General features: G+C 38.3%; 1 protein-coding gene across 1 annotated transcript; it reads right to left on the bottom strand.

The window, feature by feature from the left end:
• Positions 1-46,880: 46,880 nt before the first annotated feature.
• kif26ab (kinesin family member 26Ab) lies at positions 46,881-142,339 on the bottom strand (the record flags this gene model as incomplete). The annotated part of the gene is made up of 15 exons (XM_081393954.1): positions 46,881-49,220; positions 49,358-49,508; positions 50,620-50,810; positions 51,256-54,559; positions 55,059-55,221; positions 55,929-56,088; positions 57,320-57,503; positions 61,146-61,408; positions 63,052-63,145; positions 65,520-65,729; positions 69,557-69,740; positions 97,454-97,620; positions 103,126-103,614; positions 139,746-139,982; positions 142,205-142,339. The coding sequence occupies 15 exons, from the start codon at positions 142,337-142,339 to the stop codon at positions 49,042-49,044; spliced, it is 6,111 nt and encodes a 2,036-aa protein (XP_081250080.1). The 3' UTR covers positions 46,881-49,041.
• Between the last annotated feature and the right edge of the window lie 1,840 nt (positions 142,340-144,179).

The raw sequence follows: 144,179 nt of genomic DNA, 5'->3' as shown, positions 1-144,179 counted from the left end.
GGAAAGTATCGCAAGCCAGGCTAAGAGGATATTTGTGAGCAAACGACCTCCCAGGAAGACTTCATCATGTAGACAGTGTACATTCATCATGAGCCAAACGTCCTGACAGCCGGTCGTAAGAGGAGGTGGTTGACGAGCAGGACTATGAAAACAGCCACATCTCTCCCAAACACTATTGCCATAACTCGCACAATTTAGTACCATGGCACTCTTAGCAATCTCTTACTCAAATAATGCTATGAGGGGGTGGGGGAGTCATTTTAGCTGGTATTCAGCTGGTCTTCCAGTCATTCTCTTAACATAACCAGCAGACAAGCCAGAAGAAACCAACAACCCTTAAGCTAGTTTAAGCTGTTTTTGTTAAAAGGTACATACACTCACCTAAAGGATTATTAGGAACACCATACTAATACTGTGTTTGACCCCCTTTCGCCTTCAGAACTGTCTTAATTCTATGTGGCATTGATTCAACAAGGTGCTGAAAGCATTCTTTAGAAATGTTGGCCCATATTGATAGGATAGCATCTTGCAGTTGATGGAGATTTGTGGGATGCACAAATTGATTTCAGTCAAAGTTGCTCTTCTATCAGCTTGAATCAGTCGGTCCATTCTCCTCTGACCTATAGCATCAACAAGGCATTTTCGCCCACAGGACTGCCGCATACTGGATGTTTTTCCCTTTTCACACCATTCTTTGTAAACTTTGTAAATGGTTGTGCATGAAAATCCCAGTAACTGAGCAGATTGTGAAATACTCAGACTGGCCCGTCTGGCACCAACAACCATGCCACGCTCAAAATGGCTTAAAGGGATAGTTCACTTTGAAATAAATTTTTGATATGTTTTAGCTTACCTCAAGGGCATCCAAGATGTAGGTGTCTTTTTTTCCACAGTAGTTTCAATTTTGATATTTTTAGGTCAATCCGTTCTTGTCTGTCAGTCATATAATGCAGGTCTATGGTCACGGTCTCAAAACACAAGCACAGAGTCCAAATTAAAACAATTACCCATCGTCCAAATGAAACAATTCCCCATCATAAGTACACACTGATGGCCTAAGACACGAAACGAGCGGTTTGTGTGAGAAAACGAACAGTATTTATATCGTTTTTAGCTCTTGAAAACAGCACACGTCCAAATGGTCTGACGGCGCGGGCGGCTATAGATGTATACATAGATGTCGCATTGGCTAAGGTTTCGTTCCAATGAACTGCAGTAGTGAAGGCGACATCTAGTGTATACATCTATACCCGCATAGATATATACACTAGATGTCGCTTTGCTACGGTTTTGTTCCAATGAACTGCAATAGCCAAGGCGACATCTATACATCTATAACTGCCCGCGCCGTCAGATCATTTGGACGGTGTGCTGTTTTCAAGAGCTAAAAACGATATAAATACTGTTCGTTTTCTCACACAAACCGCTCGTTTCGTGTCTTAGGCCATCAATGTGTACTTATGATGGGGAATTGTTTCATTTGGACGATGGGGAATTGTTTTAATTTGGACTCTGTGCTTGTGTTTTGAGACCGTGACCATAGACCTGCATTATATGACTGACAGACAAGAACGGTTTGACCTAAAAATATCAAAATTGAAACTACTGCGGAAACAAAGACACCTACATCTTGGATGCCCTTGAGGTAAGCTAAAACATATCAAAAATTTATTTCAGTGAACTATCCCTTTAAATCACCTTTCTTTCCCATTCTGACATTCAGTCTGGAGTTCAGGAGATTGTCTTGACCAGGACCACACCCCTAAATGCATTGAAGCAACTGCCATGTGATTGGTTAATTAGATAATTGCATTAATGAGAAATTGAACAGGTGTTCCTAATAATACTTTAGGTGAGTGTATATGTAAATCAGATCCTTTAGATTCCACAGCAAACAAGGACACTGGCTTAAAGATGACAATTAAATTGATCAGTATGATGAGCTGTCCATAATAACATATTACTAGAGATGTTCTTGTAGGGCTCCAGACTGCGACTAAAATTCTTTCAAAAGCGACAGTCAGGAAAACCTTTCTAACTGTTTCCTCATAGTCCCTGTTTACACCTAGTATTAAAATGGTTTTGGTCGATCGAATCACAAGTAGACAAGGGAGACATACCCGTTTACACGTCTCTTTTGTCTACTTTTAACCAGTTCTGTCCTGATTTCTTCAAGGGGAGGAACTATGGGTGGGTATGTTTTTTCAGATCTTTCGATCTAATGGACAAAATAAGCTCCCGCAATTTACATATAATCATGACCAGCGACAACGTAAAAACATACAGTGCTTTCATTTCTGCTCTGACAGCCACAAGATCACACAGAGTGTGTGTTAGAAATCAGGAATGGTGAGAGAACATTGTGCTTTTTACGTTTTTCGTCTTCAAACAAAACTTGAGTCTTCAGCCAACAAAGTTTAAATCCTGTCTGGATAGCGCACTTCCCATAATGTTTATGCATCAGGTCAGTAGGCAGAGAGCAGGAGGTCTTTTGTGGCTACTCATTTGACCACATGAGCGTCTACATTATGAAAGCAATCCAGTCGAATGCGCTTTCAACAATCCCTGGAAATGGTCGAAAGTGGAGAAGAGAATTACTGACAGACTGGGAAGAGAGGTGCTGCAATGTAAAATTTGTGAAAAAATAAGTTTTTAGAACATTCAAGCATGAAAATCAGTTCTAGTAGACCCCCTAAAACAAAATCCTGACTTTGTAAAAGAGCATAATAGGTCCTGTTTCATAAGCCTGCATTATAGGACAGGACCCCCACACAAGTGTCCATCTGTTTGCCTGTATATTAAAAGGCAGATGCCTCTCACCCTAAGCCCTTTTTCCTCTTTCTAGGGGCCCCTTTCTCTTATACGCAGGTGCTCTTTTAATCAGTGCCATGTACCAATGATCACACACCCTTGTTTTCCCAGCATCCACTTGTGCAAGTATAGTCATCCATCCCAGCAACCGATTGGTGGCTAACCAGGGCGTGCTGGGACGCAGACTTGATGAAATCAGACAGGATGCAAATGTCTCCCAGCAGGTCTGGAAAAAGGACACTGTGAGAGTTGTGGGTCGGGTTCAATATTAGCTCAATACACCAGGGTGGATCACAGATGCAGATCTCTTTAACAGTCCTATGCAAGACAAGGTTCATTGTGCACAGAATGCACTGACACGTTCAAAATGCATTCAGGCTACATTTCAGCAGCACACTCCAGCTGTGTTTCCCACTGAGATTGAATAAAAGAAATTCTTGAAGGACAAAGATGAACAAGGTGAAGCAAAATCATCCAACGCAGATGTGATAAAAAAAAATAAAAAATACAGAGCTGAGCAGCAGGACCTGAGGTGTGAGCTTGCAGGGCAAATCTGCAATAACACTTGACAGACGCATCCTGCAGAGGGGACAGCGGATTCTCTTTGGAGCAGCGGGAAAGCCAAATCCCTCTCAGCACAGTCAGAGAGACGGGGTGCTGTGTGTAGGGCTCATTCAACACAGACAGACACAACAACCTGAGGGACAAACACACACACACACACACACACACACACACACACACACACACACACAACACAGATAGGAAGCAGCGCCTCAAAAGATATTTGTTTTTCTACATGCAACTTTTGATACTTTCGCCCTCTACAAAGAAATCATGTTCATCCAAAAATTTGAATTTTGCCATTAACTACTCACCAAAACCTTTTGCCGGTTTTACATTACCTTTATTCATTTATCAGACACTTTTCTATCCAAAGGTATGAGGAACATCACAAGCAGGCTTTGCAATGTTTTTAAGATGTTTCAAATGATGTTCTCGCTACTCTTTTGCAATAAAAGCATAGCATGACCGTGGGTTCTTGGGCACCAAAAAGTCCAAACAGGAGAAAACAAAAACATCATTGCACTGGCCTTGTTCTACAGTATATCTATGTTCTAAAGCTGGGGTTTTCAACATTTTAGCACATGCACCAACTACTTTTATCTCATTTCTCTCACAGCCATCATGAATGTCATTGATATATTACTTAATGCGTTCAAACATCATTGCTATATTACTTAATATGCAGCGTATAGTGTGCAAAACTACACCTGACGCAACCGCTGTTGCATCGAGCTGTGCTGCAAAAGCCTGAGGCTGTCTATACTGGACGCGATAAAGCAACTGTTGCAAATCCATTTATTCTTCGTGTCAGAAGTAACAGAATGAGGCATCAGTTTACTGTCTGGGATTTTGCATGGTGCATCACACCACTTGTGTCTGGTGTAGACAGGGGATTAGTTAAACTGAAACATTAAAAATATAAACAGCTTACTGAATCTAGTGTGATGGCTGAGCCTGTTTTTCAGTTAGTTTAACCATTTTTCCATCAGTGTTATTCTTGATGTCTACAAGCCATCCGTCCATTTTGTTTTTAGTTGTTTTTCCTCAAATTCAATTGCGCCAGATCTGCCGTACACATATCCAATGATTAGCTGGGTGAATAGTCAAATTGCCCTCTTTACTGGATGACAAAAGATTTTCTAGCAAAATTTCACATAGATATATCTAATTGCAGAATCACACATAACAGCAGTCTGAGGACAGTAGCGCCAGGCCAGCAGCGTCAGACCAGAAGTTAGAGTGGTGCTGTATCCCATTCAAACAATGAACCCTACCCTTCACTATAACTATACACTTTACCTTAACGAATTCCCAACCACTAAACCAACCTTAATGACGCTATAAGCTCCTCCCCAACACCAGTCTGAGGCTGCTGGCCTGGCACTGACATATGGCTCTGCGGTTCTGCAGTTGGTTATTATTGGTGTCACTCAAGTGTATGCCCCACAGGTTGAAAACCCCTGTTCTACAGCTGCTGTCGGGAACCTATGGCTCGAGACCCACACCTAGCTCTTTCACAAAATTCATGTGGTTAAATCGTAGGGTCTCTGGCAAATCATCGATGAAAAATTAGATTCATCACTAGAGCATTTATGTCTGTATGCCAATCCTTGCAGTGGTTATTAAGTTATTAACAAAGAAACATGATTGAATGAGAAAGTAAAGAGCTTGATATTAAAAAGAAGCACAAGCTGTGTAAGAGAACTGAATCCACTGCAGACAGGAGGATGCCTTCTGTGCGCGCTCCGAGTGGAACACAGACAAAAAAAAAAAAAACAGTATGAGAGAGATATCTGAAGAGGATGTATGCTCCTTGTGTGGTAACTCAACCTTGTCACCTCGTTACAGAATGTTACGAGAACGTTGTTGTTGTTTTTTTTTTGCTCTTTTGGAAAAATGTTTTAACCAAAAAAAAAGAAAAAAAAGTCAAATATGGTTTCTGACTCCTTTTCTAAAAGCTATATTATTCACTGAAATTATTTTAGTTTCTCTCAAATATAATTCACCCTTATGCATATTCCATCTTGGCAAGTCATCAAGTGTTAGGAGGGAAACAAGAACCAATTGCATTTTGGGTGAGCAAAAAGACTTTATCAACTTAAGCTGGAGTATATTGTAAGAATTTCTCAGGATTCAACAACATGGAAATATCTCAGTGAATTAAAATCCTCTTCAGTAAACAATAAATAAATAAACCAATCCTATCGCATTTGTTTCCCATAACCCTCACTCAAAGATTTAATTTTAGCGAAGCACAACAATTCAGGAAACATCACAGATCTGATTACCACGGCCACCACATCTAGAAGACAATCATTTTTGAAATGCACAGTAATACAGTTATTTTCTATTTCTAAAAACAAAACATAAAAAAGTCATCCATTGTTTAATGTTAAAGCATAGTCCTTCTGCACAAATCCAGTTGATTTCCTCTGAGGCTAGCCATGTTTCAGAGGTTCAAACGGAGGAGTAAATCTCTCCCAGGAGACACCAATACCAGGCTATTTATGCCAAAGTGAACCTGTGTAGAACTTGTATTTGCAGCGAAAGACACTTAAAGGTTGAGTGAGGCATGGTAATATTCTCTGTTATGATTCAGGGGGCACGGGAGAGTTTTGTGCCATGTGTTTAGCAATGCAAGCTGAGGCAGCCTGTCACACCTCTAACATAAATGAAGTGTTTGCAACATGTTTAGCAGGATTATCGTGTCCAAGTGCATGCTGGAGACGTGTAGATTTTTGATGGAACAAACAAGCATGCCATACAATCCAGATTGCTGATAGTAAACCAAATGAATGCAAAATACCATGCTGCAGTGCATGCATAAACTAAATGTTTATTTGGCTCCTTTATTCAAAGCATCTTACAGAACATGATTCACCAGTAAAACCCTACTAAATGGTTTATTAGCCCTAATGTTTAACATCTAAAAAAGGATTTTTAAAAGTTTCTGATGCCAAGGACCCCAAAATATCATGATACCATTGGAAGGGACCTCCTTCCTAATATATCAAGACAGCTATACATTTTCAAATTGGCTAAAAAGATCCATTTGTACGGTGTAAGAAAAAATTCTATCTAGAGTTAGTCCCCTGAAATAACGTCTCATTGCTTCACTTACAATTGTAAATGTATTAAATGTCAATTCAACCATGAAACCCACACTAATAATGTAGCCATTTTGTTGTTTTTGGCATTCTTGCCCTCTCTCACAGTGACTGTCTGTCTTACCAAATAAACTGTATACGTATCCATTTAGACAATGAGCCATCTGGATCCATTTATTCTCTCCATCGGCACTAAATTACGACTTTGTCTTGCATTCCTGGAACTGTGGACATATTTTTAATACACAATCTGTGGTGTGAGAATCCTCAAAAAGCATGTGCTCACCACGACTGCTGTGGTTTCTCTTCCTCCCTCTGTAATCTGATGGGGATTTGATGTTGCTAACAATCCGATTCAATTTCCAATTTATTCAAGTATATCACCCTCTTGCCAGAAACACCACAATGGTGCCAGTATATCTCTCTATTTCTCCGCCAACACATGGCAGTCTATTTTAGAGATAATTGTCCATGTTTGATGGGTATGCACTCTTATCATTCTGAAGCCATTTCAGAGGCAAGAGATGAGGAACCTTGAGCCATGTTGGATAGACTGTCCACTTGAGGGTCTTTAGAGTGAATTTGTGAGGAGAATATCTCCTTAGGAAATAGGTTTTTGCACATACCTTTTCATGTAATACAGTATGGTCTATCATTTTAAAAAAGAGTCTTCCAGCCATCTCCACTTCTCTCACAGCGAGAAATGGTAGCAGGAGACGGGACCCCTGAGGGGCCGGTAGCACATCCCGACAAACAACAGCCACCGATCCCCTTTAACCACCACTGATGAATATTCAAAAGCATTGGCAGGAAGGCCCGGGTAGCGAGCAGCCATTTTATCCTGTTCTACTCGTTAATTACGCTGCACCCAAAATGTGTGGTGCAAGGCCTGCTGGTGCCTGATGCCCTCCAGATTTTAATTAACTAAATGACTGCACACTTTCTGCCCATTGATGACGGCTTGGGGACTGAATTTTTGAGCAGCAGACAGACGCAGGAATACGGCTCCAGGTGAGGGGAGCAAAGCTAATGAGAATGCAAGACATGCAGGACAAGACAACAGTTACCATAATGCAAGGGCGTAGATTTGGTTTGAACATTGGGGGGGTTGAAAAATTATTCTGCATATTTTTCATGTGATCATGGTATAAATATTGGGGGGGTTGTAATGCATAGATTTAAATATTGGGGGGGTTATCTCCCCCCTAACCCCCCCACAAACTACGCCCGTGCCATAATGGCAGCTGTAATTAGATGATGTTTTCATTGGATTGAGACTTGTTTTCATTGGATTGAGACTAGATAGATTTTAGATTCACTTCAGGTAGAATCAGAGTTCAAAATGATTGGGCTACTTCACGTTGCCTCAAAGTGTGAACATAACAGTGTTTCACAACATTTGAATCCAAGCTTAGAATGTTTAAAATGTTGGTGGAGTATGAAGGAACTCTCATACTCTCAAAGGATGCATCAAAATTGGCTTTGGCTGGTGAACAAAATAGAGTTACGTGCCAATTTTTTAAGAAAACAACATAATATGTGGTATAAATAACAATATCACATGATAAACCAGACTTTGTAGATGAGAGCAAGGTGAAAGAATCAAATCCAAAAGATACAAACTAGGGATGTAGGGCTGGGGAAAAAATCGATTTGATTTAAAAATCGAGTTGGTAGGTCAAATCGATTCATATTTTCAAAAAATCGATTTTGTAGATTTTTTTTCTCCCCCTCTTCTATATAGCGTACAATACATAGCCTACATTTTGCATTCGCCAAATCTTCCTTCAGGGTTTCCGTAGAACGCTCCCTGCGGTGCAGCCCTCGATGCTTCACGACATCACGACAAAAAGACTAGCATGTTTAATTTTTTAACGGTCCTCCACGACGACGGCGCGCGAGTGAGTGAGTGAGGGAGAGTGTGTGTTCGCGAGCGAGTGAGTGTGACTGTGTGTGCGCGAAAAAATCGCCCAGCTCTATAGGGATGCACATTATATTGGCCACCATCTCAGTATATGTTCATTTTTAATGTTATCGTAGAGCTGGGCGATTTTTTCCCCTAAAAAAATCTGCGATTTTTTTATAGAAAACTCGATTTACGATTCGATTCGATTTTTTTCCCCCATTTAAAACAAAATAACTGCGAACTGTAAATATATTTTAAAAATATATATTTATTGTATTTAATTAAAGTGCATCAACATAAACAAAATTTTGTTTGTCTGTTACGATAGTCACACACACACACACACACACACACACACACACACACAAACACACACACACACACACACACACACACACACACACTCACTCGCACACACACACTCACTCGCACATACACACTCACTCACATACATGCACTCCCTATCTCACTCTCTCTCACACACACACACACACACATTCACTCACTCACTCACTCTCGCGCACACAGTCACACTCACTCGCTCGCGAACACACACTCTCCCTCACTCACTCACTCACTCGCGCGCCGTCGTCGTGGAGGACCGTTAAAAAATTAAACATGCTAGTCTTTTTGTCGTGATGTCGTGAAGCATCGAGGGCTGCACCGCAGGGAGCGTTCTACGGAAACCCTGAAGGAAGATTTGGCGAATGCAAAATGTAGGCTATGTATTGGACGCTATATAGAAGAGGGGGAGAAAAAAAATCTACAAAATCGATTTTTTGAAAATATGAATCGATTTGACCTACCAACTCTATTTTTTTAAATTAAATCGATTTTTTCCCCAGCCCTATGTTATCGTCATCGACCCGATAAGAAAATGAGGCTGATATATTGAAAACGATGCGCACTGTTCGCCATAATGATTTTGAATAGCTTGAAGTATGATTGGAATCACTTTGAAAAGGAAATACAGTTAGGTGCAATATGTGCAGCTCAACTGTTATAACACTATTGTTATAAAATATTGTGAATTCTTTGGGTTTAGTTACAGTGTTTCAGACTATGACTTGCTTCAAGTTTACTTAGGCATTTGTATCATTTGTGCAGATATAATTTGTTACATTATGTGTATGTTTCATAAATATCTTATTAAATAGATTTCATTGAGTTAATTAAACCGCTAACAAAGCGCTTTAGTTTCCCGGTGTACATTCAGCTCTTCAGCTTCAGCGCACGCAGCTCAAACAGCAAAGCAGTTATTTGAAATTTGAAAAAGTAATATTAATTGTACATGTTTTGTTATATATATATATATATATATATATATATATATATATATATATATATATATATATATATATATATATATTATTTTCATCAACAATATGGTTTAATTACAATAATTGTATTACTGTCCATGCTTATTGGCTGTTCCATTTTATCCATGGCACATGGCACATCTTTATACATGTTGTCCAATTACAATGATTTTATTTAATTAATTGTAAAGCAATTTTATTTTAATTTTTTTGATAAAGAAATTTGGCCATCAGAGTGTAAAATTAATTTTGGATCTTACACCAGTTCCAATAGGCTACTGTACATGTACAGTACATGGATTTCATTTGTTAGCCTTTTGTTTTTGTAATCAGGCTCTCAAAAAATTATATCCAAATATGTATTTAGATTTATCTCCCAATATATTGGTTATCGGTATTGGCTAAAATGTTCATATCGGTGCATTCCTAAAACAAACGTCTTCTAGTAGCATCTACAATGAATAAATTAATTATGCAAACCACAGTTGCACAGCCTGTGAATTTTCTGAATGTACAAGCTATTGGCAGGTATGCCAAGTGAATGTTGAACTATATGGTTAGAACATGTAACTATATCATTTCTCAAAGACAGTTTTATGTATTTGATTGAATAACTTTTTATTTTTCAGTAGAAACATAAGTGTATTGGGTGTGTATGATGTATGGGTCACAATGGTGGACTTTTTTTTTAGTTTTCATATTTTTAGCATGGTGTTTGTTAGACAGTTTGCACAGTAAAATCCTCCTGGAAGCACATTTTCACCACATAAACGAAATCATGCTTTGTTAAAATCATGACTTGAAAATCTAGCTATTTTTGAACGTACAAACATGTCTTATGCAAACTTCCCCATGAAAGCGACATTTGAAAACTGCTTAATATATTAATTAAAGGTGCTCTAAGCAATGTTGGGTGTCGTCAATTCTTGTTAACGTTCAAAGTATTGTCAAACAAAACGGAGTCTAGCTCGACCCTCCCTCCTCATCCCGAAATAATTCTCAAGAATATACATTTCAGATAGTGAGGAGATGTTTGCTGTATATCACTTAGAACACCTTTAATAGTAGCCGTGTGTTACGCTGTCTGTATTTTATCTTTACGTCAGTCATTGGGAATGACCTTGAAGCAAAGAGGACACACAGGAAGGATAGAAATGATGATGGTTGGTGGTTCCCATGTGGAGTCAGTGTCATTAATGCCCCAGAACCATCACTGCTGGAAACACACACACACATGCATGACCACACACACAAACCCCCACCGCCGCACCTCCTCTCAAGATTGGAGCCGGCAGGAAGCCATGTCATTTTACCAACTTAAATGAGGCAACTAGGGCTATTTCAAATCCATAGTGAGAGAGTGTGTGTGAGAGAAGAAAGAGAAACACTTGTAGACTATCCCAGCAGACTTTTATGGAAAAAGACAGTTGGTGGGTTAAATGGACATGGCTGGAATGAAAATGGAGATATGTGTTAGGTCTCTTTAGGGGCATTGAAAGTGCCCCCCGGGCTAAACTAGTTTAATGTTGCCATTTAGGACTGCTAAGAGATAGAAATAAAAGATGAAATGGATTATATTTTCACCTGATTTGACAGTCACAAAATGAGTTCCCTAAATGTCTTTGGAGTTTTTAACTCTCAATAATTCACCCAAAAAACAATATACACTATATATATACACACACCACTGTTCCACAGTTTGGGGGCAGCAAGATATTATTTTTGAAAAAAAAAAAAAAAAAACATTCAGCAAAGATGGATTAAATTGATCAACAAAGACAGTAAATAAATTGTATTTTTCCCAAAAAAAAAATGCATCATGGGTTCCACAAAAGTATGTAGCACAACACTGATAATAACAAGAAATGTTTCTTGAGCACCAAATCAACATTAGAATGATTTCTGATGGATCATGTGACACTGAAGACTGGAGTAATGATGCTGAAGAATCAGCTTTGACATTTGAATAAGGGTACGTTTACATGACAACGATGTACTAAAAAATGTAAACGTTTTTCCTGTTACGCATACAGGTGAAAACCCAGTCAAAACAATTTCGTTCACACGGATCCGTGAAAATGACTAAAATGCTGTATTATTCATGCCAGGCCAGTAGTTGGCGATGTCACTTTGTATAGAAACACTCTGTGCCTCAAGACTGAACATGTAATATGCATGTGCTTTCACAAATTTGTGTTTTTGTAGTTTAGACAATAACGGTATAGTTTTCAAAAACTTGCACTTTGAAACTTCAGGTTTTTTTTAAAGTTAGCATTTTTTGGCCACCAAAAACGCTGTTGTCGTATAAACGAATGGCCAAAACACACAAAAAAGTTTTACGTTTTTAGTTTTAAAACATAGTTGTGTAAACAGACCCTAAATGTAACTCCCAATTCTCGCCAGTGATTTTTTTTTTTTTTTTTTTTTTTTTTATGTTGCCAGCCACCGCCAGCATTTTTTTTATAATTTTCACAAAAATTTCCTGGACCCCAGAATATTTTGTTGTATAAATACAGTATCTGAACATGCAATGTATCTGTATAGAAAGAACAGAACCTCTGCTTTTAAACAAAAAAAAAAAATATTCTAGCTTCATGTATTCTTTTTTTTATCAACACTTGAATGTGGGAACTACTTCCTTCCACCACGGATTCAAATCTCAGGTTGACAGTTTAACAGATGAGCCCAAGCCTCTGTTACTTGGGATTTCATTTTTTTGATGCTCAAATACCAAACAATTCAAATTCATCTTTTTGGGTTGGCTCTAAAGCAGTGCTAATATAACAGGCTGTACTGTTACAGTGCCACGCTTTCTCAGAACAATGGTGTAACTGAAACACAAATTCAATAACACATGCACATCTTCACACACAAACACATATGCAGACATTATGCTTCAGCCATACATGCCTTTGGCCAAAATGAGTGAAATATACACACACACACCCCTGGCCCTCATTTTAACAGCTGGGGTTTTTACTGAAACTGTTTGTGTAAAGTACCTGCTTGAGGGGCAGCAGCTGTTCCCCCTAAACTCTGGCATCACCTTTTGCCCTCTTTATAACACTATAACTGTTCTTCAGTCCTCAACTTTTTATGCATTTAAAGGGGCTCTACCCTTTTGTAGCATTTTGCACCAAAAGCAATTGTGATTTAAAGGGACTACTGTATACAGTATGCGTTTTTCTGAAATTTAAACTCGCGACTGACACCTGTGGCCAAAAAAACAGAACTCCTCTTCCTTTCTGCTCGCTCTCGCAGCGCGCGCTCGTACGTGCACACTTCACAAGTCATCTGCTGCAAGGAGGTCAACATTATGTTTACTGAGATAAGAACAGTCAAATACATATATTGTTTGAGATAAGTGTTCTCTTATCGTCCATTGCACTGCTTGCGAGTGTAGGCTACTTGCTAACTAGCGGTGGTGGCAGAGTAATCTGAAACAGTTAACATGAACGCGCTTGACGTCACATCCACAGACAGCACGGGAAAAATCCGACCCGACAGAAAATAGGAAAAATAGGATACAGGCTTATAGGTGCACCCACTGTGAGCGGACAAGGTGTCAGTATGCTCATCAGGAGATGTTTGAGTCATAAATGGTAAAATAAAAAGGCTATTGTTACGTTTATTTTGGGGGAAAAGTTGCATATAGCCCCTTTAATGTTAGTTGAACAATTTCCTCCCTCTATAGAACACGTTGAATTAAACAATATTACTAATTTGTACTTTCACACTTTAGTTCTCATAAGTAATTTATTAGAGTAGAAATAGATCTAGATAGATAGATAGATAGATAGATAGATAGATAGATAGATAGATAGATAGATAGATAGATAGATAGATAGATAGATAGATAGATAGATAGATAGATAGATAGATAGATAGATAGATAGATAGATAGATAGATAGATAGATAGATAGATAGATAGATAGATAGATAGATAGATAGATAGATAGATCTCTTCATACAGTCGTGGCCATGGGACTGGAGATGAAAAACGTACAAAGTAAAGTACAATTTCCATGGGAACCTTATTTTCTGGGGCCAAACATCTTGAAGTCTCTATCACTCACCCGACACTCAATAACCTTGGTCTCATATTTCTCGGCTGTTGATTTAACACCTCGCAGTATTACTGCCCTGGATCAAGCTCTGCTCTGACACTCTGTCTCCAGCACTTTTCAATACTAGCGTTATTTATTTCCTCTCTCTACAAGTGGTGCAGTGACATATGGGCACGCTCCGATGCTCCATCCATCTCCAGTTTAAATATGTCTGCCAGATCAGGAAGGAGGTTGAAGACTCAGATGAAGTATGTTACAGATTTGAAATAATGTATCAGACAGGCAGAGATATAGAGGTTGGGGAGAAGGTTTGCTCTGCATTTGTGTCACATCAAATATGCCATTGTGCTGAGGAATGGGCTTTGTGTAGAATGTGATCATTTCTGAACGTTTATAGAACGTGAAATGATGGGGATTATGGGATGGTTTCTTTTAAAAAAGCGTCACAGGGTGATGTGATTTTGGCCATTTCACATTTCCCCACAAACACCAGCATCCAACAATTGTTAATTGTTAGACATGATACTCTAATAAGCATAAAAACACAGTTCACACATAAAGCCGAAATACACACAAAATAATGTCAAAATGCCGGTTTGGCGAGTATTCACATAAACAGTCAGTTATTTTTTAAGTGAATGTAAAGGACAGAAAACGCATGTGTAACAGTATAATGGATCTGTGAGTCAGGTCTTAAAGTGACAGCAGCCTAATATACCTGCTGCCAAATTATGAGATCATATTAAAAATATCTATATGGCAGTTTTTCCCCATGTATCAATTTCAAAATTGTGGGCAGTGAAAATGCTGAGTGGCTAGTAACTTTGAAAAACGACTAGTCACATAGGCTGGTAAGCAAAAAAGTTAATAATGTCAAGCCCCGAATGTAAGGCTCGTTCCATTGTCAGTTGTGTTTGTACCTGTTGCAACCCCTTTGAGCGGCAAGTCTGAGGAGGAGGAGGAGGAGGGGGATGGCCACAGGACAAACAACTTTCTCCAATATTTTGAATTTGAACCCATTTCAACTGATAGCTATCAATATTACAAACTGCAGCTTTAACAAGCTAAACTAATCTACCAGCCTGAGTTTTCTGGTGAAGTTGGTTGACCAAGGTAAGCTTCCTGGTCAAACTAGCAACATACAGTGGATACTCATTATGGTATAGTAGATATAATAATAAGATAGTACTTACTACTTACTACTTATTCTACTTACTACTGGCCAATTACTGAACAATACTGAAATAATTTAGCCCAGCTTAAAGATTTATAGCAATGAAACCAGAGTCTCATGGCTTTTTATGAGCATGTCCTGTGATTTTAAGTATTTGACATAATATACTTTTATTAAAGGGTTGGTTGATTATGATTTCACTTTTTTAACTTTAGATAGTGTGTAATGCTGCTGTTTGAGCATAAACAACATCTGCAAAGTTACAACGCTCAAAGTTCAAAGCAAAGGGAGATATTTGCTTTTAAAGAAATTGCTTTTTAAGGACTAACAAACAGCTGGTAGGGACTACACGACATTCCTCCAGGGTAAGTGTCATCACCAACCCAAGAATTTACATAAACCCCGCCCCCCTGAACACGATTTATAGATTATCAAGACAGAATATGCTATGACTACAAGATAACTACACATAAGCTACATAAATTCATCAACTAACCATTCAGAAATGTCCTGTTGCTTCTACATGTTGTCACCTCTTCTTGAGTCTCTCCATCATTGTCTGCAGGCCCGGATTGGGTAATCGGGAGAATCGGGAGAATTCCCGGTGGGCCGCTTCACTTTTGGGCCGGTCGAGGATTTTTTTTTTTTTTTTCACATTTCAATGTCACGTTAGTAACATTACACGTTTCGCCTTCTGACACTGCAGCGCGCAGCCTCTGCATGGGTTGTACCATGTGAGGGAGTCCTCCCCTCCCCTACTATAGAGTTGGTTGGGTCCACAGCCAGTCTTTTCCAAAACGTTTTAGGTAGGCTAGTACTGCGGCCGCGGGCCCGCGGCATCGCCGGCGCCTACCGCGCCTGGCCGGCCCTACCGTAACGGTACGCGTCAGGGAGGATGGCTGGGAGGAAGAGGCCAGGAGGTATGGAAGCTTGTTTGCGTCACAGAATAAAACGTTTTAAAAGATAATTGCGACTTTTATCTCACACTTGCGAGTTTACATTTCAGAATACATCAGAATTGCGTGAAAAAGTCTCAATTGCGTGTTATAAAGTCAGAATTGCCTGAAATAAAGTTGCAATTGCGTGTTATAAAGTCAGCATTGCGAGATGGTCAGAATTGGGTGATATTAAGTCTCAATTGCGTTTTATAAAGTCAGAATTGCGAGATATAACTGTCAGAATTGCCTGAAATAAAGTTGCAATTGCGTGTTATAAAGTCAGCATTGCGAGATGGTCAGAATTGGGTGATATTAAGTCTCAATTGCGTTTTATAAAGTCAGAATTGCGAGATATAACTGTCAGAATTGCCTGAAATAAAGTTGCAATTGCGTGTTATAAAGTCAGCATTGCGAGATGGTCAAAATTGTGAGATATAAAGTCGCAATTGCGTGTTATAAAGTCAGCATTGTGTGAATTAAAGTCGATTGCTTCTTATAGTCAGAAATTGCAAGATATAAAGTCAGAACTGCGTGAAATAAAGTTGCAATTGCTTCTTTTTAAAGTCATACAGAATTGCGAGATATAGTCGGAATTGTGTGATATAAAATCGCAATTGCTTCTTATAAAGTCTAAGTGAATTATTATTTAACCTTTACATTATTTGTTGAACTATGGTATTAATACCAACTACACAATAGTAACAACTGAACTGTTGCTTCATTTATCCAAATTGGAAAAAGTGCTAATTTTGAATTCCACCGTGGAAAAAGTGGGCCGGTCTTGGGCATGAACTCCAGGGCTGAAAAGTGGCCCCACTCCGGTCCTGATTGTCTGAATCCAGTTTGAACATTAAAGGTTAAACGTTTTTGAAATTTTCAGTGCATGTCTGTGTGAGGTAAAAGGACACAAGCTGTTGAAGCTCCGCCCTCTGTGCCGAAATCAGTAGCTCATTTGCATTTAAAGGAACAGGCACAAAACGGTGTGTTTTTGCTCACCCTCAAAAACTGACAATTTTAACATGCTATATAAAAATATCTGGGGTATTTTGAGCTAAAACTTCAAATACACACTGGGGACATCAAAGACTAATTTTACATCTTTTGAAAAGGGCATTATACCACCCATTTAAAACATCAAAATAACATCTGAAATATTGTGGAATGTGTGTTCTCTATCTGTTGGCATTTCGATCCATAGCATGTTGTTGCTTGGGTTGGCCTCAGATTTATGGTGCTAAATAAATCAGACATTCAATACACTATTGCAATTGTAGAATTATTAATGTATGATTAGTTAAAAATGTATTCTTAAATTAATATATCCAGCCTTGTAACTCTGATATGAGATTTTGAGTGAGATAGTTTCACCGCCCTCTTTATGTTGACTGTGTGAATTTCAAATTAACTTTGCCACCTTCAACCACCCAGGAGAGGAGGAGAAAAAAAATCTATAAATCTATATTTCAGGCCTTTTCTTTGTGATTTCAGAACAGGGTAAATTTCACAGAATATGTATGTTTTGAAAGAGTGAATATTAAAATTCAGGAGAGGGGAAATTACTGGGATGAAATGGGGGTCAATATTAACATGGAATATCAGTATTTCAAAACCATATGGAACCAACATGAACTTCTGATGTTGCTGCCTTGTTTTTATTGAAAAGACAGAAAGATGTTGCTTTAATTGCAAAAATGTTACAGTCCATACATACTGTATATAATTTATTATTTTCATACAGTGCCGCATGCCACTTCACTCCTAAAAAGTTAACAGTGTATTTGGCAGACTGTAAAACATACTAGAAATCCATGCATGCACCCCCACCCCTCACATCAAAAACTATATCCCATTTTTTTCTTATTTTTTTTATTTACCAAAACTGCTTATAATGCGCAACACATCACCAGCCACTCCCCAAGTAATTACTGCATTCTGTGAGCACTCAAAATTAATTCATACACTACAAGAACTACAGCAAGACATGGGTTGTAAAAAAAAAAAAATTGCAATATAAATATGTATGCAATCATAAACAGAACCAGGGAGAAAAAAATGAATATTTGTGTTAGTGATTAGCTGGTCCTTGGAGAGGTTGCCCTGTTGCAACACCATGTGATGTAGAGTGTAGAGCAGCGCTTCTCTATAGGCCATGATCTGGGCTCTGCATGCATAAGATATGAAGTAGCATGCACAATATCCAAGAAATTAGAAGCTGCACAGTGTATTTCTGTAGACAAGGTCATTTAAAATGGTCTGTTTTAGGAAATAAAATGTTAGTGGAGGTGAGCAGGTGTTTGGCTGTCACAACATGTGTGCAAATGTTTTGGTGGAAGCTCTTGGTTAACGGTTCCTCCCTCTAAACACTAAATTATTCATTGAGCCTGGCCATAGTAATTATCATAAAGTCGGTTTAGTTTTCCGCACACTTACTCAGCCACCAGGCTCCTCTAGAAAGGTCAAATAAAGCGTGCCATTTTTTTCTTGGCCACGGTATGAATTGTTCCATGGAGAATTCTAAAGGAAGTGCTGTGTAAGAGTCTTCAACACAAAATTACCAAATCCCAAACAAGCGACCACATAGGATTTCCATTAAAGAGGTTACCTTCGCAATCAATCCAAAGAAATATAATCTTCCTTTCATTTCTTAATCCAAACATGTCACGACAAATTTCTCTGCATTTGATTAACCGATATCAACCGTCAAACTCTATACTTAAACATGACGTAAGTACCTTTTAAACATGATTTAGATGATCGTGATTAATAGTTTGGTCATAGTGTGATAAATGATGTCATCCATCAATTGGAAAACTGAAAGGCAATAAGGAGGAAGCCGAGAAGTGAATCCAGCATGTTTGGAATGTTTGAGTAAATATGCTCCAACACAAAAGAACACAAGACTGGGCTATAAGCGTCACCATTTACACAGGAAATCAGCAGTAATTTCATTTCTGACAGTCAGACGTCATGTCTATGTCTATCGTGCAGAGAATATTGACTGGCAGCGTGAGTAATTAAGTCAGAGGGACAATATTGGATCAGGCGTGAGGAAGTGCTGACACATCAGAGCATAAATAAGGCTTTGGCGGGGTTTGGCACTCCCTTTTTTTACTATGAAATCTGCAGACAAAGGGCCAGATTTACTAACAGCTTGCTCCAGCACAAACCCTCTTTTGGCATTAAAAAAACTACCGTCAGGATTTACTAAAGACACGCGGTGAAACATTTGCGCTGAAAAGGCGTGGACAGGGTTATTTTTTGTGGCTGACCTTATGTGTATTTGTAGGAGTTTCCCTTTCAGAAATGTTTCTTCGGAGAATATTTAAAAAGTAAAGGTGATTTACTACAGTTTGTGCTTGTCAATTTACTGGTACATTTTAAATATTAAAAACAAAACAAAAATTGTTTAAAAAAAAATATGTTTACTTTGATGTGTTGACTAACAAACTAAAGCACATGTAAATAACTTGATCATAATTTTAACTTTAGTGTGTTATTTTATATTACATTTAAAGTTAATATATTTGGTAACACTATTTTCCAGTGTCATTTTTACACGTTACAAGTAGCTACTGTAGTATTATACATTTTGCATAATTACATACAATTAACCCAACCCAAACCCTCATCCCTAACCCTATAGTAATTACATGTACAGTAGTTAATTATTCTTACTCAGTACTTAAATGTTTAATTACACTGTAATACTGACACCTTAAAATAAAGTGTAACCATATATTTTAAATGCCATACATTGCAACATTACAAATGTGTAATTACAAATATATTTAAATACATGACATACAAGTTTCAAAACAAATAACAATAAAGTATATTTTAGTTTACCATAAATGCTTGTCAGTACATTCAGCAGTACACTTTAAGACTATTTTAACGATAATACAACTAATTAAGAAAGTACAAGTACATATGTTCTTACGTTCTACCTTAGTGGGTAAAAAAAGCACCCTTAAGTCTAACTAATTGAATTGAATATAAATTTAAACTAATATATTTTCATTTAATTGTAAATAAAATCCAGTCCAAAAAAATGTCAACTCACATATTTCAGTAATAAGTACTGTAAAGGTAGGCTAAGTAGGCAGTAAAAGTAGTCTAGTCGGTGTACTTTTTCATAATAAATAAAAATATAATATAAAATAATAATCTTATGGAACTGATCAGTTTGTGATCTTAAACTCAGAAAATAATTAAAGTTTTTGACTTTTTTTTAAATGTTGTTTTTGATAAATGGCTTACAAATTAAAATCATGACTGAAAAACTCTATAAATACAAATACACTATTCTACTAAATATTTGTGTGTTAAGTGTTTTTATGCTTATTTGAGTATTGCATTGTTAGCTTAGCATCATGCTAACGTCAAAGTCTATTGTGATCAATTGAGTTGCCAATCCAAATCAGTCGCTTACTGTATGACGTTCTGTCCAACAAAAGGACATATGCAAGACGAGAGTGAAAAGCGAGGCATTAGTATATATTTACATCTTACACTTTATCCTATCGACACAATGCAAAATATTTCAAAGGCTAACGAAATGACTGCTGCATGAAAAGCATCGTGCAACTTAACCCTGTGGTACAAGCCCAATCTCAGCTAGAATCTAGAGGACGCACTGTCACTTCAAACTGATTGACTTGCATGTGGAGAGCCACCAAATGCCATTTATTAGATAATTAATGTCTGACCGGGATGAGCTTTGATTTTATTGATTTGGCAGGGTCTGATTGTCCTTTATTGATGCGCTACCATCACAGAACAGCTGAGTATTTGAAGCCTGACCATTTACTCAACACATACATAATTGGGGTCTCTGGAATCCCAAAGATGAAGACAGCGAAGTCGATCTCAGTATACGAGGGTTAACAAAATGCATTTAAATTTACATTCATGCGTTTTATAAGAATTACCTAAGCCATTTAAGCTATAAAGGGATAGCTCATCCAAAAATGTGGCCTTATAAGAATTACCTAAGCCATTTAAGCTATAAAGGGATAGCTCATCCAAAAATGTGGCCTTATGTCTCACATGGGACGAAGAGGATTAAGTAGTAAGTAGTCATCCAAACATTATGTCATCATTTACTCACCCTCATGTCATTCCCTGACGTTCTTTCTTCTGCTGATCACATAAAAAGATATTTGGATATGAAGATATATTTTGTTCATACAATGAATGTCAGTGGCAAAAACAGTTTCTTCAGCATATCTTTTTTTTTGGAGGAAAAGAATGTCAAACAAGAATTTGGGGGTAAACCATCCCTTTAAACTACAGTAATCACAAAACCTGATTTCACCAAGCACAACATGTCCCTGGAACAACATTCAAATCAACCAATCAGATTTGAGGGACACGTTTGCAGTTTATGCTTAAAACCAGGGTGCTTCTACATCATTTCCCTCTGGTTTTAGGGATAACTTACGGGTAGGGTAAGGGTAGGGATATGGTTAGGATTAAACTTTCGAACAGGAATGTTGTTCCAGGATCAACCAAATATGTAGACCCAGGAACACGACTAACTCTGCAAAATCAGGACGTGCAAGGTAATTGGAGACATCAACTAATGTGAATCACAATCCATGTTAACATTCCCATATTCTAGTTGTTATTGAGGTCTGAAGTTCAACAGTGAATTCACAGTAAATTTTAGAAATTGAAAGTGTAAAATCAATGCCGTTTATCCTAATTCACCCTTATATATCCAATAAGAGCACATAGTGCCTGCAGACAATAACAAGGAGGGAAAATGTTTCAAAGCCTCCTCAATTCAATATTGCTAAACAAAATGCAATGTAAAATGTTTTAAACTCATATTTTTTAGCACATATTAATGAAAGGATCAGAAAAGCATTGATCTCGATATGCTATAGGGCAAGCAGGATCAAAACACGTGTTACACATATGAGAAAAGAAGAAAAACTCATGCTGGTTTGATTCAATCACAGGTGGTGTCGCTCACTATTGTAACATATCCAGAAACTCGGTCCAGAGCTCTGCGGGAAGTGAGGCACTGTACCAGACAAGACAACCCAGGACATCCAGACAAGAGGAGGAGATGGGAACAACACAACTGATGCACACTCGTAATGCAAACCGTGTACTTTAAGTGCTTGTGCTGTACTGTCCATTAGCAGGAAATTGTAGGCCTACTTAATTTAGAATAAATTGCTATAAACTACTTTATTCATATATTAGATAGATATATTATTATTTATTTATTTTTGCAAAGAATTGTTCATCCAAAATGAAAAAACTGATAATTTTCTCATCCTCAGGAACGATAGCTGAATGGGATGTGCTTTTGTCACTGAAGCATCACTATTTTTCAGATTCTTGAAGAAACTTTGTATTCATGATGTGGTTTCCAATAGATTGTTCTCCATTTCTGAGACTCAAGTATTTGTCTTCCGTCTTCTTCTGTTATGAATCATATCCTGTTTTTATAGAGTAAACTCTAAATATGATATATATCCAGACTCCATAATCCTCTCCAATTATGGTTTTATCAGCATGGTTATGCTTTGCATTCTTTGTGTGGTGTAATTTAAACTGACCTGGCCTGCCTTTTGTCACGGCCCTGTTTTTCAATTCATGACCTTGAGTTACAATTATAGCCTATCTATGGAACATTTCTGGCCCTGGATCCCAGTAGCACCTCAATGCAGTACACAAGATCCGAGGGGAGGAGTCGGATCTTATATAAGGGGTGGAGATTGGTAGGTTTAGGGGTGGAGATGGGTAGGTTTAGGGGTGGGTTTAGGGATCAGGGGGTGGAGATTGGTAGGTTTAGGTATGTAAGGTGGGAGGAGTTGGATTTTATCCAACTCCTCCCCCCGGATTTTATGCTCTGCATTGAGGACCATCTCCTGGATCCTGCAAATAATGAAATATTCTCTCTCTCTCTCTCTCTCTCTCTCTCTCTCTCTCTCTCTCTCTCTCTCTCTCTCTCTCTCTCTCTCTCTCTCTCTCTCTCTCTCTCTCTCTCTCTCTCTCTAAAAAAAATTAAGTAAAGAGTGTTACAAATATCCCAAAATATATATATATATATATATATATATATATATATATATATATATATATATATATTATTACTATTATTTCTTATTTATTTATTTTATTTTTCTGTTTTATGCATTTTCTGTTTTATGAACGAAATGGCTGCACTGATTTTGTCCAACATAAAATCTTCAAATATTATTGATATTTTAAAAAGTCTGCAGGAAATAATAATAAAATATTATGCCAAACTACTTAATAGTTTTCCCTAAGAATTTCAGCCTTTTGATTATTCAATGCGACTTTTATTATTATCATTAGTAGTAGTAGTAGAAGATTTGACTTTATTTACTTTAATCCCCACAAAAACTAAAAAAAATATTTAGTTCAGAACATAAAACATGCTCACAGTAGAAAATATGTACACCATTGTCAGCATGACATTTTAATGAATTTTTAACGGAAAAAATTATAATTTGTCCGGGGCAAAAAATTAATGTCACATCATTGACACATAAATTAATAAATAAATGTAGCTATTTTTATTTCAGTTAAAAATTTGATGTGCTACCATCCTGTGTTTTCCGCCCATTTGTAAACATCAGTCTGCACAGCTCAAGCCCAAAGAGCCAATTACACACATTAGACTGTAACTGACTGTAAACGGATGTGACTGCTACAGGTCAGGGTCAGATGAAGACTGTCTCCCTGTCAAAGTCAACTGAAAGACAAACGGACGTAGCAGGACGGTCACTTTCCAGCAGAATTCAGTGAAAAAGGAGGGGTCAGTTCATAATCAGATTAGGGGATATTCAGCATGCTTGATAACTGTATTAGCACTCAACCTGCACAGGTAATTACATCACCAGGTTAATACCAGCGTTCAGCCTTTCATAATCTCATTCTGCGTAAAGTGGGAGAGCCAAGCTGTTAAAGCTGGTTTATTGGGTTAGTCACTATCATTTTCAGCAATTCAATGGGATTTCAACAGTTCAATGAGTGATGTGCCAGCCTGCTGCATCCCCAAGGAAATCAAAAACAAATCGAACATGATGAAAGAATCAAAAGCATCATTCATCCATCAAAACAGTGAATCCGGAAAAATTGGATAGAACTTTACACAGAAAAGATCAGCAAGATTTTTTACACTGAAATCATGCTAACACATATTCTTTATGATTTGTGGCTGTACTATTGAAACAGTAAGTATTTTAATGATTATGAATTGGCCCAATTCACTTCATTTCAGTGTTGTGTAAAGTAAAAGTAAAGACATGTTTAAGAAAACTGACTCAAATAAAAGTTTGAAAAAACACGAGTAAAAGTATTAATGTAACCGATATAAAACTACTTCAGTATCAAAAGTACAGGTAAATTACGATATAATGGCGCAGCTGAATGTACAGTTCTTAAAAGGCGGGAAAGCTCTGACACATCTTATTGCACGTAACTTCACAATCATATCGCAGATACAGTAAACACCATTTCACACTTTCATTTTAATTGTATTAATAGGCCTATCTCGATGTACACAGATTAAAACTTACATGAATAGCTTGTTCTTGTTTAGATCCCCTGTTGAGATTCCAGACATTTTACTTGGCGTGCTTCTCGAAAATTTTATTCAGTATCAGGATTGTGATTGGTGACAATGGTTCTTCTATCTACTGGAGTATACTGGAGTAAAAGAATGGCCCCTTTTAGACATTCTGTTGGCTAAAAGTAACGTTGCACCTACATGTCAACTAACTCTCATACACACGGCACAATGCAGCGCCAGGTGCACGCAAGTGTTTTTTGCTAGTTCCAGCCTGACGCAATTATCATTAAAATGTCCTATGCCACGTTGTTTAAATGGCAAATGCATTTGTGCCCATTTGTGCACCCATGGGCGTGCTTGTCTTAAAACTAGGTGTGTTCAGGCGCATTGTTGGTGCGTTGCTATTTTGAGGCAACTGAAATAGACTGCACCATTGACCAATATTTTTTTTGTTATTTAAAGAGCACGTTAGTAATGTGCGCCTATAGGCGCGTGCACAACGTGCGTACATTCTGCTTACTGCACACACAGGGACGCGCAGTAGCACACAAACTAGCCAAATATTAAAAATAAAAGGATTACAATGTAAAAGATTATTATAGATTAGAAATAGATTATTATAGATTATTGTGTTCATAAATATATGGTGGAATATATGCTTGTGCGCTTTAACCTAATACACACACACACACACACACACTGCTTTAACCTCGCGCACGATCAGATCCACGAGAGCCGGCCTTGTCGACCATTTTTCCTGTCATTAAACTAGCAAAAGTGGATTCGGACACGCCCTTAGTGCACTTACGCCGTGTGCTTTAGACCATGTGCTTAGATCGTTAAAATAGGGCCCTATAAGTAACTTTGCAAGCACATATCAGCTTATTCTACTAACCCTACCCCTACTCCTAACAGTCTACTAATACTCAATTAATACACAGTTAGTTGTACATGTACACATGTAGGTGCAACGTTATTTATAGTTAACAGAATGTCTAAAGGGGACCTTCAAACTAAAGTGTAACCAAATTGTCATCTGTGCTTCCATTGTAAGTGTTACCTTACTGGGGAATCCTGAGTATCTACACCAATCAAAACACAAAAATTAGAACCATATAAATTTGTCAATTAACACAACAAATGATTCCATTAATTTCAGCAAATCATCTATTCCCAATGGTCTATAATGTAAAAATGCAGAATGCAAAATGAAAAAGATAAATAATTAATCATGAGACTAAATAAAATGTCATTACACATTAGGGCTTTATAAATGTGTGCCTCAAAATGAATTTATCACAGACACAGTTCACCTCATTTTCATGTTAGTATTGAGTTGTCAGTTGTGTAGAAATGGGCCTTCCAGAAAACTAATTATACATTTCCATTTTAAAGCTGCAAAAGGTAAACTTGAATTAACATCTCATCCATTAACAAATGATGCCTCTAAACAACACATAGTTGTTCACCAGTATTGAATTACACTGTGGATGAAAATGATTGATTTGAATGTGAAGAGATTAGCAGATGAGGCTAAACCATCCATCACAAGAGAATCATTACAAACATAATTCTCTGCCAGACAACGGAAAACAACGTGAGGCATCCCAGACAAACACAAGAAGTCAAAACTACTGTCAGAATGCGCTCCGTTTCCACCATCGCCTCTCTTCCCTGTTGTTTACCCCTTTTAGCCTTTTTGGATGTGATGCGCTTTGCAAAATTTGTGCCAAAGCCTCTCACTGACTTTGAAAGGCTAAAGCTTTGAGGACCCTAGTTAAGACCCCCTGTTAGCAGCTGCTCTCTTCTCGAAGCCTGAGCAACAGGACTAAACTTGAGCTGAACGTGCATCCATATTTATAGAAAACCTCTAGTGAGCAACCCACAACAACTGCCCTAAATCTGAGATATTCTCTTTTAAAGATTTCCATCTTGACGTGCTTCTTTGAAGAAACAATGGATGACGTAATTAACCCAGGACACTGAAGTGCTCCAGAAAGCATCTATTTTTAATGTGTCAGCCACTTCTCAGGCTGAGGAAGTAAAACAGCTCACGCTAATGAAACTAGGGTGAAACTACTGTCACGCTGACCATGATTTTGACAAGTAGGATGTAAGGTGCAGTCAAAAGTAGCATTGAGATTGTGCAGATTCCTATTGAAATTACTGGATTTCGCTCATGAAATTTCGCAGAGCAACGGTAAATGTGCACCTTTACTGATGAGTAACTTCGGACTTGAACTTCGAACAATATTCTTGTTACGCAAGATTTAGTGTTTGGTTTACTGACAGAATGATGTTCCATGACCAAGACAACGGTTTCATCCAGAAGCACTTATATTTACCAACCTACTTGTGAAATTACAGTCACCTTGAAGGTAGTTTTAATATCACTTCCCAAGGTTAATTCTGAAGTTTGAGGAACAAGGAAGTTAATTGATGGACAGTAATAAACAATGATAAAATGTATTTGTTACTGTGGCAAGCAGTGCGGGGCCAAGAGCCACGGGAACGGAGCAAGGCTGTTGGCGTGAGTGCTAATGAGAGTCACCTGCTCGCCACAGCGGTCTCGAGACCCACGGATGAGCCCTGGAAGAATAAAAGGAGTGATGACAGTAAGGCCTGTTTACACCTGGTATTAAAGGTATAGTGGAGGATCTTTCCGAATTTTAGATAAGACCCGCCCTCTCCACTTTTTGAAAAGTTTGATTGATTCACCAGAATGATTGACAATTAGGAGGACCAACAGTATAGGTGATCCACCCGGAAGTAAAAAAATCCTCCGCTATACCTTTAAGATGCTTTTGGTCGATCGGGTCACAAGTGGACGACGCTAAATACGGGTGTAATCGGGGTCTAAAACCTTTTGAGCTTGTCCACTTTCGACCAGTTCCCAAGGGTTAGAAAAAGCATTCGACCAGATTGCTTTCGTAGTGTAGACGCTCATGAGGTCAAAAGTGTTTTTGCTTCAAAGGACCGCCTACTCTCCACCTACTGACAAGTGTAAACATTACAGGAAACGCACTAGTCAGACAGGATTTAAACTTTATCGGGTAAAGACCCAAGTTTGGTTTGAAGACGACAAACGTATTAAGCACAATGTTCACATTCCTGATTTTTGATACACACAGCGTTCGGCGTCGTCTTGCAGCTGTCAGAGCAGAAACTAAAGCTGATGCTCTCCGTCTGTTTTTCCGACGTCTCCAGGCGAGTTCATATGAAAATTGTGCAAGCTTATTTTGTCCATTAGATCAAAAGATCTGAAATAAAAACATACATTTAGATCCTCCCCTTGAAGAAATCAGGAAAGAAGTGGGTGAAAGTAGACAAATGGATTAAAATACCAGGTGTAAACGGGTATGTTTCACATATATACCTCATGTACCAGGTGTAAACAGAGCCTAAAGGACGAAAGAGGACCAGGCCTGGACTTATTCGGCAGTTGTCCGTGAGAGGCTGCCACTTTACTTTAATTTTGTTCTTTACATTTTATTTTTATCCCACCTCCTTCTCTGAGCCTTTAACATGGTTACAGTGGCCTTTTTATCCTTCTGGAGCTCCTCCTTGGGACTCGAGAGCAGTATGGCATGCACTAGCACCAGCTCTTAGCCCCATCCTGCTTGCCACAGTTAAATTTTTGATGGTATGCATTTAAAAAAAAAATAAAAAAATTTATGTGGGTTTAGTTGGTTCTAAATTTGATCATACATTTCTAATAAGTTTTAGTGAAAACTTACTGATGAATCATGATTTATGGAATATATATATATATATACTGTATAGATTGAAATATATCACCACAACTAAAGGTGAGGTTACGTTAGCTAAATTCTGTATATAGCATAAAAAGTTGTCAAATTTTGCCAAGTACAATGTTGTCTTTTGTCAATATTGTAGGTATATTTGAAGCACTGCTCACATAAAAGTCACTTCCAAACCTGACCAACTGAAACCCGTTGCAAAATCGGTGTTGGAAAATATTTCGGCCTCTCAAAATTCCTGATCGCCTGGATTCTTATGAAAGGAATGATTTTACCTGTGATAATTCATTAAACAACAGTAAATATGACCGCACCTTTAGCTTCATGTTTTTAGGAATCCAAAAGCTTGACGTTGAACATAATACCCTCAAAAGGAAGCTTCCGTAGCCAAGTTATGACGTTAGTCCCTGTCCTGTTATCACCAACCTTTACTAGCAAAGCATTTGGAGTTTTATATTGGCGTGATTTATGTGGACTTGCGGCACATTAATGATGCTAGCAAGACTCACCCTTCATTCATATTCATGAACAACTGTGAGGAGAGGGTGAACAGAGGAAGGGGGAGGGGAATGTAGATTCTGCCAAAACTCTCACAGGCACAATCCTGGAGAGCAACAATGCCAGTTTACCAGCCCACAACCAGGTGCCCACAAGTAGGATTGTCCAAGTGCTCAAGTCAGACTGAGACACAAAAATACTACACTAATGAGTTTAACAGAGCTAAAAATAAAAAATGAAGGCAACTATAACATTAAATACTGCAGTGACTACATCAACGATTGTCATTTTCATTGCTTTTGAGTTCATATTTACCAATGTTAAAGTCTATGCATAATAATAATAAAAAAGCTGACTATTGGTCTCATTCAGGGTAGACAGTATATTTAATATAATGTAAATGAAAATGACTCTTATGTCCACCAAAGTTGCATTTATTTGATCAAATATATAGGCTAGTTAAAAACAATACTATTTTGAAATATTATGACAATTTAATTTTCAGCATCATAACTCCAGTCTTCAGTGTCACATGATCCTTCAGAAATCATTCTAAGTTTCTCATTTTGGGCTCAATAAATACTTCATATTATTATTAATGTTGAAAAAAAGTGCTGCCTATATTCTAAACTGTGATAAAAATGTGTATTTTTTTCTAAATTTTTTAAATTCTGATAGGACTTTATTAGAAAATAAATCAAGTTAGAGCAGGTTACAGTTTTTTACAATCACTTTGCTACTATTTTCAGAACCTTGATGTCATTTTACAAAACTCAAAACGGTTATCACTTGTAACACAGGCTATCTAATGTTCAAAACATTGCATTGTGTATTCACATCTTTAAAGAAATCTTGCACTTGCACAATCATTGGTTCAAAAAACTAATTTACTGTGAAATACCGTTGAGACATAACTATAGATCACCCACACACAAGCAACTGATAGTTTCATTGTGTCATTGTTCGTACAATCATTAAATATTGTAGAACAAAATAGGTGATACAGGTTTCATTATGGCACTACATGTACAGTAAATACATCTCTGTAAAGGCACTGCAGTAGTAGAGAGAATACTACAGTGGAATCATTGAACAAAGTTTGTAATATATTGATGCAAAACACTACAGTACAATCACAACATAGGTTTATTTGAATCAAAGCAAAAAATAATTAGCTATGAAATAGAAAAGAAAAGACAGTACTGTAAAACATCAAATGCAGTGTTCCTCAACTTGCTTGCTTGTACTGTAAGAAACAGAACAGGAGTGATGATCTATACAGTGCAGTGCTGTCAATACTGTACATAGTCTGAAAAGGTAGTACAGTGTTTGGGACCATAGACACAGTGTCTGATGAAGCATTATGATCAAATATTAGGCTACATCCATGGATATTGTAGTCTAATTGGTTCATGCTCCATGCTAATTGGTGACAATGAATATCGTTATCTTGAAACTTTCATGATTTAGTAAACATGGAAGATTGTTTGTCTGTTTCCATACAACTATGCATTCAGAGTAATGCAATAGTTTCTTATCATTTTGAGCAGTTGTATCAATTGATAGTTAGATCAATGTAAGGAAATGAATAGACACTCATTTGAAATGTAATGTGTGAATTGCCTTTTGAAATAGTAGTACTTTGATGTTAAGTTGTGTCATATTGAACAGGTGATTTTTGTTGAATGAACAAATGATCTAAGTTTTATGTGTATTGTATCCAAGCAATTGAGAAAACGGTTAGAGTTTTGAAAAATGTGCATTTTGATCATTGGTTGTGAGTTTTGTGTCTAGAGTTGTGAAAAATGACATCAAGGTTCTGAAAATAGTAACAAAGTGATTGTAAAAAACTGTAATCCCAATGGGCCCTGTAAACACAAACTCCAGTCCCATCCAACTCTCTGTGCCCCATACGATGTCACTTCCTGACCCAGCTTAGTATCATCTATTTCAATGAAGGAACCACCAGAACTTCACTTCTTATTAACCATCATGTCCTGATCAATGAGCTGTAGTCCGAAAACAGCTGAAACCTAATTAAAGTGTAAGTGTGTGTGTGTGTGTGTGTGTGTGTGTGTGTGTGTGTGTGTGTGTGTGTGTGTGTGTGTGTTTGGCTGTAACAGCAGTCAGGTAACCAGCGGTAATTAAACCTTGGAAGTTATGTCTGTCCAGAGCAGCGAGGTGGGAGGTAAACTAGACAGTTCAAAATGAATGGTTAGCTTGTCTCCAGAGCCAGTCTAATTTGCTCCACCAGACAAATCAATAGAACAATTTCATCTCAGGCACTTGAGGAACAATGAACACAAAAAAAATAATGAAACATAACAGCCACATCTTTGGGGAGGAGGCAAATTTATGTCTTTTTATAAAGCCATCAGGAAAACAATCTGACAGGTTTACTGTCCAGAGTTCTAGGTGATTTTTGTTTTCAAATTTGTACACAAATTCACCTGAAATTGTAAGAGTTTGAAATGTTCATACCATTGAGCAGAGGTCACCAATTAGCAGACCCAAGTTAACACTGAACATTGAAGCTATATTTACTGAAGCTGCATTTGACTATGACAAGGTCCATCACATTTAGTTGCCAGACAAACAAATGCTATATATATAATTTGTTGACTACCATTCCGAGCAACATCCTAAACAAAGTTCTAGTTCCATGACATGTTGTCATGTTGGCTCTTCTATATTCACTGACATCTCTAGCCGTCAGTTTGATTTCTTCAGGTCTCAGCACTTCAATGTGTGATCTGTGCTACTGGGTGAGGAAATTCACAACTATACGTCCCGATCAGTTTTTGAGCTTACAGTAAAACAGAATTTCACATCACACAGCAGTGCTGAAGTCAGCATCATGAAAGAGCATCCATTAAATCTAGTGTTCTGATTTTCAGCGGCCTTGGGGATTTTCCTACGTTTCTTCTCATTAAGCAATCATGCTGTAAAAGTAAAATAATTAGCTATCCAGTAAGTTATGAGTTTCCTTAGACCTTTTGAAATTGAAGGCATGAGAACGGCTGAAGACCTTGCTGAAACTCACACTGTATTATAAAAGGTCAAATGGAGTGTTTCACTCACTTCTTGCTTCAAATAGGAGAATAAGATGTTCTGGCAAGATCAAACATGAAACCATATAATTGGCCTATATATAGCACCTACAGTATTGCTATATAAACTAAAAAAAATATTTAACTTGTATGCTCACTTTTTTAGTAATTAAAAACTGTGCAGTAATGAAACACTACTTCAGACAGACAGACACACTTTGTTTCCCCTTCCCTTGTTTCCCAAATAATAATGATTTCATAATGCTGATGAGATATAAAAAAAAAACAGGAAGGCACAATTTAATGAATAACTTCTCTGCTTATTGTAATGCGGTGTGAATTACTTTTGCTCTGCACAGCTGCATCTGAGGGTTAGACATTCATGCATCATTTTATCAATCACTATCTCTCCTCACTTCAAAGAGGAACAATGAAAGATTTGTTCCTTTGAACAGTATTAATCAGAGCGGACATGAGCCAAGACATATGCAAATAAAATTCCTTATTATATTGAGGGGGGAAAAAACAATAGCTCCTGATTTTTATTTCATGGTGTAACAACTTTGAAAAACATATTAAAACACTTTCATATGCCGGTGTTTTGAGGGAGGAAGGAAGGGTGGCCAGTTTTACCTCACCTACTTTAATGTTCAAACTCTTCTCATAAAGAAAACATTTCTCTCATGACGTTGACTCTTCTGCATCTCAATATGTTCAAAGCACATACTTTCCCTTTTCTCTTTTGCTTTTTATGTGCAGGCAGCCAGTTTGTTTGCCAAAGAAGGTTACAGTATGACCTTCTGTGCATTCTGCGGTGGGGTAGCAATCAAGTCGCAGCCAAATCAAATGTCCACCTGCGAATGAAGCATAATCAGGAATAGACGCCTTCCAGTGAGAAGAAAGGCCTCAAAGAGCACACGAAAATAGACTCAATTTGTACATTCCATCCGAGAACAAATAAAACTCATGAATACAATTCATCTTATCATGTTTCTATAATGTAGAGAAGGCTGTGAGGAACGAAATACAGTTAACCTGTGGCTGAGATCGAGACTAACACTGTTTCAGAGAGCACTTTGCCTTTAACGATAAAACTTTTAGTCAAACATCATTAGAATCACTATAAATCTATGAACATGTTATAATTCTGGATGGATGGATGGATGGATGGATGGATGGATGGATGGATGGATGGATGGATGGATGGATGGATGGATGGATGGATGGATGGATGGATGGATGGATGGATGGATGGATGGATGGATGGATGGATGGATGGATGGATGGATGGATGGATGGAAAGCCTTACAGAAGCTTAATAGACAAATGAATAGCTTATGTACTCTGGTTTATCCCATTTTGATGGTACATAGCGGTGAATAATTACATTAAGAAGGTAAGGACATAAAAAGTAAGCTTTTAACAATGATCCCAGGGAGTAAAGCTGGTTATCCCAGCAGAGAAATTATACGTCATCAGAAACAACAGTATTAATCCGTTCTGCTTGACTGTGAGAGGTTACAGTACATGACCCTCATTCCCTATTGCTTTTCCTGTAGTCACTATTACATTAAAGCAGTTTAACATGCATGCAGAATAACCCACCCTCCAAAGATGGTGAAAGGTGACAAGTAAGACCCCCACACCGCCTCCCAGATTCAGCTCCTCGCTCGATTCTCTCTGCCTCTTTCCGGCTCACTGAAGTGGGAAGAAACAAGGGTGCCACTTTGCCATCATAGAGCCCCAGCCCACCAGATGGCAGATGCCGGGAGCCCGATGCAAGGCCAGCCCGCTCAATGAAACTTTATTGAGGAGATGGCCATACGAGGTGAATAAACGTCTATGGACAGGCTAATTAAAAGGGTCTTTTTCATTAAAGAAGTCCATCTGTTAGTAGCACAGGGCCCAGTGGAGTCTAAGCTTCTGGTAAGGATATTCACACTAGCTGCCATTAAATCCCTGTATTAGCATGTCGATTATATAGACTCCTCTTATGGGAGTAGAGATACTGTATTTCATAACCTGGCTTCTGGGCTGTTACCTGCAAAAGTATTCAAGAATCTTAGTTTAATTGTTCCTTCCAGTATTGTATTTTCCCTGATTAAAGTATAAAATTAAATTTAGGTCTGTAAGATTTAAGAAATTAATACTTTTATTCAGTAAGGAAGCATTAAATTGATTAAAAGTGACATTAAATGCATTTAAACGGTAGTATACTGTATAAATCTGATTATAAAACTATGAATCTGAATATATATATATATATATATATATATATATATATATATATATATATATATATACTATATACTATATACTATATATATATATATATATATATATATACACACACATATACATATACTGTATGTATATACTATATATATATATATATATATATATATATATATATATATATATATATATATATATATATATAAGCATGCAGAATATCTATTGCTGCACAATAGAATACATATAGAAGTAAAAATCAGCACTAATCATTGTAAACATGGTTATATTTTAAAAAGCAATATCAATAGCAAATGATCAGAAAGAATGCCAGACTTTGACTCATATGATACTGAATTTTGTGATATGTTTTTCGTAAACAAAAAAAAAAGACAGCTAGAGGAAGTGCCTTAAAATTTAAATAACAGGCTAGACGTCATTAGAATGCAAAACACACTGAATCTGCCACCACAGCTGGTTGTTCTCGCCAACTTCTTCCCTTGTATGCAAACAATTTAATACTAATTTATTTCCTTTCACCACAAGACACTCAAGCTTTGAAATCAACATTTCCCAAATGACCAGACCTACAAACTGCATAACAAGCCGAGTGCAGTTGTCTGATGCTAATCTCAAGCGCTCTGATTGACTGCATTCCAAACACTGATTATAGTGAAGTCATGTGTGCGGTCTGAAGGAGAAAAACGCTGCCGTTGAAAGCTGTAGCTGTCGCACAACAACTGTTTTGTTCCCTGTAGTGTGAAGGTCACATGATTCACGACATATGGGATTCATGGGTGTCTAATGACAGCAGAGAGTAAGCAGCACATAAATAAAGTCCAGAAACCTAAACCATAATGTTTGTCATGGTGTGAGGTTCTAAAATTCAAAACTTGACCAACTGATGCTAAATTTGCTCATGAAGCAATAATTCACCCCGAAATGAAAATTCTGTCATCATTAACTCTCCCTCACGCCATTCTAAAACCATACGGCGTCTTTTCACAAAAAGAAATGAAACACGCTAATTATTTAGGTTTTTTTTAGGTCAAAAACATGTTAAAAAATGTTTACCTGCTTCTTCTGGTGTTTTCACACACCAACATAAATGGTGCATTTCCGCCACCTACAGGACTGGAGTATGAAGCATGGAACGGCACACCAGTGGCCACCATGATTTCTCCTTCTTGATTTCTTATGGTGATTGATGTCCGTCAAAAGGTGCATTACTGTCCCTTGCCGTTTAGGAGAGAGGATTAGAAAGAAAAACAATTCTTAGAACAAATACATTATGTCTATTGAACTGCCGCCACAATTTAACTGTTAAAATTGCTTAAATATTAGGTAGCTTTTCACCAAAATCAAGTAAAAAAAAAATGCGCAAAACATATGTACAAATTAGACTGCATGAATAGAACAGAATTTTTACATTCTCTTAAAGGGGTGGTTCGGGATTTTTGACATCGGACCTCATTTTTAAGTCAGCCTGGTTGTTATTCATCAGTGGAGACATTTTTTTAAAAAAATTATCCAGTCCTTATATTTGGATAGTAAGCCGATGCTAGGCTAGCGCGAGTCAAGGGTAGATGTTAGCCAGCCATTAAAAAACGTTTTACCCACTCCACAGTGCACCAAACGCAAATCAATTATAACACTAGACTATCGATGCAAATGTCCGTTGAGAGAATAATGTTAGAAATCAAACTTACCTTTCATCACATTGCATTAGTTATAATTTGTTCCCTGTAATCATAAGCCTTGTCTACAGCAGCAGCGGAGTGATATTGATTACCTAGGCATCCGAGTGAGCCGGTACACACATGTACTGCACTCACTGTAGTGCGCTTCTTTTCTGTGTTTACTTTTTGCCGCATTACTAACTGGAGCAAAGTAAAATTCCGCAGCTACTGAGAAACTAGTTCCTTTGGGATCATTGAGATGAAAGGTAAGTTTGATTTCTAACATTATTCTCTCAACGTACATTTGCATCGATAGTCTAGTGTTATAATTGATTTGCGTTTGGTGCACTGTGGAGAGAGTAAAACAGTTTTTAATGGCTGGCTAACATCTACCCTTGACTCGCGCTAGCCTAGCATCGGCTAACTATCCAAATATAAGGACTGGATAATTTTTTTTTTAAAATGTCTCCACTGATGAATAACAACCAGGGGTGCGTTTCCCGAAAGCATCGTTGGCCAACTATGGTCGCAAGTTCATCGCAATGTCCATTGAACTCTATTGGTAACGACGGAACTTGCGACCATAGTTGGCCAACGATGCTTTCGGGAAACGCACCCCAGGCTGACTTAAAAATGAGGTCTGATGTCAAAAATCCCGAACCACCCCTTTAAGGAAACATGAGTGGTGCTTGCCCATGCAAAGCTCGGTGCCACACTGAAAAAAATGTATAGTAAAAAGTAAACACTTTAAAAAATATATACTTCATGTATATATATATATATATATATATATATATATATATATATATATATATATATATATATATATGTACTATCACACATATTTTCATTTTCATATATGAAATGTGCAACTATGCAAACAATAAAGTGAGATACAAGTTTATGTATATTTTCAACTTTATGTAAACCCATGCATTAACTGAATTTATTGAATTTTCAATAATGATATTACATGTAAAAATGTAGTGCAATTTTTGTCTTTATTGCTACATACATGGTTCATGCTTATTTTGCAGTATAATGAAAAATATAACTTGAGCACTAGTTTTTCATAAATGGAATTATGTAATATATAGCACTATATTTTCCAGTATATTCCTATGTTTTTGTTTCTCAAGGGAGGGGTTTGCTCAGATCTCATTTAAGGATTTTGTTAAGTTTGCCCAAGGTTTGCAATAAACAAACTGATAATAAGATTCGTATGTTAAAGGGGGGGGGGGTGAAATGCTATTTCATGCATACTGAGTTTTTTACACTGTTAAAGAGTTGGATTCCCATGCTAAACATGGACAAAGTTTCAAAAATTAAGTTGTAGCCTACGTTTGACATTCCAAATGATTTTTGTTCCAAAAATACTCCTTCCGGTTTGTCACAAGTTTCGGAAAGTTTTTTTCGAGTATGGGCATGTGTGACGTAAGATGTGGCGGAATTTCCTTATATGGGTCCTAAGGGCACTTCTCACTCATGGGCGCGCGCGCACTCGTAGACCAGAGAGAGAAGAGAGCGAAAGCAGTACCTCATCAAAGTGCTCTGCTCGGCTTTTGGGAAGTCAATGTCACCAAAGAAGTGGGTTTTTGATTGCCAGGGCAAGACAACCCTGCACAGATTCCCAAAGAACCCAGCGTTAAGGGACCCGTGGATGGAGTTTGTTTTTTCTGAGCATCAACGGAGTTGTGCAAGACTGTTTGTTCCCTGCATTTCGATGATGATTGTTTTATAAACAAAGCCTAGATCGACGGATTTGCAGATTGTCTAATGCTTAAGGATCGAGCAGTCACAATGATAAAGGTTCGCGGTCGTGCGTTGGAACCCGTTTTTCCGGAAAGACTCGGTACAGCCTATCTTTCTTTTATAAATATAATAAAACTAAAGACTTTTTGGAGATATGAAGGATGCAATACTACTCTATAGGTACTCAAGATTAATAGGAGATTGAGTGAAAATGAGCATTTCACCCCCCCTTTAAAGATAGACTTTTGGCCCTCTAGCGGTTAAAAAACAAAACTGTATTGTGCGGAAGAACATTGTTTTGGTTGTGCTTCGGCTCTGCGTGACTGTGCGGATGAATATGGTTTTCAGCACGCCATTTGAGTGCATGTGTCTTTAAATGATAATGAGCTTTGCTCACCCCGCCCCTCTGTTCTGTGCGTACATCGTTTGTAACACAATTTAACACAATAACCATAACATGTTGTTTATTATAAACATGGGATTATGAATTATATTGAGAACGTCATACATAGAAAACATGCCGTAATGTACCCTGAGTGTAAAAATAGCTGCATTCATCTTGAAGCGTGCAGCAAGCGATTTGCAAAGATTAATATAAAGATTAATATAAAGGTTAATAAAACGTTACACTCACTAACTTCTTCTGGAGGTGCAGCAGGAACACGAATACTGACCCTCGTTTGTAAAGCAGTCTGGTGAAATGATTCGGCAAACATGAAAGCATTGACGTTGATCGCGGGGAATTCCCTTCGAAAACAAACTCAGCCACTGCGTCTTCAGCGTTCGGATTTAGGAACATCAATATGACTGCTGTGTTCGTTATTACATCGAAGAACATTACAATCGAGACGCCATTCTACTCAGTGCTCCAGCTATCAGCAATGAATGCGCCGGTTGGCGCGGGCTATGATTGACAGCTCGCTCACGAGGGCGCGAGGGCGGGGCTGTGTTGAAACGCTGCTGTCCATTGTGGGAGGGGCGAATCAACCATTGTGGGAGGGGCGTCGATTTTGTGGTCACAAAATCGAACAGCTTGATTCAGGAGAGGGGGAAACATATAAGATTTAAAAAAAACCACTGGATGGATTTTTATCATTTTATGGTGGTTGTGTTGTGTACAGGCACTGCCAACACACATTTCAGTACAATCAACTTGTAAAAGTGCATGTACCATTATATGACCACGTTAAGACTTAAGAGATATAACCAATTTAACTGGAAAAGATCTCAAGCCAACTAGCTGAAAATATTATTGTATCTATCCATTAATAGACATGATATTTCCTTGAAAATAAATTCCAGCACAGCGCTACAGCAACCAAACAACCCTTCACAATAATGCCTTAAAATGAACTGAACTGCATGCCAGTTTATCTGTAAAAATAAAATAAAAATACCTTAGGCTACTCACCTTTTGAGTAATAAAACCATCATCTCCGCGCCGCTTTTCAAATCCACCGGTTCCCAAGCAATTTTGTTTCCAGTTTTATTACGAGCTCGTCACGTTATTTTTGCAGCAAACTCTCCTCTTTTCGGCGTTTCCTTTTTTTTTTAAACGGATTTCTCTTCTTTTCGGCGTTTCGTTTTTTTAAAACGGGTTCGAGATTTAAGCGCCCAGTCATGTCAACCTTTGTTGCTCGTTATGACAACTCCCACACCATACACAAGTCAAAGTAACCGGAGCAACTTTTCAAATAACGATATGACGAGACACGCACGGGTGAGTGACGTTATTCATTTCCCTCGAAAACCACCCCGTCGTGTCAATACTTTTGTTAAAATCTTTAATTTGTCTCTAGGAAAAAGGAAGAAATAGTTGAATGTTGTTAATATTATTGTTTCTTTTTTTCTACTTTTGTATGCTAACTTGTATGTTATGTTTCTCCTTTTAAGTAATCTTTTCTTGTAGGCCTTTTCTTGCTGAAATATGTTTCATTATTTAAAATAAAATCCCATCAGGTCTGAAACACTTTCAACAGGCTTACCATAGTGAATCAGGGTGAGACAAATGCATGTTTTGGAAGGAAGAGTTCAGATGCAAAAGCCTCTAAGTGCCATCTGAAATTTTCTTCTAGAATGATCATTTTTATCAAGCTCGTATATTTAAGTTCAGTAATTTCACTTAAATGGCAATTAATTTACATTGCCATTTAAGTGAAATTACTGAACTTAAATATACGAGCTTGATAAAAATGATCATTCTAGAAGAAAATTTCAGATGGCACTTAGAAGCTTTTGCATCTGAACTCTTCATATATTGTATTATATATTGTATATTAAATTGTATATAGGCCTAGAGAGAGAGAGAGAGAGAGAGAGAGAGAGACAGAGAGAGAGAATATATAAGCATGTTTGCTTCAGGTTTGATTGGTTATGAGCCATTGTGTGGGCCTAATTAGCATGTCTTTCTCAGTGGTAGAGCTGCAGTTTCTATAAGGGTCACCTCTCTCTGAATACTCCTCCAGCAGTGATACTGTCTGACTGTATGCAGCAGCTCGGTTGGGGGGCGAGAGGACAGAAAGGATAATGAAGAGGATACACCAGCCTTGCCGGCTACTGCCAGGTTGCTGTCAGCTCGGATCAGACCTGTGTCTGCCACACATCTCTATTACACAGATTCTGAGTAGTGGCTGGGTGAACGTTAGCATGCCAACTAAGCTGACAGGTCCTCATCCAACCACACAAAGTCCATATCACACTTGACCAGCCACATTATACACTAATAGAGTATTAATAATGACCTGACTTTAAAGGGATAGTTTGCTGAAATATGAAACATTCTGTCATTTAATCAACTTCATGTTGCTCGAAATAGGCTACTTATGTCTGGTTGGCTGTGAAGCTCCACAATAGACTATATGGTATCATAAAAGTGGTCCATGACTAGTCCACTTCATTACATGTCTTTTAAAGCATAGCTTGTCTAAACACTTTTGTACAAACTGCTCTGTTTCTAAGAATTTGGCACATGTGTTTCAAACCTAAAAGATTGTTCCTTTTTTTTTATCACAGACAGACTTACACCATTGACCTTTCTAAAGCCTGACAAAAATTATTAAAGCCATAAAAATAATCTTAAATATCTTCATTATTCTTCTATGGAGTGTGTTGCACTGACTATGCAAACATAGAAGTTCTCATATGAACACATCAGGTTTGAACATTATAGCTGACTTTCCATTTGTGTGTTCCTATTCATTTAATAATACAACTACTTCTTTTATTTTTATTTGATTACATACTTATCAAAATTATGTTCGCCTGTGAACTCTTTTTGAATAAAACCTTCAGTGTAACCATATTTTCCAGTATAAGAAAGCACCATGCAAGAGAGCATCAAATTCATAGTCCCATGGGAAGTCTCAGCTTAAAGCAGTGGGTAGGACTGACCCGCTGGACAGTGATATGTGTGTTAGTTAGGGTCTGTCAATAGTTACAGCACCCCTGAAGCAACCCAAGGCAGGACGAGGCATGTGTGAGCATTAAATCTAACCCACACACTCGGGTAGTTTAAGGTCTCTTTCTGAACCAGCTTGTTTTAATTACTTAGAGTAAGTGGTAGCATTTGGCTGGGTTTATTGCTCTTCTTAAAAGAGCAGGCCTCTGCTTTAGAACGCGAACTCTGCCTGATTGCAAAGCTGTAAATCCCTACTGTTGCAGCTCTTCTAACAATGCCCGGGCCGGCTGCTGTACCCCTTGACTGGAGGGCACTCGTAAATTCTCTTTTAATTTTCCAACTCGCAGAGACAATGGGTGGCACAAACAACCCCACAGTATCAAAGGCCAAAAATTAGTCTAGGACTGCATGTGGAAAAGGAAACGGTAGGCAAGGAAACATATCCTAAGATGTAAATTGGAAGGGGGGTGGGGGATAATTCTGTTCTTCATGACTTTGTATTTAGTAATTAGTTTTGGTATATGAACTATCTAAACCATCTGTTTTAAAGTTTGTATCTTTTGGACAGTTTTAAAAAATAAAATAATTTGATGTATAATTTGTTGTTTAACAATGTGAAATTTGTGATGTGTATGTGTCTAATAATAACGTGAAAGTGTCTTCTGTGACTAATGTGTCTTCTAGTGTGAACAATAGAACTTTTGTATCCTCTATTCTGACAAATCCTTTCAATCTACTCAACCCAAGAAACATGAAGCAGCGTAAAAAGTCAAGGTGTGGAAGAGAACTTTTTGGATGGAAGTGTAAATACTGCTCTGGCTAAATTAAACCATGAACCTATCATGTTAGGTGTAAACCAAAATAAATTATAGGGGGCATGATAATGTTTTCCTTGATCTACCTAAGCAATATAGGGATTGGTTTAGTTCCCTCACAAATCAACTGTGCGTTTTTATGGGAGTGACCGATTGAGAGACCCTGTGTCATTAAGGTGCTGAAGGCTTTACTCATTAGAAACGACAAGAGGAAGTAAATCTAACAATCACTTGCTCTTGGTCTGTGCACTCTATATTACTGGGAGCACCAATAATGTTTCTCGGCTGGTAAAAGCACTTCATAACTTACATAAACAGTCCTTAAAAAATGAACATTGTGGCATAATTTACATTTCCAAATGTCTTATTTTCTTCCATGTAATAAAAAAAGGTTCAATATTATATCAAAATATATAAAATCAAAACGGTTTAATATTTGCTCAAAAAAGAGGACCATAGAAGTGGTTCATACAACTTGTGCACTAAGCCACATTAAGTACACATTAAGCCTTATTAAAGTTACAAAAGTTATTCTGTCAAGAGCAGTGAGTCATTTTTTCTTTGTCCTTTGTTGTTTGATTTACATTAAAAAACACAGACAGCAGCAGGGATATTAGGCTGCTGTTACTTTAAGATCGAAAGCACAGATCTAATACTGACACTGAACGCATGCGTTTACTTTCTCAACTGTTTACTGTCACTTGAGACATAAGCGACTATGTTATACTAGGATCCTCGCTATTTATTGACATCATTTTGTGTGAATTTGTCTGCTCAAATGTAAGAAGACGTGAAAGAGAGCTCAGTTTAGTATTTGCACGCTGTCTTAGACACGGCTTTCTGGGCGTGTGCTTTGGATTTGTGCGCACAGCCGCACACAAAACTTTCCACAGAGCACGTAAGTAAAGAAATTAGTTCCCTTTCGAGTCTTTTTGTGCTTGAATATTTAAATTGATAAGGCTTTTGTGACGATGTAGCGCTGGCTCGTCAACTGTCCTGAGTGTCGTTCATGTTTGTTGACATTCATGCATTGTTAGAATTAATAAAAATGTTACCGGCCAACTGGCAAGTGACACTGTTTCATACTCGCCAACACTGATTTTACTCGCATCTGGCGCTTGTGTTAATTTAGGCCCAGCTTAAATCCCATAGCAGATCTAGGCAGGTGGTGCTGGGGGAGGTGGAGGGTTTCAGAGGAACTCTGATAGAGCTCTTCAAAACAAAGATTATTGGAGTCAATTTTACAGGAATTTTTTTTTATTTCAGTGTGTTACTTGCCATTACTTTGTAATTGTTTGTGAAATTTAATAGTAATTTCTGAGTGAAAATTGTTTCTAAAAAAATTAATTTCACACTTCAAACTCAATTGAATATATCTTGAATTGCCTTTGACTGCTATGGTTCCTCCTAACTTTTCTCTGAACTCCTCCTCATTGTATTGTGCATCACGTTCTATACCCTGCAGGAGCGTCCAAAGGTTCTCATTTCAGCATCAGGGTCAAAATGGCCCTTTAAAACCAAAGACTCAGCAGTGTGGCACATCTCCCTACAGCAAATTCAGAATGTCTCAGTAATAACGGGTCCTTTTCTGATGGGTAGAGTTCAGAGATCCCTTAGTGAGAGCTGGAAGGGTTTGAGAATTTGAAGTGGTAAGACACACAGAGGTACCAGAGAAGTTTGCTACATAAGTTAATAATGCATGAGCATGAATAGATATAAACTCAACAGGAAATATGACATGACTGTGACAAATATGATTTCTACTATCTTGAGGGTACTATCATCTAGTACCTGCTGAAAATGCAGTAAAAAACAAGGAAATATTGTGTTCACATACACACTAGGGTTGGTTTGTAGGCACAGTTTTTCAGCATCTACCGTATATCTCTTATTTTCATGAGTTGCTGTCACCTTTTAGACTTTTGCATCAAATCCCATTCCCAACAGTACACAAATGCTTGCTAAATGTTGCATAGCTGTTCTTTTACATAAGCTAATAATAACATAATTTAAGTTTTAATAATCACATTAGGAAAAAAATGATACTCTCAAGTTTGACACATACAGTACCTTTTCATGAATAGAATTTATTTGATAGTCTATGCCACATGAAATGTTTAGTTTTAGAGTAAAGATGTCTGGTTTAAAATCAGCCCAAGATTTTGTGTTTTGACATATGAATGTAATAGTCTAAGTTTAACATTATATCACAATAACATGATAAAAATAAAATTGTTAACTCAAAATATGACATTTAGGGGACCGTTACACAACAGTGATGTAGCCTTCTATAAGCAGAAACGTTATTCCTTTGCGTTTTTTTGTATACAGAAGACAACATTGTCAAAATGATCCCCATTCACACAGATCCCCAAAAACGACTAAAAACGCTGTATTATTTATGCCAGGCCAGTAGTTGGAGATGTCACTTTGTAAAGAAACAATTCCTGCCTGTAAACTGAACACTTATATGCATGTGTATGCCGTCACTGGTTTCACAAATTCACATTTTTGTAGTTTACACAGAGACGATAATGGTACCGTTTTCAAAAGTTTGCATTTTCAGGCCCCCAAAACGCGTTGTCGTGTAAATGAACCACCAAAACACAAAAAGTTTTCAGTTTTTTTGGTTGAAAAAAAAAAAAAACAGTGTTGTGTAAACAGACCCTTAATTTTAAGTCTCCATGAAATCCAAATATGGCCTTTTTACTTTGTTAGCTCACATTACTAGTCTTGTGGTGAACAATTAATCCGTGTAACTAAGTTAATCCACATTGTTTGTCTCCGTAATCTTTAGTCAAAATCTGAAAATCGCATTCCCCTTGGCGTTCCTTCTCTGAAGACGTCAGTTTGACAGAACATCCTTCCAACCGTCAGTCTGCTGCGATCTAGATGGCAAGGATGTGCGCTAAACCCACTCATTCAGTTCAAGTTTCACTTGAAAATACATCACAATATTGAAATGAAGTAGGTCGCAACTTCTGTTTCACACAGAGTTTAAATGTTAACCCCAAAATTAAAATTTGGCCATTTACGCACTCTCAATTTTTAAGAATATTGAAGGGATAGTTCACCCAAAAATGAACATTTTGTCATCTTTTACTAACCCTCAAGTTGTTACAAACCTGTATGAGTTTCTTTCTTCTGTTGAACACAGAAGAAGATATTTTGAAGAATGTTGGTAACCAGACAGTTTACAGCCACTGACTTATTTATTTTTCCTATATGGAAGTCAATGAGTGCCATCAACTGTTTGGTTACCAAAATTCTTCAAAATATCTTTGTGTTCAACATAAGAAAGTACCTCATACAGTTAATGATGACAAACTGTTAATTTTTGGGTGAACTATCCCTTTAAAACAAATATTTCATTCAATCAGGACAAAAACACACTTTAAAAACAAGTTCATTCAACCTGCACTATATTCCAAACTATCTGAAGCCAGTTGATAGTTTTGATGAGAGATTTAAGTATTGGTTTAAGACATTTAAGTATTCGTGTTTGGAACGTCATGAAGGTAAGAATAATGTAGGCCTGCATGATGACATTTTAAGTAAACTATCCCTTTAAATGGATTTTAAGCAGATGAGACATAAGCTTTAAAGTATCAAAAAAATCCTGTGGTAATATGCCCAGAAACTATAGCCCTATAGTCTCTCCCAGTTATGGTGATTATACGAGCAATAACTGACACAAAAATACACATCAGAGTCCCTGAATAAATTGTGTGTACATTTTAATCATTGTCATTGGAGTGATTTGGCGTTCTTTCCTGCTGTCAAAAAGCACTCAGGGCTCGCTATGCTAAAGGCTACAGATTTGATTAGCGATACAGTGACCAGCTGCTCCAACACAATAGCCAAATCATTACTGCTGCTTTCAGTTGAATGAAGACAGAAAGGGTGAGGGAATTATGGGCCCAGGGAGATGTCAACATATGTACAATGTAACCTGCTAGCATTAGCATGCTGTGCGGATTGGTTAAAGACCAGCATTTTATTTTAAATGATGGCCTTGTATCTTTTGCATGAGCAGTGTGCACTGAAAAATACTTGAACCATACACAACCTCTTTGTAGAAGAAAACCAAATTGTTATCTTAGATTGTTAGGTTGATAAATGGCAAGAGCTGTGCTTTTCGTAGTAATCATTCCCATGGACGTGCGTTTGTGTGTACGCCCAATCAAATAGAGTATTCGTGTGTGGAACTCAGAGCAGGTTACGAGGTGACAGGGCCATGTTGAACGCATGGATGTGTTTTTGTGTGCTGGTTTGCAGACACAGCTCATCACTTTCTATATATTTATCTCCAACACCTGTGGATTGCTGACATGTCGCTCATTCTTTATATAGTTCTGTGTCTCGCTGTGTTTACCAAGATGGGTAAACGAAACTGGGGTGATTGATTTATAAACTGGAATTCCAGTGTGTTTTTAATAGCAGCTCAGCATTGGATTGGATTTCAGCTTAGTGTGTATTAATACTCAACAGACTATTTACGATTTAATAAGGCTCAATACTTAGAAACAGAACTAAACTTCGGGCAGATATATTATATACTAGTTTAGTTTAGCCATAGGTTTGTCCTTGACATTTACCATATTTGAAAGGCATTTCATAATAATATAGATGTAAACATGGAACATAACACAAGTGTTCTTTATTTACAAAGAAACCGTTAGGGATGCATTGTTGATATGATAATTAAATACATTCAGACACCAAAATCTGCACTGGTAATTTTAGTCTTTGAGTGCAACGGTCATGCTGCTTTGCAATGTGCCACAATATTTAGTCCAGTGACTGACGAGATTGCAGACCTGATAGCTAGGCAATGGACTTCAAGAAAAAGATACATATAAAATGTATCAAACATATACATGTAATAATATTTCAGTATTATATCAGTATCTTATATTTATATATTTGATATACTCATATGATTTGATGAATGTTTTTATGTGAATAAAAGCCTAAATTCAGTCTGTTCATCATGTAAAGTGATTGTCTCTTCAGACAATTTGGACTAAACTGCTCAATTCATATGGGTTATTTTTACGACCTCTTTCTGAACTTTTTGAAGAGTCAAAGTAGGAGCTGTGTAGCTGTCAATGGAGGGACAGAAATCGCTCACATTACATTAAAAATATCTTCATTTGTATTTCAAAGATGACAAAGAAACATCTTAATGATGAAGTAAATATTCCAGACACAGAAATGTTTCAAAGAAATGGACAGACAAAGACAAATAAGAAGGACATTTTTATTCACAAGAAAAACAGTGTTATCCCAAGCTGCCATATAATACATTTATACAGAGGGTCAGAAAATTCTTTACAAAACAAACAAACAAAAAAAGTTAGAAAATATGATTTGATATGAAACATGACGCAACATACATTGGCAGCTTTCATTCAAAAAAAAAAGTTTCAGTTTGGTGTCTTTTAAACCCATGTTCATAAAGTGTAGTGAATGCCAGCATAATCAATACAAAATTCAAAGATGAAGAATAAACTCTAGAAAAAAATACAAATCTCACGCAGCATCTTGAAAAAGGGCCTGAGAGTGTTTATACAGGTAAATAAATCCAAGAAAAGGTTTTGATTTTCTTAAATGTCAAATGAGATCTAAAGGTCATTCGTGGCCTTTGATAGACAAGTAACAGGAAAGTCATTCTGGCAGCTACAAAACACTGAATCACTTTTACCAGCAAAGTTCTGTAATGGCGTCTTTGACATCAAAGAAATGCAGGTGGTCTTTTACAGCAGTTATTAAACAGCACAATGAGCGCTGAAAATATTGATAATAGATCTTGTGAAGGCTAGTCATTGAGACAGTCATCTGTGCTACATGCTTCCTGTTGCAGTTGCTGAGGTTGTTTGTTCAAGACCATGATTACATGGATGCATAGGTCTAAGGCTTGGATGTACATCCACAGTGTATTTTAAAAAAACTGCAATGCATCATGAACTGGACTTTATTAATGTTTGAAGACATGGACTGTCAGTCAATATTTTTATGACAGCATCAACGTTCCCTTAGTCTATAAAAAAGGTGTATTTTAGCATCCAATATGCATCAAATAGCATAAAAAATGCCATTGAGCGGGCCACAGTGTTTAAAATCTCATCAGATATTTTTATGGTTACTTTTAGGATGCTGTTATCTGAAAAGTTATGGAAAAGAGTCCTTCCTGTACCGCACAAATGTCACCTCACCCCTCTTTAATCACAACCACAGCTCTTTTAATGCAGCACACAGTGTGTCTACAGAGAAAGGCTGAGCTAGACATGTCAGGTTACACTAATGAATCCCATTTGCCAAAGTGTCTGTTTAAAGTAAACAAGAACAAGAGGCCAATCTGCATTTTAATAGATTGCACCTCTCTAGGAACACGCATCCATCGCAGGCATAACAATGACACTGACTTGCATGTATTTATGTGATAAGAACCAATAACAATGCTAAAGATTTCAATTCTTGGGAATTTTTGTGCTGTTCATTAAAATGCTTTAATGTACATTCAATGTGGCTTAGCAAACGTAGTACCAATTCAAATCACCTATAGGATTCTCTGGGAAATAAATATGTTAAAGGTGCACATGCATCCATTATCAGTACAGTTTGAAAGGTTTGGAGCCAAAGAAACCAAACCAAACACTTTAATGAAACCTGGCTTGCATCACATATGACTGTCAATTGCTGAGTGATACCGTGTTCCTTAAAAAGATTTTAAAAGACCTTTGAAAGATATAAAAACACTCCGACAGTAACTACAAATACAACATAAGGCTCAAAAGGTTTAATAACAATATGCTGACAGAGGTGATAGTTCAGGAGGCAAAGGCAAAGCATGGAAGTTCAGCTTATTGCTCTCCTTTTGCACCCAAAATTATATTTCACACACAGTAAGTTCATATAAATACACTATACAATGCAATAAAAAAAAAAAAATGGTTCGGCTTGAGTATGCTGGTCATAGCACTAGCACCAGTAGAAAAAATAATGATTGACAACAAATGTACAAAACAGTCATATGAAAAAGGCACTTTGTGGCGTGGTTGAATAACTCTTCGGTAAGTGAGAATAATGATTCTTTTTCCTTTGGGTAAGGAAATGCGTCAAACGCATCAAAGCTTGTTGGCTTTCGTTTTAAGCAAGTCTATTCCATGTTTGTTATGAGGCACTGCATATAACCAGAACAGTTTTGTCTTCTCCAGAAGATAATAAGTTCCTACTTCATGCAGAATTCAGTTTTCCATCTTATTATGAAGGTCATTCCTTTGATCCATGAGTTTTCTCGATATCACTGGACCGGCTGCTACATTTCATTATCCTTCCTTTCAGACATCCAGGGTCCTGTCTTCCTCCATCTCTTTCTCGTTATCCATCGATCACCACGTCGCGTTCTTAAACCTCAACTTCTCGCGGTCCTTCCTGCACGTCAGATGCTACTCGAATATCGAAGCAGGTCACCATCATGACGCGAGACTTGCATAGGTTGACGCAGTATTCCAGTTCAGCCGTAGCCTGCTCCAATGCCTCGAAGTACTCCTGCGACTCCTGATCCAAATCCTGATCCACCTCAACTGTGAAACAAACCAGAACAATGTTATTTCATGAAATGGACTGGAAGTATTTAGAATGAACTTTCACCTTTGTCTACTAGAAGCACTACCAGTCACAAGTTAGTGTGTCCAAACTAGTGTAAAGATAAAATACTTACACTCTCCTATCCACTTGCTGGAATCCATCATTAGTCTAGACTTGGTGTCCTCCAACTCTTCTTTCAGAGTCTTATGCTTGGCTGTGAGATCTCTGATTTGCTGCTGTCGTTTCTCAAGAACCTTCAATTTAGTGTTAAAATACATCAGGCCCTGTGGACAGAAGTTGGACATGATGGTTAAAATTACAGTTCCATGCCACAGACTTTTTTGACTGTAAGAATGAGGTAAAATCATTTTGGGCTTATCGAGTGAGACTGCATTTCACTGTGTTGTCAGGATTGATTAGAAGAAGAAAAAAATAGTACAATGCTGATTCCTTAAATTGCTTTAACCTTTCCATGACATTTGCTGCACAAAAGAACCATAGGATACAGAACTATAATAATACTGTGATTTTTTCAGGCATTATAATGGAAGAATATAAGCTTTCTCACATTACAGTCTGGTTCACTTCAACATTTATGCGAATTATTGAATATACCTTCTCAACCTCCTGAAATGACTGTTGTAACAAAGAGGAAAAGGATGTAAGAATCTATACTAAGTGGAGATACACAACATACATGAACCCCTATTATCCAATAATGCTACAATACCTCGGCACATGATTCCATTGCAATACCAACTGGCCTTAAAAACACTGACAGACAAATTGAGGATAATCTTCTTAAATCTATTTAATAACTTCACCCTGCCAATTTAATGATAGAAACGATAACAGATTATTTTACTACAGAATTTCTCTCCTGCAGTTTTACCCCCAAACTAATTAATTTCAGATAGTTAACTTTTCATCCCTCCAGTGTTTCAAATGTAACCAAAAAGGTATTTCCTTTTCAGATACAATCTTCAACCAGCATACATATATCCCAACATTATCATTACACTGTTAATAAGAAGCAAAAAGCCAAAACCTTTATTCAATGTATAGAGTTTGAATATGATACATAAAGCATATTGCTGACCTAAAAATATTGCTCTTTAGATTAGATAATCTAACCCAACCTAGATCAAAGCAATCTTTGGGAAGCTACTAGCGAGAAAAAATGGTATCTGGCATCTCTGCTATGCACTGTGCAAACTTATAATACATAGTAATTAATCAATTTACATTTTAACTACTCTCTGTACGATGTAAACACATATCTCACATATTTTACATTCCCATGAGAAAAGACTAAAGTTAAATTTAAATGCACTTAACTGGATCTCACCAGATCTCAGTTTCTAAAAAAACAACAACCCGAAATTCCATACTAACCTCATCTGTCTTCTCCTGTCTTCGACGCTGAAGCCGTTCCACGTCATCAATTTCATACACTTTGATCTCAAAAGGCTCTTTCAATGGTCCGGACATAGGGGGAAGGTCCACCCACTGGCCCGTGGTCCCAGACTTCCCCAGGGAAGAAGTGTCCGGTAAGGGAGCTGGGATGAGGCGCCGCCTCTGGAGGCCTGATCCATGAAGAGACAAAGTAAATATGTGAAAACAGAAAAGTTCAAATGTAATTGGGACACCGAAAAAAAGAGTAGTTTAAAAGATGGATGGGTAAAGAAAAATAAAGCAAGCTCTGTCTACATAAAATACATAAAGAAATAAAGTACAGATAGTATACCAGTGCTTTACAAATATACTGAGGATGCAGGCTGGATGGAGATTCAAACCTACTAAACTGCATGTGATGAGCAGATGTTAGAATTAACTGTCTTAAATAGGCACATATTTATACAATAAAACTGTAATAAAATGTCACTGTTTCATAGCCAGATTAGCTCTCAGAAAGAGTTGTGTGGACTTCAGTATAGCACAATTCATGACAGGCATATATAAAAAGTACAAAAGAAATATATCCTTATCAAACACTTGATGTCTTCATAGAAAACAACAGGTGTTACTCACCATTTGACCTCTTCTTGGGTGCTTTGGAGATCCTTGTGCGACCAGAGGAGGACATCCCACTCTCACTCATAGAGTCATGGGCTGAAGAAGCACTACCAGTAGCCTCACTGTCACGGATCATGCTTTCATATCCACTGCTCCCTCCACTATGGTAGAAAAGTGCAGTTCGTCCCATAGCAGGAGGCAACTCCCCACTTAACACACTACTGTTATCACTTCCATGCCCACTGCTGTAGCGCTGAGGTCTTCTTGGGGCTGTGATCTTACTATATGGAGATGGAAGAATGGGGATTGGGGTATGCTTGTCATCATTAAGGTTAACTCCACTGTCATTGCCACTGTCTGAATCACCTGAGCCCCTTGTGTGTTTCCCAGAAGTGTTGGCCAATGCCAACTCACTAACACGGCTGTTTGCTGCCCTCATTGCTTGCTTGGTACCCATGATAGTCCCTCTTGTGGATTTACCATTGCATCCTACTGCTGCTCGAGGTAACGCAGTCTTTCCTGAAGGAGGAAGGTTGGCATTCCTTGTTGCAGGTGCCACAAGAGATTTAGTGGATGAGCTAAGGGCTTTGGAGTTGTTTGCAGATAATGTACGAGCTTTGTTGGCATTAGCAGGTATTGGTCTTGCATTAAGGCTGCCTTTGACAATTCCATTTTTTACAGTGCTTACTGGGTTTATACAAGAAGGAGGAGAGGTAGCAATTGGGGAAGAGGTGGAAACAGGTGATCCAAACCTACTGACAGACTTGCTTGACTTGCTATTGAGACTAGCACCACTGTTCTCTCGACTAAGAGCAGGTTTAGACCCCAAAGATGATAAACTGTCACATCTGTTTAGAGATATCTGGCTCCCATAAAGCTGTCCTGTATCACTTCTAGCTCCTCTAGCTTTGAGACTGGAGGTTGCTTTTATCAAACTATGTTCTGCCTTTAAGTTAGATGCTCTTAAACTATTTGAATCACCCCTAGAGCAAATATCAATGTCATCCTCTAAACCTGTAGCCCTTGGTGCTAAAGACTTTCCTGCATCATAAGCAGACTTTAAGGCACTTGAGGGAAACAGGATTCGATTCTTTTGATCCAAACTGGATTTGCGAACTGGAGGTGGAGGTGGTGATACATTTCCAGGTTTTGACATACTTTCCTCTTGCTTGCTTGCTTTTCCACTTTTTCCTAAAGAGGAGAACTTCAAACTGTTTGTTGAGGAAACAATATCTTGCGCAAGCTTGACATCAATGGACGGATGGATGACTGGAATTATCCCAAGCGTTGTTGCACCTCGTCTGAGCTGTGGCATCCTGCTTGGGGACTCCATTTTCCTGTTGTTGATGGTTTTTTCACATCCGTCCACCACCCTTTGGGACGGGTTTGACCCCAGTGTTTTGGGCATTCGAGGTACACTGCTGCTTGTGCCTGCTTTTCTTGCAGGAATTCCACTCATTCCATTTTTTACCAGTCTGGACGAAGAACTTGAATTAGAAGTTAAAGAAGACTCCAATGAGCTATCTACTCGGTGCCATGGATCTGGGATGCAGTCTTGCCTAGGTGGCTCACGTCTCCAGTTGCTACTGGAGCTGGTTCCACTGATACTGCTACTATGGGCTATAGATGAGGTAGGTTTTAATTTCTTGGAAAGACTACACTGAACAACTTGAGAGTCTTGAAAGGACTTGGGATCAGCTAAATGAATGGTATTTGCCTTTGCAAGTTTTGGCAAATTTTTGGCAGATAGTTGTGGGGCCTCTGGAGAAGATGGGCAGTTGTTAAGTGAAAGTTTGCTTGATACAGCACTGTCGCTGTCCAAATCTGAGAAGCTACAGCCACTATCATTCAAAGAGTTCTTGGGTTGCTTTTGATGGCTGCTTTGGATCATGTTTAGAGAATCAAGGTAGAAACTGCTATCTAGACCAGTATGAGTACCTTGAGGGAGAAAGACATCTGATGATTGGGCACCTTCACTCTCCAGAGTACAGACACTTACTTCACTGAGCCACGAAGTGATAGAGGAACCACGACTGCCAAGCGAAGCAAAGGTTTTATCCTGTAATGGAGCCACCATTTTAATGTTTGCCTCAGAGGTACCAACATTGCATGTATAGGCATCAAACTCATCATTGATGCTACTAATGATGCTTACTGGTCGTGACCCTGAGGCAAGGGCCTGTAATGAGCAATCACTATTGAAACTCACAATACTTGAGGGCCTCCCATTGTCCACAATGCTACCAATTGATAACTCTTCCACAAGAGTAAATACAAGCTCATCCTCTCCGTTTAGCTCCACTGGCTGTTTGAGGGTTACAGTTGTCCTCAATATGTCCTTCTCCATGCACCTCTCCCTAAGATTGGACCTCATTTCCCCAGGAGTCCTGGGATTAAGATGATGGACTTTGACAGGTGAGTTCTCATTTGAATCACCTCTTTTTTGATGGCTCATCCCAATTGGTGGTATCCTTGTAGCAGACTTTTCTTCAGTTTCACTACTGAGCCTGCCATAGTCTCTTTGTTGTGGCGGTGGGGGAGCAGGCTTGGGTAACTTTTTATTGAAAAAAACCTTTTCCCTAACCACAGGCTCTGAGTTTTGGGATACTATTGGTTTTCCTGGAGTACATAGGGATCTAGTATCCATTTGCACCTTTTCACCATCTGCACTTGTCCTACACACACTCTCAGACATGTCTCTGAGATCTTTGTCTGATTGGGCACTTTGCAATTTGGGATGTTCTAATTTGTGTTTTGGACTGCTGGGCAGTTTATTGGCCACATAAATTGACTTTTGGGATATGCTGTCCTGTGTTGATGAGAGTGCTTTGGTAGGAGTCTTGGGAGAAACTGAAATGCAACTAGAGCCTTCTTTCAACTTGGTTGCACTACGGTCCATTTTAGGGCTTTCAGAATTTTCTCCAGATTCACCAACAAAGGCTGTAGGTTCCTCACTACCATCAATACATTCTAATCGCTCCTGAAGCTCAGCAAAGGTGTTACATTTGAAGTGATCATGGTCAACTGGCCCTTCTTTCCCTCGTTGCTTACGGTTAAGAGAAGGGATGATAGGAACAAAGGCAGGGGGTCCTTCATTGTCACTAAGTTCTCGATCAGAGATGGAAGCACCACCAGGGCCAACATAAATTACAGTGTCGCATGATTGCTCGCTGCTTGAAGAATAGTCAGGATCACTGAGGAATGATGGTAGATCTGGGTCAAGGGCCACAGTCCGGGGATGGAAGGGCCGCAAATGTGGTGGTCGACGGATCCTTCCCTCATCACAGGAACTCTCCCCTCCAGAAGAACTTGATGCATACTTGACAAAGACAAAAAATAAAAAATAACTCTGGAACTCTGATGTAATGGTATTGTTGTAACTTTGTCAAAACTTATGGACAAACACATTTTGTTATGTCTAAGCAGCTGATGCATTGACTGTACTCTGAGGGCAAGTCGTATACAAATCCCAAGACAACAATATGACTGCTTAATTATATAGTAAAGTTTTCAAAACCATTTAGCTGTTGCAGGACTACCTCAAGGTCAATATATCATATGACTTTTTCTGTGTCCCATAACAATGAAACTTATGATACTCAATTATAATCTTAATCATTGTTGCTGTTAATATTCACTAAACATATTTCTATGTTGTTATCTCTAAAATAAAAGTTGATTTTGTTTGGTATAAAAATATGGTATAAAATTTTAATCGGATTGAAATCTTCTAAGTGGAATATACAATTATTATCACGATTATTATCTTGAATTCTATTCAGTTCTTGAATTCTTTAATTCTAGTTCTAAAAAGTTACCTTGGATTTCTTTTTCCTCATACGATGGATTCGGGAGGCCAGCTGAATGGTGGTAAGAGACTCAGCATAATTGGCAGGGGAGTCAGAGATGTGAGCAATCATGGTTGTCCTACAGTTGATGTTCCCCAGGGAATCTCGCAGTAACATTGTGAGCTTGCTATCCCTAGAAAAATACATTTTCATTGTCAGCATAAACACAGGTTGATAGATTGTCAGCAGAAAGTGAGCTGTTTACTCAAATACTGAAGGAGTCTGGCCGTTAAATGTTCTCTAAAACTGCAGAACCATCGAAAGGTTCACTAAACTCTTCTGCCATGATATTAATCAAAAAGCTACAAAAATGTCTATATTGCAATTCTTCCAAATGTGCATAGGTTTTAGAAAGGCGAGAAATATGGTGCATGTGATCCTGAAAAGATATCAGTTTTTATTTTAAAAAGAGATGTATGATCTATGAGCTCATCATCTATGATCTCAGCAAAATACAGATAAACAGCAGTGCATCAGTCAGACAATAAACCTGTCAGCACAAAGATCACAGGCTCAAGCTTGTTGCTGGCATCTTTGATTAAGTGCAAATGCTTCAGCATAACATATTCAACGTAAACGTGACAGATCCAAGCACATGTTCAAAATTATCATGAACATTCTGCTAATGGCCGTACCTGCATAAGTGATGTATTTGACATTACAAAAATACTTTATATTTTATGCAATATTCCACTTGGCAGTTATGCTAGTCGGTTGTCATAAATGTCAATTTGTCAATATTGATTACTAGTAGAAAAAATTATAGTAAAGATGCTAGCACCATATCTACACATTTTAAGCAAAAGGACCCATTTCAATATCTTATTTACATTTTCTTACCTGTATGGAACGTGTTTGGCTCCGTTGGCCAAAGCCAGTATGACATTTCCCAAAGCAGTGAGAGACAGACACAGACCTCCTCCTGCGTCCCTACTCTTACAAAGCACCTTCTCGCAGCTTCCCAAGTCAATCAGATGCAATCTGCTCCTACCACCAGACACTGGAGGAAAAAAACGAGAGAGAGAAAATGAGAGGTAATACCTCATTCGGTAAAAATACCAGCTTAGCCATCCTTGTAATGGAAGATAAAAATACACTGTCAGCCCCACTCATTAGTGATGTCACTGACAGTTTGAGCTGCTGTCAGTGTGGTCATACCACGCTGATGACACTCCCACACTGGGGTAGTGTCGGACAGAGCGAGGAGTGGCAAATGCACAGACATATTAATAAACACCCCCAGAGAAGACTTGCGGCTGACAAGACTGTGTGTGATTTATTCATGAGTAAGTTGCGCAGCCCACTATGATTCAAAGACAGAGCAACCTGGCATAGATAAACACCTATATTCATATTATGCACAACATGAGACATAAATACACATGTGAGTCTGTGATGTGCTGTCTACTCATTCTTTTCCCTATGACTATAACAGACCGTTGATATACACTTGGAGTAACAAAAGGTTAAATGCATGCACATCTGGGTGCTGTACAGATGAGGAACTGTTCCGATGATTATATCCTCAGCTATGTCTAGCAAATAACTACTAGTAAGAATAACAGACATTGTTCATACACAATGGCAGAACACACAACACAGAATACAGAATGACAAAGGGTAAATTGACAATACACTGTTATTACACAAGATGTTATGAGAAATGTTAGACCTTGAAACACTATATCATTACGATTGTGATAAGCAGGAGGAACCTATTTACTCCATTCCTAGCCGTTTTTGTCTACCCTTTGCAATTTTAAAATCAGCTTTTGAAATCAGAAGACTTGATGAAGCCATTCAAAGATGCTTCCATGGCAATTCCACTGTTAAAAGATAGTGACCAACACTGTATTTACCTATGCAAATTAGCACCGTGATGGCGTAGTGACAGGTACCTCTGCTATGATTAGAGCTGTTAGCTGCTCATGAATTATTACTCTCTGTTAAAATTCCCATTAAAGTTTAATGAAGTGGTCAAAGCAGACATGATTGATTTCCCTCCTACCATGATAGAGCGAGAGGAAAATTGAAGGGATTCTGGTAACTCACTGATTTAGCCTGTAATATCACAGCTATTACAATAATAAGCTTGAGATGCATTTTTCCTTTCACTGGGTAAATGAGGAGGAGGAGAAGAAATTAGACTAGACTGAGTATAATCGATTTAGAACATGCAGAGGCGTCAAAAGTAGCAGTATCATTTCACACAGTGCAAACACAAGACTTACTTCCACCCTTGCCGCTCTTCTCCATGCGGTACTGATAGATGTGTAAGGTGAACAGCATGTGCGAGTTGCGCCGGTCTTCCTCATCTGCATCCGGCCGGTTGGTGCTTCGTGCTGCGATGGCGGCGTCAAGAAACAGGGCGGCCTTCTCTGCAGTGGGAGCCCTTAATTCGCTCTGGTTCTGGAGCTGAAAGATGAAAAGGATGTTGAAGTCTATGTGTGGGTAAGTGTGGGATTTATTCTGTCTACTTTCGACCACTTCCGGAAGTAGTTGAAAATGCATTCATGTGGTCGAATGCGTTCGAACAGCCACAAAAGACCACTTGCTCTCCCGTGTAAAGATCCCGGGAAGCGCGGCAGCCAGACGGGATTTCAATTTTGTCTGCTGTAGACACCAAGTTTGTTTTGAAGACGAAAAACGTACCAAGCACAATGTTCTCTTACCATTCCTGATTTATAACGCAGCGTTCTGCGTGATCTTGCGCCGATCAGAGCAGAAATGAAAGCTGTATGTTTTTCCGTTGTCTTCGGTGCGTTCATATGTAAATTGCATGAGCTTATTTTGTTCATTAGTTCGAAAGATCTGGAAAAAAAAACATACATTTACCTGCCCATAGATCCTCCCCTCGAAGAAATCAGATCAGAAGTGGTTGAAAGTGGACAATAGAGATGAATTAAAACACCAGGTGTAAACGCGAATATGTCGCCCTCGTCTACATGTGATCCGATCGCCCAAACCGCAAAATCTTAATACCAGGTGTAAACAGGGCCTAAATTACCATACAATAGACATTTTAACAGTAAAATACTGTTAAAAGTTATGCTTTTGGAAGTAAAATCTATGAATTATCATATAATTTACTATGGAATATTACAGTAATTTACAGAATTTTTTTAACTAAAAAGTGTGATCATGTGATCACACTAAAAATTACAGTAACAGGTGTTATTATGACTACAATCACTACTTAAACCATTAAAGTCGTTTTTAAAGGTCAGATTTAATCTTAACGTGTAAATTTCAAACTGTACTGTTTTTCAGTCTATTGTCATTTGGCTCATCCCTAGTTGGAGATAACTGAGCCTCTTTACAAAGTTCTAGGCAATTAAATAGAGTCTCTGGGGCAATCAGAGAAACAAACACACCCATAGAGGGAGTAGGATTACTGATGAGAGAGAGTGGTGGATAAAGAGGGCAGAGGGCACATGGAAAAAATAAGATGAGGTGTTGGGCACATTTATGGTCTTCTTCAAAGAAACAAGCAATTAGGCTGAATTCTGGACAACTGGAAATTCATCCTTGATTTTCCTACTATGCTTAAATATCTTCAATGTGACAAAACACTGACTTAATCAGTTGTATATTTCAAAAAGCAGCCATCAAAAGCAGGTTCCTTGAGAATAGGGGTGTCCATGGTTAACCGATTAACCGATTAACCGTTAAAAATTGCGTAACCGAGTGAAACATTTCGCTCGGTTAAGTGGCGTCAATGGTGTGCATTGAATTTAGTTGTAATACATTTTTGCACCGCCAGAGACCGCTAGACCAGTTTTCTAATATGAAGCGGGCAAAGAAAGCGCGCGTCCGAGAATGAAGGCTGTGCGCGAGCCAGAAACAAATATAGTCAGTCAGTATCCGCGCCACTGATCGCAGCACAATAATATCTGTCTGCAGAGCCGCAGAGCCACAGCTTTACACCAGCAGTTTTACCCCGCGCATGCGCAGTTTCATCACAACAGTTTTACCCGCAGAGTCCGTTTACCGTTACATTAACCCATACAATTTGTATTATGCATTTCCTAAACATGTACTTGCTAATCAAACACTTTATATGAACAAACTACTAATCTATAAAACACAATCGGTCTTCCGACCTTTTACTGTGTTGATATGCGCGAGGGAGAGAGAGCAATACAGCGCTCGTGTTGTTTGAAGGCGGTGAGAGTGCGCGCGCGCGCGGCCGGGGCTCTCTCACTGTTTGTTCTTATGCGCCCTGTCCACTGATCTAAATAATTAGTTGTTACGACGACTTATTTGTTCCCTCGTTTTAATAAATCGTGGACACGTTGAACTATTTCCCTCCCTCATTTTGATTTAACGTGGCCAAAAACAGTTTGATACTATTAATTAGTGAATGCTAAAGACCTATATTTTGTGAATTGGTGAATATTCAGGTGAATTATTTCGTGGCCACGAATTAATAATAATTATTAAACTGTTTTTCGTCCCTGTGAAGATAGCTCTTCAGTGAAGGCCGACTACAGCTTTTTATTCCTTTTTTTTTTGTGAATTGGTGAATATTTATCAGTATCAGGTGAATTGTTGTGGCCACGAATTAATAATACCTCAGCACGTTTTACAAGCCCCTTCTCGATCGCAGCGGCAACGAGCACTTTGATCACTTGATTTAAAAAACAAAACATTTCAGCGCTAGATCGCCTAAAAAAAAAAAAAAAAACGAACGAAATGAATGCTCTGCTAGTTAACTGAAGATGTTTTGTTTATTTGTATTGGTATTCATGCCGCGAGATGTTTCAAAAGTGGTGACAATATCGACCTTAGAAAATAGTGGTGGGGACATGTCCCACCCGCAAATTTTGCCTATCTCGGGGTTGCGGCGCGCACACTATGGTTAACCGAGTATTAACCGCTAAGGGCCTCGGTTAACGGTTAATGAAAAACTTGAAAACGTGCAGCCCTACTTGAGAAAAATAGCGGGCACTTTCCAGCAGTGCTCGCCAACCGCCTGTGGCCAACGAGCCGCTCTAAAACTAAAAAGAGAAGAGAATGCTGGGAGAAGTGATGGGCGTACAGGCCCACTCCCCAGATTTGAACTTCACAGGCCTCTAGGCAGTCTTTGATCTGCTGCTTCATATGGACCCCCAAAAAAACAACATCTGATGCCAACACCTGGCAGGGCTTTTAACTACCCTCTACCTACCCCCAAACACTACCTACCCCCTCCTGATATTTACCCCCTTCCAGAGGAAGGTAAAAGGGGGAGGGGGAAACAGAGCAGCAGCTCACCCAGATGGATCCTGATGGTGCACTGAGTAAAAAGCACCACCACAACATCTGGCCTTTAATTTGAGATTTTGTGATTAAAATCAGCTAAAAATATTCTGTCATAACTTCTACTGTTAAGTGAGGTGCAGTGAAAACCTATGAAAACTACTCAACTGACAGAACAAATATGATACAATGATCTCATTCCCCACTCTCTTTCCAAAAATAGACTCTCTACAGTCTCGTAAAATAAATATATTACATATATGTTCATTTAATTGCATACTTACTGAATACAATTATAAATTTCTTTTAAAACAAAATCTTACTGACCTGAAAAAAATATATTTATATAGTAAAATTTTAGACAATTATAAAATATTTTATAAATGTAATTTATATATAGTATAATAAATATTAAAACATTACAATACAAAAATGTGAAATATTAAAAAATATAACAAAATAAAAAATTTGTACAAAATTGACCAAAAAACACTATAAAAAGAATACATATAAAATATAAAAAGTATAATAAATGTTTACAGTATAATAATAACTGCCAAAAACCATATCTATTTTGTCATTTCCAAACTGTACTTACAGCCTTGCCAATGGATAATAAATTTTTTTTGCTGTGTTTCTATTTTTACTTTGTGTTGTTGTTTTTGCTTTCATTTATTTGTATTGTTGAAAAGCCTTTATCGGCAACAAATTGGCAACAACTGTTTATTTTCACTTACTGTATGTTAATACATAACAAGCAAGACTGGGGGTGCTTCATCAGGAACACGAGGCTAAATTTGACATCAAGTTACTGACCTGTGTGCCACAGATGGGGTCCTCACGCAGGTAGACCCCAGGCGACTGGCCGTCCTGCAGACTGCCTGTGGGGACATCAGAAAGCAGGTCCTGCAGGCTCTCGTCCTTGCCGTAGATTTCCACGGCTGACACCCGTACCGAGAATCGCGTGCCCGTCTTCTCCTTGCGCTCGTTGATGAGCTTGAACAGCCAGGAGATGGCACAGGGCGCAATGCCAAGGCCCTGCATGGAGCTGTCTGTGCCAATCATGGTGTATGTCTTGCCTGGTGAGAGAGAGAGAGAGAGAGAGAGAGAGAGAGAGAGAGAGAGAGAGAGAGAGAGAGAGAGAGAGAGAAAGCTGTTGATTCTGCCAAGATGATGATGAGCACTCAATGAGCTGTTTCAAGTACAGGTATTTCTACTCCTGATTTCATTACACATTTTTAGTACTTGAATAGAATCTGATGAGTCTGAATTTGTACATTCATGAATTAATTTTTGCTGTACCCTTACAGACACTTTATTATAATTGTTATTATTATTAGAAAAATAATCAAAAGCCTCAACAAAATCTTACACCAATTGCGAATGTGATACATTGTCAACTGCTTGGTTTCTATTTCTGCTGTGTCATGCTGGTTGGACCCACCCAAAAATCTCATTGGTCCAAAATCAAGCTCCACATAGCCATCAAACATGATTGGCTGTGACTGCATTGCATTCAGTAATTTGTCGACACTGAATGCAAAAATTCTGGGAAATCGCATTCTTACTTAATTGCATCTGGTTTGAAGTGTAATTTTATTCTCTAAAAGTCTGTTTTTCTTTCAACACAATGGTGGTGCTCGGTGGCTGACATAGTAGCATTGCATTCGGTCCGAACATTTGGAAGAACATTTTTTGGTCCTGGACTTCCATAGAAGATATATGAATTTTTTTTAAATATTTGTTAAAATTCTATTACACTTCTATTATTGATTGCTATCAGGATGTGAAGAGAATATAACAAAAATGAAAAAAATTGCATACCTTTAAATATTCTGTTTGATACAGTACAGAAGTTAAAAAACACCATGTTTAGAGCATAATTTATATCCATAAAAAAAAAATAGCGATAATACTGTTCCATATGGACAGTCCTGCTTTAAAAGAGTCATAAATAATGCTTAAGCGCTGAGACCACATGTAGTAAATAATGAAGGAAGCCATTGAAATGTCTTACAGGCATAATTGGCAATAGTACAGTCTACTGTGAGGGTCGATTAGTCAGCTTTTAATTACACTCTCTAGCCTCGGGCCTCTCATTCAGACACACACACACACACAGATTTGAATGCCCCACACTTGCCATTTCTGAAAAGAAAAACTTTTTTGATCTTCAGTCTTAATATTAGATATATAAGGGCCTGATTTACTAACAGCTTGGTCCAGTGCAAACCCTCTTTTGACGTTAAAAACTACTTCCAGGATTTACTAAAGACGCGGTGAAAAACTAGCGCTATTTTTGCGGCTGACCTTATGCATTTGTAGGAATTTACCTTTCAGACTCTAAATTTATGGGAGGAGAGTATTTAAATGAATCATGCAAGGTGATTTACTAAATTTGCGCTCATCAATTTACTGGAATTTGCACCATTATTTACCGCCCAAAAAAAGCATGTCTTAAACCAGCCGCTAATCTGCGCTGCTCTTGGTAGATTGCATTGGTCATTATGTAAATTATTCGGCTGTGTCTGTGTTCTTTAATTTGTGCACTGTCAGTAGATCACACACAGAACTTTCCACTCCCATCTGCACTTTTTTGGAATTGCGCTCTCACGCTAAATTGTCGTTTGGTAAATCTAGGCCTAAGTGTCTTGCAATCAGTGAAGTGCAAGATCAGTGGCTGTCATATTCAGTTAAATTCCAAACATTAAGAATAACTTACCGACTTTGACATGACCGAAGCAGAAAATACACCCATCAGCTCCATTGACCACTGATTGAATAACTTCAGCCACAGTCCCTGAGCAAACTTCAGCCTGTGGGAAGCAGAACACTTAACACTCAGATCTGGTATTCTTATCAGTTAACACATGGCATCATTATTTAGCAATTGTTGAATAAAGTCCAACATTTCCAACAGGACAGGGTCAAACATTTTGTGATGGTATAGGTGAAACCATGTACTATACTGCCGTTTCCAATACTGCAAGTTACCAGCCAACTGGTTTTATTTACTCTGCGAAGTTAATTTGCTTGTTCAGTATTAATTTTAGACCTAGGGACCATTTGCATAAACTTAGCCACTATGTTAAGACTGTGTCTTAAGAACTGTTTATTTAATCAACAGTGCACATCGTAGTCTTAATACTCAATGTTCTAATGGTTTTCAACATTCAGTTGAGCTGTGAAATGTAACCAAACCTTTTTTTGGCAGAGAGGAAAGTACCTCATCTTTTCTTTGATCCGGAGATCATTGATTTTTTCACTACAAAAAAAATTGTAACCGCAGAAAAAAAAAGAAGAAAAAAAACACAGAAAGCATCAACGAGGCAGCTCCTCATCACAGATTCATCAGACATGTGGGGTTTTACACTGGCTGCACTGTGCGGCCATAACGCTACAATCTGTTCCACTAGCCCAAGTCCCTGGAGACAATTTGGGACTGCAGCAATTTCCTCCCATACATCATAACACACACACATTCTCACAAAAGACAGAACAACAGCTCAGTGCTTTGCTAAGAAATATGTCCCCATGCTCTCACTAAACCACACACACGCTAGATTTGGAGGATTTACAGTTACACGACTTCACTGGGCTGGTGCTGAGATCTAAAAGCTTTCTGCTGGCCCTGAGTAAAGGAACTCATAATCGATAGGCTGGTGTCTATATCTTGCCTTGTGCATGTGAGTTTACTAAAAATCAGAGTATATTTCACAGCTTAGTTCCTAAACCCAGTGAATTGCTTTTCTGTCCTCGGTCTACATAGGGAACTGCTCAGAAACATGCTAACTGAAACAGACACCTCCAAAATGAATGATTTGGATCCCTTTTCATAGGCAGAAACTTTGAGTACCACCAAAGACTTAATATACAGAAAGACAGTTCACTCCTATTATTTATGAATGGGAGAAAGTGCAACGTGCAATATGGTGGAATAAGCCCCGCCTTCTAAAAAAAAGAGCCAATCGCCGATCGGTAAAGTCATTGCGTCACTGCAGCTGCCGTTATAAAGTTTTTTTTATGATTCGAGCTTTTGGAAACAAAATGTGTGAGACTGTTGTTGTCAGATTTCATTAGTGATTTCAAATATGAAGTGTAATTGTAAGTTTTAGAGAATTTGATGTTTCCCCATTCAAAGAGATTGGAGCTGCACTTGCAAGCCCGAGAGGTGTTTCAAAGATGGCCGCCGAGTGAAATGACTTGTCTTAAAAAGACTTAGGTGTCACATAAACTAAGCTCCTTACATGAAGTGTAGAAGAGGGTAGTCTTACAACTGATTCTAATAGTTTGTTGTTAGCACATTGCTAAGCTAACAACACTCTACACCCCAAACAAATATCGGGTGAAATTGTGATTTCTTTTATTTGGTTGAACTTCTTTTTATTACTATATTTCAGTATAGAATGAAATGTATTGTTTATTAACATTTCTCTTAAGTTGTCTGTCATCTTGGATTAATTTTTTACTAAACTCATTGCAGTCCATGCCTTAACCCCAAATTATACTTCAGTTTGCATGTGTCGAGTGACTGTATTCGCACACACTGTCAAAGGGACTATATATTTGAATGGTTATGAATTCGGATGTACATGTACTCTAAGCATTTGTTCCAAAACTTGCATTGGTCTTTAGAATTTGACAAAAATGACAAATCGAAGAAGCCACCACAATGTATCTGCCTACCTTTGCTTATGATACATTTTGAAGCTAAACTTAGAAAATTTGGCTTTTCTTATGGCTCTTTACAGACATAGTACTTCAAGATGACAACCATATTAGTCTTGAAGTAGCTCTATGTCAAATCTAAATTGTTCACACTTAATCATCTTCAAGTTTGTGTGTCTCCTGAAGTTTCTCTTTCCTATTTGTGTCCATTTGTTAGCCACTTATCTTAAGATGGATGCCATTGCTGCTTTGGAGGACAGATAATGAACTGTGAATGAGCTGCTAGATAGGCAAGTCTGGAATTCAAACTATTTTCTATACTTAAAAGAAACAGCTGTTGGGCTCATACTTTGAAGAACGATGGTGTCTCAAAACAGGCCTTTTTGCATTAAGCCCCATGCCCTGCAAAGAATGTGTGTGTGTGTGTCTGTGTGTGCTTCTCAAATATCTTCTTGACACTAACAAAATGTTTTCACTTCAAAACTCAAAGGGAAATGCAGGCATCTTCACAGTAGCTCTTACTTGAGAGGCATCTTGGGAAAAAACAGCATCGAAGGCAAACATCTTTGGGGCAGGCAGCACTGCTCGTCTATGCACTGAGGTGGGCTGTGTGTTGACCGAAGGATCGTAGAGGGTCAGTTGTTTCTTACGAGTGTCCACCTTCAGAAAGGACATGGACTCTGATGAATCCACAACCCCCAGAGATGGACAGATTCGCATCATCACTTTGACCTGGAAATGGTACATGGTGGAACAAAAAGATATGAGTAACGATAAAAGTATAAGCAGAAGCAGAGAATTCAAAACAGGCATATTTTATAACAAAGGCAATGACGCTGAAATACAACATTGTAGGGCACATAAAGTGATCGATGGGTCAATGACAAGCACGTGTCCAAAAAACAAACAAGGAAAAAAAATGATATTGGTTACACCACATGACTTTGATTTGGGAAATGTTGCTCCAAATATATTTTTTACAAAAATCGAATTAAATTATGTGAATTTTAAGAAATTAACTATTAAAACAATTATTTCTTCAACATGATATCAAGTGTATTATCCACACATTTTATACTTTAAACATTTTTTTTAATTAATTTGTATTCAGAAATGAAAAACTTGCTAATCATAGAATGTGTATTTAAGCCATTGTCTGAATGACTTGTGACTATATATATCATTTTTTTTAATTTACTTTTTTTTTTTTTTTTTTAATAAATTGGCCATGACAAAAAATGTGTCATTAACCCTGATATCACGAAAAATATTGCCTTAGCACTTAGGACCATGGAGTAGCTGTTACTGCTTCAACAACAACTCGTTTTTCAAGCCAAACACAACTGAAAAAGGGAGGGAACTTTCGTCATATCATTATCGTATCATCACAGTTGACCACACACAGAGTAACCTAACAAACCAGCCATTAACAAATAGACTGCTTTCAGAGTAATACTACACATTATCAAGATTGCGTCACGGAGCACCTCTAAAACCATTTGCAGCAAATACAGTAAAGTAAAACAAACATACTGTAGGAGAACTTCATGCCCTTAATGCAGCATTCAGAGCTGCACAAAGCCACAGTATTCCATGGGTGATTTGTAGCAGAGATATAATTACAACATTCGGGCTCCAGTGCTATGAAACAATGTCTGCACTGCTGATCCTATTCCATGGCACCCAGGGCCAAGCGGCATGCCTGCGCCACAGCGGCGGCCCTGCGCGAACTCCCCCTCACCGCTCCACAGGGGCCGATTACACTGATGGACATGTGCACGTGGTGAACGAATTACGCCGGCCGTGACATTGGAAATAGGCTTCCATATATGACTGGCCCCCGAATGGGGCCAGCCACTGAGACACCACAGAAATGTGGGCTTGGGTTGAACCGTTGAGTTTTACATTTGTTGGCAATTTGATACGTGACGAGATCCCTTTAGCGCGGCTGCTGGCTTCACACCTCCTAAACTCTGGTCTAGAAATGATGTCCCACAAGTTTCTGAGGCAATTCAAACAGCAATTAACTTGATGTGTCAAAATCTACCAATAACTTGTGCTCTGCTATAATTCTGTGTGGAAAAGAACAATTAAAAAGAACAGTTTGAGGCACATAGGATAGCTTTATGTGAGGAACAGACGAAAGGGCGGGACACACCAAGTGAACGGTTGGTCGTCGGCAATGTCGAGCTGCCATTAAGTGTATGTCAGACTAGTTCAGGGTGTTCTGCAGTAATTGGACCACTGTCGGTGGCTTTTTGGCCATAAAAACTACAGACAGAGAGAGATCACTCTGGCTGTTTAGCTTAGAGAACCAGTGCACAAGAAGGGAAAACTGAAGTGATGCAAGTAAGCAAACACTTCTCATCTTCATCTCATCTGTGATGAATTTGATCAAATCTGTCTGTGGTGAGTGAGACTGGTGTGAAAATGATAAGCAAGTGTTGTTTACGGTTTGTGTATCCACAGTCCTAGCTTTTCTGGTTTCCCTGCTTGAATGATTAATAGAGTTTTTTTTTTTTTTTTCCAAGATGAATGGAAATGAATTACTTTTTTCTTCTGCGTAACACAAAAGAAGATATTTCAGTTTTATTCTCAGTGTTTTTTTTGTTTTTGTTTTTTGTCCATATAGTAGGGACCAATATTGTTTTGGACCCCATTGACTTTCATTATATAGACAAAAGGAGTTAAAGTCCCCATGAAATCAAAATTGACCCTATTTACTTTGTTAGCGCATATTACTAGTCTTGTGGTGAACAATTAATCCGTGCAAGAAAATATTTAAAAAAAAAATTTTTTACCATGGTAATCTTTAATCAAAATCTGAAAATGCCCCTCCCCTCTGCACTGGAGGACCTTCTCCGATGACGTAGGTTTGAGGAATTGGTTTGGGCAACGCGTAACCACTCCCCTCAAACCGTTAGTCTGCTATGAGCAGAGATGGAGAGGAGGAGCGCTAGAGTAAAACCCTGCCCTCTGTTCAATATTCCGTTTCACTGGGAAATACGTCATAACACTGGAGAAAAGTCGTTTGCAACTTCCGGTTCACGGGGACTTTAACATTAATCAAAACATTATATTTTGTGTTCTGCAAAAGAAGAAAAAAAGTAATAAAGAACAACATGAATGTGAGTGCGCCTGTCACCCGTAGCTCTCTGCACCCATTCAAACCTGGCATGTCACAAATGAGAGGCGTGAGGACCAGTGGTATTTGGCAGTGAATGGGATTTGAGAGCTACGGGTGACGTATTTTCAGCTATTTTTTGTCTATTTCTCAAAGAAATCTATTGCATGGCTTCTGAAACCTTGGAATACAGTGCAAAAGTCATGGAACCACTTTTATGCAGCTTCTGTTTCTTTTTTTAATTGATTTTTTTCTTTTTTTTGGTTGGAGCTTGACAGCCACTGCTATTACGACACATGTCTTGCATCCTTCTGGACAATATGGTCATTGTGCAAACAAAATGGTTACACAGACGGCTGGGCCATTATTCTAATGCCTGTAGCTTTTTATAGTTCTCCCAAAAGCTGCCAACAACTGGAGTCCATTCAGGCAGCTTCGGATGCGTGTTTGCAGTTGTAGGAAAAGGAAGCTCATTAGTGAGGCTGGGATGTAATGAGTCCATTCTCAGTGGGTACTTATCAATCATTTCAGCAGGCTACAGCTTCTGGCATGTTGTTCTACAATCATCTCTCAGAGCAGGTGGCATCTAATCTGGAACAAATCCTCTTCATCACTATATATATATACTGTAATATGGTGCTAAAGACAAACCCTCTGGACAATGAGGAGGACTGGTGCATGGATGCTGAACAACTTGCAACTCTTGGACAGGATCCCAATCCGAGATCTCAAACACACAATCTGTTCACCATCAGCAAAATAGCCAGTCGCTTTCTATTTGGGTATGACAGGATAATAGACAGGGCTTGACATTGATGTTTTTGCTCACCAGCCACTGTGGCTGGTGGTTTTCCAAAGTTACTAGCCACTCAGCATTTTCACTGGCCACAATTTTGACATCGATTCCATGGGAAAAAAACTGCCATATAGATATTTTTAATATGATCTCATAATTTGGCTGCTGTCACATTAAGACCTGACTCACGTCATGGACACATTTTACTGTAACACATTCGTTTTACTTTCTCAACTGTTTACGTTCACTTAAAACATGACTGACTGTGTTTACATTCTGACATTACTGTGTGTGTATTTGACTGTTTAAGTGCAATAAGCAGTGAAAATGAAGCTTTTCAGATATTTCAGTATATCGATACTGAACATACAGTATTAGTAGAGTACTGTATGTACATATAGAAAAATCTATATTTTTGACAACACTATATTACTTTAGTTTATTATTTCAGATGCCTTGTTTTAAAAGGACTACAACTGAAAAATGTATTTATTACATATACAATTCAGGTTTGGAGGGTGTTAATGTCAAGCCCTGATAATAGATACTTAGTTTTTCAAAGATTTCATAAAAGACTAATAGTGAGAACTCCTAATCAACAACTTGAATGGTGCAGTTAAAAGAGGAAGAGTGTCTGACCTTGCCCATGCCAGGGTTCTCCTTGGCCTTTGACCCCGCCCTGAGCAGACATGGTGGAGCAGGTGGAGGGGAAAACTGGAGGACAGCACTAAAGTTAGTAGGGTAGATGGAGGGCTCCTGGGGGTATACCAGTGGCGTCTGCTGCTTCTTCCTTTTGGATGACAGATTCAGCTTCTGAGCAGCCCTGGGATAACAGACAAAAATATGTCATGGATTAGGAGCTTATAATATTGAATGAATGATCAATGAGAGAACGTTTTTTTGTATTTTTGTATTACTTTTGTTCATTATTTTATAGTTTGAGAACAGACCATCATGCAATTCATGTCAGAGCGATAACATGTGACCACCCGTGATCACAAAACAACATCTATTCAGCAACTATACCGTCCTGATGAACTCTGGCTGTATGTTGAGGTTATCCAATCATAACAGAGCTCATTTACATATAGAAATCTTAAAGATAGAGTGGCAAAACAGCCTGTTGAATTCTAATGGTTAGAATAATAAATCAGAATTTATTGTAGATTCCAGCGATAAAAAATGCATATATATTACGTACAAAGGTGTAGAATGAGGTATTTTTAGCATTAAAAAAAAAGTTTCAACAAAGCAGTCAGCCTAAATCTCTCAAATCCAATCACTCTGCCAAAGGGGGTCTCATTAAAATTAAGTCAAAACTCTTTGTCACCACAGCGAAAAGTGATTTTCCAAGGAACCCTACATGTTTTCAGAAAATTATTTTTCACTCAGACAGAAGAAATCATTTTGGTATTTTCCTGATTGATTTAATGGTAGAGCTTGACATTTAAAACTCAATGCTATAAAATCAGACCTGAAAGGTCAAAAGCCCCCTATCGCATTGCCAAAGTAAACACAGACCAGCTCCGTCTTTCTCCACAGGCAGCCTTCCTCCTCTTTATTTCACAACTAAATAGGCACACTGTGCACAGAAACCCTTGAAAAATGTCCTCTAAAACGTAAAACTGAAGTTAATGGGGTCAGCCCTGTAGTTAGCCTTAACATTAGCCATTTGCTAAGACTGGCTTTACAGTGACCCAGTTACAGTGTGGAAATTAATCTGAATATCCATGTGAGATGTCACTACTGGACTCCAGAAACAGTAGATAAAGTGGTATAATGTCTTTACACAAGCAACAGCTACCTTCCCTACAAGCTATCGTAAGACTGAACTTGACAATTGTTCTGGTGATTGAATGTACCTATGAGTAAAAGTACGAAATGAGAGGAACAAATGAGATAAAGTGGGGGAAAAGAGAAAGACTAGAAGTGAGGGAGAGAAAAGAAAAGTGAAAAACCAAAGGCTATCAAGTGACGTTTGGGGGCTTAGCTCACATTAAGTGGTACATTAAGGCTGTTCTCTTAGGCTGAAATGTAACAGTGGAGGATTAACTAAAGGAAAGCTGTCCACAGTGGTCTTTAACCGTAACCAGACATAATCACAGTGAATGCAGCAATAATCAAAAGTGAAGTACAATGAAAATCACAATGCTAAGAGTACACATTATAGTAGTACATTGGAACTCAAATGTAATTGCTATGCCAGTCTTAATTTGTCATGCCTTACACATATTTTGAATGTTATTAAAGAAGAGAAGAATAACACATCAGATAACCAAGTAAGATGTGACTACATGATGACTAATGTGACCATTATGTGAATCACATTAAATGTTTGTATGTATGTTGGTTAGAAAAGGTTTTGAAAAAAACCTTTTATGCCATTTTTAGTAAAAGTTTACATTTGACTGGGAAAAAAGGTCATGTGGTGTAACCATCAAGTAATATGCTCAAAAAGTTTAATGTAATCTTAAATAATGTGACTGTACACATCTTAACCATTATTTTCACACACAAAAATACCATGAATTATTAGTTGCACCATTTGACATTTTACAAAATGAGCTGACTTGAACTAAAGTATATAGATATTTTTAAGACACCGTTTAAACTTCTTTTTTTCAGAATGTTTCTGCAGGTTGGTTGAACCACATGACTTTGTCGGTCGCAAAAAAACAAAAAACAAAAAAACTGATTTTTTTTAAGTAAATTAGTAGATACTATTATCTATTAAATACATTAATTAAGATAAGGCACATCAACCCATTTTTCAAAAGTTTCCCATACAATTATGCACTTAATCTCAATTACTCATACAATTCAAAGTGATGGATTTAGAATTATGGAAATTATGGAATATTTGTGTGGTAGTAATGTTTGTATATCCCGTGATAAGATCAAATCAAATGAAAGTCAGGAAATGGGAAAGGCGAAAACAACACAAGGGAGACAGTGAAAGTCTTTTTTCGGGGGATGCAAGAGCCCTGATCATTAGTGTGGGCTCTAGCTCTTTGGACATGCATGTGTGTGTCCCAGTATTTCTGCCATTTCTACACATTTTATTTCTCTTCCCCTCTTTGCATCACTCCAGACCTCTAGAAATGAAAACCCCTGCCTTCCCTTTTCTCTCCCTTCATTTCTCAACCCCACCCCTTTTTTCTCTCACTCCGTCTGGCCCCCCGTATCAGCACAAGAGCGCACTCAGGGAACACACCGATGGCTGATGAAATAATTATAACATCCACAAGGAATACAGGAGCAGCCCCTCCCGAGGGAACTGACGCCCACAAGAGGAAGCAATTGTGTGTGTGTGTGTGTGTGTGTGTGTGTGTGTGTGTGTGTCTGTGTGTGTGTGTGTGTGTGTGTGTACAAACAGACGAAGGGGATTGAAGAAATGTGTGAGCAGAGCATTCAGAAGGCATTATGAGTGAAAGACAGAGAAATGACAGAACACAAGAAAAAGAGCAAGCAATAGACAGAGAGAGAGAAAGTGAATCAGACACAGCAAGAGTTTTTGTGTATGTGATGTAACATACAATGTTTTTCTTGTGGAATTATCTGCAAAAAAAAAGCTATAAATATATGAAATAAAATAATATTCAATTGAATTGCTTATGATAAAATAAGAAATATAATCAAACCTAAACTAAAAAAGTGATTTGACTTAAGTGTAGGCTTAGAACAAGTCTATAATGATAATTGCTTTGACAAAAACAATAACTGGGAAATAACATTTTTTTTTAATAAAAAAAAAAAAAAAAAATATATATATATATATATATATATATATATATATATATATATATATATATATATATATATATATATATATATACATATATTACTCTTTTACTTAATAATTAATAAATATACTGCTTCAGGTAGTGCTCCTGTATGTTTTATTGGAAAACCTTTTTTTGGGGGGGTGGATTCATTATGTTATTCTACATTCAATCTTTGGGTAAATATTTTAACATTTGGGTGGCAAAAATGCAACCAATAAGTTGGGAAGGTTTGAGATGAAATGCTTGTACAGTCATAAAGCTCTCCATGAAACTACAATAACAGCTCAAGCATGCTCAGCACGCACACCTGTACACTAATGCTGAAATTAATTGCTTGTTGAAGCACACATGCTCTCTCTCTCTCTCCCTCTCTCTTTCATTCTCTCCATCTCCTCGAAAAAAAAAAAAACCCTGCCACGGTTCATGAATGGAGAGCGGCTATAAAGCACACGTCCATGTGCTTGCACTTTCTACTTGTCCACCTGCTCAAACTCACTGCAACAAGCAATGCTAAACAAACATGCTTTGACATGTTCCACATTTAAAGAGCAATCCATATCTCAAGTATGTATAAACAATCAGACAGCAGCCTTTGTAGAGTTTGGCAGGTGAGCTCAGGGGACGGAGCGAGAATTCCTGGCGCTAAGACGGGTGTGTTGCAACTGAAATCTATGGGTCAAAACCCACTACACACACGCACACACAGAGAAAAAAAGCTTTAAAAGTACTCACACTTCTTTCCAATCCATCATCTAATGTATTCACAACTCATTGCCAGAACGACGCAGGCGGGACGCAAGAAAACAGTACTGTTTGTGTGTCCATTCCCACATTTTTCCATCAAAAAGGAGCAATTCAAAAACAAACTATTCATAAAGTCATTGCAAGTCATTGTCCGGTGGTCACTACCCATTCTCAATGCACAAACATCAGCAAATAAGTCATTACATTATCTCCAGAACTTTTCTTCTTGACGTTTGTCATTTAATTCCTCTTTGCACCATCCAGCGAGCACTAAACCCTACTAGTACTTCTCTCTGTCCTAATCTCCCTAGAACACTCTGTGTCAGTTAGTCCACTTCTTGTGTCAGGCATCCTGGTCCTTTTAGTCATCTATCCCTGTGTTTCTCCTTCTCGCGGAGGAGAGGATTCGCCTCTTGCTGCCGGAGGAGTGCGGGCAGCTGCACTGCACTCAAACACACGCGCACGATTCCTCCCTCTCTCTTTCTTTACACAGTCCAGCCCCCTTTCACTCCCCACGGCCAGAAAAGGAATCAGAGCTTTGCGAACACTCGCTCTCTCACTCACTCACTCACTCACCCTCACACACACACATGCCCCTTACTGCATGAATTCTTCATGTGTAAAGGGGTCTCTTTTTTATTCTACCCCAGACTTCAAACAGATTTGCTTAGTATGTGCTGCATGCTTGTATCTCTCTCTCTCTCTGTGTGTGTGTTTATCTGCTTTAGGTGTTTTGTATGTGTGGAGGATAATGAGTATCTGTTGTTTTATGTGTGTGATTTAAATAATTAAATAATAAATAGATTTTTTTTTTGTTACAATAAATAAATAAATATTTATTATTTGCTGTAAGGATATTCAGATTTTTTATTGGATTTTTTTTTTTTTTTTTTTTTTTGACAGTGCATAATGTGTGTGTATCTGCCTTAGGTTTTTCAAATGTGTGTGGAGGTGAATGTTTATTGTTTTATGAGTGTGGTTAAAAAATGATCTAGTAATCTAAAATAAAATGTTGTTAGCTGGTTTCCAAGGTGTTCTGGGCGCTAGAGTATTGAACAATGTCAAGTTCCTCAAATGTAAGTGTATGGGTTTTTTCCCCCGCTCGTTTTATTGTCTGCTAGTCACAAGTTTGATTCGCTTAGAACAGTAATAGCACACTTCTCTTCAGCAAGCCGCACAATTTGAGGTACATTCATGCCTGGACCACAAACAATATGGGAGGAATTGCACGCCGAAGGTTAATACTGAGCATTAGGTGTTTGTTCAAATTAGCCTTAGCGAGCGCCGCTAACAAAAGGAGAATACAGGGCGAGAGGAAGTGTGTTTGTACACGTCCTGCACCTGTGTTTCAGTGTGTGCTGAAAATCTCATTAAGTGTTTGCATTGTGACAAACATAATTGCTCTGACGGGTGGGATGAAGCTATTAATTATCACGAACGTGAAATAAGCACACAGCATATGCTAGGTGTGGCGTAGGCGAGCTTAGTGTGTTTAGGTGTAGAGGCGAAAAAATTAAACATCTATGAGCGACCACCACTTTAAAATCATATTCCAGACACATACAGTGCTTAGAGATGCCCTTGGCCTGTGGGTAAGGGCAAGATGGGGGGAAAGCAGCAGCTGTAACAAGTCTAAGCTCTTTATGTGAGAGAGATCTATTCCCTAAACTGCTAATTTGAGCTGAGGAACAGGAGTGAGACAGAGAGAGAGAGAAGAGGAGAGACAATGTTTGAAAGAGACTAATTTTCCGTCGGTCTGTAGCACGGCTCGCACACCACCGCCCCCCCTAACACACTGCCCTACATATCTACAGCAAACTCAGACTCCCACTGCTAGCCAAGAGACGGGTACAATCAAAGCTCCCAAGGTGCACAGAATAGAGGACTGGAATTATGTACTCTGATGATGCTTTAAAAGGAAAATCTGTCTTGCTGGAAAGATGTTCTTTGGCTTAAAAAAAAAAAAAAAAGAAACAGTGGTGCAGACAGCAAACGACAAAATGCTCTAATTTATATATATATATATATATATATATATATATATATATATATATATATATATATATATATATATATATATATATATATATATATATATATATATATATATATATATATATATATATATACATATATATATATATATATATATATATATATATATACATGTATACACACTCGAGATGCACCAATACTAAATTTCTCCGCCGATCCTGAAAGCCAAATATTCAGAATGATATCTGCCGATAGTTTGATTTTCTCAAGGAAAATCTCCCAAATAATGCTGCAAACTATACAGGGAACCCTCTCATTTGGTATGTTACTGTAATATTAGAGGTTAAAATGAACAACAGAGCTATTATAATTGACTGCTATTTATTTTCAGATATAATAATTACACTCAAATAAAAACTGAAATGTTTGTATACAACTCAAACATATAATTAACAAAACTTAACTTAAATTAAATTAACGAACTGTGAACATTGGATAACCTTCCTGAGGTAAATGCAACATTAAAGCTGTTTTATTGACATCTTTCCAGGGTTGAAACACTGATTGAGCGATTACATGAGACAGGATTCATTTCTGTAAGTTGTACTGTACAGTATCTTTCAACATACCTTCTGATGTTCATGCATGTTTTTTCAAGCTATAACTTGTATTAAAGTGGAAGACAAGTCTTGCGCTCTGCACTGCCGCTTGAACTGAGGTGCTACAGCGATCTGTCACGTCACATTTAAACCCTCAAAACATAAATTGTTGTTGTTTGTGGGAAATATGAGAATGTTTCTTATCAGAAGTAACAAAGCACAAAGCTCTTTGCGATTATTGGATGGGAGGCACGCTGCAAATAATTTGGTGTAGGGAAAAACCATGGACCTTCAACTGATTCATAGGGGCAAGAGCATGCACCATACTATATTTTGATCTTTATTTGAATTAATCAGTATTTAAAATGATAACAGTACTCATTATTTTTTATTTATGATGGTATTGAGTGATTGAGTGATACAAAACATTTGAAAGTAATTCCATGGTGCATGACATCTTGTCCCAATACTTAAGAATCAGTGAAAGGCAAGATAGATCGGGTTCTCCGATGTTCCTCTACAAATAGCATGGAAACATGCAAATGGCTAAAATAAATGGGATACATGGTTGTCAAGCAACATAAAAGGTGCTTTGAGCTTTTGTTGAAATCAGAATGGAATTGAGTGTGTGTGGATGTAGGGTTGCGGGCTGAGGAAGGGGATTTTGAGAGTGTGTGGATGTGTGAACCAATGCACGTATCATGCCTGGCTTGCTTATGTTCTGTTGTGAGAGCCAAAGCATTTGGCTGTTTGTCAATAATCTTTGCAGTCTGTCTGCCTTTCAGCTTTTGTTAAATTAGAAAGAGGAATTCCTCAAGCTGACCGAGTCATTAGCCTCGAGAGCCATTAGCTTGTTTGTAGAGATTTCAGTCTGTCTCTCTCTTGTCCAGATAGCCTTTGTAGCTAATTGCTATGTTGGCCCTATTTACCATCCCTGACATTTTCTTTTATAAGTAACAAGGTCTTTTTTTTCTCTTGACAAAGGATAACAAAGCTCCGGATGCTATGGATCACCGTGAATGATTTCAGACTACATTACCAACGTTTCCATACCGATATCTCCAACTATCATTCATCACTGTAAGATCAGCAGGTTGTTTACAGCAAACACATGTGCTTTTGATTCTTGTACAGCTTCTATGAGTTTTCAAACTACACTGCTCTGGGATCAATTAAGACTGTGCTTTTAATATCTATCAGATAGTACTTGTGCGTTAGAAAGATTAAGAAATAATCAAATAGTATTCCATAAACTCCAATTATCAATGATAAACGATTCTATACTAGATCAATTTGCCAGCTTGGAATGATCTTCATTTTGAAACCAGAGCCAAAACATATTTAGTATGTGGATAAGTACTGGGAAAACAAAAAATAATATCCAGTAGAACAGGTTATAGTCAGACAATGTTCTTCTCTTTTATCAATGAAGGTGCATTAACCCATTAATCACTTACTGAAGCATGTGCCAATCAAAGCTTCACCATTTAACCTCTTCCTGTGATTAAGATATTATGACATCACTTCATGGGCATCGAAAGATGATGTCATCCACTTTTACCCACAGCCACTGGCCTGAAACAAGATTTAGTAGTCAGGTCAAGAGGCTGAGAGTAGAAACCCATGTGTCAGAGAGAGCTTTCAGCGTACAACAAGATTCATCTAGCTATTGCAACAGTTTACAGTACAGTAAAAGAGTGTATATGTGTATGTAGAGATTAGTCAGGCTCTTAAAAATAATAATGTTTTCTCATTTAAAAGCCCAAACTAATCTGACTTTTGTTCTTGCAAAAAGGAAATGTTTAGCAGGATGTTCAAGATGCTCTTTTCCATACAATGGAAGTGAATGGTGACCATGACTGTCTCTGGTCCCTAACCACTTCCATCGCATGGAAAAAAAGCAACAAGGACATTGTCTTAAACATATCCATTTGTGTTTAACACAAGAAAGCGAGTCATTAGAGATTTAGTCTTGTGTAGCCAGACCTTCAGACTGACAGCAGAAGGTATGGACTTCATCACAGCTTTCATTGGCCAAGGACCGCCCAAGAGGACATTTGACTGACATGCAACGCAATCACAGTTCGTTTTGTTCCGCATCATGTTTAGGGGAGTGAAAATGTAAGTCGTAGTCCCTACAGACCGGCTTCTAATAAATTAATTATAAATCTAATCAATTATATATTCAAGAACGTTGTACAAGTTTACTGCAACAATGGAGCCTCAAATTTCACATACTTTAGGAAATCCAGTGTTTAGTTGATTCTGGTATGCGCTCATTGTCACAGCTGTAAACATAATGGCTTTCTTCTACCATGAAGGGGGTTTTTTCTACCCTTTTCGGCTTTGTTTTCAGGCAGACTGTTAAAGAACGTGACACACATCTCCTGGACAATCCTGTAGAATTCAACCAACCAGATGACAACTTCGAAAATCCTGAAGTGTTTCCAGTTAAGTGCTCCATATGCATCAGACGTTCAGCCAACGGTCCGTGGCTGAGACTATCAGAGTTTGGAACAATGAGAGAATGTTAATTTTTGGGTGAACTCTCCCTACAGTCTCTCACACTTTCTTTAATATTCACCTAATATTTAATACCGTTTAAAAGTTTCTCCTAGCCATAATAAGAACCATACATGCAACATAAGATATGTGAACAGGATTTCTTTAAATAACCAAAGACATATGGAGTTGGTTATACAAGTAACCTGGAGTCTTAAGTTTCTTTCCCACGGAAGTAAGAAACGTGTTCTGACAGAAGCAAATCCAGAAGGAGTATGTGAGAAAGTTTTGTGTTGGTCCACAGCTGCACATTGACTGAAATTATCAATCATTTGTATATTTTCTGCAGAATACTCTCTCACATTATGCTTTAGTGCTAAAGAGGGTTGAATCACAAGTACAAAGCAAAAATCTCTGTCTGCAGAAGACGTGTACAAAAGTAAGATAAGAATATTATAAATCTCATTCATTGGAATAATTAGATGGACGGGATGGTATGGATATTCTTTTTTTATGAGCAGTAGGAGGGGGGCTCTCAACCTCCATTACTAAACACTTCCTTGGAGCACTTATGACCTGAGGCTTCAGTCACCCGGTAACATTATCCCTCATTAAAACAGAGTGTACATGAGAGCATGCTGTGTGATATCTGTAAAATTGTAGCATTATGTCAATACAGAAATCACCACAGGGCAGCTTTGGCTGTTCATTGAGCTACTACTGTAAAATATAGCCTAATCATAATGCAGTGTAGCTCATAATTATAATAAGTCACTGAAATGCGTAAAGTGATGGGCTACTGTGTTATTGCAATGCAGTGTAAATGAGATCAAATGCACTCTAGAGTTACTAAGGCTCAATCCCAATTCACCCCTTGCCCCTACCCCTTGGCCCTACCCCTCTGTTTTGCGCGTTCCCGTGAAGGGGTAGGGTTGTCTCGATTCTCTTTTGGTTGGAGGGGTAGGGGTAGGGGTAGGGGTAGGGGGAAGGGCCAGATAGCCCTTGAAACTAAGATTTTTTGGGACCACACTTCAAACGAAGGATAAATGTCCCTGCATACACCGGCTACAGAGGCAACATGACTGCCAATAATCATTTAATTTATGTCACATTCAATCTTGTGTTCATATTTACGGTCATGTTATTCAAATAAACGGTTGCAAAAAATCGCTAAAGTTCGTTAACAATATGACGCATGTAAAAAGCAAAAGTTTGAAGCGAAGTGGACGCGCGAATGAGGCGAATTCGCGTCCACCGCGCCGCGCTAAACGCCTCATTCGCGTCGCAAGACCTCCAGACGCGTGTAAACGCGTCTTAACATTGAAATCACTCACGCCAGACGCTCTATTCGCGTTTGGTGTGAACGCAGCATTAGGCGTCGAAGATATCGTCATCTCCGTTGTTTTCTGCGAACTTCAGAAGAAAAATAGCTGTAACTCTCGCAAGACTACAGCTGACGACGGCATTTTGGAAGTTTGTGATAAACATTGGCGCATCTCAAGCGCTAGAAACGACGTATAATGACGTGTAACGGTGTAGTAGTGGTGTCCCATTTCTTAGGGGAATATTTTCACCCCTACACCTTGCCACTCTGTTTCAAGGGGCAAGGGTAAGGGGTAGGCGAAGGGGTATAAAATAGAATTGGGATTGGGCCTTAGTCCTTAGCCTTGTGGAAAGAATATATGCTATAAAAACTGGCCTGGTCACGGTCATTAAATGAAGTTTTATGTAACAAAGTTCGGGAGGAGCATGTTCAGGTAATCATCCAATCAGCACAAGAAATAGCCAGTATAAATAAAGCCTTCCCTTGCCTCCTGTCTCATGACTATTTCTCAGCATCCCGCCACCAACCCATCACCTCACATTCAGCTGGGTCTGCTCATAGATACCTATGATCTATACATTTATAGGGGGGAGTACTCTGGGGTCGGGCTGAATTCCGAGCTCGGAGCCCTCCCCCTGGACAGCAAACCAAATACGCATTTTAATATTACATCAGATTTCATTAACATGTGAACTCGTGAAATACATTTAGAGTTCAGGTTGATTGGGACACTTTTTCCAAGTCATCTCAATGTCAAAAAGTGCCCTATTAGAAATTATAAAACTATAGAAATTATTTTTACAACATGGCAAAAATATATCCATAGATATTAATTTGTAAATAAAACAAAAAATCCCAGAATATCAATGTTTCCAACATATGAAAAGTCCACCAAGATTAAAAGAAAATGATCCACGCAACACTAAAAGATTCAAAGAGGCAAAAAGTGAAGAGAGAGAGAGAGAGAGAGAGAGAGAGAGAGAGAGAGAGAGAGATTGCTGTGTGAGAGTGTGAAAAAGTAGGGACAAAGGACAATGTGGAAGGAGAATAAAAAGCATAAAATTGCATCAAACGTGTTGAGAGCAAGAGAGAGGCTTATATGGTGAGACAGAAGTATAGAGGAAGGGAGGGGAGGTTGAGTATGAGACACAGAGGTGAAAAACCAGAGAGCCAAAAATCAGAAAATGAGATGGAAATTAAAAAAGAAAGAGGGTGAGGACCTCTCGAGAGTGAAGAGAGACAGAACACATCCAGAAAGTGTGTGTGTGAGAGAGAGAGAGAGAGAGAGAGAGAGAGAGAGAGAGAGAGAGAGAGAGAGAGAGAGAGAGAGAGAGAGAGAGAGAGAGAGAGAGAGAGAGAGAGAGAGAGAGAGAGAGAGAGAGAGAGAGAGAGAGAGAGAGAGAGAGAGAGAGAGAGAGAGAGAGAGATCATCTCAAAGGTAGATAGCTTGAGTGCTCGAGTGATCAGTCTGGTCTTTGTGTTTTGGCTGGGAGCCAGTCAGCGGCTGTCTGAACGGAGGTAAATCATTTTGAGCCCAAGAGTAGCACACTGAAAAATGATCGCTCAAGTCGGCCCGGGCTCAGCTAGGGATTGTCTCGTTCCCTCAGTGGGCCAAGGGTGGAAATCCCCAGCCAGACCCAAATAAATGAAGCAGTCTGAAAACGTTCTAATTAAAAAGAAAAAGGACAAGAAAATCCCCAGGAATTACCGAATTGGGAAATGCGTTGTTTCTTTAGACTGTATGTTTATATTTGCATGTTAATCCCTTTATCTATTTTATGCAAAGTAATTGGAAGAACCATTGCATTGTGTGAATTGTGTGAACCAACTAGCTGGCTGACTTGTTCAAATGTCCTTAAAAGCATTAAAGCAAATAGTAGAAAGTAGTTTGAAAGCTCTGACCACTCTGGGCTTTTCTCAAAATTGAAGGAGTTCTCATGCACACTGGTATTTTGCAAACCTCTTTCCCTAAACCAACCTAAACTGGTTTGTTCATCTACGTTGGTCTCCCAGCCTGGTCAGGCTACTCTGTTGGCTGGTTTCAGGGGGGGTTTGGGCCCTTTTCAGCTGGTCACAGTTAAACATCAGCTTGGCCAATCTGGTAAGATTCAACTCTATTTAACAGACGGACCAAACTCTGGTCAAATAAAAAAAATGTTCATACATATGCAGACCTTAGTACCAATCCCAGTTTAACCTATCTGTCTGTAGTTTTGTTAGCTTGTTTGTGTGTGTTTGGTTAGGGTTAAATCGAGAGTATACTTCCCTTGCCTTTCCAGATTATGGACAGTTCACAAGACATCATTTTCGCCATTAGCACAGTTCACTAATGTCCACGCCCAGCTCTATATTTGTGTCTGCGTGGACTTGTGTGCTCAACTGTGCACGAGTAGAAGCATTTCACATTACATTAAGTAAAATTAAGCGTTAGCTTTTGGTCAAAAGTAATGTCCCAATGTTTAACTAGTAGTCTACTCTACAAGACTAGACTGTCATCCAATATGCTCTATTTAGCAAACATGTTCTTTTTATTAAGTGTTTACTCTAGGTTTACGGGCTATTGTGCATTGACTAGCATGCTTGGCTAGCAGATAGGTGCTAACGCTACAGTTCCTGCTTCCTGTGCTAGTTTTGTGGCTCATAAAACAGTAAAATAAAAATCAAAGTACCACCAAACATGTCCACAAAGTCAAGCCTATCACCTCCATTAATACCAACAGCAAAGAAAAGAGAGCACAATTCTGTTTACAGTGCATGAAAAAAGGCCGCTAAAGCATTTTGAAGAGGGGCGAGCGAGTGAACGAGAGATGCATTGTTGTCTTTTTGCTGTTCCTAAATTACCCCCTCAATAGCATCCCTGAACAGACAGGATGTGTAGCTAATCCAGGCTTGGCTTGTTGTGACTTAGCCACGGTGGGGAGGCAGAACAGAAGCCATAAACGTGGCCAAGATTTTTTTTATTTAATGAGTTGCAGCATTCAATCCCGAGCCCCTAGAGAAAAAGCTCTGGAAAGCCACAAATTGAAGATAGTAATGGGGTTGTCATTTTTTGAAGATATTCTCTTTTTATTCATGCGAGGTGTAGCCTGGTTGCTCTTCCGGAGTTTGTTTAAAAGCACAGCAAGCTAACGTTTAAGGAAGATCAATTCCATTTTAGCAGAAAACTGACAGATAACCAAGACTCTCTCGCGTCTCTCTCGCGCACTCTCTCTCTCTCTCCCTGTTTACAAAGATTACCATCTACTTTCATCTCATCCGTGATACATCTCTCTATCTCTCCTCTTTGCACCGCCGGGATTTGTTCTACAGGTAGACAACCCGCAGCATCAGGTTTCACTAAAAGGGTGTTGAGGAAAAGGAATTTAATTACAGGACAAGTGTGTGGAATGGGATAATGCTGCCTACACACGCTACAAAAAGCGCAACCCAAGTAAAGAAGGAGTCGGTGAAACTAGCTGACACCGCAAGATCCGATCAGACACTTGACCAGACGTGCTCTTGACCAGGACCTTGAACTATGCTTGCGTGATTAAGATGTTTCAGCCATTTCAGACCTAAAACTAATTGCTTATAACTGACTTTTACAAATTACGGTCACATTGCCCACTAGGTACAAACAGAAGCTTTGCAATGTCGGGTGGCCGAGTCAACAAGAGCATCCTACCGCTCCACCTTGCCTTAGCTCTCATTCATTAATCACTGTCTGGCAGGGAGGACACCTAACGCTTATTTATTTGCACTCTTTTACTCTGAGGCTATTACAACAAACAACCCCAGAGGCTGCTGGGAATATCTGTGCATGATTAATCAGAGAAAGCCAGGAACATCAGGGTTTAGAAATGAAGAGGGGAAAGAGAGAGAAAGAAAGAAGTGACCATGGAAGGTTAGAGGATAGGGGAAAAAACAGATGTTCAGGAAACAGGGGTGCGGAGCGAAGGTTGTCTTTTGATTGTTGTGGGCTCAAGTTGACAATATGGAAGCAAAGGGAGTTGTGGCCATCTCCCAGTGTATTAAATTTATATGAATTATGGTGTTTTGCAATGTGGGTATTTTTTGATGATAATTAAATTTCACCATGCAAAGAATGCAGATTATTTAAAATGTCCCATCTGCGTTTGATTTATAAATAATTAAACCATAAAGTGTGTCTATATGGGACTTTTTGTGTGCACTGCAGCAACAATCAGGTTTTGATCAGTTTCTAGACCTCAAGAGAAAGAAACAGTTATGAATGTCAAACTGAAAAGATGCATTAACAATGTAAAAATTTAAAAAAGATAATTGCACATGCAAAGCATAACTTTGACAACCCTAGTAAAAAAATTATTTGGGTAAAGACAGGAGGCAGTGTAATCACCAAGGGACGTGAACATCCATCTATGCCATTTACATAATACATCCCATTCAAAAATGCAATAAATATGTCAATAGTCAATAGTCTTTATTGACTAATGATCATGTTGTCATAGACAGAAAGACGGATGCTTCCCTAACCATACAAGATGAGAACCATACAGCTGCTGGGTTTATAAGACTAATAACATCATTCAATTGACTTCATATAGCCACCAATGTATGAGAAGATTATTACATTCAGTGGTGACCTTCACACTGCAATATAATCATTACCATTGCAATGTGCATAGATGCGCTCTTAAACGGCAGGAATGCTATCAATCCATACCATGTGATGCATTATCACAGCTTATAGCCTTGCAACAGACAAAATCCAAGAAACTTGCCATTAAGAAACCCATAGGTTATAGCAATAACCCAAAGTATGTTCATTAATAACAGGCCCTACACATAAGCTTTTATGAGCGCCCTCTGGTGCTAATGCAGGAATTCAGGTTGTTGGTTCTAGCAACTTACTACTGAAATAGAGAGAGAGATAGCGCTAATGGGATTCTCAGCTCTCTGCAAGAGGCTCTCACACATGCTGGGTCATGAACTGATTACAGGCTGTAATCCACTCCATTTCAGACAATCTGCATGCAGAGTAGCTTTCAACAAATAAAAACAGCAGATCAACTCCCTCTCTGTCTCTCACTTGCACTCCACCCCCCTCTTTACCACAAACCTTCACTGCCTTAATGTGCTGTGAAAACAATTTTACATCCTCACAAATAAACATTAATACTCAGTGAACTAAAATGGATAAACTTTAGCCTACTGAGATTACTTTTACAGACCACTTGCCTGAACATTTCCTTGGGCAAGGAACAGCAAGTCAGTGTATGGCTAACATGTAATGGACAATTTTGTTACCTAGGATGCTATGAGCTAACACAAAAAATCTAAGCTTCAACTCGATTCAACAGGCAGACAAAATTTTTCCTGAAATGCTAGGAAAAATGATAGGGGTGGTAAACAAATGCAATGAAAACAATGTTGCATTCCTTACTATTCAATTAACCAAAATGAAGGAAAAAATCAACCCACTGTCCCGTCATATTAGTAGATGTATCATGAACAATTTGGTCCACCCGTTGAATCATGTGCAGGCTAAGCTAACATGCTGTGAGCTAACACGGTTAGCTTACAAGACATAAGCTAAGATTCAACTTTATTCAGCAGGTGAACCAAATTGTTCCTAGAACGCTAACTATCATGGGGCAGCAAAAAAGCATTAGCAAATATCCTGGTAGCAAAATTAAAACCCACGAGTAAAGATGGCGAATTTCAATTTCCTGCCCCAGCTGGGCAACCGCTATAGAGATTCAAAGTAATGCTAACATATTCTGCAAGTATTATAGACATCCTTGAGGCGACATCTGTAGAGAGATTCAGGTTATAGCGTCTCCTCCTTTGACAATAAAACTTTTCTTTATGGAATCAGTAGAATGTGTATAATCAGTAGTGTGTGTTTGTAATGACAAGCAACAGGGATCTCATTAAGTAGTCTGGAATTTTGCTTGAGTTGCGGTAAAACATGCTACATGAATAAGTATGAACTGTGCACTTGGGTGGTATTGGGCTGGGAAATCAGGGGAAGGTTGAACACTAATTAGACATAACGCTGTTTTCATTTTTTTTTTTTTTTTTTTGCTCAGGCTCAAAGCTTAACCGGGTGGATTGTGAGCTGCTGCTTTTGTTCTCTCCAGCCACAACAGAGGATATTCGGGCTGGATGACCTCATGGGAATTTTCAACTTCAACCACATATGCTGTCTGAAAAGACAATAGGTAATAAACCTTTAAATGTATATTCCACTCGGTCTGGTTACACAACTAATAACCTCAGTTGATCTGATCTGTATTCCACAAATCCGGGCAAACCGGAGACCTCTTTAGAAGAGCCGCCGCTTCCCTCTTCTTCCTTATTTACTGTTTTCCCTTGTGAAATGGCTTTCAATTGTTATTTAGGGTTTGTTTTAATCAGCATTCTCGAGAAGTGTAAGCTTTGAGATGACTAATAAGGTGGCGACAGTGACTTGTCTATCATGCTTACTGTGTGAAGTACAGTGCTAAAGCAATTAAGAATCAAACCCTTGTTACGCCGACGCACCGTGGGAAGTCTGAAAGCTGCTACTATATACAGTATATATAGCTATTATATGCAGAGTGCTAGTGTGTAATTCCAGCCACCAAGTTTGTATTTTCAAACAATATACAAGAGATTAACTAGAATCCCAGTTCAAAAAATACTTTCAAAGAACCCGAAGGCCTGCAAACAACCTTACTTTGGCATATAAAGACCCCCAGGCCATAAGGCACTTGGAATTTGACTGATTCGACAGCATTTATTTCCATAGTGTTGCAGCAAACATCAGCTCTCCTACAGGCCCACGTCTATTGAGTCCATAGACATGGATCAGCAGATCCATGCTGTCTGGGGGACTCGCTGATGCCTGCTTCTCTTCCTGTGGTGACTGTGTGCGAGTGGGATGGCTTGGCTTCCTGACACAGCAGTTTTCATGCTTTTCCCTGAGCTGTCACAGACCCCCACTGTATGCATGAAAAACACCAACTGTTTGCAGCTTATATCCCTGTTTATTCAGGAAAAAGGTTTAGGTGGGTGCTATACTACGAACCACTTTGCATAATTGTCCCCAAAACCGGTATTTGTTGCCATGTTCTGTTTCTTCTGTTCTGCCCTGTTTCATGCTTCAAAATTAATATGAGCCCTTTTATACTTGGTATTAATCTATCATATGTGATCCAATAAAAATACAGGATCTGTATGGGTTCCCTCAAACCACCTTTGGACCCATCCAGGGATGTAAACCGCATAGTAAATGCTAATGCACTGTGTCACAATTATATTGTGCATTGTGTCCTACTTGCGTAAAACAACTATTGTGCCAAAATAAGGTGACATAAAGTGATGTACTACCATTAGGGGTCTGTAAGATTTCTTCATATTTTTGAAAGTACCATATGCTCACCAAGGCTGCATTTATTTGATTGAAAATTCAATAAAACAGTAATATTGTGAAATATTATTCAAATTTAAAAGAACTTCTTTTTTATTTTAAAATGTAATTTATTCCTGTGATAGCAAAGCTGATTTTTTCAGCATCATTGCTCCAGTCAAATGATCCTTCAGAAATCAAAAAGATGACCCCAGCCTTTTGAACGGTATAGTGTTTCTCCGCTCGCAACAAAACGGCATATGAGAAACATGCTAATACCAGAAGTAAACAATTTTTTCTTGGCTGACCACTTGTGATCCGATCTTTCAAGACAGATGTCAATACGAGGTGTAAATGGGGTCCAGATGTCTTGCCACTGATCAGTAAACTGAGGTTTGAATGCTGTTGTACCATGTACTGTAAGAACATTTCATCCTGAGAAACAGATGTGTGAAAAACTGTTCACATAGCTGTTGAGGTTTAGATATTTGGTTGTCAATATTGCATAAAAATTAATTGCTGTCACTACACTTCTAAACAGAGTGGGAACATACAGTTAACAGAAATGAATTTGTGTAGAGCAAATGCAGAAAGCTTCAAGATTGTGACATATGAGAGAGAATCCATTGTGATGCTAAACCGCTGACAGTACATTTGTTTCACAAGTGCTTCAAAGGTGAGTCTGCCTCCTTTCAGACAAAACAAAGAAGCTTTAGTGTTCTTCGTGTTTTCTCGAAGGTGATAATCACCACAGTGAGAACTGTTTGGGCTGAGAGACTCACAAAATGGGGGTTATTCACACAACCTGGGGGTGTGTAAAAAGCAGGAAGATCTGGGGAATAATGGAGAGAGTGGGTGGGAGACATTCAGCGGAGGTGGTCGCAGGTTATGGGGAGTGATTTGAAGTGGTGACATCTTGTAAAGGTGTGGGGGGTGGAAACAGGACAGAAGACACAGGACCACCATCTTGACATCAACACTGTGTGCACGGTATAACAAACCATTGCTTGTTGTATCATATTTCAATGTTATTTTGGTCCAGTTACTTTTATATTCTGTATATCTATGTGTTTGTGCATGTATATAATGTTACTAATGCATTGGAAATGGAAAGCATCTCGTTTTTTATTATATACCAGTAAAGCTGAGGGCTATCCTTGGGTTGTATCTATATTTCCTGTGTGTGAATCTCATGAAACTTGTCAAGAACATATTCAGGTCATTTTTCATCCCAAAATCGAAATAACCCCTAATATATATGAAGCCCAAATATAAAATTAACCATATTTTGGGACATCATTTTCATGACACATAAGCACATCTCATCCAATTCTCTTTACCACAATGCAAAAAAAAAAAAAAAATATATCCCATTTCATTTCATTTGTATGGAATTTTACATTTTCCTTTGATTAAAGGGAAAAAATAAAGAATTTTATTCTGAAAAAACAACTATATTACATTAGAGTTCTTAAAAAAAAACGATGACCAATAAAAATTAAAATCCACTTCATAATGCAAAATCCAGGCATCATTTTCTTGATGCCAAATGTAGCTACTTCTCCTTTGATTTTGAGATAAAATGTGACCCAAGCATCTTCTTGTAAGATTCACTCATACCAGAACACTAAATGCAATAGATTAAGAAGGGAAAAGGTGAATTATACACTAAAAAAGGGGGATAAATGCTGTTAAAGAGTGTGTTTGTGGATCAGTCCATTTGAGCACATCAATACTTCAGCCCAGAACCCTGAGGACAGGAAGTGGGCTTGGCTTGAGCAGATCCCCAGGGCTGCTGGCCTAGAGTGATAGATCCATCAACACCTCCATCATCCACCCTTACCACCCAAAACCACAAACCAGAACATCTCACGGCCCACCGCAGGCTCTTCACACCTGGACACTCTGCCCAGAGGGCCCCCCTCCTTCCCAGCCTCCACTTCTCGAGTGCCAGCCTCAGCTGCTCAATGACCATTACACACACACACACACACACACACACACACACACACACACACACACACACACACACACACACACACACACACACACACACACACACACACACACACACACACACTTACAGACAAACTCAAGCTTGACATGTGATTAGGAGTAGAGACCAGCAGCTGGAGGTTCAGCCAGAGTAAATACACGGTAAAACAACAAGGCACATCTCAACACAGCACTGTCAACAAAACTGATTCTATTACAGCTAAAGTCAACGATAAAGGAGAGTGCACTGCTTCTTTAAAAAAATAAAAACTCATGGAGAAGCATTTGCTAAACCCGACTCATTTGAAGAATTTTTCAGACTGAGCCAGTTTAAATACAATTATTTGATTCATTTCAGTCATCACTAAAAATAGTCATATAGAAGTATTTGAACAGCCCAGTTCGTTTGAGAAACAGTGAATTCACTGAACCAGTTGAAAAACGATTCGCTGATTAATTTGATTAATCACTCAAATGTTTTGACAAAAGTTTTGTAGTGAAATAGTTGTGCTTTGCAAACTGGTTCAACTGAATCATTGAAATATTTTCTGCAAGATCCTAAAAATACATCATTACTCAACTTAAGCCAACAATTTTGACGGTAGGCAGAAAGTAATGTGAAGTTTTTCTTATATGGTGACTTACTTCAGTTTCATAGTGCCGCTCGAGTTACTTTCCTCCACAGTCCATGGTTTTCTCTCCCTCCAGCTGTGAGTGTTGGTATGGGGCATTAGTCCGAATCTGCCCACCATGAGTGGATATGTGTGTGGATTCACCTCACTGCCTACCAACTCACTGCATCAATGTTTTCAAAGTCCGCCACGATCAGCCTTGACTGAAGTGCTCCTGTTTCCCGGCTCCCGTCACTCAGCGGCGCAGCAGGGCCCGGCTCCGCTCCAGGGCCCGACCACTCAGCATTAATCTTTTCCCAATTTGTCCCTGTCAGGGATTAGTGCTGTCACTCAAAAACAGCCATCCACATGGATCATTTGCCTGTTTCTTTCTCCTCTGCTGTTCTCCTCTGTGTACTTTATCTCTCCATCTCTCTGCCCCTCCTGGATCTCTTTCTCGCTGTAATCCTCCGCTGTGATGGGTGGCCTACGGAGCCGACGTTATCAGCTTTAGCCGAGAGCTGTTGTGACTGTGTGTAAGAACTCCCAACAACCCCTCTCTTCTCTTTCACTCACCTCTCTACTCTACAGTCAACCATCCCCCATGTCACCATCCCATCGGCTCCATTAGAGCCCCGCCCCCTTGTCCCACCCATCAGAAGACCACTGTCCACATTAGCATTGACACAGCATGTGGGTGGAAAGGTGAATGGCATCCCCCTGTTTACAACTCTTGGGATGCTTTATCATTATTGCCCCACTACAGCAGGAGAAGGAAGCAAATCGTCTGAACAATGAGATTAAACTGATGCATTTATGTACCTAATTGACTTTAAATTGGAACGCACAGTGAGAACTCAAGAATTAGGGGCAATGCTAGTCATAAAGGGTTACCCAAAGGGGTACCAAAATGCATCGTCTGACCTTTCATTACAAGAGGAATAATTGTTAAATATCTACTAACTTATGCGCAGTTAGCCGCTCATGAAAGGTTACTTTAAAGCTTTGTAGTCAATACACATGCAAAACAAATCAAAATACAGGCTAAATGGAAGATATTTAAAGGTGTGTTCAGTAGTTTGGTGCTAATTTAAAAACGTTTAACAAGAAGATGCATCTGAATGTGTACGCTCACATGAGATGAAGACTGGACTCAAAATAGTTTTCTACAAAAAGTGTTTAAAGTGTGTATGGTGTGGGAACACCCTCAATGTATTTTGCCATGTTGAAATCACATGACCTGCTTGTAGAGAATCCTCTTGCTCATTGGCTTTGTAGTTTCTCTTGTAGCATAGTGTTGGTGATGAAAAGAGCGAAAATTAGACAATGGAACATGCTTACTATTGCGCTTTACCAGCAGAGACAACAGGAGAATCAGTCTCCATCATCAAATATCGGTGTAATTAACTCAGAGATGATAATGCTTAACTAGGTAGATAGATATATATTTTCATTTATTAATTTATCATATGCTTTTATCCAAATGGATACATGGAAGCGTGGGGGGGTGCTATTTTATTTAAAGAAATAATTAAAGGATTAAATGGGATTTAATGGCATAAAGAAGAAATAAGAACTGTAAAAGAAGTGCTAGGTCAAATTATAGCCTATATAGTTGTGAAGTTGTCTATTTGCAAATAATATTTTATTTAAAAATATGCACACATTCACTCCTGTTTGTGTATAATGTCAAAAATGGAGAAAAAAATCGTATCTCATTACATTCAGTTATGAATTACGCAATTTAAATGACTGCATTTTCTATTAAAAATGGCGAAATTACATTGAAAGAGTTGAGTGGTTTGCATCACTGTATGTTTCTGTTGATCGTTAAACATATCCATTGTAAAACAGTTGTCAAATATGAAATGTTTAGCTAATTATATCATACCACACACGCACTCTTTCACTGTAAAAACTAAAAGTGGTGATTTGGAATTTACACACATCTTCAGTGAACATTAAGTCCCGCCTTCTTTGATCTGATTGGCCATCATTTTGACACTGACGAGAGTGGCAGATCAGCCTAAAAATGTACATTTTTAAACTGTCTGCCATCCTAACAACAAAACAGTGGTAGGCGCTGAGGGAGACAAGTCTCCCCCTCAAAAATTGGAAATGGTCATATCGTCTCCCTCAATGCCTATGGTCGTTACAGCCCTGGTAGATTATAAGAATGTAAATCTATTTTGGACTTAATCTATAAAGGATATGATGTTATGTCAGTGATTAAATAATAATTTAAAATGTTAAAATGTACTTTTCTAGTTGGAACAACTGTGAACTAGTGTATAGGAAAGCAATTCAGATGTGTCACAAGAAAGAATGTCATTTCGTAGTTCATGTGGGCTAATGTCTCCCTTCCTTGTATCTTCAACTGGCAATGATGTTTATTGAAGCCACAACATAAACATCCCATGAATTAACTTCCCTTTGTTTCTATGGTTACTCCTTAAGACCAGCGCAACAAAGCACTTTGTCTGGTGAAAGTCTGGATTGTTGTTCAAGTAATTACAGTGGAATGTTTACTTCAATCATAGTCATTACTGTTTAAGCTCACCTGGACAGGCAACTAAAAATGAGTGCTAGGCCATAAAAAATGTTTAACTGTGTGTGCTCAATACCACTGCAAGTCCACATACCACCAAACAGCTGTGCCTCTTACATGCTGACCAGCATACATGCATGTACAAACATATACCCTCCGTTTACACACCTTGAAATTGCAACCCTAAACTTGGACTGGGTGGTCAACTAATGAGTTGTGTCAGCACTTTAAAAGGAATTAATTTTAGCACTACTTCAGCATCACACAATGTCTATATTGCATGTGAATAAGCATAATATGTAGACAGTGAAATCACAGAGCTTATAAGGCAGGAACAGTCTTGTCACATCACAATGCACCACTCACTTCCAGTGTAGACACATTGTAACAGGTACTGTTAGACTATTAGCCTGCTAAAGCACAGCATGCTATCAGCATGCTACAACCCTCTCCGAGGAGGGCTTTTGTCACAAATTCGCAACCTTCAACAATACATTTGTTACAGTTAAAGCCATTATACTCTGTATGAAATCGTGTCATCCATACACATCAGTGTTTAAAGAACCTTTCAGTTAGACCACTAACCTAAAACTTCAGTGAAAGATTTGTATTCTGCACTTTCCCATTTAAAACCCATGACGCACATTCATACACAGAAACACACACACACACACACACACACACACACACACACACACACACACACACACACACACACACACAAACACCAAGGGCCAGATTTACAGCTTGCGCCAACACAAACCCTCTTTTGGCATTAAAAAACTATTGTCAGAGTTTACTAAAGACACGCAGTGAAAAACTAGCACTGAAAAGGTGTGGACAGGCTCATTTTTGTTGCTGATCTATTTGCATTTGTAGGAGTTTCCCTCTCAGATGCAAAATTTATGGGAGGAGAATATTTATAGAAATCAAGCAAGGTGATTTGCTAAGGTTTGCGCTCGTAAATTTACTGGCATTTGTGCCATTATTTACCGCCCAAAAAAAAGGTAGACTCTAAAGGTAGAGGTAGAAAAGCTAGCTCTTGGTAGATTGCATTGGTCATTATGGAAATGATCTGGCTGCTTCTGTGTTCTTTAATTTGCGTATTGTCAGTACCCACTAAACATTGGACGTCGGATAGACGTGCAGATCATGTCTATATTGGGTCCGTCGGTCCATGACCAATTCTGGACATCTTTTCGACGTCCAAACTAGGTCCACTATTTGGACGTCCAACCATGACCCAACTTGGACGTCATTTTGACGTTCAACATTGGACCTTTGAACTGGGTAATTTTTTGGACGTCATTTGGACGTCTATGACAGGTGCAGGAAATTTACATGATTATTTTTTTTTAACGCAATAAACGCCATTTAAAAAAAAAAAGAGTTTGTTATGTCATTTTGCTGTGTACTGAACCTATTCGCTCCATCCTTGTTTCATGCCAAATCTCTATTTCCTTGTTTAAAATGCGCCGAACCTATTTTTAGCCTAAACGCGATATATCCTCTGGACTAATCAGAATTATCTCACTCTCTCTCGCTCTCTCACCCTCAAATCACTTGCGCGTATCGCGCCAGACCCTCAATTCGCCTCATTCGCTTGTCCGCACCGCGCTAAACGCCTCATTCGCGCATTATCAACATGATTAATACATATTCGAATAGGCCTACAGATTATTTATAATTATTTAAGATCATTTTCCAAAAACTCCATTTGATCGTCTCAGCATCAGGTGATAACTGGAGAGGCGTACAAAGGTGTGCTACTGTAGCTCAAACAGTAGTGCATTGGCGTTTGTAACGCTAAGATCACGAGTTCGATTCCCAGGGAGAAGCAAGAATAAGGTGTGTGTGTGCGCGTGCGTGCGTGCGTGCGTGCGTGCGTGCGTGCGTGCGTGTGTGTGTGTGGCTTTTTTCTTGAGAGCGTTTTGATTGAGCGCACTGGGCGCGATTATTGTTTGGAAAAGACGCACAGTATCTAATAAAACACACGATCCACAGCAAGCCAACCCCGTCTCCTTCCTTCTTCCCACAAACGAACTTTGGACGGACGTCAACATTAGACGTGCGGAAGACGTCGGAAAAAGACGTCATCTAGCGTCACAGTCTGCACCTTCAAGAGGAGCAAAATTGGACGTGCAAAAACGACGTAGAAAATACGTCGTTTCGACCTGTCTATGCGCAGTGGGTAGATCATACACAGAACTTTCCACTCCCATAGGCACTTTTATGGGATTGTGATCTCACGCTAATTTGCCATGTTTAGTAAATCTGGTCCCAAATCTTTTAGCATCCATTGCACATTTTATATCCACGTGGACAGTCGCTCTGATCTCTAGACAGACAAATCTCTCATCCTCATTTTCTTTCTCTTTGTCTCATCCCCTTTGGAGTCAATGGAGCATGTGGCTGTCTAAAACAGTCATATCCTTTTAATCAGTTCTACCCCAATTCCCTCCTAGCAAAAGCTCAGATGATTCATTCACATGACCCTGCACACGATGCTCAGTACCATTTCATCTCGCGGAGCACTGAGTTGGAATAGCCAAGGCATCCTAAAGCTCTGGGAATCTCTTTGGGCCTTGTGTCTGTATTCATTACAGGAGCCAGCTAGTATGTCAATACACTAATCATATGCTCCGCCACTCTGGAGCATATGCCGAGAATGGGGGTTAGGGAAAAGTCAACTTCTAAGCAATGCATCTACTCATCATCCGCTTCTATTTTCTCAATAGATACTCACTAATAAATACAGTGCTGTCTGAATAAAAGAAAGTTAAATCACCATAATATAGCCAAAGATGCCTTACAAAAGGACTGTGGCAGTAGTATGGTTCAGCAATAGTACCAGATCTAATATCATTGAACTTACTGAGTGCCTTTTTCATAGATCAATGTATTTAAAAGGTACTTCAATACCATTATACTGTAGTAGTGTCCGTTTATAATGTAATACCATAATATATATATTTTTGGGGGATGAAAGTTGAAAGGCCTCAAGAAGAACTAAGATAACACATAGATAAGCAGTGAAAGCCATGTGTACATTAACTACACCCAAGAAACATCGTGATTAGATCACTAAAACCATATTCAAAGATGGATTCTGATCACTGCTGTTCTGAAATGTTATTTAAAATGTTTTGGAATTAAATGGATAAGATCATAACACTGAATGGATGATTGGGAACAGATTTACTTTGTCCCCCGTTGCTCTCCTCTCCACTGTGCAACTCTAATTGCACTAATTAACATTTGACTTACAAGAGGATCCAGCCTCCTGCTTGTTGTACAAGCAGTTTAAAGGCCCAGTGCACATAGAACTGCAGGTGCACATAGAACTGCAGGTCTGGATGTTCACTACCAGCTCTTAATTTAAATGTAGAAGTTTGATAATGACTCATTTAGAGGATGCCCCTCATACATTTTTTGGTATGCCTTAAAGCAAGGTATTGCACTAGCATTTCTTATTCTGCATACTCTGATCAGGTCAAACATCTTTGAGGTGAAAGGTATCTGAAAGTCTTAGTAAATTTCTCGGTGGAGCAAGACATGTTATTAAAATAGTAATGGTCTTGTTTTAAAATAAATAGCAATGAATCATTTGCACTTGTTTTACTGCTTAAAACATGCAGTTAAATCAACTAGCCTGACTTCTTATAGAAAACTAACATTGATGCAAACTTATGTCAGACCGCATCTAGTCAAAGTCTCTCAAAACACGCAACAGATTGAGAATATTGAAAATATTAGGATTTTTACCACTCATGCATGTATGAGTGGATTGTCTATGCCATAGTCCCTGATCTAGTGCAGTTATTACATTTCTCTGTCTTTGGTTACTAATTTACTGACTGTTAGCCACATAAAATGAGTGGCTGTTATTAACAAAGTTATGTACAGTTTGTCCTAGTCTTGGAACCAGTATTCCAAGGATAATAGGGTGTCCAAAATGATAACTGACCTCATTCCTAACCATAACAATAAAATTCTTGGCAGGCAATACTATTTGCGATGAAACAAGAGGTGGTACCTGACATGATTTCCTACTTCTTCTGTTCATCCACCCAGGAGTTTAAATTAAGAGACCAAAACAAATCTATTTTCTCTCTCTCTTCCTCATCTTTCTCGTTCTGTGACGCAACAGCCTCCCTGCTATCCGCTTCTTTTGAAATCAACTCCAAAGAAAACAGACAAGCAATTATTAATCAGACTGAAAAAATTAACCTTGTCCAACATGGGGTCACATCTGTCTGTTGTCTCAGAATGACCTGGAAGTGATCGGGCAGGTGGCAGCATCCAAAGCGGATCTAAAACCTCGGCCGCCCTCATTCTCCACAAAGGGAGAGGCCCCTGAACACTCTTTAATGTCCCATGCTGTCACTTGGCTTGAGAAATATGTCAAATGTGTTTTCCAGGAGCATTCCAGAAGCATTCCTGTCACCACCCCTTTCCACATACCAGCGGAATTGAGAATACACTGACTTATAAAAGACTAGAATGCATGTTCCTAAAATCATGCCATCATTTAATTTAGGCAGTGCTCTAGTAGACACTTCGATCCAAAGCAACTTTAAGTACACTTCCTACAGGGACAATTCCCCTGAAGCAACCTAGGGTTAGGTGCCTTTCTCAAGAAAGCTGGTTGCCAGTCTATAGCTACTATGCCAAAGCATAATACACCACATTATACCAAGTCCAAAATCTATAACCTTGACATTATATTCTGAAGGTATAATTCTGAAGTATTTAGTTAAAGGTACACTATGTACAGTAACTTTTAACAGTAACACGCACGGGCGAGTAACGTATGTACGCAATGTCCCGCGAAATCCATCCTGCTAGGTCTAAAATATAAACACTTATAATAGGCTTACCATAGTGAATCAGGGTAAGTTAAAACGTCATTATAAGTCAAAAACGTTTTGGAAGAATAATTGATGTATTGACTCATTATTTAAATGATGTTAATTTTGAACAAAAAAAGTTACATAGTGTACCTTTAATAACAAAGCATTGCTATATATAGATGTTTGAGGATCCATTAAGTGATTTATGGTAAATGTGTTTTCTTACCTGATGAAGAAGGATGCCGCAGGTGAACTGGGATGGTCGGAGGAAGAGGGCATAGCCTGGCCAACCTGAACCTGACTTCTCTGTCTGGAGGGAGTTATGGACACTCTGGAGATGGTGGTGTCTGAAGACCATTCGCTCTGCTCTGCTTGACCCACGAGGCCTTGTGACTGGGGTGGGAAGAAGCAGGATTTATGACGCTTAAAACATTGGAATTCAATAATGAGATACTAAATTATCTAAGGCTAACTTACACTGTTCCAAGAATCCTATGCCTAGGCTACACCTTCTAGAAGAAACAGGCAGCAAGTCTTTACAAGGAGAAAGAGGCAGTTCCCTTACAAATCATGTTTCAAAGGTCACGTATAAAAATGAAGTGGGTAACAATTACTCGCATGCATTTATGATAAAGTACATAATTAGCCACCAGGGAGGAACATTCATCCCTGTACTAAAGGTATGAATAGGGTTTCAATGGGTAGAGATTAGACAGGCGCACAAGAAATGTGAAATCCTTAGCAAGATGCAAGGGTTGTCAATCCAGAAATGGGTCCACCAGGTCTCTCATGACCCAAGGCAATATAGGCACATCTTCCTCTGCACTCGAGAAAGAGGCCAGTTCAAGAAACTAGTCTTCTGTCAGTGGTGTCTCCAATGGTGTCCACACAAAAGCTCAGTGAAGGAATAGCAAGTGGGCGAGTTGAAGTGAACAGAGCATGATTCTAGGAATCAACTATGCATTCTGACATTTGAAATGTTGTTACTTAATTCTTGCATGGAGTCTGTGAGGAATTGCTTTTTCGCAGATATGGAATAGGAATAGAGTTTTAGAGTTCTTTTGCAGCTTGTTAAATATCCCTGCACTGGAAACCATTCATTCAGATACGTTTTCATTATTGTACCAAAGTCACTCTTTGTCTCCGAGGTCTGTGAGTAACTAAGTAGTTAAACCCACAATCAATATGATCTGTCAAGTGCTTGTTTTGAAAGTAGGCAGAGTGCTAAAAGGCTTCAGGTAAGGTTGGGCCATTTCCCAGAGACTACCGTGAGTTAAACACATTGACAACCATGGCTTTAGCGTGGCATGTCAGCTACGTTGTGGTGGTTGTGCATAATGGCTGGATTAGTGTTTGCTCTAGATTCATGTCTGGCAACTAAAATAACATCATTAACAATCTTTTCATGAAGCATATCCCATCCAGTGCGTGATGTGTCGATGCAACTCTGACAGGAGAAATATTTATATAGGATGACATATGAGCTTCATACATCACAAACCTTCAGACACATGGAAGGATTACTCACATGAGGCGGACTACGACAAGTAGCATGCATTTTGAGATGTTTCTAGTTTGCACTTTGTTGAACTGTGACATTTGGTTGAATAATTACTAAAACATACGCTTCAACTTGAGGGATGGGGGATTCTAAACAAAGCAGAGAAAAAATGGATTTGTTTTGTTTGAGTTGTTTATGTCTGTTTATTCAGATGCCTCTGTATTGTGTTTATGTCTATAATTGCTTTCTGTTTAGGGTTGAAATCAATAATTGTTATGTCTGTCAGTTCTGTTGTAGAACTAAATTTGTTTCTGTGAATGTCTACACATACACAATAGCTGTTCCTGCCACTTTTTTATCTGAGCTGCTTTACAGTGTCCAGGTTTTTATGTCTGTGAGAAGTCAGAAAGGGCTCATTTGAACTTAGCATTCATCAACACAAAAAACATGACAATGTCAAAGTCATTTCACAACGCATGGCATTCCGATTTCAGACGAGCCGTGATAAATCAAAACAGCGTCACACTGACAGTGAATGGTGTCTATCTGGACAGGATGGTAATCCCCCCACGTACAGATAAAGAAGAAGCGAGTGTCAGGTTTCACATCAACAGGATGTTTAAGGGGCTACGCATTCGGAGCGATACCGAATTTGGGACTCACAAACACAGACATTAGACACACAATCACGCACACACACACTGAAGCAGCTGTCAAAAAACCCACTATGGGTTTTTGAGGACTTAAGCCCTCCAGTCAAGCTGTTTTCATGAGTGTCAGACACAGAGCACGAGGTGCGCATGCTGTATCCCCAGGTCGGGTCATTAAAGTACAGCTGCAAGAGCTCCTAGCATTCAATAAAATCAGGTATTCTCTTTATGCTACACCCTACACCCAGTAAACACCCCACCAAAATCCTACTACTCGCATCTCCTTTCGAAGGTCTGTGTCTTTCCCTTTCCTTTATAGAAAGAAGCAGCATAAATTCTCTCTCTCTCTCTCTCTTTCTCTGGCTCAGAGGGTGGTAGATCACAGTCTGTTCACGCTGCTTAAGGATTCCTGGTTTTGGCCTCCCAGTAGGCCACTAGGTCATTCCAGCCCATATGAAGCCCACGTGGAAAATCCCACCTCGATATGCTCTAATAATTTTATCTGCCAGCTCGAGCAAAGAGCAATAAAGCTGACAGTAACATGCTTTCAATACAGTTTTTCTTTCTCTTTTTAAAGGTGCTTCTAATCAGATTATATATATTTTTTTCAAATTTAACTGTGCTCATTGCAATGCATTCTGGAAATGTCTTCATTGAAAATGATGAATGCGATACTATCTTAGACTTTGGCCAAAACAAGCTTAAGAGGAAGCAAGAATTAAGCTGACGATTTGGTGCAGCCTACATGTCGGAAGTGTGGCTATGTGTAAAAACATGAAAATTATATAGACTTTCATAAGTGTGGGTCTGAATGTGATTTTTATACCCCTATATAAACAGTTATTATGATGGTAACACATTGATATTATCAGATGGTAATACCATGGTACTTGAATATTGTAACCACTTGTTACCATGGAACATATGTAACCAGTCCTACTCGACCCGCTGCGGCGTGGGAGGTGGGCGCGCGAAAAAGGACGCTAAAGACCGCAGCCTCTAGCGTGCCTCTTGAGGCCAGGGGAGTGAGGTTTACAGCTCTTACTGGCCTACGTCCGTTACACTCACCCCCTAAACCTGACTCCCATCCGGCTTCTGCCACCAAAAGTTACCAGTCCTGCTCGACCTGCTCCGAGCGGGATTCGAACCCTAGTCTCCGGCGTGGAAGGCTGGATAGGGGAGTGGGGTTTACACACACTGGTCTATATTCGTTACACATATCCATGCATCATGGTATTTATCTAAGTAATCCAAAGGACTTAAAAGGAATGCAATGGTATTAACAGAGTAAGTGCTCAAAACACACGCACACATACACACTCACACGTGGTCTGTCTAAGCATTTCAGGCGTATGTTTGAATCTAAACTTGACAGCTGTCAACTTGTTCATCATGTGTTGATGATGAATGCCCTGATTCTGCATCAAAGTGCTCCTTGCCATTTGATGTTTCACTTCTTGCTTTTGAGGAACTCTCACCTGCTTCAAAAGTAGTGATGTATCTTTACCCACTAGAAGAGACATAAAAATCTACTTCACAGAACACAAGGCCCCTCCAAAGACTTCCTGTCAGACTCAGTCCATCTCAAAGGCTTTATCTCCTCCTCTTTCCTCCTGCCGATTGTCATTTTTCCCCACAGAAATCAGATGAATTAAAGCTCTTTGCTCAAGGCTCTGCTGAAGTCCCAGCGCACTGCATGCAATATTGTCATCCCTCCAATCTAATGAAATGAAGGAGCCGTTCCAAATTATACAAGGCACATCTTTGAACTAGGGGGAAACATAGAGCTCAGAGCAAATCCCGTTCATGCACAAACTACATGTGCGAGTGGTGTGTTTGGGTAAGTACCACAAGGCAGACAGCTTCTGTTAGTTTTTCAAGACGTACTGGGCCAGCATTGGGCCAGTTTCTTATCCAAGGCTTTTTGCTTTGTCTGTGCACAAGCACATGCTGGTTGCTAAAAGCTTCTGTGTCAGCTCACTCGCTGGAATAAAAGCACTTGTTGACATTAGTGCAAAAATAAAATGCACTGGCGTCACTATTGCTAATCCCCTTTCGTCAATAGCGGTAACTGTTGGCAGGAACAAAAAGGCTCTATCAAAGGCAACTGCAAAAGATTGTCAACACCACAAAAAGATGTGATATGTATTATAATTAGATACCGCTCTGATGGAGCAGAGACTCTGCATTGGAAGACAGACAGGAATAGTTGAGCTGTCCACCCGTGGTGGTGAGTTTTGTTTAGTTTAACACGCTGAAGCTGTACATTTATACAGCTTCAGCAGTCCACTGTGGAATGTAACAGTGCAGTAAGGCAGGCAGTCAATAAAACGCAGGAGTAATAAAATGAACTCCTCAAGCTGTCAATCTGCCAAACCTGCATTCTGGCGATCGATCGATATATGACTGAGACCAATATATCAGACAGATGATGATCACATGACATTCAGCCATTATGGGAATATTGTCACCAGTCAATAACAATAAATATTTGCATTTATTTAAATTGCTGTATATATACACTACTGTTCAAATTTTAGGGTCAGTAAGTTGAAAGAAGTCTATGCTCACCAAGGCTGCATTTATTTGATCAAAAATACAGTAAAGACAGTAATGTTGTGAACAATTATTACAAAATAAAAAAAATGTATATACTTTAAGATGTAACTTATTCCTTTGTTGGCAAAGCTGAATTTTCAGCATCTTTATTACTCCAGTCTTCAGTGTCACATGATCCTTCAGAAATCATTCTAATATGTTGATTTGGGAATGTTGATTTCAGAGTTGAAAACGGTTGGTGTCTTAATATTTTTATAGAAACCATGATACTGTGATCTCTGGATTCTTTGTTGAATAGAAAATCCAAAAGGTCAGCATTTATTTCAAATATAATTCTTTTGTATCAATGTAAAAGTCTATCACTTTTGATCAATTCAACGTGTCATTGTTGGATAGAAAAAAAAAACAGCATATATATATATATATATATATATATATATATATATATATATATATATATATATATATATATATATATATATATATATATATATATATAAATATACATATATATATATTACTGATCCCAAACTTTTGAATGCTAGTGCATAAACCTCATCATAAAGTGATACTGAAACAGCAATACCGAACCCTGCAACATTCATTGACAACATGATACTAATTTCCAAAACACTCACTCATAAAGCAACAGGTGCACTGACAATGTGAAACTGCACTAGAGCTTTACAAATCTGTCAATGAAGCTGCATAAAAATTGTTAACACACAGTCTTAGTGCATTATGTTTCAAGCATGCTCTCCATGTCTAACTGAGTGCATGTGATTCAGTTATGCAGGTGTTTTCAACTGCGACTCATTCAGACAGATGTAGCTCACATAACCGGACCGAACGTTATAACTGATGCTTATGCTGAGCACTTCGAAACAATAATGCTTCAAAAAGCCCTTCAAAGTGAACTTTTCCATTCCTCTCAACCATTATATGACAATAACAGCAGCACTTTTGACTTGAAAAGATGCAAAAGTGCATCAAAATGACTGTTATTTTCAACCCCTACACCCTACTCCTACTGTGAACATCGATAAAACCTTTGCAGGGAATAAACGTGGTCACTTATAAATTGAACACATTAGGAGTTTGTTTTGTAGTACAGTAGTAAATGTGATCGAATAAATGTATTTAACACATAAACAAAAGATCTTGTGAGAGAAATGGAAGGTTGCATACCGGGTTTGGCTGAGGCAGGAAGTTATTGACGCGTGAGATGCTCCACATGCCCTCTAAATACTGCTGGGCTTGAATGGTGACTGAGCCGATGGTCCCCGTCAGAGGTCTTCCTCCCATGGTCACCTGCACACTGGGTTTCAGTGGACCAGCGCTGGGAGACATGCTCTGAGACCAGCCCAGCTCACGTTGCCGCTCCCCCACAGGCAGGACGCTGTGCGCCGGGTGAGGTATCCTTGATTTGGTAGGTCTGGAGGAAAGAGTGACCACGTTGTGAGTCGTCAGCCTGGTGGGATGCCCAGTGAAGGTGTTGGGAGGCAGGGATGGCATGTGGGAACCAGGGTACAGTTCTTGGAGAGTCTGAAGCGCCTGCTGTTTTAGCTGCTGTGCAGGTGTTCCACACACCTGACACCTCCTTCCTTCATGTCCTCCTTTCAGCGACCAATCAGGCACTTGCAGCTGGTCAATGATAAATGAAGCAAATCCAGGGTCCTAAAGAAAGCAAAAGATGTTAAGAAATTATGCCTGTTTTTATTGATGAATTCTGGCTTGTTGTCTAAAGTATAAAATCACAAAAAAATGTGAAAATTAAAAAAAAAATCTCAGATTTTTTAAAATAAGGTTTAATATATATTATTATTATTATCATCATCATTATCCTCCTCATCAACATCAACAACAACAGCAGCAACAGCAACAACAATAACAATATTTTATTACTGTATATTAGCTATAATTATAGTGACAATTATATATTCTATATTAGCTATTCATCATATAAAATATGATAATATAAATCTCTAATTTTTAAATAAGTTTTTAAAAACACAATAATATTAATAAATTCATTTATTATTATTATCTCTCTACTGTCCTGTCACAATAAAAGGAAAATCACCAAAAAAACAAAATATATAAAATTATTATTATTACTAGTACCACTACTACTAATAATAATAATTTTAAAATGTGTATATACATATATATATATTAAAAAATGCTGTAAATCTTTGAAATGTAATATATTTGAATATTTAAAATAATTATTATTGTTATTATTAATTATTATTCTAATGAATTATAATTAGTCATTAACAGCATCAACAAATATGTTTATAATATTTCTGTTTTATAATGTAACATATAAATGTTATATTTTATGTTGTAAAGATTATAGAATAAAATAATATTAAAATATAGATACATTTTCTTATTTCCAGATTTATCTGAGCTCACGGTCTAAAATAATGAATCACTTGTGATATTAATCCTGAAAAAGCTAAATGCTATAACAATAAACAACATTTTATTAGCAGGCCATTTAAAAATATGCAGAAAAATGTATATTTGGATGAGTTTTGCTGATAAAAACCAGCACAGCCATATAGCCTGCAGACATTTAGACAAGATCTTCCTAGTTGTCCCAGAAGCCTCGTCTTAATTATAATATTTCAAACTAAGCAGAGCTGAAAAGTGAGAGTTTTGTGGGTGGAGGGATTGAGCAGTGGGGTGGGGTGGTGGGCGGTAGGGTGTAAAGAAAACAACAGCTGAGCCCGGGCATGAAGCACATTGCAGCGTGTATTTACATTTGATAAGACTCCCAGCAGGGAGAGATATGACAAGAGACCCAGCATGAAAATAATCATCTCCCATTCAATGCCAGGGGCATGACGCCAGTCTACCTGATGGACAGGGGCTTATGTCTGTGTACTCGCACTCAAACACAATCAAGTGCTTGGAGCAGTAACTATTGCTACAATACAAGATCACTTATCATGATACTACAACTGAACATGAAGGATTAACCAGCCGCCTATATAAAAACACTTATATAAAAGGTGAACATGTAGAATTAAAAGGAAATTAATGACATGCTTGTATGGAATTCTTCACTTAGAAATGAGTCATTATTTAGTCACCCTCTTTCTCTATAATGGAAAAAAGCTACCTGGACGGTTTACGTTCCACAAAAGAAAGAAACCACAGGTAAATGATGACAGAATGCTCATTTTAGAGCAAACTATTCCTTCACAGCACTTGTTTGTAATGCTGTAATAACTGGTTTACATCCACACTCACATTCTGGTCTTTTGAAAGACAAATGTCACATTCTAGATCAGACTGGAGCCCAGGGCAGATATGTTTGGGATTTGTACCCTGAATTTAAACCTTCTCAACTCAGGTGTGCTAAAGTCCAATTACTAAATATTCTCAATCTGTGGGACTATTCAAAAGGGCATGAATAATTAAAGATGATAATTTAGATACATTTTTTAATATCTTAGCTTGGGAACACAAAGCCAGCCAAATACTCAAATATATAGAAGGAACCAGTTAGTGCTAAGAAGTGTGTGTGTGTGTGTGTGTGTGTGTGTGTGTGTGTGTGTGTGTGTGTGTGTGTGTGTGTGTGTGTTTAGATTTTAGAATGCTTGCTCATTTGCAATTTATTTCTAAAATGTTCTATGTCAGGTAGAAGGACATTCTACAGATGTTTTCATGACGTCATGAAAACGTTTATGATTTACACTGTATGTACACAAGATTTAAAAAAAAAAAAAATATATATATATATATATATATATATATATACGCTGTATAATTGTTTTCTTGTTTCTACATAATTGTTGAAGCCAGGTGGTTGGAGGGGTTTGAAAGAGTAAGTCATTTCAGAAGTGGAGCAAGTTATTATATTTTAGTGGAAAATTGCAGATATTTATTTTTGTAAATCCTTGAAATAACATGAACAGAATCATGAACAACAAGACCAGAAAATGATCTTTCATGCAGTGTGTAATATAGCTGTTTGTAAATGATAAAGGTCTGCAAAACTTTAAAGATCAAAGTGCATGTCAAATAAAGTTATTGTCTCCTAAAAGAAAGAATCAATTCTAAACTGCCTGAAGCGAGTCGTCAGTAATTTTAGTCTCTCTCACTGTTACCTGTTGCCTATGATCTTCATTGGCTGCCTGCGAACAATATCTACTCTGACCTGTCCTCAAACACTGTAGTTGTAGCTGAGAATGGAAGAGTTTGGTTCGTGTTGTCGACAAATCCACTTTGCATGCATTTCAAAAGGGTGAGTACTCACATTGGAATTCATAAGGAAAAACCAATGCCACTGTTACTGTTCGTATCACTGTGTGATGAAGTGCTGAAGAAGATCCAGAGCTGAAATTCAGATGTGGTAATGGCCGTTTCGTTTCCGACAACAAACTGGGCCGTTTGACCAATCAGAGCAGAGTAGGCTCTCGGAAAGGAGGGGTTTAGAGAGACTGAATCTTTGAACAAACCGTTTTCAGACTATTTGAGAAATGAGGTGATGAATATTATGAGAAAAGTGTTTTGACGCATGTAAACCCATTGTAGGAGACCTCCCAATCTAAACTAGGAACCTTTAAAATAGCATAATTGGGACACTTTAAAACTGTAAATGGGGTGAATTCTGATTTCACATTGACTTACAAGACATACATGTATTTTCTGCGGTATAGTAAAATGTACCACCATTAGTATGGTACCATCCATCCACCAGTGCCAGAAAGAGAGTTATAAAAAATTGAGAAGTGAGAGAGAAAAGAGAGAGAGAGCGAGAGAGACAGGATAAGAGGTAAGATGAGGGTTAGACCCCTGGCCTTGGGGCTTGTAGTTGGCCATTGTGTGACTTTATTGGCAGTCAGCTCTGGGTTTTATGAAGTTCTGGGTATGAATGCAGGAGCCTATCTGCTGATTAGTGATGCACTAAAGAACAGAAAGCCAACAGAAGGATAAATGACTACATGTGTGCCCTCAGCCCGCTAGTCTGACTGTCTCTAAAACTAATGATGATGAGATATGAGTGTGGGGAAAGGACAGAGAATACAATGGTGGGGGTAGAGCTACAGAAATATATGTGAGTGAAAAAAGAGAGAAAGGAAAGGGAGATGCAGAAGATAAAGCTGACAAATGAGAAAGTGAAAAAAGAGAAAAAACATGATGATGGATGAGATTGTATATCATGACATGAGGATCAAGAACTTTATCTATGATATTTGACCACCATTGCTGAAAAATATATTGCTAGATGGCATATTTAATTAGACAAGACCGAATATATATATATATATATATAATTTTAAGCCTGGATAGCATCAAACTCTTTTGCCTTAAAGAGATAGTTCACCAAATACTGAAAATTCTGTCATCATTTACTCATTCCAAACCTTTATGACTTCTACCAAACAAAGATAACGATATACTGGAAAATACCGTTTTACCGTTTTTTTTTTTTTTGTTTGTTTTTTATAGAAGGAATGTCAATAGGATCCATTGTTATTTTTTGGACCCCACTGACTTTCATTGTATGAACAAAACATTCTTTAAAATATCTTCATTTGTGTTCCGCAGAAGAAAGAAAATCAAGCAGGTTTGTTGACTTTTATCTCTTACATCCTAGTTTTCGGTCTCATCAAATTAAAGTTATACGTTGTATTATAACAGAATACAGGTTTTTAAACACTAAAGTTATATGTATTCATAAATAAATACACATCTGACTGTGTCGCCTCTGGCTTGCTCAGTTGGGGACAATTAATATTCAGCAATATATTGATCTGACTGCACTATTGGATGAGAACTCAACACAGCTGGATGATGACATCACTGTTTTCTGCAGAGCTGCTTTATAGCTGAACTGAACTCAGTTATTGAACCAAAATTAATCAACACTGAACTGATTTCAACTGAATAATGACTGTTTACTTTTTAGAGCTGCTTTACAGCAGAATTGAATTGTTTGCATCATTATTTTCCTGTTATCACTGTGAAGCTGCTTTGAAACAATCTGAATTGCATAAATCACTATGTAAATAAAGGTGACTTGACTTGACTTGACTTGACTGAGTTTCTAGCAACTGGCAAAGGTGATTTGGCACTATTGCGGCAGGTATGTGAGGGAGGAGCTTTTCTGAGATGGAAACCGGGGTTGCGTGAAAGTCCCAGGGACAGCTGTTTCTACACACCCTGTAGTGAAAAGGTGAGCGCTGGGTCTTTTCACAGCAGGCCATTACTACAGATTACATTCACTATACTCTAAAAAGCTAAAGACCACATCCAACGCTAATCCCTGTGGACCTCTACACAAACGCACACACATATGCCATGGTCAATCTATCCAAACGCACTGCAGCCCAGGAGGGATTCCTAAGCAGGGCCATAATGTAAGCTATAGACCAGGAGCTCTGAGATCCTCTGGGCCGTTATGGGTGTAATTACAGGAGCATAGTGTGTGTGTGTGTGTGTGTGTGTGTGTGTGTGTGTGTGTGTGTGTGTGTGTGTGTGTGTGTGTGTGTGTGTGGCACGTCCTGATTTTGCTGAGTTAGACGCGTTCCTGGGTCAACATATTTTGTTTAATCCTAACCATATCTATACACCTAACCCTAACCCTAACCCTAACCCTACCCGTAAGTTATCCCTAATATCAGGGGTAAATGATATGTGAATAACACTGATATAGAAGCACCAAACCCTGGTTGTAAGCCTAAACTTGACATAAACCCAAACTGTAAACCCAAATCTGATTGGTTGATTGGAATGTTGATCCAGGAACATGTTGCACTTAATAAAATCAGGTTCTTTCTGTGCGTGCACACCTGCATCCATGTGTGTGTGTGTGTGTGTGTGTGTGTGTGTGTGTGTGTGTGTGTGTTTGTGTGTATAAGAGCATATGGGGTTTGACTTTACTTGGCTGCCAATAAAAAAGAAAATTTAAATGTAAAAATCTGGTGGTGCTTCTTAAATGTGAGCCTAATTCTGAGTAAAAAAAAAAATGTTTTATCTTGGGATTTATGATAAGACTTACTGTAAAAACTTCACTGCTTAAATTTTGCAGAAATGGAGCTATAAAGATTGGCATTGTGTAATATAGGCTAATGTTCAAATGTTTGGGGTAAGATTTCTTTTTTTTAAAGAAATACGTCTTTAATACTTTTATTCAGCAAGCATGCATTAAACTGATCAAAGGTATCAAGAAATAAGTAATTAATGATAGATATAGGATTAAATTAATCTACCAATAAAGGAATAGAAAATGTTAAACTACAAAGAAAATAGTTTATGATTATATTTTTACACATGTACATGTAAAAAAAACACAGCAAACCTCAGCTCCTATTACCATGTGTTTACTGCAGTAAGATGATCACACACACACCGCGGGAGAATGAGACAGAGGGTGATTAGAAACACAGATGTTTGTGTGTCTGCTGAGTGACAGGCCACAGTTGGTGCTCTCTCATTACTGTCTGATTGATTATATCCACTGTCAGTGGCATTATTTCTTGTATTCTGCATGCGTATGATACAACTACTTATTACACAGCTTTCTCAAATACTTCAATATAATTGTTCAATCATTAATTCAATCGTTCAATCATTAATCATTAATAATCAATTATTTTTAGTGACCACTAAACTATAATTGACCAATATCTATCTATCTATCTATCTATCTATCTATCTATCTATCTATCTATCTATCTATCTATCTATCTATCTATCTATCTATCTATCTATCTATCTATCTATCTATCTATCTATCTATCTATCTATCTATCTATCTATCTGTTTGTTTGTCTGTCTGTCTGTCTGTCTGTCTGTCTGTCTGTCTGTCTGTCTGTCTGTCTGTCTGTCTGTCTGTCTGTCTGTCTGTCTGTCTGTCTGTCTGTCTGTCTGTCTGTCTGTCTAAATAGCTGTGGCATAAGCAGGAAAATTTACAGTCAGCCACTTTGCGTAGTGCTGGTTAAAAAGCCTCTAAAAAAATCACAAAATTACACAAATTGAATCATATAATTCCAATATCAATTAATCAATAAAAATGTCTATAAATTTGAAAAAGTGGCAGGTTTCATAAATCAAAGCTAACGTGCATGAATATTTATGTAGCACAGAGTCAAAAGATCAAGACCTCTCCTAAACACTGGCCTGCTTTCGATAAATCAGTTGTAATAAATCTTACTAAAGCGAGGAAAACTTGATTTTTGTACTCAGGTTAATCTTGCATATATTTTGTTGTTGTTGTTCTTGAAAAATTCAGTTATATTAATCCTGTTTGATCAAGAAAAGATTTTAATGTCTTATGATCATCATGTCTCCCAGATTTTAAAAGTACATCTATACACATATGCTCCAAGTAAACCAAATATTTACCTGTGTAGTTCACAGTCGATTTGTGCAATTGTATTTGACATGAACATCTTCAATCTCCAGGGTCCATGCAAAAAAGAATGCAGGTATGTCCCAATCACCTATCCATCATAGATCGCTCTCAACAGAAAGATACTTCAACTGCTTTTCCTGTTCACTGGGGCTTGAGAAAGAAACCAGCTTTCTCTCTAATTGTTTGGATAACCCACAATACTGTCTCCCATCTGTCTGTCACCCTCCCATTCAGTCTACTCATGGATCACTCCAGCTGTCAGTGTCTCGTCAAACCCTGGATGGGCAGTCAGTCAGTACTGAGGCTGTTGTAACCACAGACCATTATTTCCAAAGCTTCTTTGAGCTTAAATAGCAGTTTATTGCTGAAAGACAAACTATAAGCACTTGTCTGCATGTTTGACTTCAGCGATGTTCCCAAACCTTGTGAGCTGCCTTGCTTTCTGCATCTTATGAAAGCCCACTTCCACCACAGGATGAAAAATAAAACTGAAATTGCACATTTTTATCTCATGATTCTTGCAATTCCGAGTTTATATCTCACAATTTTTCCCCGAATAGCAAGTTTATCACACACTATTTTATCACAAGTTTTTCACACACTGATATGCTGAGTTTATATCTAACAATTTTGACTATATTTCTTGCAGTTATTTAGTTTATATCTTGCACTGTTGAGTTAACATGTAATAGAAATGTTTTGGTACAGTCAATTTTGCATTCATATTAATGCACAAAATCACATATAATAAATATTTTGATCAGATCCTTTCTACACGAAATTAGGTGCCCCTAAAAAAGAGAGATATAATCACAGTGTCACAGAGTTGCTCTCTGCTCTCCAGAATTCAGAAGAAAAAAGTCAGACTTGCAAGATGTAAACAGAAGTTTGAGGGGGAAAAACGTGAGAACTGCAAGATTATGAGGGGGAAAAAATGTCTGATATGTTTAACTCACAATTTCGGGGATATAAACTTGGACTGCGAGAAATAAAGTCAAAATAATTTTTATTATTATTTGTTTAAAAGAGAGGCAACTCACAATAAATAGAGTTAGCATGTTGCTTAGTTAACAACACACACACACACACACACACACACACACACACACACACACACACAAAATTGAAGTATTAAATGAAATATATTTATAGTCAAATTTGTTGATTTTAGGTGTTTTTCCCCATTACAGTGATTGCTTTCTACATGAAGCCCACAGGTGATGCCTGGTAGCAATCATTTTGCCTGAAAGTGCTGTCTAGATAGGCAGCTCACTCAGTTTTGGAGCAGAACTCATAACTCCTCAGCACAACATAGAGTTTTATGTGACCCAGGGCTAATGCAGCAGTTAAACTTAGTTAAACTAACAGCGCCGCCTTAAGTTGCACTATAGAGACTCACTTGCGCATACATATTTATACATGCTCACCGGCTTACTTTCTGCGACTAATTAAAATAGTTAATATGCAGGGACTGTTTGGAAACTCTCCAGACTGCTCTTGATTTATTTATCTCTTTAGCCAGAGTTTATGGAAATAAAAACAATAAATCAACTCTTCAATCTGTTTAGAAGTACAGCTGCCTGCAGAAAGGTGAAGAACAGGGAAGGAAAAGTAATTGCTGCAAGGGATTGTGGGTGTTCTTGACTATTAATAAGCTAATCAAAGTTGATGGCACCACTGAGCACTTTGGGAAAGAGCACCACCTGAGTGAAGAGTCAATGTGTGTTCAGACTGACAGCAGTTCAGTCACTGGAGGCTGTACTGTTGATTGCCACATATGCCGTGAATGGAGGTTTCAGCCAACCCTTCTCATCAAAAATAATGATGTATCAGTCATAATCCATTATCATGTCCATTAGCCCTACAAAAAATGTCTGATCTAGTACGGAACAGCCTAAAACCTTGCATATGCATATCGAATTTCAAAGTATGATGAATGTGATTTAACCAAGTGCAGCATATTCCTGGATCAATATCTTTGCTGATCCAGGAACAACATTTCAATCAACCAATCAGATTTGTCAAGTTTAGGCTTAAAACCAGGGTTAGGTGCTTCTACATCAGTGTTATTCTCCTGTTTTTACCCTCTGATTTTATGGATAAGTTATGGGTAGGGATAGGTTTAGGGGTAGAGATATGGTTTGGACAAAATTTTTGGACAGGAATACTGTTCCAGGATCAGCAAAATATGTTGATCCAGGAACATGTCTTACTTGGCAAAATCACAGTGACCAGCAAAGTATACTCCACTTGATAACGTAAATTATCCAAACAATGGCGGTCAAAAAATGTACAATAGAAAGTGTTGTGTTATCATTATCTCTAAGCCCCTCCCCCAAGCACTAGTTAAAAAGCGCTAAGTTGGCTGAAAAAAAAAAGGCTGGGCCAGTGTCACAAACTACTTTTTTGCATTTTTTTTATTCCACTGCGCTGCATTTTATTATTATTTTTTAATGTAAAAATGACTATTGGGAGAGAGGTGATTGCCTCTTGCATCTTTTGCAGAGTCTTGCACAAAATATGCCATTCTAAGGGGCCGCTCACACCCCAAGTTCATTATTTTAAATGTAGACGCACAGCAAACGTGCTAAAAATAGTAAACAGTGTATGAAAAGGTATTAGCGTATGCCGTGTGGTTGATGTCCAGTGTTGCTAGCTGAGCAGAAATACATCATGTTTGACTTGGTCCCCTCAAAGTTGCGTTGGACTTTCTCTTCAGCGTAAAGGTTTAGAGGCCCATCTATCACTGTTTTCCATGTTTCTAGAGTTAGTTTGTGGAGTAAATATATAGGCTATGATCTGTGTGTTTACACAGCTTTTTTTTTTAATGGCGGGTGCTGGTGTTTGGCGTGCGTTCGGCCAATCAGCGTACACTAATGTCACGGGTAGTTCCTATAGTGCTGGTTTAGACCGACTCTGAAGTAGGAGCTAAATTTGTTCCTCCAAAAGGAGTTCCTAGACCTATAATCGTTCCTAGTTCCTGAGGTGCGAACACGCCAAAATCCTGTTACTTCCGCCAATAGTTCTAGGAACTATGAAAAGGTTTCTCCGGTGTGAAAGCCCCGGATATATATCCTGAAAAATCAAAGTACCTCAATCTGCAAACACTGAACTCTGAACAGAGCTTCTATCCAACTTTCACAAACTTTTCCACAGCTCTAAGCCTCCTCTCAACTTCCTGTAGGCCCTCCCAGAGCCATCTGCTTTCAACAGAGACCTCTTCTCTCGACTTTAACACACACCAGCCCGTGTGGGCGAGAGGAGAAGTTAATTACCTAGTGAAAAATGCAAACAGGAAGGTAAACACACAAACACATGCGTCGGTAATTTGCATGAGCTCCACTCATCTGCAACAGCAGCACAGGAACTGATGAGATTGCTCGCTCTGAAGCACTCGTCCCTGGAACTCAATCTCCAAAGTCACATCTAAAGTACCACATCAGCATAATTAGGAAGAGTCATTCACACAAGAGACTGGTGTCTTAGCTTTGAGTGTGTAAACTCTGGAGTGGAATGTGATGCGATGACTCTGGATAGATAATTCACAGGATGGTTAGACAGTCTGACTTGTAACCCGAAGGTTGTGGGTTCGATTCTCAATACCGGCAGGAAATGACAGAGGTGCCCTTGAGCAAGGCACATAACCCCCAATCCGCAGTGAATGGCTGCCCACTGATCTGGGTGTGTGTGTTCACGGTTTGCAGTGTGTGTGTTCGATAATCACTGCTCCTAATGTGTGTGCACTTACTTGAATGGGTTAAATGCAAAGGACAAATCACGTCACTTCACTTCACTAAAAGTGTGAGGTAACTTGTGGGTTGGTTAAAATTACAGTCAAAATGTCCTTTAAAATACTATTTATATTCAGATAATATATACAGATAATTTGAAACAACACATTATGGAAGATGCCAACCGGTGGCCTAAATCATTTTTCATTGCCTTTCAGCGTAATTAAATGTAATTCAATCTGTCAAAACAATTGGAGCAAGGCCAAGTTCACAAGGATGTACACATAGGAAAGAAAAATCATGTCTTGTTAATCATGAATCTCATTTGTTTCTCCTATACAGAAAATCATGTTAAATGGAAGAGTAAATTGAGAAACCTGCTTGATTCTCCAGCTTCTCATCAAGAGTTTTAGGCCTTGTTCACACTAATACGTTTTCATTTGAAAACGCATCTTTTTCTTCCGTCCACACCGAAGACAGCGTTTTGAAAATGCGTTCGCAAGCAGACAAATTTGAAACGCATTGTAGTGTGGACTGTGAAAATGGAGGTATTTGAGAACGATGACGCATGTTTAGTCATGTAACACATATTGAACCAATAGATATCTATGTTTACATATCGGTATTGTGCCTGTTATGTGTTTGATCCTGCCAGAAGAATAGTGTGAGAACTTTATTATGTCTGTTCCGTCTGTATCATTTCAGTGAGCTTTTATGAGGTTTTACGCATGTGCAGTGAAGTGAATTTAGCGTTTTCTGACATTTCAGTGTGAATCAGAAACTTTTGGAAAACGCTAATGTGGACGGACTTTAACGTTTTAAAACAAAAACGCCCTTTCAAATGTATCTGGATTAATGTAGATGTAGCCCTAAAAATCCTTTAAAATCTTAGTGTCTCCATATGTTTTAGAAGACATCGCAACTCAACTCAAAAATTTTCCAAGATCAAATTATGTGTATAATGCTATTCAGCAACTGCCCTCATTTTTTCATAAGGAATTTTAGGAGAAACATTACTTAATAAATAAATAAACTGAGAGAGACATTATACTGTATTTAATAAAGAGAGGTATTCTCTTAGAATTATTTTTTTTTAATTATTATTATTTGTTTGGCTGTTAAATCTGTGTTTCAAAAAAGTCAATTAAATAATCCAATAGGCATTAAATTTAATACGGCTTTGTGCTGCAGATATTTGGACGCACATCAAGGAAGGCATCCAAGACTCTCGGAGATTGGCAGGTCTGAATGTTTTCTTTGGGTGAATAGAGACGTCTAGACACAGCGAATAAAGATAGGAAGATAGACTGAGGATTCCCGAACCCTTCTCCGTCTGGAGCAGACATGAGGCAGAACACACAAACGAATTGCCTTAATGACTATAAAAATGCTTTCCCTTTTCATTCTCTCCCTTTATTGAAATCTTTGCTTATCAAGAATAGTAACAAAAGGCGTTTGTGTGTGACACAACTGGAACGACTATAAACGGCCTTGAAGTAAACTATACAAAAGCAAAATCTATCTGCTACCCATTAATGGCAGCAAGGATGAGATGAGGCAATCCTGACTTATAATGGGAAGAATTGGAACGACAAAATTATAAAAGGACAGGAATTGTGAAGATAGGACAGAGAGAAAAAGAAAGATTACCTAGGTGCTTTAATTGTTTCTACTGAACCAGTATTATAACTGTCATTTATCAGAGCTAAAATGTTCCATTTGATGGAAACAAGGCAAAAAGAAAAGAAAAAAACCCCTAAACTCTCCATCCTGATTTAAACTCTCTCCCTGAACTCCATTCAAAACATGTTCAATTTGTCATGGCCTAGAAGCACTACACCTACATAAACGCATCTCTCCTGCACTTACAGTAAACGCTGATGGATTCATTCCGCCTGTTGGTCCTCTGTCCATCAAGGCAATTAAAACATGAAAGCGTTCGGAGAATATCTCCAACAGTGATGTCACAAGCGTCAGTGTGCAATGAGGTAGCAAGAAAGGCCAAGGCTGAATCCACTCTGATTTGCATATGAATGAAAGCCCATTACATTGAGAGTTCATTACATTATTTTTAATGGCCTGACACATTTAGTCATGTACTCGGTCGAAGCGAGGCTGAGCGGCATTACGGACACTCTCTTTATCCATACGAGAGAGTTTCAGTGAAGACTTTGAGTGATTCTAAACCCTATCCTGTTCCTGCTGTTCTGAATTTAGAATCATACAAATAAAATGCAACAAAAGTGAATAAATTGGGAACTTTGTCTTGAAAGTTAACTGACAGATTAGTATATTGAACATAAAAAGCACAGGCATATTTATGAGTACAATGTGCAAGGTTAAAGCAAACAGTAATTGCTTTGGATGCAGAAAACTAAGTTGAGTCAAGACACCATTAGAGCCATAACAGTGTCGTCTCTATTTCTCTAGACAGCCTTATTAAGATTCTCCCTGTTCTAAACAAACACACAAATGTAGGAAAAGCATGTTGTCTGTGCCTAGGGGTTCATTGGGTAGTATGAGAAGTCAAAGGTCAGCTAATTGTGCAGCTTCTGAAGGTCAGGGTAGAAGTGCACTGCAGCTTCAACATAGTTAAACTTTCAGGACCCCTCACCTTCATCATACATGGCACATTCTCACTTAGTTCCTGTCCTAGAATTGATTTACAATACATAGATCAACCCACCTATGATCATACATTCAAATACAAACATATATAAATAAAAAAACACTTACAGTAAGCAATCACACCTTTTATATAAATGTCGATCAACTCAAAACAGTCGCCATCCAATCACAGCACAGGAACTGAACATGAATCAACAGGAACTTTCCAGACTCAATTTCAAATAGGCTTAAGACCTTATCCGCCAGAGAAACAAGTGCGCAGCAGTCTTTAGAATTTTCCGTTTTTTGCGGTAGATCTGTATATTTCTATGGCATTGCTGTCGAAGAGTAATTAGCTGGTGAAGTGGATTTACTTATTGCAGAGTAAACGAAAGTTATCACGAGCATTGTAATGTTTGAAGCGGATCTCATAACAAATGTCAGTAGACCGCGAAGATTTGAAAACGAGCGGCTCATTCATTAATCCGTAAGATCTTATTTTCATGTGGTGGAAATACCAACCAGAAGACAGAACTCAACGGGTGCAGCGATTTAAAGGGGCGGGGCTACATAGGGTCTTTAAGCAAGTTAAATGGCTCTCTGGAATACTTGATTCTGATTGGTCAAATGTCTTTGCTTAAAGACACACTATGCAGTTTCCGTTTTTCTCAAACAGCGACCCCTAGAGTCCCCCCCTGCTTTGCTATATCGGGATGATTCGCACTACTACAAGTTCGTTTACCATCGAAATTATTTTGAAGCTGTTATATTAAGGTACAAATCTTGCATAGTGTGCCTTTAATGACCAAGCTTCTTCTCACATAAAAACATCAAATGTTCATATCCATTATTTATTTGGTAATAATTATTGAAAAATGCAGAATACTGTTCAGTCATTGTTGTAAAATAATAATAAAAAAACGTACAGGTTTATTTTGTGATCATAACTGGCTGACTGTACATAATCCATCACTGCACCTTAGAGATCTGGCCTGGTAGATCAAAAGTTGTTGGTTCAAACTCCAGAAGGGCCAGTTTCAACCACTGTGCACTCGAGCAAGATATTTAACTCTAGGTTGGTTCAAGGGTTGTAAAATTGGTTTGGTACAATAAACGTCTGCTAAAAGAAGAAGAACTAAAATAATGCAGCATTAAATCACTTAAAAGCAAACAGAAGGTCAAACTGCTAGAAAGAAAGGGAGTACTGTATACAGTATGTCAAAGCATAATATTTTCCAAAAATCTAAAACAGAGGGCTTTTGTGTGCAGCTGACAGCGTGCAATTGCTTTCTCTCTACAGTCAAACTAAAAGTAGCATTTAGAGTAAATCAACTCCAGGCTATAATGAAAGAAATGAGGAGATTGCTGTCTAGTGCCAAGGTTAATAATCACTGAATTTCCTAATTAGCAATTCGAGGCAGTGCATAATGGTGTTTGAGGGGCGGGGGTGGAAGGGTTCTGGCTGCCTGTCAGTGAATCTGCCCTGCAATCTGAGAAAGAGGTTAGTCTTAAGAATTAGTTTAATCACAAATACTTCTACGCAGTGTCCAAAAAAAAAAATAAAAAAAAAATGAACATGTCTGCCAATGGTAGGTGGAACTGAGAATATATCATTTTAATTCATATTTTAATAATTAATATTAAAATATGTATTACTGCCTAGGAAACTATTTATTATTATTTTTTATATTTATTACTGACTAGGAAAATATATATTTTTAATATCATTTTTATTAAAAGCATATTTTTACTTGCAGAAATGCAATACTTTTCCATTACTTTTTGTCTTAAAAAATATATAAATTATAATTAAAATAAAATTAATATATATACAGTATATAAAGAAACTACAAGCAATCATTTCACATGCTACACGTGATTTGAGGCATCACAACATAATAATGTACATTATGAAAATGTATATTAATTAGCTTGAGATTACATTGAATAGTGTTAGTATGTGTTTTAAAAGATTAGTTTATGTGAGCAATAGAGGATGTCAAAAGTAAAACAGGAGAAATTAGCATGCAATATCATTCCCTTGTTTCAATTAAATCTAAACAAAGAAAAACCTTTTATGTTTTAATTAAGTTATGTTTTAATTTAGTTACCTAAAACGAGGGACTTAATTAATAAGTTGTAGGACCAAAATCTTAACAAGTGGCCACAACACCTTTTTTCCCCCATGTCATGTGACTCCATAATAGTTATCAAGATAAAGTAAGTATTTGACTGGTCATGTGATCCATTGTTTATGAATCAGCAGGTGTTTATCTCTACAGGGCAGCCAGGCACTTACGTCTGAACTGAAATGTCAGTTGAAAAATGGTTCCTAGGTACAATGTAACATCTCAGTTGTAGTCCCACTAGCTAGGTGTGAACAGAGGAGACAACTTCCCTGCCCACAGAAAGATGGATTGCAGTGATGGATGGAATGTGATGGAAAAACAAAAGAGACCGGTGCTTTCAAAAGCGTTGCATTGTGTGTGGGTCAAAAGGAGCGTCCTGGGAAGAAGGACACCACTTCAGAAATGATTAACAGCATTCTCCACAAAAGCTTCCTTTCCTAAACACACGCGGCAGGCCAATCTCATTAACGGGGTAAGAGGTCCTTCAACGCCTGTGCCGAACTACCTGAGGACAGTTGCTTGCGCGAGCCAGCAGTCCATTGCTCTCACTGTTTGTGTGAGCAAGCCATCTTCCTCTGCTTCCTGTCAAAACAGGAAATGAGCAAATAGGAAATTGCTGTATTGATGTGCATTGGCTGGAATCCTATTCTTGTTTCCACAGTTCAGAAAACAGGGATATGAAGGGTGTGACCCATGGCAGGACACTCTACCGTGTTATACAGTATTTATCACTTCGACTTGGAACTACAGTCAATTCATTTCCCAGAATTCATTTTGACTGTGAATCAAAGACTGTGGATCAGACATTCATGACTGAAATATATAAAGACCACATGCCTCTAGCTAAAGCCAAAAGACTTGTAGTTCACACTTGTAGTTCGGTTCTTTTGGTCCAAACCAAAAAAGAAAATGCTACATTAAGGATGTGTTCACATTTTGCATGTTTGTTTAGATTAAAACAAACCCTGGTGCGATTACTGTTAGTGCGGTTCATTTGAATAAGTGTGAACGCTGCCATCTGAACCCTGGTGCCACTAAACAAGCAGACATCGCTGAAAAGATGGGTCTCGTCCGCTTCCAAACCAACTCTGGTGCGACACAGATCAAAGACATGTAAGCTAACCAAAAACAGGACATGATGTCACAAGATGTGACCTTAAAAGGAAAGAATGCTCAGTTTTTTCTCGTCATAGTCGCGATGTTGCCCATCACAGGTCGGGACAGACATCAGAACCGTGTATCCTTGCAGCAGATCTTCGTTTGTGAGTGTGACGGAGCAATTCCTGCCGATGTTTTGACTCCTTTACACATTTTATAAGCTCGTCACGAGTTCTCAGCTGGTCAAAATACCATCATATGTAGGCTACGCACATACAACGAGAGCATTTAGCCCAGAACTGTTTTGGATGTTCGGTAAGTTCTGTCATGAAATATACATAATAAAAGCTGACCAAATGTGGTTGTGAACATATCCATATGCCCTATGCCTATGCCTTTTTTATTTCTTTTGAAATTCAAATGTATGGAGTCCCTAGAGAACTTGATGGACAACACCTGAGATAATAGGAAAAAATCTATTGCAATGCTTTTGCATTCCACGAAAAAAAAAAAAAAAAAATTACATCTTGCAATAAAATATATTTTTTTTGTCCCATTTCAAAATATTTACACCACCAGTATTGCAAATGAGCACAACATTTTTGCAAGAAAACAAAAAAATATTTCCATCCAAATGTTCAACTCCATAGAAATATAATTTTAAAAATAATTTTATCTTTGTTCCATTATTATGATTTTATTTGCTTGTAAATACATTATTTTATAACTACTTAACTGACAAACAAAAGACTACATGCTATTGTTTTGTTGTTTATATATTTACTTTAACATTTAACGTTTTAAATAAAGGAATGTGTTAATTAGCATATCCATTTTTGCATATTCTGAAAATGACATCAAAAATCATGAAATTTCACTTTTAATGGTGTGTCAACTACTGAAATGTTGGTGTTCCGACAACCCCACCCTCGACAATGAGAACCAGACAGATAGACAGAGTGCCAAAACAAAAGAAAGGGGGGGGGGACAGAACAATGCGAACATGTATGTGTATGCTGTGTGTGTGCTTAAAGCATCCTAATAAATGTATTCTGCTGTCTGCATTTACGGGTGGGAGGTGAAGCAGGGGGTGGCATTCACTTTGAAGGCCATAGTTTGGTGTTGACAGAAGTTCCTCCTCTCTCCACACGTGTTTTTTTGGGCAGTGTGTGTTCCTTTCATGTGTTCAGGAAGCTGCTCACAAGGAGACACAACAAGCCCCTCACTTGCCTCTCTGATCTTCACTGGTCCATTGTTCAAGAGTTAATTAAGAATCACGCAGCACGGAACTACATACACGCACTCTCTCACACAGCCCTCAAAAACACACAGACAAAACTGATTTGATTCTTTATTTATACCCGCAGGCATATTTGCATATTTGCTGCTTAATATAACTTAATTTAAGTAAGTCCATGCAAAACACACTGCCATAAGTCTAGGGTGCTCAAGGTCAGGGTTTCTCAACCTTTTGCCTACTGCGACACACTTTTTTTTTTTGTATGCCAGTCATACGACCCACTAAGGCGGGAAATAAATCAATAACTGAAATGCCTCTTTAGACCTAGGCTGCACCGTATATGCTTATTATAATTAATTTCATGAAAACACACAAACATTTTCAATAATTAGGCAGACTATGAGGCAAAAGGTTTTTTTTTGTTTGTTTTTTTTTTTTTACTTGTGTTAATGTGACACTTGAGACTGCCGCTCTGAAATGATGATATCCAGACGCGGTGGAATTTAGGAAAGGGCGACTCATAGTGTCGCACACAAACATGCTGTTGTTAGCCTATTCCTGCTTTTTGTTTTCGTTGCAGTCACTGTTGAAAATCCCGACTCACAAAGATAGGTCTGTCTGTCTGTCTGTCAGTCTATCTCTCTATCAATCTGACGTTCTATCTGTACATCTATCTGTTTATCCATCTGTCATTATACAGTATCTATCTATCTATCTATCTATCTATCTATCTATCTATCTATCTATCTATCTATCTATCTATCTATCTATCTATCTATCTATCTATGAATCGTTTGTTTGTTTTATTCGATCTATCTGTACGTCTGTCTGTGTGTTGTTCATTCGTTTTTTCTATCTATCTATCTATCTATCTATCTATCTATCTATCTATCTATCTATCTATCTATCTATCTATCTATCTATCTATCTATCTATCTATCTATCTATCTATCTATCTATCTATCCATCCATCCATCCATCCATCCATCCATCCATCCATCCATCCATCCATCCATCCATCCATCCATCCATCCATCCATCCATCCATCCATCCATCCATCCATCCATCCATCCATCCATCCATCCATCCATCTAACGGTTTATCTTATAAACCGGCAAACTTAAAGACCTTTTTCAAAACTTTTAAACAAGGCTTTCTTAAGCCAACATTTAAAGTCTCGACAATAAAATTAAAATATTTATATGAATTTCAAATCCTTTTAATTTCAATTCCTGTTTGTTTCCTCAATTTCCTCAACTGCTAAAAATTAACTGCACTTCCAAAAAAACAAAAAAAAAACATGAAAGAGTAAAGACAAAAAAACTCTATCAACGGCTGCTGGCTCAGATAGTGTGGGAAAGTAGATCACAAGATTGTTCAACACCACCCATTGCCCCTTTACTAGCATAACAAGCGGACATTAATTGCTGCGTCACTGATAATTAAACTCCTCCTTTAATGGAATGACCACAGGGATAACATGCAACTTGTAACTGTAACTGTTTTAAGGCTGCGACTTCACAGTCCTGTGTGAAACTCCCGGCTGCGCTGTTTAAGTGTCCAAAAGTGACTAGCTTCTACACAGAGGACCGGAGAGTGGTTGATGTCTGTGGGAAAGATAGGAGTGGGGCTCATAAAGGGAGCTGTGAAGTAAACTAGCTGACACACTGCAAGGATAAAACACAAGCTCTCCAGGACCACACTGCAATCTGACATCATAAAAGCCCGCTGTAGTAACCTCAGGCTAGGAGAAGGACGGTAGATTTTTGACATCATAAATAGTGCCATGGTAACAGATGGGCTAATACAGAGCTACTTTTGTTGTGGCATCATTAGCAAGGCCATGGTAACAGATTGGGTTATACAGAACACTAGCAAGAGAGGCAATTACAGGCCAACATGCAGTCTACTGTGGCACTGACATTATAAAGATGACATTTGTCCCAAGTTTTCAAGTAACAAGCTAGTTTTTTCTAACAAGCAGCAATTTAGCATAGCAAAATGCTACATCTCTGTCTTTGAAACTAAGCTAGCTGAATAATCAAACATGCTTTTCAAACACGGTTCATACAGACAGTTCATGTAAATGAAGTAGTTCAAAAAAGTGAATCACTGATTCACAATCATTTAAGGTCTGTTTTATGGCAAAATATATTGTTAAATGCTAATTGTCACTGTGATTTCGACTCATTTATTTCAATTGGGGTGTTTTGCTAGTTGTATTTTGTTTCTATTGAGAATTTTCAGTGCTTTGTAACATTTAAAGCAGTTAATAGCTACTGTTGGCTAGTAAAATGAGTATCTTATCAACATTTTGTCTTGACTGCAGTTTAAATTATTTGTAGATTGGCATGTTTTACGGTAAATGATTCTTAAACCAAGTTTAAAGGTCCCGTTCTATGCCCCTTTTCACAAGATGTAAAATAAGTCTCTGATGTCCCCAGAGTGTGTATGTGAAGTTTGAGCTCAAAATACCCAACAGATCATTTTTTACAGCATGTTTAAATTGACATTTTTTGGGGCTCAGAAAAACGAGCCGTTTCAGTGTGTGCCCTTTAAATGCAAATGAGGTGCTGCTGGACGACACAGGGGGCGGAGCTTCATGAGCTCGTGCTCAGTCTGTCAGGAAAAATTCATCTCACGGAATGATGATAATATCAGAAACTCTCAGTAACGGCGTTCATTTCGAGTCGGACAATAATGCCTACAGAGTCAGATTGCTGTATAGAGATGAAACAGGTTTGGTTTAGTAGTTTAATTACGGTTATTAAAACGTATTTGTCATCTGCTTGTAGGCTATGTATCCATTATTTATTAATAGCCTACAAGTCTGCTGTCTGAATGATGATCAAACATGTACTGATGAGTTTAATAAAGTTTATTGTACATCACACAAAAGATGAAGTGTCAGTTTTACTTCAGAAAATCACCGTAAGAGCTGAGTAAACACAGTAGGCTAAGTTATAAGAAGTGCGCAAGTAGCCAGTAGAGTTGAGGGAGCATTCCTGTGGGCGGAGGTTAGTCAAGAAACGGTTCTGGTGATGTCACTAATGCAGGATGTAGAGGGGTGTAGTCCAATCGAGCCGTTTTTTGTAGTCAACTTCTGTTAAATAAAATATCTCGCTTGGCATTGAACTTTGAGCTTTATAATTTTACAGATATTATTTATGCTCTAACAGCAACATTACACACTAACTAAAGTTTGAAACATGGAATCGCATGCAACGGGACCTTTAAAGTCAAAGTTAAAGATGGTTCTTGACTACATCTTTAGGTCTAGGGGAGCATAACCTCCCAGGTTTTATCAGAATAGTCAAAAGAACAAAATGTAAATTGCAGGAACTGGTTTATGAAACTCTCTTTGTCGGTATTTGAACTGTGACCAACCCTTGCCTCCAAGGGGGAAAACAAAATAAGGGCAAAGATCTGGTACTCTTACAGCACTCAAAGACATGCAAGTGATTCATTACTCCTACCGTCATCTGCTCTAACCAAAGTTCAAAGAGCATTAGGCCATTATTCATAATAAGCCATTATAATAAAGTGTGATCTTCCACCATGTTACACATTATCTTACAAATTATCAAAGGTTTACATGTCCATCGCATAAAAGAAACTCACTATAGACGAAAGAACAGATAGTAACCACAACAAGAAAACAGAAGTGATTCTTATCCGCTCTTTGTCATAAAAAGTCTATTTATGCAAAATGTGAGAAGAAGCCAGATGCCATGAAATTGCAAGCCTATAAAACAGAGATTAGAAGATCCTTGCAAGAAGTCTCGATTTATCATACGATGACAGTAATAGGCTAAATTAGGTGATGAACTTTTTACTGTGGCGGAAACAGAGAACTAGCTAAAATGCACTCAAAAGTCAGAAACTTTAAAGTAAGAGTGGTTGAAGATTATCCGAGAGGAAATTACATACTGCATGTCTTCCCAAGTGACAAGACCAGAGGTTTTCAAAATGTGGTCCATAAAAGATTCAAAATGGTTGGCAAATTGATTGGCTGATAACAAAAATGTGAAAATAATTTATTATCAAAAGCACATGCCTGTACATTAATTGATTGACTGATATATCAATTCATAACAAAAATGAACTGACTGTATAAACATAAATTTGTAATAAATTTTTCTGTTGTCTGTTAGAGTTTCTAACAGTTAAACTTTCTTTTTTTATACACATTTTTATGATTTTGAAGTTTGAGTTGCTGGGGTTGTAGGTGGTCCACAATTTTATGTTATACCAGGAAAGTTTGAGAACCTCTGAACTAGACTATTATCCAGAATGACAAAGAACTGGAAGCAGTGGCTTTTGTTTAACCCAGTGAATCCTGTCACCAAAGGTAAGACAAATCATTTTTTACTGTAATGGCTAATTAAATCTTCCATCTTTGAGAAAAATCTTTTCATAGCACAGTTATCATAGAAGAGCTTGAATCAATTCTGAACACGCACACACGCTCAAACACAAAAAGAATAAACGATTATCATTCTAAGATAAACCAGCATATTTTTATGCAAAATCTCACACACAGACTCACACGATAACATGCTGCACCACACACACAGAGGAAGACAGTGAAGCATGAAATGAACTTAGGTGTGAACTTTGACTGGCATTTCCATGCGCAGATTTATGGGGCCCACATATCACAATGAGTTCTGCAGAATGGAGAATAAATAAGGGCATCACACACACTCTCTCATTTCATGCTTACACATGCCAAGCCAAACACCACGGGGATCCAGCCAAACTTACACGTATGCCAACAATACAAAGACAGTTTGTGCTGACAGTTGACCCACTGACCAGCAGACACTGACACTGATGTCAAGGCCAGAGTAGCCATAATGATGCAGAGTCCTTCCTTCCAAAGGAGTTTACAGTTGTTCAGGTTGGTTAAATGGTATCCAGTCATGACTAGTGATGGGCTATTTTGAAACACTTCCTCGAAACCTTTACAAATCTTTTCTTTTTTTCGCGAATCAGTGGTTAGGAGCATGAATCAAACACGTGATTTCAACAAACGAGGCTTTGCTTCGAAACAATTCGAAATTTCAATAGTTCACCACGATCTTTGTGAACCCACGAATCAAGTGGAGTCACTCAGATGGCCCCCCCAGTGGCAAACCATTAAACAAGCGTCTATGGTTTTTACCTGATCTCTGATCTTTAATAAGACATTAGTAGGACTAATAGTAGTATATAGTCTCTTATTGGCCTGTTTAGCTGAGCCATCCATGGGACAATCAAAATAAGCCCTGAAAATTGATAAAAGAACATAATCAGATACTTACAGTAATATTAATATTATTAGATGACTAGTTAATTGCATTTGGTAGATTTTACTTTCAATTAAACATTTGCAATGGGTTTGTAAAAGCTGTTTTTATGCATGTTTGGTCTGAGTTTTTGTTGCATTTACAGTGGTCTGACCAGCAGCAGAACTTTCATTCGGTGCACCGAGAATGCTTAGCGCCGGCTTACGAAATCCCATCTCGATTTGTTGACCTCTTTCACAAACTGTACCAGGGCTCTTGCTGAACGGGGCTGGTGGAATTGAAGTAAAGTAAAAATACTAGCAGGGGTCACCAGCGTGTTGCATTTCGAACGCTTCGAAACAGTGAATCATTTTGCGAAGAAATTGGTTCTATTGATTCAAAGCTTTGAAAAGCTTTGTTTCTTCAATCACTAGTCATGACAAGTCTGAAAGCAGTAGACATGTTCTTTCAACAGTGGCTGCAAATCTCATCAATCCCTTTTGGGCTTATTAACATTTTAGCTATTTGCTACTGCTAGTCAGGGGTGGTGTATTAGATGGAGATTTCATAGAAATCTGTAGAAGGTTCCCTCTGGTGGAATGGAGATGGTTGAGGAGGCTGTCACAATCTGATAAAATTATTAAGCACTAAAAGCTAAAATAAAAGTATTTAAAAATGTAAACTTTCAGTCATACACAAGTTATGACCTCAAAGCTAACAGAGATTTTTTTTAATCACTTCAGTTTGGAATCATTAGCTATTTGTCATTGCTAGTTAGATGTATTGGAGGGAGGCAAATGACTTTCTAGAATTCCTGTAAATATTCCCTCTGGTGGACTGGAGTATGTCACAATCTGTAAAAGTCAGCACCGAAGTTGTGATGGTCTTTTCTTTTCTATTGTGACATACATCCGATTGAAACAGCTTCTCAAACAAGAAAAAATGTAGGGCGGGACTTATTCTTTGGTCCATCAGGAATCGATTAGATGGTTGGATGGTTGTGGTTTGCTATTGGTGGATTTCATGTGAGTGACAGGTTGTCCGGCCCTCATGCCAGTAAACATGTCATAAAATAAGAGACGAGCTGCAAAAGGGAGGGGAAGTTATTTTGATTAAAGATTACGAGGACACATGAATTTTAAAATTTTCCATTTTGATTTCATGGTGACATTAAACATGCTAATAGCTTATAAAATTGGCAGCAATTGGCTGTATCCAAAATTGCCTCATATTCCCTACATTACTTCACTAATACAGCAAGTAATTTAAACGAGTGAGCAAATTTGGACACTGAGTGCACGTGATGTGCTGCAGATGCAATCTTCTGTCAAGACGCGGGAATTCATTCAGCATGAAGCTAACAGTGCACAAGTATTCTCTAGCAACCGGGTGTTGAGTGAACATCCGTTGTGCACTTGTTGAGGTGCATTATGAAATTGAATGAGTGCACTTGATAATGCCCACAATGGTTTTGGACACCACTACAAATAGCTACCCCTTCAAATATTGCACTATATAAGGGTACAGGGAGCGATTTTCAGACAAAGTAGAGGAAGGAATTGACTTCCTAGAATGCTGGTGAAGGTTCCCTCTGGTGGCCCAAAGAGAAGCTGCAGATTGAACTGTACAATCTGCTGAAAGTGCAAAGAGCTAAAACCTAAAAAAATCTTTTAGTTTTACACTAGCATATAGATGGCCTCAAATCTCTCAGAGATAGATTAAAAGCCACAAAACTGACGCAGACGGATAACTTCCATAATGACAAACGCAAATTAGCATCTGGGTTAAGAAATGCTTTTTTGGTCTTTAAATAATGGTGCAAATACCAGTACATTGACTAGCGCAAACCTTAGTAAATCTCCTTGTATGATTCATATAAATATTCTCCCCCCATAAATTTTGCGTCTGAATGGGAAACTCCCACAAATGCATATGCAATAAGGTCAGCCGCAAAAATGACTGTGTCCACGCCTTTTCAGTGCTATTTTTTCACTCAGACTATGAGAACAAAATCAAAGAGACATTGCACTGATCAGCTGATGGCCAGATGTGATCAAATCTCAATATTCAGAGCCGGTTCGGTACGCCACATGCTTATGTCTTATCTGCTAGCCTGCAGTCCGCCTGACATTTACTGTAATAGCGGGCAGGACTGGACAGAGAGAGGAATGACAGACAATAGCAATTACTTTGGATGGAACATTCCTGGATGTTCTTTTTCCACACAGATTCAGTCGTTTGGATTCCCAAACAGTGCATATGCCAATGCACTCGAGCATTTATGCACACACAGTTGCACAGCCTTCAGCTCAAGCCCTCTTCAGCCGGTTTCCTGTGTCACACCCTACAACATTGAGAAGTTTCCTCTGGCTGTTGGCAGCCTGGGATAAAATACAGAATAAAGAGAAAGTACGGTGCGTGCAGAATTATTAGGCACGTTGATTTTCTGATCATATTGTTTTTTCCAGGCACATTTTACCAATTCCAAACCACATTAATCGTAATAACTACTATTCATTTTGTATTTAATCATTTATATTTAATCAAGTGATACATAATTGTTCATGAAGGCTGGAAATGAAAAACGCCTTATATTCAGGTGTGCACCACTATTTGAAGAATTCATCTTCCAGAATACGTTTTAATACGTTTTGGGAGTTTATTTTTAGTCCGTTTTGCAGAGATGGACTAAAAATGAACTCCCAAAACTTACTGTCAGATTCTGGAAGATGAATTCTTCAAATAGTGGTAGAAGAGGATGTGGTGCTGGTCCTTCAAGAGTCACTCTCAATCTGTCTATAAAGCCTATAAAAAAAAACAGTCTTCATGTATTTTACTACACTTCAGCTTGTGATTCTTATTAAGTGGGGGTCATTTTTTAGGATTCTTTACCTAACCCAAGTCTCTGAGATCCTGACACCTTGCTCTTCTGGAGACTCCAGGTAGGTTGGAGTTCTGGAAAATGGTGGCACTGGAGACTAAAGGGTTCCTGATGGTTTCACACTTAATTCTTCACCTTAATTCTTAATTATTTTGCAGTTAACATGTGTCTTTTCTTCTTCACCTGTTTTTGTCTGACCCTGCTGACCCAGTGAGTATTTCACTGTCCAATGGTCATGCCTTAACTGTAATTTCTAGTATTGCATTAGTATTGCATCCTTCTCATGGGGATTTAATAATTTTTGACTTTTCAGTCTGAGTTAAATCTTATTTTATCTGTAAAGGAAAACGTGCCTAATAATTCTGCACGCACTGTATGGCTGTAAACTGGCCAGTGTGAACTCTTTTTTTCTCTGACATCTTTTTCACTGCATATCCAGTAGTGTTTGAACTCTGAACTTTGTGCTACACTTTTAAAGTTGTCCCCAACTTATAAATGCCACTGAAACTATCATAACCAAGTGGTATAATAAATAAATAAATAAAGCACACATTTCAAGCAAAATATTTCACACAATAAATAAATTAATAATAATAAAAATAATAATAATATATAGATTATGAAAATAGGTTCAATTGAGAAACTGATTTGACTGGCAAAAGATAAAACCACTTTCACCAGCTCAAGTCCCTTCTATAAAACCACTGGTCAGTGTGCATTTAAAAAATAAGCCCATATGCCTCTAGAGGACAAAATAGGAATTTCAAGTGCTTCATGATTTATATTTGACAGCTCCAAACATGTCTGAACCATTTACATAAAACAGTAAATAGGTCAAAGTCTCAATATGCAAATTACCTCCTTGGAAATTTGTTAGTATGTATATATATATATATATATATATATATATATATATATATATATATATATATATATATATATATATATATATATGCAAGCATCAGTGCATGCCCTAAGATAGACAAATGCAAAACAAGTGCTTTGTTTCAACATCAAAAGCCTGAGACTGAGCATAAAACAATTTAGGAAGAGCTTATCATAGTCATATCAGCTGAACACACAGCTTTACAGTGAAACAGCCCGGAAGCAAACAATGAGTTTAAACACTCACTGATTGACAATCAGATAGTAATCAGATGCGCACCAGAGTAAACATCAATAATGCAGTGTAGTACTTCGCTCTCTCATCTCTCAACCCATCATTTCCTGTGGTTTACATTCTGGTTTTCCTATGGTCGACGGGTTGAAAGGTTAAGAGGAAGACCTCTTAGAGTGGCATGCATAAAACGTCAAAAGGTTTAGTCGGTGTCACTGATCTATTAAATTGATTCAAAAATGCATTAAAATGCAAATCATACAAACAATAACTTGAATACAACTCTCTCTCTATATATAAAATAAATACATGTGAAATAAATACATTAAAAATGTCAACTTTTTTTAAATTGTTATAAAGTTTTTCAAAAGCATATGGCTGCAGCATAAAAACAAAATGGCATGTGTGTTTTAAAACAGTTTTTTTTTTTACGAATTTTTTTAATTTTTCTCTTTTCTTATGTCATAAACCCATTAATCATAAAATGCTTTTCTTTCAAATAACATCAGAGACACGTAACGAAAAGACAATTCAAGGAATCAGGTGTGGGTTGACGTAAGAATGCTTGCTGGATGCCATCCACCCCCATCTTCGTCACAAGTCTCCTGTTATTATGTTCTGATAAACGCCTTTGAATTTCTTGTAAGCTCAGAGCATATGAAAGTACAAGAAAAGTGCACAGGAGGAGAATTGAATGAGAAACTAATAAAGGCAATTAAATTGAGTGATTTATAGTGACTGCTCTGGCATGTGCAAGGCAATACTTCCCTGCAGGGTTAAGAGTGAAGAATGGGACGAGCAAGTCGAACCAGGACTTCCAGTAGACCTTCAACTCCACTTCAACCAGCCTCGCTTCTCGTGAGAACCGAGAGCTTTTCTCTGGTAGGGGTGTGAGGAAATAATTGATGTCCTTGGAATAAACATTCCAAAAATGCCGTTGGGCATGCACTCATATTTGAGCTCACGAAAAGCAAAAGGCTTCTTGACAGATTTCACTCTATTAAGTAACCTGAAAATTCAGATGAGCTCATGACAGCGTCAGGCTTATTGACACATTTTACTCTATCAAAAGAGGATAGTCAATCGTTCTTGGCATCTATGAGTCTGATCTGATCACAAGTGGACGATGCTAAATACAGGTGTTAGCGGGGTCTAAAACGTTTTGAGCTTGTCCACTTTCGACCACTTCCAGAGGTAGTCGAAAACGCATTCGACCAGATTGCTTTCGTATTGTAAACGCTCATGTGATTGAATGTGTTCGAACAGCCACAAAAGATGCCTACTCTCTGCCTACTGACCTAATGCGTAAACATTATGGGAAGTGCGCTAGCCAGACGGGATTTAAACTTTGTTAGTTGAAGACCCAAGTTTGAATTGAAGACAAAAAAGTTATCAAGCACAATGTTCTCTCACCATTCCTGATTTCTAACACACCCTCACAGCATTCAGAGTGATATTGCGGCTGTCAGAGTAGAAATGAAAGCTGATGATCTCTGTGTTTTTCCGTCTCCGGTCGCGTTCATATGTAAATTGCGTGAGCTTATTTCGTCCATTAGATTGAAAGATCTGAAAGAAGTCCATACATTTACCCGCCCATCCTCCCCTCGAAGAAATCAGGACAGAAGTGGTTGAAAGTGGACAAAAGAGACGGGAATGTGTCTCCCTCGTCTACTTGTGATCCAATCGACCAAAATGCATCTTAATACCAGGTGTAAACAGGGCCTATGGTTCCATGAAGAACATTTTACATCCATGGAACCTGAAAAAAAGGTAATTTATACACTCTAAAAATAAGGTTCCAAAAGGGAGTTTTCACAGTAATGCCATAGAACAACCAGTTTAGATTCCAGAAAGAACACTATAAAGAACCTTTTGTGCAATGGAAAAGTTCCATGAATGTTAAAGTTTCTTCATGGAACCATCAAAGCTAAAGAAGAACCTTTATTTTTAAGAGTGAGTGAAAAAAGGTTCTTCAGATTATTAAAACGTTCTTCACACTAAGAAAAAAAAAAGTTCACTGAAAGGTTCTTTGAGGAACACAAAATGGTTCTTTAAGGCCATTGCTGTGAAAACCCTCTTTTGGAACCATTATTTTGAAGAGTGTATACGTAGAGTGCTTTTTAAACTGGAATCGTTTTAAAATGTCACGTCTTTTCAAGCCTGTCTATCCACCTTATTTTCGAACGCGGAAGTAAACATGGGTCCAATATCCGGTTTTTGTGCGGCACTTCCGTTTCCTCGCTTCCCTGGGCTAAATAACATATCGATCGCGAAGGATTATGCAGAGTTGATAGAAAAATGTTACACATGCCGTAGCAGATGAATACTACAAAGAACTAAAGCCCCGCCTCACTCAGTTAGGGTACCGGACCTGGTTGAAAACACTCATGCATCTAGCTGGCAGAGTGACAAAACTTCACCGGCGCCTTCAGCCCCGCCCTAAACATAGTCGAGCCAACGCTGGACTAATATAGAGGTATTTTGTCATGTCAAATGTATTAATAATGCCATAAGAATGCAACCAAAGCATAGGATGGATAGCAATAAGTAGATGGCTATAAATAGTTGTAAATCATACAAAATAAATGCCATGATCATGCCATTATGCCATGATCACTAGATTTTATACAGGGGTTACTATAATGATTTTGTTTCTCCTTGGAGTTTTTATCATGGTTTTTATTGAGACTTCATAGCCCAGCCACTTTTCTGGTATCGGGTGGTCTTCTATAGGTGCTCACGAAATGAAAAGAACAAACATACGGTCGTTTCGATGGTTTCTTCAAATGTAAAGCTTTTAACCACAGGCGAAGGGATTCCTCAGGCCGGCGACACACTGCGTGTCCGTTTTTATTTCGGCTCCCATGTTAACAGGTTAGAACGTGCACACTGCCTGCGTGACACGCGCGTCTCACAGGCGCGGAAAACGCGTGCAAAATAGAATCGACGCCTATTTTTCACGCGACACGCAAGCGTTTTGGAAGCGTTTCCAGACAAAATAGAATAGGAAAAGATCTTTGTATTTAATTTTACATGAATACATATTAATAAATTACATTTTGATGTTTGAAATTTTAGGTTTTGACAAATGCAGATATAAATGCAATGAAAAAAAATCGATTTTCTAATATTGCACCAGAACGAAATATTCTGTAGCCTGTTTTGCCGTCAATACTGCCGACGTTGTCTTTGCTGCTATATATATGTTTAACATTAAAGGCCTTCCACAACTCTCTCCCCATTATGTCGAATATAATCACCAATGAATGAGGATCATATGTCACCTAGCAGTGCCGCGTCAGACACGTTATTGGTGTGCAAAGACATGTAAAACGCCACGCAACAGAAACGCCACGCAGCCAGTGTGTCTCTGGTCGTAGGGCGCCTGATTAAAATGTCAATGATTTCGATGATTAAAACACTCCTGCTCCAAGTAAACCTTTCTTTTGTATCAGTTTATGACAACCTCTAACTGCACAAACAATCCCGGTCTTCCCCGAAGCCATGACGATGAGTTAGTTGTTAGGAACACTTGTTTAATTAACCGATATGGTGAAAAGTGATCAGCGCGCCAGTTACCGGAAGTGCCTGACCGGAAGTCTCGCACAAAATACCGTCAACTGGCTGCGTCCGTATTTCCGTTAAAAATAAGGTGAATACCTCAGAGATTTTTCAAAATACTTCTTCTGAGCCCTGGCATACAATATAACATCTAAGTGGCTTACGCAACAACAAATTGAATGAGACAATTAGCCAATGCCCTTTAAAAGATCTCCATCTTTATTGTCCAAAACAATGTAGTCTAATCAGACACGGTCCACCCATTTTCATACTTTGTTATGATTCTTATCCCGTAGCAGCCAACCACACTGACCTTTCATGCGGCAGTAAAAGCCCCAGTGTCGCTCATACACACATATAGACACACAGCTGCAAGGGTTTAAGTGTTCGAAATGAAAACGGCAAACTGCAAATCCATCTAGCTTTGTTTTAGATGATCCTCCCGGGGGGGGGGGTCACAAGAGAGTTCAAGGAGATGACTGACAGCAAATGAGAGCTAAGTATTCTCATTACAACCATCATCTAAGGTTTCACACAGCATTTGAAGGATGGAGGGATGCAGGTGTTTTCGACCTGCCCTGTGAACGGACTTTATACTTCTTACATGTCACAACAGAGAGCTTATAGACCCTTAGAACTGTAGTGGTCATTATAATTGATGACAGCCATTTCAGTGCCTTTCTTTGGACAATGGAGATGAAATAACGGCCGCCCTCAAGCGCATATTCATCTTATTAAACGTGATACCTTGTAGTCCATCATCACAATAATGGGATTGGGAACGCCACATTCCATACCGCTACATTGTTCTAACCCAGGTGCGAATGCCCTTAAATTTTGTTGAATGATCCTGTAATCGATGCGGATGGCCAGTGGAGTGAAAGAGTTTGACGTTAGACGTCTCAGATTAATTCTCAACGGTTAATGGTTATCGTAGCCGGACATATGATTTAGGGTTAACGCCGGCCATTTTTTTAAATTGTGAGTCTTGGGTAATGTGCTAGAGCTTTGTGACTAGTTAAGTGCCAATCATTGTAGGCAATGAAGTCTTTGTCCATTGTCCCGTGTTAAGCTTCCAGGCATTCCATCCTCAGGCATTGTTCAGGTGTTAAGTGCCCTGACATTGAAGTGAATGAACTACTGAGGGGAGAGCTTCTTTATTGTTTGAAGAGAAGAGACCATTCCTCACTGATATCAGGCGAAGGAATCACTGGTAATAAATAATAAAACAAAGGATGGCGAGGACTGAAAGCAAACCTGGTGAAAAAGAGTGAAGCCATTAAAAGCTGTGGGGCGTGAAGGAAGACTAATTGCCACCTGTGAGCGTGTGCTTGGCAGAAGACTGTAAAGAAACGGCCTGTCACACGCCGGGCTGCAGTGCTGCTGACCACGCATTTCCTGGAAGGAACATTTTCAGGAGCAAATTTTAAGATTTTACAATCTTTCAAGTTTTTTCAATGAGGATTTCACTTCTGAATAGTTTGCTTTGCTGGACTTGCCAATACATTAATTTACGAGACATACATTTCACATATTTACCTAAAGTTTGCGTATTAGCCTCAGCATTTCATAGTAAACCCATTGGAAATAAAGTCATATTTACAAGGTACCGGGCTGCTACATTTAGCCCCTCTGAGGATGAAATTATCATTAAATTTGCCAAAATCTGAGAATTTAGTGCCATTAAGTTGCATCATTTGCAGACCACTACTGTTGTGCATTTATTTGAATCTAATTGGTATTAAATGGTATTCCGTTTTATTAAACCATCACACTGTGTACATAGTAGATATAGATGAGATATTATAAATGTGTAGCAAAAGAGAGGGTGAGTGTTAGATAGATAGATAGATAGATAGATAGATAGATAGATAGATAGATAGATAGATAGATAGATAGATAGATAGATAGATAGATAGATAGATAGATAGATAGATAGATAGATAGATAGATAGATAGATAGATAGATAGATAGATAGATAGATAGCAATTAACCAATAAACATGTCATATAATGCATGATACAAATTTATAATAAAATTATTTTATCATAATTTTATTACAGTAAAATGCATTATTTTATTACTAATAATTTTGTTATATTATAATTTTTTGTTTGTTTGTTTGTTTTGTCATTGAATTAATATATAATCTTATTAAATAATATTAATCTAACGTCACTTTAGATGTCAGATGGTAGATTTTTGCAGCCTAATTTTTTTTTGCAAGCCTACTTGAATGTTGCCACTGGATAGTTAAACTGCAAAAAAACATAAATGTCAGCAATTACACAAAAATAACTGACTAAGAGGCCAGTACTCCAAGCCAACACAAGCTGGCTGGGAATAAATGAGCTCTAGTATGAACCAGTGAAGTGCAGCTGGGTCATTGGGGCAGCCTGATATCTGAAACTTATTGAGTGCTGCAGTTCCCAGACTTTACCAGCAAACTGAGAGCAATTTTCATAATGAACATATGAGGGGGGAGCAGGTGTGAATCGCAATTGAAAATCAAGAATAATGAAAACTCAACCAATTTAAACCCAGGATTTAAGCCCACAGGCCACCCACACTTTGGCAGGAGCTGATAAACAGTAACCCTCTGTAGCTTCTCAGCTAGAACCATATCACTTGAGTCTCTAAGTTCAGGTCAGGTAACCACCACACATCTCCAGCTGGACAAAGCATCCTTTCTTTTCCCAACTGCAGGGAAAGCAGGACTCCCATGACCAATACTTCCACAGTCTCATTAAGCCATCAGCAGAGGGGCCGATAGAGACCTCTCCTGCTTGACCCCATCGCTTTATCCCCCACACCTGGAGACGACCACACAGGGCAAACAGCAGGAGTGAAACGGACAGCCAAACTTGGGATGGTTTCAGACAACCACTGGTGATGAGAATGAGGGAGTACTAACCAAATAACACATCTTAGGGTGGGACGAGGTCATACGCATCCACCAACACTGATGCACACCCACACAAAAGCCCTATCTTTATCCCCTGAGGTAACCTGGAGAGAAGAGAACTTGAGGGGGGGGGGGGGTTCAAAGCAAACCGGAGGGCTTGTAATCCTACCTAAGCATGAGATCTCTCTTGAAACACAACCACAAAAGAAAGCGAAGGGAGGGGGAAAACCTGAGGCTAACCCAAGCAGCAAGTCAGACAACAATAAAAAGTCGACAGCCTATATTTAACTGTGGTGGGAATTTGGTGAGGAGTATACAGGAACACTTTGAATGCATGATGAAGGTCAACTGGGTCTCCACTTCCTCCACAGACTCCACAGCGAGTCCGCTCGACTGTTTTCTCCCCCCAATGTCGATGGACAAGGGGGGAGATAAGCATTGTTTCCCAAAACAATGGGCCACTTCCAATAGCCCCTCCCCTATCGACAGACTCTCAGAAACTGGCACTCACATATTCTGCATGAAAACAGTGTGTGAAAGTAAGGAAAGCTGTTGAAAACTCTAGAAACGGAAGGTTGTGAGAAAAAAAGAGCATTTTTTGGCTTTAGGAATGAGCAGATAGACTGTAAACACCCCAAACAAACAATGGCGAATGACTTCAGTTTACCAGCATTCAGAAAAGTGTAACGCAAGGGTGGATATTGTGGATTACTTCAAAGTACCAGGGATTTTTCCTTTCAGCTTTTGTTATACATTACTGGTATGGAATTCTGTCCTCAATTTGATTGATTATGTTCCATTACTCTCCGATTAAAACAGCATTGGTTTTATAAAATAAAGAACAGTTAGTTCCAGGCCTCAAACCTGATTGGTCGAGCAGCGTTCAAAGAGTGCGTTAATGGTGGAGATTTGAAAGCGACTCTCTTTATGAGTAAGTCATCGAGTCCTTCATTCAACATCGTTCAAAAATGCAGATGCATTCAGAAACTAAACAGGTGGCCATCTTTATGAGTGAATCATTTGAATCATTCACACAACCAATTCATTCAAATACACCGATTCATTCCGTAATGAAAAAATTTCATTATATGAAATTATATGAAAAAATCTTAATGAGTTGGTCACTAATTAAATCACTCAAACAATTTGTTAATAAAACACTGATTTATTCAGTGAGTCATAAAAACTTAGAAACAACAAAACAGCTTACTCTTTATGAGTGAATCATTAAATCATTCACTCAAGCAAATCTCTTCATGAGTGGGTCATAAATCATTCAGTCAAACAATTTGTTTAAAAACACTGATTCATTCAGGAATGAGACAATGACTCTTAATTAATGAATCATTCACCCAAATGATTTGTGATTTGATAATTCACAAATTAAACAAACATCTTGTTTTATGAGTCAATGAACCATTCAGTCAGCCAAATAGATCAACTGTTCCTGATTCGTTCAGAAATAAAACTAGTAATTGTGTTTATGAGTGAGTCATTGAATAATTCACTCAAATTATTTGTTCAATAACACTAATTCATTCAGGAATGAAACAAGTAACTTTCTTTATGAGGCAGTCAAAACCCATTTATAAAAAAGTCAATTGAATCATTCACACAAATGGCTTGTTCAAAAACCATGATTCATTAAAAAATGAAACAGGTGACTGTATTTATGAGATAGTCTTTGAATCATTCACTCAAACGATTTGTTCAAAAACACTGATTTATTCATATATGAAACAAATAACTCTCTTTATGAGGTTGTCTTTAAATCATCCACCCAAAACACGGATTCATTCAGGAAACTTGTTTCATAATTGATTCATTCATTCAACTAATTAGTTCAATCATTTCATAAATAAAAAACATTCAGGAATGAAACAAGTAACTCTCTTAATAAGTGAGTCATTGAATCATTCACTCAAATAATTCAATCAAAAGGACTAAATCATTTAGAAACGAAACTAGTGACTCTTTTCATGAGTTGAATTGAATTCATCACAAAAGCACTCTTGCTCATGTGATATTGATTAAACAGCACCAAAAATCTACACTAGAAATATAACCTCACAAATTATAATAATTTATTTTGTTTCAGTCAATTTAGCGCAACCTTAATAGTTAATTTTTGCATCCAGATTGCTCTCTGTATATCATGCCCATCCACTTACTGCATTGGCAAGCACAGGGGCGCATCACGCCACACACATCTCACTCCAACCATCCCACTCAAGGCTTGATGAGGCTTCATCACCAGTTTGACCATAAACCAACATCCAGCAATGAAACATTTCAAACAGCATTTAAGGAAGTTGTGCGGTGAAGCCATGATCCCGCTTTTATCCAAGCCTGTATGCATTTCCAACAAATTATAATAATGACTTGAAAGCATTCTAAAGTACAACAAAGCCTATAGTCTGAAAAAGAGGTTGCTGAAATATTTGCTCTCTGTGAAGGTATAGTAAAACAGATTAACCTTCTGATGACTGGGTGAACTTTCTGAATAGGAGCCTGAATAGGATATCAGTTTTCTGATAAGAGGGTCGTAAAACTAGAAAGACAGGGCTTATTTGTGTCAACTTTTCAGATTTTACACAAAAATGGCCTTTAAGAGGCATTCACTGCATTGCATCTGATTTATGTGAGGCTTTCACAATGCTGTGAAAAGAGCAGAGTGACAGAATGTAACAAAGAGAACAACTTCCATAGCTTTGAAGCTCAGGTGAAAGTCAAGTGCTTCTTGAGACTAACAAAAGCTTCTTAGTCATCCATTTCTGCATGAGTCAAAACAGAAAAGATCCTTGAAAGATAACTTTATTAGTAAAAAGAAATGCAGCAAGATTTCCACTGTCTTGGAGTGGCATCCTAATAATGCTTTTCGCTCACTGACCTTTAAGGAAGCGGGGTCGGACAGAGCGAGGGCTTGTCTCCTCAGTTCAGCTACGGTCATCTGACACTGCTTGCACAGATCTGGCCTAGTCTCGTCCCTGTCTGATTCCGAGACGCTCACGGCTCCTGCGCCTTCAGGTGCTGGTCTGCCGGCACACATTTCCTCCTCCGCTGACAGCCTCCTCCTCGTGCTCAGCTCAAGTGAGAGAGAAGACTCTCCGCTCGAACAGCCTTCCACCTTTTTGAAAGACAACAAAATCACAATGCAGAAAGAGCACATATGCTTTTCAAACACCTGTCAAAATTTGCTAACATTTAGAGCTTTAACATTACAGTTAATTGCATATTACAAATTGTTGATTATATTAATACCCATTCCACACTATGGAAATGATATGGCTAAAAAGTTATGACAACAAGTGTTTTTACATTGCTTTAACTCATCAAAATAAGTTAAGCAATTTGTAACTTTTTTTTATAAGTTATACAAGATTAAAAAAATGTTTTAAGTTAGTTTAATGTAATTTAAGTTGAAATTGCTTGAATATCCAAGTTGATTGCACTTAAAAATGTATGGCAGTGCATGTACACGTAGCTTCACTACATAGGTAGTTCTTAACTCGTGTTATATACACAACATGTGATTAAACTTTCTAACGTGTTGCAAGGTATTCAACCACAATGAACAAACAGCAAACGTTGGCATTCAATTCGATTACTGTAACTTCTCAGCATCAGTTGTTGTTTATAAGAGGACTTACAGTTGACCGGCTGATCTGGATCTCTCCTCGCGCATTCCCTTGAGTTAAATCCATCATCTCGGTATAAAAGATCAAAGCACTGCGGATATCTAGTGTACTTTATTGCTCCTCTATTTGTCTACACGCATTGATTAGGAACACCGTTCATGAATAGTCAGTGGGAGCGCAAAGCAAAAGGCACAACAAGATTCCCCCTAAAGTTTTGCTGTAGCTCCATGACGATGCGCGTACGCGGGAGTGAAGTTTGACTGCTGTCAATGCGTGTGCGCGCTGCGCGGGTCGGTCACTTGGTTAGAGGGGTGGAGCTGCTATTCAGTAGCTATTCAAACACTGAGAATATGCTGTTTCAGATAGTTTATAGGCTGCTTGTGCACAAACAAAAAGTGAAAATAAAGTTGTAGGGAATTCACCATTTAATTAATTGTGCGTTTTGTGATGAGGAATGTGCTCATGTGAACCTAATCAATTGATCAAATTGTGTCTGTCTGATGTACAACAATTCATAATAATAAAAGCAATTGTATTATTGTAAAGAACAGCCCATAAACTCATTTTACTATTTTACCATTTGTATGTCTGTAAAATCAGATCCAAAGCTAAATGTTGCTCAAATTGGGTGCTCAACAAGACAATTAATCAAAAAGGAAAAAAATATATAAAAAAAAAATGTATGAAAAAAAATGTATGTCTGAAATAAAAAATAAATAAATAAATAAATAAATGATTGCTGCTAACATAAATTACGTCATCTTTTATGTTGCAGTTCACTTGTGTCGACTGTGAGATTACGGGTGTGCTGATGTCGTTTGCATATTACTCTGGCGCCACCCTCTGGTATTGTCTTTAACTGCATCTTCCAAACCTCTTTATTTGCAAGAAATTGTGGGAATGTTTGAATATTTAATTACCCGTTGCTAATTATTTTATGTTGATGATGTATATGCTGGGATCACGTGATTTTAAATTGCATCCCAAATACTGCCAATCAAACAATTCGCCTCAAATAACCCACGTTCAATCCTTTGTCGGTGAGAGCGCCAGCAGTCCAATAAACCATCAATAACGGACCGTTTAACGTGGGCGAACAAAACAGCTAAACCTATACTGACAGAAATTCGGCTCTTTTGTGTCCGTCTAGACTCAATAACATTCTAGCCAATATAAATTAAACTCTCTGACAGAGTGCTTCAAAACCTTTATTTGAGCATTAATGTCAGTTTGTGCACCTTTATAGCGGTTAACACCTCAGACTGATGTTGTTTTTTACTCGAAGTCTTTTTTATTTTCAGGAAGCCTGGTAGTATATAGGCCTATAACTGAATTGAATTGCTGAAATCTTAACCGCTGAAAAAAAACTTTTAATTAAGCACAAAGTTCACAATATGATGAAAAAATGATATGCAAAATGAATGGTTTAAGTTGCGATAGCACTTTAATGTATTTCGGATGCTTTAGAGGAAGTTGCTAAAAGCGCGAGTGATGTGGACGCTGAGAGCTGTTCGTGGTGCTGAAGTGTAAATCCCCACAAATCATATAACCAATGATAACTTCCTATTCATATTTGTGAACCTCAAAATTTGATAGCTTTTAATAGGACATTAAGCGTGTTTAAGCAAAACACCCCACATAGATTCTAACGAGCTCTAAATTAGTCAACTTGTGGAGTCTTTTGTACTCTCAAAACCTGCGAGATGCTTACCTTGGCTTTTCGCTTTAACAGATGACTAGTAAATCCAAAAATGATGTCAGCGTCCACGAAAAACGTCCCCAGGTCAATCAGACTGGGCTTCTGCTTGTCCTCCCCAGATGACCCGTTAGAGTTTTGTAAATCCATTGTGCAGCTGTAAATATGTTTCCTCGCCCTGCTTACAGCAAATGTGGAGAAGTCATCGCGCGCGCTCTGGAGTTCCGAGTCATTTTACAGATGGTTCTCTCTGATCCAAAGCACTGTCATGGTCTTATCCAGAGGGTCCCTCTCAGGTACATCCAACTGTTGACTCATTTAGATCGTCCGGTTTCTGTTCCAAATCACTTGCCGCGTATAAAATCATACATCCATATGTTGACACTCGTCAAAGCTTTCAAGAACCCCATACACTCCATACATGATCCATGCGCTTTTGGCATACATCCTTGTTGGATAGGCAGTCCACGCCTTGTCTTGTCTACACTGCAGGTCTAGGAGTGAACTCGCCCGAGCCTGTTGAGGACTACCTTGAACAACTCCACCTCTTTCTCAACCCCTCTCTCTATCTTTCTCTCTCTCTCTCTCCGCTCTAGCATCCTCATGGCGAATGTGTCGCTCTCACGCTTGATGCTCAACCAGTGCGCGCTTCAATTCCTTGCGTGCGCTGTGAGTGATGCGTATCCTTCATTGCAGCAGACAAGGTTGCTTAAATAATGTTAACTTAATTTTTGACTCATTATGCGACATTGCTAATTTTCAAATAGTCAAATTCCAATGCTTATAGATTAATACTGATGCTTATGAGATCTCATAGTTCAGAGGTTAAAGGAACATGCGTGTGCTTGAAACAACATAATCTTCTTAATTTTTAGACATGTATATAGACATTTCATACAATTAAAAAAATATTAATGAATTTGAATTGCCCTATCTGGCTTTAAAACGCCACGTAAAAGGAAAATGAAAGTAACTTTTGAAACAGTAACGTATATGTATGTATGTATGTATGTACAGTAGGCTATGTAGATCTAATGTATGTATGCATGCATGTTGTTGTTGTTTTGTTTTTTTAACATTTATTTATTTATTATGTATTCATGTATGTTGGTTTTTGTTGTTTTTAAACATTTATTTAAGTATTTTGTTGTTTGTTGTTTTTAAACATGTATGTTGTTTTTGTAACATATCTGTATGTTTTTTGTTGTTTTTTAAACATGTATGTATGTATGTATGTACGTACGTATGTTGTATGTACGTAGGCCTACTTTATGTATGTAGGCCAATGTAATTACGTATCTAGCCTATGTATGTTAGCCTATTTATTTATTTATTTATTTATTTATTTATAATGTCTTTTTTTTTTTTTAGCTTGAAAGACTCATTTTAAAACTTGCCATTATTTTTGAACGCCAGATCTTTCAACACCAAAGCGGATCCACCAGAAGGCTCCCTGGTGCGTGATTTCTGAGCAGCCGAATGCAAACCCGGGCTGTTATTGAGCAGTTTAAATACGAGGCTTAATACGCTAGATAAAGGCGGTTGTTTGCTGGGCTTTGAAAGCCGAACACAGGACATTACTGCTGGCCTCTTAATAAAAACTCTTATCTCGAGCATACAGAGGAGCATGCAGTAGATAAGCAGACAGGCTTTATTGCAATAATATACTCGTTCCTGTAGACTGTCTTTTGAAGGAGCGAGGTTTTGTCGGGGAATTAGGCAGTTGACTGTTGACAAATCTGATTGTGAATTAGAAGTGATATTGGCTCATCAACTTGGCCCAATATACTAAGTCGTAAGTTGCATTGATAGCCAGTTCGCGCAATGAGTGCTTCAGATTAGTTTTGGATGGGGAAGGGGGTCGCTCATGCATTAGTCCTTTAGGACCTCATGATTACAATCCATTGTAAAGGTGATTTACCACGTACACAAGCCTTTCTCTCATTCTCCTCTCCGGGATAGCGCAGGGTCATCCCGACACGATGATGAA

Source organism: Scardinius erythrophthalmus (assembly GCF_964197995.2).
Source record: "Scardinius erythrophthalmus genome assembly, chromosome: 19".
Classification (NCBI taxonomy): domain Eukaryota; kingdom Metazoa; phylum Chordata; class Actinopteri; order Cypriniformes; family Leuciscidae; genus Scardinius; species Scardinius erythrophthalmus.
The sequence above is the reverse complement of the archived record's forward strand: the minus strand, read 5'-3'. Positions and strand labels throughout refer to the sequence as shown.